Source organism: Cygnus atratus, chromosome 2, assembly GCF_013377495.2.
Source record: "Cygnus atratus isolate AKBS03 ecotype Queensland, Australia chromosome 2, CAtr_DNAZoo_HiC_assembly, whole genome shotgun sequence".
Lineage (NCBI taxonomy): Eukaryota > Metazoa > Chordata > Aves > Anseriformes > Anatidae > Cygnus > Cygnus atratus.
In genome coordinates, this window is record NC_066363.1 from 96,971,800 (window position 1) to 97,085,521 (window position 113,722).

The following is a 113,722-nucleotide window of genomic DNA, read 5'->3' on the forward strand; positions in this document are numbered from 1 at the left end:
TTCAACTGCTGGGTGTGGAGATGTCACTTTATTTATTTTTTTTTAATTCAGAAGTGCTGCATCTCTCCAAGTAATAAGTCAGTTATGTGCTTCCTACTTCCTTCTTTTCTTCTTTACAGAAAAACGTCTGAGGTCAATAGTTCCTTTTTTCTTTTTTTTTTTTTTTTCTCTTTACAATACCTTTCGAAAATTGGAGGTTTTACCTCAAAAAAAAAAAAAGGAATAAAATGATTGTTTTTATTTTATTTTCAAATAAAATAAATAGCAGAAGCAGATGAGGAAGACATCGTCCCTTCACCAACATATCCCTCTTAAGATTGCTTCACTGGTGATGCTGCAGCACATGCCGAGCGTGTGTCATTATCTACAAGCTGACCTGATCGCTAGGAAGAGATATGGGGGTGAATGATCACCAGCTGGAGGAGAAAACTGCAGGCTGCAAGGTCAAAGCCATCTTCACAACTGCCTGACACCTCCTGAAGCTGGTGGCAAGCTCGAGCAGAGTGAAGACGTCAGAGAAGGTGAACAAGGAAATCTCTTCTGCTCCTCCTGCCATGAGAACGGCAGTCACTGGCTGAGGCGGGGGCACTGCAGGAGGCACTAGCAGAGCCCTCTACACGGAGATGTAAAGGGATTTGTTGGATTTGTTTGCAGAAGTCAGCAAACTGTGGGCCAGTCTGTGAACCCCAGCCTCTAAAAATGCTCTGCTAAACCTGAAATGCTGCATTGTTCTACCCCTAGGATGGACATCAACACTCGGTAATATTCTGTGCCATCCCACAGCCTTGACAAATAGAAGGGAACTCAAATTTGCATAGCTGTGACTCTCTGGTATTTAAAATTTTCATTTATATCCTCATAATTGGCTGTTATATTTTATGCTGTCCATGTTTTAAGTCTTCATAATATCCAGCTGCATTACAAAGCAATGTGCACTCATGACCCAGATGGCATAAAGATCTCCAAAAGTTAGCACAGTCACCTGCATTTGTTTTTCAGAATATGCTGTGCAATCATAACTTGGGAAAGAGGGTTCCTCCAATCTGGCAAAAATCCAATGCTACCTACAGGCAAAACTGGTGCTTTTTCTGTCCAGAAAGGATAGAAATCACTGCTTGGACATGAAGTGTTTAAAGAATCAGTACAAAACAAGTAGGGTGACTCATCAGAGGCTAGAAAGCAATGTAAGCTGAGATACAAACAACAAAGAGGAAGTGGGGAGCAGGGCTTTTTAGCATTTTAACATGACCTGTTGAAATTTCCAGACTAAAAATTATTGCTGACCTTATCAGATGGCAATTTGGAGGAAGTATGTACACTAATAACTAAGAATGTAATCAAATCTTTGAAAATAATGGCAGTGATTAAATAAAAGCCACTGCCAGGGAGAATTGCCAACTGTAAATCATTAATATCCCCATGCCAGTTTCAGGTAGTATCAAACATACTGAAATCTGAGTGGAAATAAATGGGATTTCCCATTTGCTTGATGATATATCAGAACAACCCCAACTGTGTTCTTGTTTAATTACTGAATGATTCCTTTATACAAAGAAAATAGTATGTTGGCATTGGTATTATCCACTATTGGGCACTAGGAACTATTTTCCAGAACCAGAAATACCCAGACACAATCAGACACAGGTCCAGCATTCTGGCTCCTATAGCAACACCTCCTAGATGTTTCTGGAAAAGATGCGGAGAAAAAGCATAATGTGGATTGAGTCATTTTTAATCGTTCCCTCTTTTTGCTAAAAGGAAAAAGTGTGGGGGCACACTTCCCAGAGGTGTGCACACACATCTCGGGAACACAGCCGAGGACCCATCTCTACTGTGGAGTTCAGCCTGAGGATTTCGGGGTGCAAATGATGAGGAAACAGGCATCCAGCCTGTGCAGGTCCCCAGCTGCTTGTAGGCATGTTCAGACACAGCAAGAAAGGCCTGAGATGAACCTTTTTATCTGTTCATGCTCTGATGGGTCCGGCTGATGCAAATGCCAGTCATTGTTAATGCTGTGAATCATTAATTCAGTGCATGAATTGGTACGAGTTAGGTACAATTAGGTGTTTGCACAGATGGGGACAGACATATGATGATGTTGTCATGTGTAAGCCCTGCCAAGATGTGTGTGCCTCTCAGTCTTCTATTAACACAACACCAAGCAGTTTCTCAGCAAGTCAAGCCACGCATACAAAAAGCTTGTGAGCAGTACTAAATATAACAAATATGTTCTCCCCAGAGACTCTGAACAAGGGATCCTAAGGGCCAGCAGTATTCGTATCAATATGAAGACATCACCTGTGAATAACATCATATATGGTGACAAGAACCACAAGTGAACACTAGAATAATGCACCAGGCTACCAATGAAAATAGAAAAATGCATATTGAGGTAAAAGGAAAATGGGGCAAAAATGATGGTAGAGGATTGGAAAACATCCTTCCTGTCCCAGTTTTGCCAGACTTTACTTATGAAACCCAAACTGGTGCTGCCATTTCAACTGAACTGAACACAGTGATCCAGGCTGTGTGGCAGGTCACAAAAAATCAACTTCAGCACAGCTGGAGGCGTTATTTTTCTTGCAAGGAGAGATGTTCACCTCTGTTTTCTAGTTTGGCTACGGTTCTGAAGAGAATGGAAAGAAATGAGCAGAAAAGAGCAACAGCACAAAAGCAAAGCCATTACTCTTTTCTCAGCACTGTGCTGTTATTGGGTGGCTGCATCCATAAAACCCTCACAGAAAACTGGAGACTCACTGCAGAGTAGTCAGTCACTTTAATATCTTCCTACACATAGCAAGACAAAAGCAGTGCATGATTAATCACCAACAACAGTCTTAAGGGCTGGATTCAAAGCAAAGGTTTTGGAGACAAAATGTGGGAATACCATTGTCCATTGGGGAGTGTGGCACAGGCACTGCCTTCCTCTAGGATGTTAGCACCAGCCATGGCTGATATTCTTCAGGCTCAATCCTTGACCATCTAGATGTCTGTGAGCATGACTGCACACAAATCTCACCAGAGCCAGGCAGTGAAATGCCCACTTCAGCCCCAGAATATTACAGAATCACAGAATGGTTGAGTTACCAACTTGAGGAAAACACTCACCATTGTAGTTTTCAACTAGCTCCAGGCAGGAGGAGAAAGAGGATATAGCACAACCTCTGTAAGAAATGTCACTTCCCACCTCTGCAGATGCTTGGTGTCCTTCCCCTGCACAGTGCCACGGAGGACATGGAGGCCTGCTGCTCTGTGAGGGGAGAGCAGGGGAGAGCTCATCCTCAGGGAGCGGGATACAGAGGGGTTATGGTGCAGAGACAGAGGAGATGATGCCCTGAAAGAGCTCTGGCACCAGAACTGGTCTGGGGACATTCAGAAGGAAGAGGGTTTCTGTCAGTACTGCAAAGTGTTACCTCTCCCCTCCAAGGCTCATGTGGCCTGCACAGTGCCTGGAAGGAGCTTTATGGGCTTTCTGCTTCATCACTGTACCTCAGGGTAGGTTAAACTGAACTCGTTTTTAGGACTGCTGCTCTGTGACTGGGACAAAAGCCAAGTGTCAGCCCCGGTGAGCACAAACGCACATAGGGATCAGTCGACTAGGCTGGCTGCTGGCCTCCTGTAACAGTCCATCCGTATGTATATACACAGAGCCACAACAAACGCACAGTCAGCACTCACAGCCAGCCCACTGACTTCACAGCATCTGTGCTTTTGCCTCCTTGTCTTGGTTTTGCCACCTACTCCCTTTCATATCAGATCCACTTACACAGTAACCTTTGTTTTGGCAAAACCGTCATTCTACCAACTGGAATCACCTGCTTAACGTCCATATATTTAGCTGTTACATTAAAAGACCCTTGTATTCGAACCACTTTATGAGTCAGAAAGCCAATTTGAGCAGTTACTCATGAATGAGGTCATGCAATTATGACGGGTCCTGAAAACATCGGTTTAAATGTTCAGAAGCAGATAAGAAGGCACATCCAATACTGGGCAGAGGAAGAGGAGAAACAAACAACAGAGCAGAGAATGTTATTGTGGTACTGTTTAAACCTTTGATTTGCTTGTGCCTCGAATTACATGGACAGTGCTGGTTTACTTATCTCAAAAGGATAGAGCAGAAGTGGAAAAAAGATCAGGGACAGGCAACAAAGGGCGTGGAAGCTCCATACACAAACCCACCAAACTAGGCTTCTTCGGCTGGGGAAGGGATCATGCAAAGTTAGACATTTGTGAGATGATCAACACAGATGGGTACTAATTGTTCATTGTGTCCTCCAATACAAAGATTAGAGGATATTAAAGGAAGCATTCCAAAAATTAATATGGGATTTCCCCTATTATTATTAATTGTAATATTTAATAATGTATGTTTAATGGATAAATAATAATTTATAACTATTAGGTGTTATTAATTACATTATTAGGTGTATTATGAGTTTTTATCACTCTCAGTGAAAAAAGTGTGTTCTTATGTTCAGACACGATTTCATTTGTTTTTATTTTGTTCCCTTTGCATCTTGCCCTACCAGTGGACACTGCTGCAGTGTCTCTCTTCTTCACTCCCTCACATCTGGTATTTATATACAGTGATAAGGTCCCCCCGATCTTTCTGTTCCCCAGACTGAACAGTCCCAGCTCCCTCAGCCTCTCCTCATAAAATGCTCCAAAATCTTTCTGGTCCTGCACTGGACTCACTCCAATATATCCGCATCATTTTTGTACTGGGGAGCCCAGCAAAAACTTACCATGAGGCAAAGAAGGCACTGAGTACCTTGTCCTGTCCTGTGTCCCGTGTCACCAGGTCTCCGCTGCATTCAGCAGTAGACCCACGCTCTCCCCGGTCTTCCTTGTGCTGTTGATGCACCCGTAGAGTCCCTTCTTGTTACCCTTCACATCCCTTGCAGATTCACGTTCAGGCCAGTGCTGGCAGTGACGGTTCCATGGTACCAGTGCCAGAGCGGTACGGAGCCAGGCCCTGACTGGATCACCATTTAGCCCTGCTTTCCCTCACCTCCATCTGTTGCTGACACTCCTTCCTTCTCATAATTTCGTCCAACTCACCGAGCAGGGCGCTCACCATCACCTCACTGCTTCGTGCAAAGAGCTTGCAGTTGCACTGCGCACCCACTGCGCGCTAACCACATCCCAGATGATTTTCCTGTGGCAACGCTTCCCTGGCATGCCTGCCTTGTGCTCCCCGTCCCTTGGCTGCAGAAACACAGCTAAATACAGGAAAAGTCAGGCTAATAAATCCCGGAGGAAAACACGACATGAGATAGTTGTTTCATGACACAATTTAGACCATTTTTTAATCGTTTTTCCTGCTGCTACCTCCCCTCCTCCCCTCCCCAAAGAGCTCATGCTGCTGTGGGACTGGCAGCTGCAGGCCCTGAGGAAAAAAAAAAAAGAAAAAAAAAAGGTAATAAAGCTCCTAAACTGCAAACAAGTAGCAAAACCACGTGTGTATTTCAGGTCTGCTCTGGATTTTCATTTGCACTGCCCCAGCTCAGGGACCTTGCCCTCGGCTGTTTATGCTTTCGGACGCTCTGGCCCACAGCTTTACCTCTTGGCATTTGCCTGGGCTGCTCTACTCAGTACGCTGTTTTCCGCTTTGTCCACTTCTACAGAATGGTCTTACCATTCTATTTTTTTTTCTTGTTTTCATGTGAATCAGGCTGAACTAGCTTTTCTGCCAGTTTGCAGCTCTCTGCAAACCTTTCACGTGGACTCATGTTCAGAGAAACATTTCAGGTGCACATCGGTTGTTGTGCGCTCTGATTTACAGTCACAGTATTGTGGGGATTTTGGCTACTACATTTTTTCTTCTTTTTCTTATACTTTTCTTATCCCTTCCTTTCCCCTTCCTTCCCCTTTTCTTTTTTCTTCATTTATATATCCTATTTTCCATATATCCTTTTCATATAGTATTCAAGCTCCTGTATAGATAACGTTTCACTGAAGACACGATTATTTGTCATTTTAATGTCTTTTTATTCTATTAAATAATCCATTAAATAATGTACAGCCAGTATTAAAAGTTGACCAAAATTAAAAGATGTTTTTAGTCTTTAATGTGAATTTTAGACAGGATACTATGGTTTTCCTATGTATCCATTCATCTTCTATAAAGACATTATTTCAGTTTTTCAAACTGTAGCACTGCGTTTTTTTGTTATGTTTTTTCCATTTCTTCTTCTGTGCTTGTCAGTTGGCAATTTTAATGCATTGATCATAATGCATAATTTGAATACTACTTATACTCTTTGTATTGCAAAACCATAAAAATGACTAACATTAAAAGTTTGTGAGGAGATACCCTCAAGCAAGAAGGTAAAGAAAACGCCGTACCTCGCCGAGATGGGCTGGAGGCTGCAGCACCGCCTGGAGGCCGGACTAACACCCATCAGCTCAGAGCCGAACCAGCAGCAGCACGGCACCGCGCACTCAGATGTCACAGCAGAGCCTGCCACATTCAATGAACTCCTCGATCCCCTCTGCGCTTCTACAAGCCTGTGGGTCCCTGCAGCCGAAGACTTCTCATTCCTGATGACTTAGCTGCAGTGGCTAGAGAGATTACCGACCACCAGCCTCTTTGACCACAGCCAAACCCAACAGGGATCTTGGTTTTTCAAGGCAAGGCACATGGGAAATTCTTGGTAGCAGTTCCAAGACTAGATTTTTTTTTTCTTCCACAAAAAATGAGAAAGTATAAAAGTGTCATAATTTATTTATTTTTCTTGTAAGGTAACCTGGAGACATTTACAAATTTCAGACGCAAAGTTCTCTTCATAGACGTAGTTGCAAGGTTTCTTCTTTCTAATTCTGGAAGGTGTTTTCACACAGGATCACTTTCTGCATCTCAGGATCTGAGCATTTGGATACAGTTCCTGTGCATGACAGAATCCAAATTAAACTTCCTACTAATTTCTTACCATTGTAGGTAAAACTACTTAAGCTTGAAGGTTATTGTCAGCAGAAGCCATGAACTGCTATCACTTTTGATAACATCGGTGTAATCCAATGTATCTTTAAATTCAATTTATTAATTGTTCAGATAAATCATCAAATCTGTTTCTTTTCATGGCAGTAACGTGCATCCTTCTATAACTTCCCGAGACTTTATAGCACCTGCAGTGGCGTTGCTCAAGTGTGGAACAAAATGTGCATGTCCAAAGATAATGAATTACCAGTGTCAGTCTTTATCTGCCTTCTTCGGGCACAGTTTATCATGTAAGTAAATATTTAGTTAAGGCAGATTGTGTTGATTGTTGTCCAAAAGCTATGAGAAATGTGGAGCTCTGACATTCAACCCATCCTGTGTACCTTGTGAATGCAGCTTTTATTATATCTGAACTGCCTCTTACAGCATGCAGATATATTTTAACAAGCACCGTACTACTTTCAAATAGAAACCCAAAACATACCTAACTATAAAGATATAAAAACTTTTAGCATTCTCTCTTCTGGGATAGCTTAATGTTTTGTGTTAGGGAGGAAAAGTAAGATTTGTGTGTAGACTATTCTGTTGCTATTTAACATCAGCTTGTTTCATACACTTGATAACCAACTTTTAGCAACTCAGCTCATTAAACGTGTTGCTTTTCATCAGTGCTATATGAAGAACTCTTCATGTTAAAAATAGGTAACATATTGCTATTGCTATGGGCTTCAGATCTTGAAACCCAAGCAACAGGAGAAAGATAAACAGTGTACAGAAAATTATAAATATCAAGCTTAATTCATAACATAGCTAATACTGGTTTCACACTAATACAAGGTAACAATGGCAGACAGAATAAAGGATTTGCAACTATAAACTTTCTTTACTGAGTGTGAGCTCTTGGTATTTTTTTTACATTATTCCTGCATGATGAGAGTTACCATGAGCAGAGGCAGGCAAGGTAGTACGCATCAGCCCACTCAATACCAGAGTGAACATGTGGATCTTGTTAGTATTATAAGAATGCATCAATTTAATAAACTTGCTAATACTGTGTTCTCAGATCAGCTGTGACCTTTTTATTCTGTACAATATATATAAAAAAGCCAGTTTATGTATCATCAATACTTTTATAGAATCACAGAATGGTTTGTGTTGGAAGGGACCTTAAAGACCACACAGTTCTAACCCCCCTGCCATAGGCAGGGATACCTCCCACCAGACCAGGTTGCTCAGGGCCTCATCCAACCTGGGAGCATTGTATGTTATAGCATTTCTTTAATGAATCTTCGATGCTCTGTCCATTATTGTCACGATTAAAAATATTCTGGAGCATTTACAACATACAACTATATGAATCATAGGAATTCCATTTGTTTATGGCACTCTTTGAAAATAAGTTATGTTTTCCATTGAACTGTTTTAACATAAAAGCCCACTTCAGAATACATGAGTTTTTCCTCCTTACAATTGTCAATGAATTCATTCAGCTCCATTCAGTAATGGGAAAAGTTATTTGAGCAGTTGATCCATTAGTTAGAAAGCTGTTCTAAAATTAAGGGCTTTTGTACTGTCAGTATCAGTGTGCTTAAGAGTATTTGGTGTGCTTGACTGTAGCCTTATGTTGTTACAGTAAGTTATAGGCATGTTACAGTAAGTTACAGGCATGACATTTCATTAGATTTCACTGAGAAGGGCTAAAAAGCCTTTATTATTCTGACATAAATAGAAAGGTACCCTGCCTTTTGGGAATACAACTGTTGCCGCAGCAGAACACCTAGAGTGAAACGCTTAGGTACTGATGAAAGTAAGGAGTGTGTGAGTGTGTGGTGGTCCTCTTCATAAAAATACGTCTGCTCTTTCCTGTGTGTTTCCATGTAAGTGTATGTTCTAGACTCTGTGTTGAAATTCAGGTATTGGTTTTATATTAAAACTGTTTTTAGATCCTAATGATTTTGACTTCGTTCACTATCTTTAACACTTTCACTAAATGGCACCTCAGATATTCTGTTTAGAACCTGGTCCCCTGCTGTTGCTGGGACCCAAGACCACATGGTTTTGAAAACAGTACCTATTATCACATCTAGGTATCTTTTTCTTTGCTTGCAACATAAAACCGATAGGCATTACGTTGTTTCCCTGATGCATTCCTTATTCTTCTGAAAGGTGAATTTTGGGTACTTGCAGTAAGTTACACTGGCAATAGAACAGTGATGGTTTTTAAGAATATAACAAGTAATGATTAACAACTGCTAGATATTACAGGGGGCTGTCAGCAAAATTGTTCTCAGAAATAACTGTGCAGTTCAATACCCTCATGTGTGATGCAAGAATACAGCAGGTGTTACATAGCCATCAGTTTATTGACATTTTACTCCCACTCCAGTCAGCACAAGCAGCCCCAGTCACTGCACAGAGGTTTGAAAGGGAGAAGTGTAAGGTCAGGTCACGTGTCCTACAGAGGCTCAGCCCAGGGATGGCTCTGCCTCAGTTTACATACTTTTCTTTTTGACAGCAGATTATATATATCATGCCCACCTGGTTCCACATCAAACAACACAATGCTGCGGTAATTAGAAGGTATGGCCACAGTGACCTGTTGGACATCAGCAGGGGCAGGATGTTGTGTTGTGAACCGGGACAGGATCACACGCACCAAGCCACGTCCTTGACTCCTCGCCAATCTTCTGAGTCCTCCCCTTGCCACCTGCACATCCTGATGCGGTGCACTTGTCTACACACAGTGCAGGGACCAAGTTCCAAAACTTACAGTGATTTTATGCATAGAGCTTTTCTTTCACCTCAGTCAGTATATTAAAAAAAAAAAAAAAGACATCCTTGAGGTACAGCTATTTACATTTGCAGCAGCACAGATATTGAAGTGTTAAAAGATATATTATATAAAAGTATGTTTCCTATTATTTCCCTAAAAAAAAACACAAACCTGCTGCAGAAGTTCATTCCCCAGTATAATCTGAAAATGTATACTGTGTTTTAGGAAGACTTTTCAAATAATATTCACAAACAAAGATTACCTGAAAACACTGCCTGAAGGAAGACAATGAGAATCAGAATGGCAATATGCCATTAATAACGCTCAGAAATGCAGCTGTTTTGAGGTTAGCATTTCTTTTGTTCACTTGGCTTTCTCTATTCTGGCTGATCGATTCCAATCCCAAAACAAAAATTGTCAATAAGGTGCTTCATTAAGACATGGGAAATAGTCTTCGGTCTTGAAGAGGACTGGAGGTTCATAGAGGGTCTGTTGTCGCGAGGAAGACGATTTCTGCAAATTAGATAGAAGTTTATTTTTTGCCTCCTTAAAAATCCAAATTTCAAAACAAAACCTACAAAGCTAAAATGCAAAGCAAAAGGAGTTTTAATGGCATATCCCCTTCCTCAGGTGAACTTTAAACCTCAGCTCAGATGGGTCTAGCATATTCTTTATGTTACCGAAGAAAACTGGCTTTGGCTTTTGCCATTCTATCACCTGAACAGACTCAGTCTTGGAAAAGTGTAAATACGCCAGCTTTGCAGGAGACAAACACATCAGGGTCAAGTCATTGTAATCTTTGTCCGCCCAAACCCACAAACCTTTACCTTTCCTCCTCCAGCCTTTTGAGTTCTCCTCAGCCACTCCCTTTGTGTTAACCCTAGCCTGCGTTCTCATTTACTTAGTTAAAAAAGTCTTTACTTGGAAACAAACCCAGCAGATGTTTCTTTCAAGAAGGTCGCTGCTCCTTCCGAGCTTCTTCATCAAGTATATATGTTAGAATGTATGTGCTATGACATACCGCTAAAATAATACAGTAGTAAATCGGGAGTTTTTTCAGAAGTGTATACATTCCTTCTAAATATTATTTGTATATTGTTTTGCTACACCAAATGTCTCCCGTAAGTAGAAAACAGCAGGGACCACTACTGACTAATACGTCAGCATTCCTGCACTTAAATAATATTGCACTGCAACACAGAGCCATTGTATGATTTCAATATGTGCTCTTAAACAGAAGGCTTGAAGTCAAGATTTCATTCATTAAAAATTCCTATGGACTCATGAAGAGATTTTGATAAGTCGTTTTGCAGAGCTCTCAGTCGGTTTGTCTGCAGAGTTCTGAAGGCACTTTTTTGCCTGTCTGAAGTGGGGAAATTAGAAAATCTTCACCAATAATAAAGTGAAAAGCAAACCAGTAGTATACCTGGACTTTGGGATGCACCAAATGAGGATGTAACTAAGCGTACCCATGAAACAGTTAACTGGATTTTATCCACTATTCAGTTAAAGTGTATACTTGTACTCAATATGAAAACATTACCTATTATCCTGTTTATATGCAAATCAATTAACAAGAAGTTTGAATTTTACAAATCGTTGATTTAGGGTATTTAAATTATATTTGTCTATAACTTTATGATGTCACTAATTTCTCTGTAACAAGCTTTGTTTTGCCATTCATACAGCAATAGCATATACGGAAAAAAATATATATATAAACCAAGGTTAAAGCTATAAATAGGAGATATTATCAAAGTTTTCTATATCAGAAACTTTGCCAAATGTAAAAACAATCTTTGAAATCAAACTTCCCTTTTAAAATAACATTTCCTATCCTGTACTGGTCTACAAGAAAACACCTTGTAAGCAAGAAAAACTAGCGTCACAGGTGTTCTGCAGCTCACGACTCTGATTTAAGATGCACTGTATTTGCATGTGTGCAGGGAGGGGCTAATTTAAATCTGGTGAAGAAATTCATAGGCAGGCACAGTACCCACAGTCGCCTAAGAACACATATACAAATTTTTGCAGCTGCTTAGCAGACATTTTTACCTTTTGAGAGAGTCTACATCCTTACTGATATTAGAAGCCTTAGAGTACTGTACTTTACATTGCCTGGTATTCACAAGGGAAGAACTTGGGGCAAAATCTGAAAGTGAGATTACAAATACACGGCTTAAGAAATACAAAATATACCCTTTCCGTAAAGAAACAGACATTCAAATGGGAAGAGTGTGAGGGGACGTGATCTAATGAAAAATTTTGCAGGAAACTGTGAACTAACAGCTACGGTGAAAATCATGACATCGGTACAGCCTTCTTTTCCAAAGGGCGTGTGTATTGTGTAAGCTAGTTAAACACCAGGCATGAGGAGAAATCTCTATATGCATTTTCGTTCATGCGGAAATGTGTTTATTAATGAAAATAAATATTCTACTATGTGATACTCAGCTCACTGTGCAACAGTCACCTAGCTTTTATTTACTTGATCAATTAATACCAGTCAGTTCTGAGTGTTGATTATATTCCTATCCATTCCCAAACCACAAAGCCATTGGATATGACAGGTTCTGCTTGCTGACTCTTTCAAAGACTCTACCCTATTAATTGTGGAAAAAATTAAGCTGACGAAGCCTTCCTACGCAACAGCAACAAAACACTATTAGAACTCTCAGACTTCTCAATTGCAGATTTTAAATTTATGGAAAATACTGTTGAATATTTTTCAAGGCTGAAGTGTAAGGCCACTAGGCTCCTAGCTACAACTGCCATAGTTTTTGTTTCTGTAATTGGCCTATAAATAACAGCTTTGAGTGTTGTTTTTTGTTTTTTTTTTTTAAGGGGGTGGGGGGGCTGTTTTTCTAAAAGAAGGAAAAAAGCAACATCACCCTGAACTTACACACACACAAAAAAAAATGGAAGAAATTGAAGTTAACTAACTTGAAGATTACATAGAAAATAGCAGTGAAAAATAGTCTTCCTGAACCAAGTCTTAACCAGACAATACGTATTCTTTTTAGATCTATTTTTCTCTGCTACCACACAGTTACAATATGCAGGAACACAAATACTTCAACAGTCACAAACACCTTCCTCTCCCCCTCCGCAAACCCACTTTATTTCAGCATTCTCCCCAGCGTTATGAGATGGAGACCTGAGCTAGTACAGCAATACTGGGTGCTGACAAAATACAAGGAGGAGCACTTGTGTGTGGTGTATTAGCAGGTGATGCAAAGAAGCATCAGGTATTCATACGAGGGCCAGATTATTTTTTTTAATCCAAAAGTTGTTTTAAAACTAGTGCACAGTGTCAGTTTTTAAGACTGAATATGGCATCTCCTTGAAACATACTAGAGAAAGCACTTCAAGTCATCTGAAGTGGAAAAACAGTCCACACATAGTCATGAGAAAAGGTAGAGAAAATCACACCCCTTTTACCAAGTTTTAAGAAGGTGGTAACACAATTACTGAACTGTGTAGATTATATATAAATAGAACCTTTATTTTAAAAAATATTGTGTAGCACATTTTTTGCTTCCTTTTTTTTTTAATATAATATTTTGTCAATGATTATATTAATGCAGTATACTCCTTTAACAGTCTGTACAGGCTCTTCCTAGTCGCCTTCCATACTATCAGATATGCTTTAATAAAGGCTTGTTCATTCTTTACTTGTTTTGTGCCCCTCGTGTTCCCTTCTACACATATACAAACTAACTTTGGAATGCAACTCAAATCCTTGTAAGAATTTGTGATTTTTGAGTGTGTTTTTTTTTTTTAATTAAGTCTGAGAACTTCACAATAGTGTTAATAAAGTACGTAAGGTTTACATTTAAATACAGTTATATGTGTAACAAATTTACTGTTATTTTAATAATCCTCTCTGGTAAACAGAACTAAGCTGGACACATGGTAACAAAAGCTTACTTACGTTAAGGAAGGATGGCATGCTGATTGTGTGCAAGATTTTCTTGAATGTGCTTGGAAATGCTCCAAGGTCCGTTTCTGCCTTTATGACCCGTTCTTCCATTCCAGCCACACAGTTTCCAATCATCTTCACAAAAGCCTATTTGAAAATAAATAGATAAATAAGCACAACTTTTTCACTAATAGATAGAAACAGGATTTTGTATTACACAACAGCGGTAACAGTACTATTACTAAAATGAAAAGTAAAAACAAAACAAAACAACTCCATACTTTATTTCCTTCCACCTACAAGTCCAATTTATTGGTAAAAAATATTTATGAGACACTCAGCAGCCTGCAAAAACAGGTTAAAGCTAACAAAACAGTTATTGTTCCTCTTCCTATTTGTTTTTCACATACATAATTTAGACTTATTAGGATTTAGATTTTTATTTGCCTTTCTAACCAGAAGTGGGATCAAGAATCTAGATTGCTTAGAATTTTGAAGCTTTACCAGAAATCAATAGCTCCCTCCTTCTTTTAGTCTAAAAATAGCTTTCAAGAGAGTAACCGTGAAAGACACTATCAAAAAACAAAAAGAAGAAAAAGCGGTACTATTGCTTTCTGAAAAGAGGACAGTTGCCGTGCTTCAAGCAGTAACTTTAGGAACAAAAAGGCATTTTGTTTTAGATTGTCAGCAGTCTCTGGAAATTCCTCATAAATTGCGTTCTCTTCGTCAATGCTGAGGTAAGAGATCTGGATTGGACACGGAAAGGCAAAAGGGATCTGAGTCCACTCCATGTTCATGCACACACACACACGATTATAGCGTAACATTGATTCTTCCCCCCTGCTGAGAAAGAGAATGCACGTAGAAGATGGCAAGCACCTACCTCTAGGTTGTCAATCTTCTTGTATACCTGTCTCATTTCTGTAGCTTTTGCGTAAATTTCAGGTATGCTTTCATTGATGACTTGGGAGGAATCGCTTCTAATCTAAAGATGATTCCAACAGATAATACAGAAAGAGATTAATAGAACAATATATTAAGTACTAGATTTCATTTCTGAAACTAGAATTGTGTTCCAATTACACAAATTAACACTAATAAATTAAAAATACTCAATCAAAACTAATTAACTAGCTTCTTTGTATAGTTTAGCAAGTACCTTTGAACAAAATTTATTTTGCAGAGGCTAATATTTAATTTTATAGTTATATTAAACACAGGCTGCTATAACAGTATCAGAACTAAGACATAAGACATACTGGAGAATCAAACGTACTAAACTGAAGGTGTGACTTCAATTTTACTACTTGCGCATTTCCTCATCTTTACCACAAAAAAAAAAGGAAGATTTTGTGGCCTGACTTTTATTGATCTAATAAAAAACATACGTAGGTTGCCCTTAGATTACTGCTGCAGGACCATGTGTATTGTGCTTTCAAAGGTGGCCTGTAAATCAATGACAGCTTACACGGGCGTTTCATGGAGTTCCCCCTTCTCCTTTCATGAGGACGTGAAAACAAAGCTGTCTTTCTGACAAAATGGTAAGAACGGGTCTGCCCTAAACCTGTATCTAGTTCTGGGAGTCTGGCAATTCCAGCGAGATGCTTTAATCATTAAAGCCACGTAGGATGTTTGTACATGTACTAAAGGGCGATGAGTATCGTATCATCCTTTTAAATGTCTGTTGCTGTGCTATCCAAAAATGAGATTCCATCTATGTGCATGTACAAACGTACACAAATGCAATTATGCAGCTCTATACCTATATGTGACTATCACTTTGCTTCTACATGGAGGCTCAGTAGTTTTCAGCCATGAATTGTCGACCAAAATGAGTTCTCTCTCCAGTGTATTATCATGGAAGCTCAGTAGTTCTCATCCATGAATTATCGATCAAAACGAGTTTCCTTTTCAGCGTATTATCGTACGGGAACCCGCAGGCCAGGACCAAAGGCCTCTGCCCCCCTCCGCCCCATTTCAAAACACAACCCCCTACCAAAACACACACCGACTTCAAAACCGGACCGACGCGCCCCTTACACGCACCATGTCCAGCATCCCCACGAACTCATCCACCCTGGTCAGCAGGTCGTCCAGGCTCTTCTCCAGGCTCTCCACCTGCGAAAACACATTTTAAGCGCCGCGGCGGTACGAGAAAAGCGGGTGGCCGGGCACACGGCTACGTCCCGCCTGGCCCAGAAAGAAATAAAAAAGAGGCGTCGGGACGATGCAACGGGTCGAGCCTCCCCACAAAAATAAATAGATAAATAAAATAAAGACGCTGCGGGTCGCGGCCGCTCACCTGCTCGCTGAAGGCGCTGCGGTCGACGAGCAGGTAGGCGGCGTACGCGGCGGCGGTGGCGCTGAGCGACGCCTCCAGGGCGTCCCCCTCCTCGTCCTCCTGCTCGCCGAGCCCGGAGGCGTTGCTGTGGCTCTGGGAGACGTGCCCGCTGTCCCCGCTGTCCCCTCTGGGGCAGGGCCCAGCCCCAGCCCCGTCGCCGTCCCCCGATGCGGCCGCCATGCCGCCGCTGCCCGGCCCCTCAGCCGGCGCCGCCATTACGTGAGGGAGGAGGCGCCGCCATCACGTGAGGGCGGGCGCAGGCGCTCTCCCGGGCGGCCGTGCCCGCGCCTGGCGCCGCCCGCCCTCCCTCACCACAGCGGCGGGCGGTGGGTGCCCACGGTGGGGGAGCGGGCTTCTCGCGCTTGGCTCTATGCCCTCAGCCACCCGCTTGCTTAATCTTAGAACCACAGAATGGTTTGGGCAGGAAGGGACCTTAAAGACCATCTAATTCCACCCCCCTTCCATGGGCAGGGACGCCTCGCACTGTGCCCAAAGGTTCCCCGATTTCTGTCTGAACTTCTCCCACCTGATTTCTCCAGGTACAGCAGTGCCAGGCGGTGGGCAGGGCGACGAGGTGACAGACCAAAAGGGGAAGGAGTTAATCCTAAAGAGAGAACTAATGTGTGTGTGTATATATATATACGGGACTTTTCAGAATTGTGCATGCAAAAATAAAAGATTTTTTTTTTTTTAACCTGATGCAAACAAGGGCAGTAAGTTTGCAAGCCTTAAGAGTTATGGTGCAAAGTATTAGCTCCAAAGTTGGTTCTGTCAATCACAGAATCGTCTAGGTTGGAAGAGACCTCCAAGATCATCTAGTCCAACCTCTGTCCTAACACTAACAAGACCTCCACTAAGCCATATCACTAAGCTCAACATCTAAACGTCTTTTAAAGACCTCCAGGGATGGTGACTCAACCACTTCCCTGGGCAGCCCATTCCAATGCCTAACAACCCTTTTGGTAAAGAAGTTCTTCCTAATATCCAACCTAAACCTCCCCTGGCGCAACTTTAGCCCATTCCCCCTCGTCCTGTCACCAGGCACATGGGAGAACAGACCAACCCCCACCTCTCTACAGTCTCCTTTAAGGTACCCATAATAGAGAGCGATGAGGTCTCCCCTGAGCCTCCTCTTCTCCAGGCTAAACAACCCCAGTTCCCTCAGACGCTCCTCGTAAGACTTGTTCTCCAGACCCCTCACCAGCTTCGTTGCTCTTCTCTGGACTCTCTCGAGCACCTCCATGTCCTTCTTGTAGCGAGGGGCCCAAAACTGAACACAGTACTCGAGGTGCGGCCTCACCAGAGCCGAGTACAGGGGCACAATCACTTCCCTAGACCTGCTGGCCACACTGCTTCTTATACAGGCCAGGATGCTGTTGGCCTTCTTGGCCACCTGAGCACACTGCTGGCTCACATTCAGCTGCCTATCAACCAATACTCCCAGGTCCTTCTCGGCCAGGCAGCTTTCCAACCACTCATCTCCCAGCCTGTAGCTCTGCTTGGGGTTGTTGCGCCCCAGGTGCAGGACCCGGCACTTGGCCTTGTTGAACTTCATACAGTTGACCTCAGCCCATCGCTCCAGCCTATCCAGATCCTCCTGCAGAGCCTTCCTTCCCTCTGGCAGATCGACACACGCACCTAACTTGGTGTCATCTGCAAACTTACTGAGGGTGCACTCGATCCCCTCATCCAGGTCATCGATAAAGATATTAAAGAGGACCAGCCCCAGCACTGAGCCCTGGGGGACTCCACTAGTAACCGGCCTCCAACTGGATTTGGCTCCATTCACCACAACTCTTTGGGCCCGGCCATCCAGCCAGTTTCTAACCCAATGAAGCCAGTCCAAGCCACGAGCAGCCAGTTTCTTGAGGAGAATGTTGTGGGGAACGGTGTCAAAAGCCTTACTGAAGTCAAGGTAGACCACATCCACAGCCTTCCCCTCATCCACCAAGCGCGTCACTTGGTCATAGAAGGAGATCAGGTTCGTCAAGCAGGACCTGCCTTTCATAAACCCATGCTGACTGGGCCTGATCGCCTGCTTGCCCTTCAAGTGCCGCGTGACAACATTCAAGATAATCTGCTCCATGAGCTTCCCTGGCACTGAGGTCAAACTGACAGGCCTATAGTTCCCCGGGTCTACCCTCCGGCCCTTTTGTAGATGGGTGTCACATTTGCTAGCCGCCAGTCGACTGGGACCTCCCCCGATAGCCAGGACTGCCAATAAATGATGGAAAGCGGCTTGGCCAGCTCCTCCGCCAGTTTGCTCAGTACCCTCGGGTGGATCCCATCCGGCCCCATCGACTTGCGTACTTGCGTACAATGATCTCCCCTTCTCAACTTGTGACTGAAAGCTGGGGTAAAATGCTTTTATTCGTCCCCCTTAGAGCTCTGAGGTGTGAAATGCAAGTCGTGTTTCCCCTTTCCTAGGATGAAGGACCTTGTCTGCTTCATTTGGACAGCCACAGAGCCTTCTTCCAAGCAAGACGCTGCAGCATATCAAGACAGTGTTATCTTCAGCTTATTCTGAAGTTTCTGAAGCTCTGGAAGTACCTGAGGTACTCAAAGAAGACAAGAGACCTGAAGAAATCATGCTATGAAGAGCAGAGCAAGTTACTTGGTTCCCATACAAATCCATGTAGCAGTACCCTTTAATAAAGGCAGTATGGGGAGGAAATTTTCACTCTTCTGCCTGTTACCTGTGCTAAGTCTTTACTGGTACAGAAAAAGGCATCACCGAAATGTTTAGGTAGTTGGAGAGTTGCCAAAAAAACATGTCTCGTTTCAACAAGGAGGCGAGATACTTCTGCAGAAAGATGTGCTTCAGGATAGGGGAAAGGATATAGCATAGATGTAAGATTAGTGCACGTTTTATTGCAGACAGGTCACAATTTCATCAGTTAAATAAGGCAAAATGAGTAACTTCAGCCAGACAAATCCACTTATTTAAAGAAGTTGTCTTAAATAAGATGTAACACACTCCTCTTGATAAGATGGTCTGATTGACTGAAGCATATCCAGCTCTTTTTTTTTTTTTTTTTTACTGCACCAATATAGTCAGATTTTTTTAAAAAATGAAAACCTTTGGTAAAGTACAAACATTTTTAAGACGAACAGGATCAATATTCTTATTGTGCTGGGAAAAATAAGTATAGCTGCTGTGACACCTAGAAGAGAATTAGAGTAAGTGAAAGTATTTTAAAATAAACTTTTAAAGCAAATCTAAAAGAAACACACTAAGTTCAGCATCCAAAACATTTAACAATGAGCAGAAGACTGGCTGTTCCACAGGTATTCTAAATCAGCGATAATGAATTAGTCCAACCATCCCTTGTCCAGCCATTACAAATTCCAAAATGGAATGTAATTTTTTTCAAACCAAGACTTCTGAATTTTCATATCCATACAATATTTAAGAAATGTCTAGTTCACCATATAAAAAAGCTTTAATGTACTACAAAGTTAAAAACAGAAAGTGACACAAGCTAAAAGTAGAAAAATACATTGTAAAACATTTATATTTTGTTCCTTACACTGATCAAGATATAACAAAATATTTTAGATTTGACCACTTTAATAAATCCATGGCATTTTCAGAAGTGAACGGTTATCGACTCAGCAGTCGCTGGTTACCCCTTAACCAGCATCCAGTAGAGATGTCCAGCCATCACAAACACCCAGTATACTCTAAGTTTCTAGAAATCATGTGTAGACATTAAGCTTTATGATTACTAGAAGAGTCCAAAAATAATAGAACTACTCTAAGGTTAGGTTTGAAAGGCAGTCAACATCCCTCGTTTGTATAGCAATTGGCCAATCTTTTGTAAGGAAAGACCTTGTGGGATTTTGGTTGCCCCAAACATGTAGCAAGAACCTGTTTCTGTGGTGAAGGGGACAGTCCTAGCATACTCTTCCACTTTTGCCTTCTCGCATGTATCCCTAAAATTCATATGAGCCATAATATTGAAAAAAACAGAGCATGAAAAAAAAAAACAACTGAAAAAGAGGTATTATCTAATAAATATCGAAAAAGAAAAGGAATACATTTTACACATAATGGTGCTGAACCTGGTTTGAAGCCCTCAGTATCACGGTTTTCTGTTCCAGGACAGGACAAAATCGTGTTGCAGGCAGGCCTGCCTCTGACCAGCAGGTGGTGCTGATCTCAAAGCAATAACGTCAACGTCCTCCAACCTCCCCACCCTAGACTTTTTAAAAATACATATATACTTTCATTTGGAAAATGGATTTGCAGCATCTCCCTACTGCTGTTACCACCAGAGCAGGAAACCGCTCCTTTTATAGAACGTGTCTGGATTAGACATAACATTGCAAATATGGTATAAACAAATTAGTGGAAGGTCTGTCTGTAATGCTAAAAGAACGGATAGCTATTAAGAAGCGCTCTTTTTAAACTCCTATTAGAGGAAAAACAGATTCCACTTCAAATAGACATGTCTGTTATTACTATTAAAACCTAATTCATATACATGCATGTATAAATACATCCACCCATGCATTCAAACCCAAGTACGTAGCACTGCCAGTGGTGGCCTATAAGACTGCTTAGATTTATAAGAACTAAAACTAATTTGCCTTCTCACTTTAGGGCTGGGATGTAGACCAGGTTTTACACCCTGGTATTCTCCTGACAAATTCTGCAGTGCATGACAGTCTTATGTCTTAACTCCAGATGCCATGTTTCCTAGACAGCAACAATTTTCTGCACCTCTGAGGTCTATGAGAATATCAGCTCTCTGTTTTGTGCATAACATATTGCAAGAGTTAATTGTCCTCATTGGCACTTAAGACTGAAAAGAGAGTTGCAGGAATTGCTACTAAAGTGTAATGACTGTCCCGTCCTCCTCGATGCCTCCTCTGGGGATAACCAGACTGTGCCGGGGATCAGTTTTTAAGGAACTGAGTAATTTGTGGATGTTGCCATTGCTTTCTCGGCCAGAGTTGTTGTTGAGCACCAGGTCCCTTTGAAGTCTGTGGCTAAGGCTGCTGCCGTTGATTCGAGAGAGGCTACTGGAAGTAAGGCTGTGCAGTTTAGGAATGTGCTGTGGCTCCAGACCGCCCTCGATGACAATGTCAGCCTCTTCGTCACTCTCCATTTCATCGGGGTGGAAGTTCTGCAGCACGTGGGATGTAGGCAAGCTATGGTGACTAGCAGTGCTGTCTGTAGACTGGCCAGAGCTACCAGACATCCTACTGCTTCGAATAATATTGTTCCTCTGGTTTGCTGGCTTGACTGTGATAATAAGATTATGGCTGTTGGCAATCATCATGTCTGTGACTTGGTCGAGAGTCTTTCCTGCTACTTCAATGCCGTTAACTTCCAGGACTTCGTCGTTGACAGCCAGCAAGCCCGTGCTCTCCGCTAATCCTCCAGGAACCATACGAGAGATGAAGATGCCGGGTACTTTTTCCAGTCCGTGAGGAGTAACCCTTACGCTGGTGCCATCGCGAATGTAAAATCCTAAGGGTTTCTCACACCCGTGTCGATACAGCCTCACTCTCCTGTGTGTTTCGGGAAGAATGTCCACATCGATTATGGAAGACACCGGTCTAAAATCATGAGGCATGCTAATGTTAATGTGAGGGCGCCGGCGGAGATTGTCGTTGCGGAGAGTCACCAGAGCCTTCTTCTTCCTTGATAGCGTGTTGGTCCCAAAATTACTGTAGTCCACTTCATCTGAAAGAGAAATAGCAACACCATATCAATCAAACACAGAATAATTCAATCTACAGGGTGTTTTCCACTTAAGCCTGGTTCAGTGAAGCCACATTCCTAATAACACGGAAGAAAGCAAATGAATTCTTCTGCTTACCCTAACCTTTGTTTCATTCTATGTCCATCAGCACACCATTCAGAATGAATTAGCACATTTCTTCCACATTTTGAGGGAAGAGACTTTTGATTCCATACTCCCGTACAGAATGCAATTACTTGCAGCTGCGGGCTTGATACGCCATCTTATATGACACCAGATTTTCAGAGTTAGATTGTAATTTTATACATGTCAAATGTGCAAAAAAAAGAAAAAAAAGTGTTATACACATTCCTAACCCAGAAGTCTGAATCAAAGAATATTTCAATAACCAACACAGGCTTAACTGATAGCAGACCTTAGGTACAAACAAGAAAGCAGGGTATGAGAGAGTAGTTGGATGTGTGTTTTTAGCCTACCCTGTTTCACTAAGGGATTTAGGTTAGTATGTGTCTCTCAGTACTGCACTCTTCTCCTTGGAATATTTTAATTTATTTCACAGAAATAAAACGTGCTAAAGTGCCAAGTTCCAAAACGTTTTGTGGAACTGGTGTGGTAGAAATAAAAGCAGGGAGAAGGAGACTGCTCTGTTGCCTCGCCCATACGCTAAGGATTGAAAGAAGAAACTCAAGTTGCACTTTGCATGAAAAACACTTAAAACAGTTATGAAGTAGCTAGTGTACAAAATGTGTCACTGCAGTTCACATTAAAAATACTGTGCATATTTTAAACATGAAGCATGCACTAGCTGGAAAAACATTTCACCAGGAGTTTAAACATGCTAACACTTTTCAGATAAAAATGAAGACTTTCAGTTTATTCTGCTGTTGAAGAAAGCAGTAAAATACAGAAGTACAATCAGCTTACAAAAGTGCCGCTAAGAAATTTCTCTCCTTCAAGTTAACCCTGCATAACGATGTTTGAGAAAGTCAAATAATCTCTCTATCTGATAAAGGTTGAAAAAAACGTGTTAGCAAAAAACAAGCCTATAATTAATTACATTCTTCTTGCAAGGTCTCATCTTCAAGTCAGCTTTCAAGGCGTATCACTGACAGTTCTCAATTAAGCAGCATCACGTTGCACCCTCTTACAGAACGCCGAAAAAAAGGGCTAAACCACAGCCTGATCTAACCGAGCCTGCTTTCAGCAGGGTGTTGGATTGACTGGCCTCTAGAGGTCCCTTCCAGACTAAATCATTCTGCGATCCTACAGTAGTAGTCCTTTGGGATGGAAAAATTGTTTAAAGACTGCACAAGGACCATCTCTGCATTCTCCCGGAACTTCTTTGCATTGGCTACACCAATGTTGAAGATACCAGAAGGCCTCTAGAAGGTCATCCTGAAGGAAAAGCTTCTTGGATGAGTTTGTAGTGTTCAGGGACACACCTACCTCTCCCCTCTGCTATAAAGATTGTTCAGAGCTCTACCAAGTGTGCGGGCCCTGCTGTGCTCCCTGTGTCCTTGCAGCTAACCCTCATCAGCGTAGCACCAATTCTTTAACGTCCAACCCACCTACAGCAGCCAGAGCTAGGCATTATTCCTACCCCCTCGCCAACAGGGCCACCATCCACATTCATCTGGAGGTGAAACTTCAATTAAGTTTTGACGGACGATTTTGAAGGCTGGCAACAAACATTTTTTCTTACAAAGTATGGGTCCGCCTGAGATGTCTTTCATCACCGTTGCCTCCAACACTGCACCCTACGTTCTCACAGCTCACTGACAGGTTTCTGTGACAAGGCTATGAAAACAACTTAGGGGCTCACATTTAGAACTGAAATTCTTCTTCACCTGAAATATATATTGCACTGTTGAACAGTAGCTCTGTACCTTGAAAACTGAGGCAGCCTTTGCCCTAAGACTTTTAGCTTAAGATGGTAAAATTAAAATTACATGTGAATTTGCGTTTCAGACTGTCTCTTGCAGTAATAGAAAACTAAACTCAAAACAAAAGCTGCAAGTGTTTAAGGCTCAGCAAATTAGATCAGCGAGTGCAGTTCATTGCACCGCAAGTAAAAAGCCCTAGTAATCCGTCTCTCCCCTGAAAGTACCTAGGTAGCTCTTCTCTCCCACTCGGTTTATGTTAGACTATTAATACTGGATGACTCTTAAGACTGACTTGCAAACGTTTTATCAAACAGTTCACCTGGAAAGGTTTTGTTGTCAGGTTTGTTCCCCTTAAACTAACAAGAACTATCCAGCGTGTTGATTCTCACAGCACGCAAGTTTGTTGTGACAAAGAATGAATGTCACAGGTAAGCCGGAGAGGCATGATGGTCCTCCTGACACACACAGGTGGGTCATCTCTGAAGCAGCTTCCTTTGGCTGAACAATCACGAGGGCAATGGCACAAAACAGGTCCTTGTTTTGCTTCTGTGACCTCCTCACCTGCGCTCAGCCCACTAATCTGTCTCCCCAGATGACTGCCAGCATTCCTAACCTCTGAGCAGCTTCAAAACAGCCAACTCCTTTAATAAGAAAGAGCCCAGCTTACCACAAAAATGTTATCTTTTTCCTCCAAACACGAACCAGGCAGAAGCAGAGATTGCAAGTCATATGGACTAATTTCAGCGTTGGACCACTGACCATTTTTTGGATTCAGTTTTTCAGGTCTGGAGCAGATTAAAAAAACATGTTTATGTCCTGTTGATGATTGGATTTTTTTTGTTTTGTTTTTAAAACATCGTCAGTCATTAGTTTCCAGCTCTGATCCTAAACAGGATTACATATAAAAAGATGAAGTCCCAGTTTTAACAGGTAGAACTGTTAAAACCTACTATCGATTGGAGAAATGGTAGCTAACGTGGAGAGCTTTTAAGAAACATACCAATTGTTTTCTAGAAGTTTAAGTACAGAATGCATGCTCCCTGACAGTACAGGTATTATTGCATTACTTGCATTCAAGATGACCTGCTGGAACAAAACTGCCCCTCTCCATGCTGTAAAGCCAAGCATCTCTACGGAAGTTTAACATCAGCTGTTGCTGTGGCAGCAGAAAGTCGTCAACCCCAAGCACAACGAAAGCAAAATGTCCTTGCTCACCAGGGAACTGGGAGAAGTCAGCCAGCATCACTGCCTTCTAACAGCTACGGGGTGGTCACACAGTGGTCTATCACCTTTTTCTAGTCATGAACCATTCAGGTGGTATGTGTAAGACCGGAATGGAACCGTATCATAGCATAATTTACAGTGACACACTTCTAATGAAGGTCAGTTACTAGGTTTTGAGTTTCCTTGCCACGTAGGATTCCAGGCAGGAGTGCCATTTTCCCTAATAAAATGGTCTGTTTGATCTCAGTGAAGACAAGTATAAACTATATGAACCAGACAGAGCTCATTTTTCATGTTTCACTTGTTGCAATATCAAATTCTCCTGCTGCTGCAGAGCAAAAAGCCTACATAAATCTGTACGCATACTGGCAGGAGATGTGCCATCAAATGGCGCATCTAAACAGAAAGAACTTAAAGCCTTCCATTTTACAGGGTGTCATGTATTCTTGTGTCTTGAACGAGGTCAGAGTAAAAACAGAAAAAAAAAAACCAGAAGAGTTAGCCTTTTAGTTGCTGAATATGGTCTTCGTTTCTTAGAACGGGGCAGACTGCATGGAGCACTTCCCCATATAAAATGCAGTGCTTTCACACCAAGATGTGCTATGAACTGGATGGATAATCATGGATAACTACCGAACTCTGGAAGACTTGGACCTGAATTTTACTTATGTTCGTAATTTGCTTCCTACTGAAAATACTGTTCCTGTAGGAAGAAGCAAACAAGAACATTTACCACAGTTGGAGGAATCCTCAGCCCTCCGGTTCTGTCATACATGAAACCACAATCCAAGGCTGCACAAAAAAATACCTCCACTTCTTCTGGAGGATGATTCCACCTCTTCTCCCTAAAAGCTTCATTTTTCAGTACATTTTATTTTCTGACAGTAAGTTATATAAAACCTTAAGTATTCCAGCTGCATCCTTCCTGTTTAATATTTGTGCTTTTTTATTTCCCCCCTTTTCTTTCAAATAGTTGTCACTACCTACTTACCCATCAGAACCTTTCTGTTAGAGAAGATACATGCTACAGCTGTCTTCATTTCTTGATACCACTGTTTTTTTGTTTGTTTTGTTTTAATTGGTGGAACTACCTCCACTTGTCCAGCAGCAGTAAAACCCATTAAAGGAGGTTTTCACTTCCAGGCACGGATGTTTTACTATCAGAATTTCTTTTAAAAACATATCTACAGAGTTATAGATGCTAACATCTTTGAGGAAAATACCCTTCAACAATTCAGTAGTCAGTCTGTGACCTTCCAAAATACATGATACCCTCCTGGTGGGCATCGGGAATCCTGTCGTTAAGTCACAGAGCACACCACAGCACAGCATACCTAAAGGACTATTCATAAGGGAAAGCAAACTGCTCAGAGCATCTGGTTGCAGCCAAAAGAGTATTGTGTTTCTTTAATTTACATGAAACAAGAAATTATAGACCTTCTGAAAAAGCCACCAGGAGCACCACTCCCATTGCTTGGACAGCTGCTTTTCATAGGAATTGCCTGCCAGATGAAATACCAAAGCTTAGCCAGATAAGATTGTATAAACAAGCTAAATTCCACAGAGAAGCAGACTGCCAGGCTCCTATAGGAACGGTTCATTTCAGCCTCTACTTTTTCAGTGTACATGCACTCATGGCTTATTATTTCCTCTGGGAACTGTGGAACATTAGTTGACAGCTCTGGAAAGTACTTCAAAGACAAAATTACTTCCACTAGGGAGAGCAGCACTTCAGGCAGCTTGGGAAGGAGGCCAATGAGTCATTAATAGTGAAGGGTAACCCCTCAATCCAGCAGATCTCTATTACTGAGCATTCAAATTAGCAGCATAAAACCTTTTCGAGGGAACGTGTCATGTTTAACGCTTCTACCTTTCTATGTCTCTGCTACAAACACCCTCTGTACTTTACACGAGTTGCTTTCGGTGTCTCCTTCCTCAGAAAGATCAAAACCAGAAGCGTTTGCGAAAGCCATCGGATAACAAATCAGCTGGCAGTCTCTCGTTTGCGACCTGCAAGGCTGACCGTGTGCAGAGGGAGTTAGGAGGAAACAGATACGAAGTGAACTATGGCTTGGGGCGGGGGGACGGAGGGGGTCCTCGTGCCAACATCACTCAGCGAGGAGCGTTTAATGGGGGGGGAAAAATAAGGGTATCTGAATGCTAACGTTGCGTTTTGTGTGTTACAGGAGTATTGAAAAAAATCTAGCTGCCGCCAGCAACCTCTGGGTGGCGAGCCAATCCAAAACACACACTGCAGGTAAAACAGTTGTAGCTGGCATGCCCTTAGAAGTCGAGGAACAGAAGCATGCCGTGTATGCACACACACACACACACACACACTCATTCCTCTCTCTACCACTGTATCACAAGGAACCAGACATAATCTCATCACCCTTCAGAAGACAAACTATAAACTGTAACGTTTAGGTAATCTATGACAATCAGCAGTGCTTCGGAAGCACAAACAAGATCAAAAGGGACAAGTTCACATTAACATGAGAGCATGTTACCTTAATGCATGAGTTTCTAAAACAAAGCTTTCCAAGGACTTCGCAGACTGTAAACTCAATGACACTTCTGAAAACAAATTTCACCAAATAACTTTGCTAGAAAGAAAATTAGAGAACATCCTAGCCTAGTACAGGTCCTACTAAATGAAGTAAGGTGCAGTTTTTCAAAAGGCAATCTTCTACTGTGATTCAGTACTAAAAAGATAAATTTGCTTTCCTACGGAGGAAGCATTCGTTATCTGATCAGGATTAAAATCTGAGGAACACAAATGTGTCTCTCTTCCCAATTTGTTTATAAGCTCCGAATATTCTACTCTCTTTCAAGAAGGTGAACGTTATTTGTTCCTGGATCTTACCTGTTACAGCAATCAAAAAAAAACCATTGCATTAGGTTTGGGCTCTCTTTACAGCGTCAGACGTGTGAGAAACATTTTTAGGCCGCTTGCCTGAAGGATGAGGACAGCCCCTTGGGAATTTGATCTGCACTGCTGGTGTGGCCTCCTGCACTTCCCTCTGCTTGTCATCAGAGGCCACTGTTCCCTTGCTGAACCTCCTTCCTCCTCAGGAGGAGGCTCCCTATTTTTGACTAGCTGCACAGCTCCAAAGGAGCAGGAGCTGTTCCTTGACCTACGAGCTTGCCCCATGACACAAGAGAGACCTCAGGAGGATGAGGATGCTACCAAATGTAAGCAAGTGTCCAGGCCTGTACCTCCCAGAGCGATCCTCACCCTCAGAACATTCAAACCCAGCAGACAGCTCCCCTAGGCAGCCAAAAACCAGCTCTCAGACTCCGAATTTTACGTGTGTAGTTAGTTGTGAAGTGTTCTGGGTACACACACACACACACACGCTGATAATCAATACTGGTCAGCCACTTGTTTGTGAGGATTTGTTGTGAGGATTTTAAGTTGTTTCGTCAAGTCTGCTGTCTTCATGTCCGAGATGCATTCTCCTCAGGTAAGACATTTATCTTTACCAGAGTGACTTATTTGGGTCACCTTTTCCTTCTTGGGGCAATGTCCCCAGTACAAATCTTCATTTAAAGGGGAAAAAGCATCAGGGTCTTCTTTCTATTTAAGCTTCACTTGCAACTTCCACTCTAAAATGCGACAGAAAGGGCCCCTCTCGCCTTGTTTCCTTCCACAAACCACATTATGCCAAGGATACATTATCGCAGCGATAGAAATTTGCAGGTTTTGAGCTGCGACCTTGTCGTCCTTTTATTTTTTCAAGTATTAGTTAACATTTCCCTTTCCCTGCAGGGGGGCTGGGTGGGAAATGGCGTTTCCCTTGTGCATCTCAGCCACCATCGCGTTCGTCCCAAGGCAGCGGGGAGGACACACGGTGCTGCTGTGGAGGTGTTATCCGTGGGGCTTCCCTCACTGGGCACCTGTAAGCACTTTTCCTACTCGCCAGAGCCTGACAGATTTAGCCTTGTATCCCTGTGCACCCAGTAACACCCAGCGGCCACAAAAAAACTGTTTTCACTCAGCTGGTGCTATCAGAGTGAGAGAGCTATTGATCCTTTTCTAAGATGCTCAGGGAAAAATATCACCCCAAAAAAACAACCACCACCACTCTCCAGCCTGATACATACAGTATCTTTGGCCAGTCAGCATTAAGAACCGTACCATTTAAAGTTATTAAAACGCCACCCTTTAATTATTTTATTTCACTCAATTTCTGACCTGTAACAAACACACAATTTCTCCCCTATTCACTCAGAAGATTGGGCAACTCACAGCTCTACCACTTGCTCCCTACACAGGCAACAAAGGGAATCTGTTCTTTCCAAAAGAAAATGTCAACATGTCATACAAAGTGAAACGCAATGAAGGAAAATGACAGACCAAACTACAACAACTCTTACCAAGCTCAGCAGATACAGTAAAAATCCTATTAATGACAAAAAAACACAGTGGATATTTTTTGCTGTGAGTACTGAATATAACTGTTTTGGAATGAGAAAAAATAGTTACTTTTTGTACAAGTCTAAAGTTTGGAAGATAAGAAAGGTAAACAGATCAAACCAAAGAGCAAATCTGGGTGAATACCATTCTGTTTTTCACAGGGTGATATTTGCAAAAGCACTGCAAGTAATGAAAATAAATTCACCTAAGGATCATATTCATTCAGAATATGAACTTTATACCTCTGACAAGAAAAAAAACAACATGTTGTTTCACAGTAGTCTCAGAAGAAGCTGCAAACGGAGCTTGGAAAGGCACCACACTAAGGGGCACAAAATAAAAAATATTTGTACTATTTACACAGCCATGGGTCCAAGGGAAAGCTTTGGGGGAGCTGCAGTACTGAACCTGCTGAGAACCGCCACCTTGTCGACACAGACCCTAAAACGGAGCCTGTTCCTCCTTTTGGGAGTACCCTGGCTGGCAGTGAAGGCCACTTCAGGGCTGTGTTGCACAGGCAGCAGAGGGAGGTCACACAGGGAAGGCAGGACCTGTGGCACCCAGCTGATACAGCCTGCAGCTTGCCCAAGGGAAACCGAATTTAGCATCGCATTTGGCTCTCCCTCCTGCTGCTTTCTGCCACATACCCTAGTGCTCTCCTCCTCTTCAGTCCAGAGTGACCCTCCCTCCACAGCTAAAAGCAAAACTGACAGCAAGCAAGGTTGTCTGCTGTCCTGCATGCAGGTAGCTGCCGATCACATTTCTGCAGCATACGAGTGCTTTTTCTGTTCAGAAGGAAAAATCACCCATTATCTTTAGAGGCACTATACCTGCAGACCTCCCTGGTGACCGTGGCTCAGCTACTAAATTCACCGGGCTTTACCTCCTTCCCTGCCCCCCCGTGATTCTTTCCTACCTATGACTCTTGCTACTTGCAATCAAAAATGCAGCGTTGCCAGGACGAGCCCCTTAAAAAAACCGAGGTATCTCACAGCCATGGCAATGGGGTCATTCAACTGTCGCAAGCATTAGATCTGTGAGATCCAAGGGTACTACCGAAGAGAATGACTGCAGCACAGAAAACAGCCTCTTTCTCATGCATTCTTTTGCTGAGTAACACCTTATTCATCCCAAGCTAGTTCAGACAGGCAAGCTAGGAAGCCGGCCTAACCTTTTCGGTTACACTTCTGAATTCCCATCAAAAATAACTGAAAAAAAAAACCAAACTGTGGAGACGTTCATATGCAATGAAGATTTAAGACTCGGAGGAATAAATGGCAGTCCTTTGCAGTCATTATCCTGATGGTTTTCAGAAGTTGTCAGCACATCTTGATGGAGAAGAGCACGTTTTTACACAGCTCAAGTTCTTCTAGGATGCGTTTCTCTTTTTTAAAAAAAAACAAAATGGACACATCATGTTTTTATAGCTTAACTGTGGTGGTGTGATAATACCACGTACATCCTGCACTGGAGGGGAGGCAGAGAAAAACACACACCGTGCTTTACAAAGCGCTTTTATGGTTCCTGCCTCCGAGTCAGCAGGCTGTCGACAAAGTCCAGATTCTGCCGCTTATCGCGGAATTGAGAAGGTTTCAAAACACGCGTGGCACACGAAATTTATTACAACACTTGCCCATCAAGTCGTGACCTCTGGGAGCCCAGCCTCGCCTGCCCTGCTCTGGCCTCCACCTGCAGCCTCCTGACCAGCGGCACTTACCTGGGCGAGGGTGGCATGCTACTGCCTTGTTTCCTTAGAGGCCTTAGGACCCCGGGGCAACAGGGTCAAGGCAGTTTCCTCACCCTTCTTCCTCAAAATAGAAATGAAGCCTTCCTCGTACTCAACTTGCATGTCCTCTCCAAAATAAATTTGTTACTTTTAATGTTAGATTAGCCGCGTCCCATCCTGACCATCACCAGAACGCAAGCAGCACTGAACTCTCATCCTTTGGTGTCAGTAAAAAATGACCATTTTATTTAAAAGCAGCTTAAAGAATCAGTGTGATTCCAGCAGGAGGATCAGCTGTGTGGAGCTATTGGCTAAATGACTGCTCCAACTTTATTTTTATAATGCTGTATCCCTTTCTCCATGACAGGCCAGGGCTCCAAGCCCAACCATGTACACGCACCAATTAAAGGCTGCAGCTTGGGCAAACTTCACAGCTGAGGGGACTCTTAAAAGCAAAGCAGACCAGGGAACTGTTGAATCATCCCAATGCCAGCGGGCATCAGCAGAACCTGCCTGCTTGAGGGGTCCAGCCCTCAGGCCACCACTAACCTGACTGTGAAGCTTCTCTTTTTCCAGAATATCAAGCACTGGTCTGTAAAATTGGAGAGCAAGCAATAAAATAAAACAAATACAGAGAGGTTTATACCACTTTAAAACTTTGCTTCTTTCTCCAAACAATTTTTGAGATGCCGCATCATTATTTAAGCGTGGTGAACTAGTGGATGCAGTACTTTTTCCTTGAAAAAGGAGTTTCTTCCTACGAGCACATGACACAAACAAGGGAGTGGCAGGCAGGAAGCGATTGTTCAAAAATTCAAGAATTAGATCAGCTTCCACAGTATCAGAACACAACACGAAGCACGGCAAGTGAAGCTGACATTTACTGGTTCAAAGGCACGGAAACGTTTTCTGTAGTTACCAAACCCAACTCGGGGCTCATGTTTTGCCCGCTTAATGAAGATCGGTGTTGGCAGCTGCTAGCATCGACACGCCTGCAGAGGAGCACAGGTTACTCCTTGCATTTCACAGCAGAGCCCTACCACCCGCTGCAGTACAGACCTCCTGCTTCTAGCCAGGCACGTTTGTTGAAGAGAAGCGCAGCTCTGCCAGCAGCAGCAGCAGCAAGCTGCTCCGGGTCTGGCTGGCACGGATGCTCCAGAAGCGCCGAGCAAGCGCAGGCAGTGACCCGCTCTCCGCTAGAAATGCCATCTCCTGTTGCTACAAACAGAGAGCAGGTTGCCAGCGCCACGCTCGGGTACGCTGCCCGGTACTCCTGCCACTGGGAATTCCCTTCACCAGCTCAGTTTTCCTGTTACACAGGAGATAACACTGAGTCACTGCCACGTTTGCTGGCTGAATATCGCTGGGGTGCGGGAGCAGGCATATATCTAAAAGAAGATACGCTATTCTCAGCCTGATCCCTCTGGGTGAAGTGCACGGGCAGTGCTGGGCTTTTTTCCTGTGCCTGAAAAAAATTAAGTTGTGGCCAGACCAGACGTGCAGCTCCTTTGTTAGTGTGCACCGAATGATTTACCACCACTGTAAATTCCAGAAAAGTCACCTCAAGGAAAGGCATCCCACACAAGAAGCCTAATTACAAAAAGCACTTCTAATCGGTGGATCCTGAAGAGCTAAAAATAAAAACACACTGTTCACGAGAGACCTTGCTCCCGTTGCGCTGGTTAAGCTAAAAACCTGGAGAATACATCAGAGGTTACGCAAAGCCCAGCGGCTTTAAAGGAAGGAGGAGGGATTTGTACTGTTCAAAGGCAGGAAAGAACAGATGCAGTACGTTAGGGCTTATTTTCATTACACTACATAACTCGTTTCCAAGAATGCTTTCAGCAGAAGTATCCCCCAGTACAATAAGCCGACTCGGGCAAGCTTCAGTACAAGCTGTGTCCTTGCCCAGAGACACTGAGCTGCTACCAGTAACTTCAGCTCACCACTTACTTCTCGCCTCTAATCGTGACACCTTCCTCTGTCCTCAGCCCCCTCTGGGTTACTAACTGCGAGCAGACAGATCTCATCTTCACCCTCCATATAAAAGAAGAATGAATAAAACCCCTCTGTTTCCTCCTGACAAGAGCCCAGTGTTCCTTTTCAAGTCTTTCCTCACCTCACTCTCTTAAATTGCTAGACAGCATCAGGAATTGGCAAGCCCTTTAATAATAAGATCAGGCAGTATTACTAAATCCATACTAAATTCCCACAGCAGGAGCCAAGCGGTGACCAAGACCATTTTTATTTGATGATGCATCTCATCTTCAGGAAAAAAAAACAGTTCCAGGGACATGGAGAGTGAAGACAAATAGTTACATAAAAGAAAAACACTGGCTCACAGGTTGATCAACGCACGTTTTTGCTAAGGTGCTCCTGGGCGGATGGCAGGGAGGGTAGAGGGAGGCATACAAATGCTCAGCACTAAGTTGTGCTGTATTTCAGTACGCATTCATTAACACACTGGCTAATGAAACACCTTATTCGAAGTCTATCAACTCTACAAAGTTTTGTGGCTGCACTGTAGAGACTGACATTAAGAACCAACGTTTGCTTTGGGCTCGTGTTCAGCCCACTGAACACGCTTAAAAAGACAGCCAAAAACGCGCAATGCAGAACCTTTGTGTTTTGTACAGTACTCACGGACACAGCAGCAATGCAGCACACCTCCTGCACAAAAATCAGAGCACTTCTCCCATTCGGAAGAGCGGATGGAGCACCCAGGAGACAGGCTGAACAGGTTTCGGAGCTAATGGCACCTGCCCTTGGCTTAGCAGCTAACACCACATTAATTCAGGGAGCTACAGTGGGGGAAAAAATTTATATGACACAGAGGTATGAAAAAAAAAAAGATACCTGGGCTTCTTTTCCCTTCACCCATCCTGATCGTATTTATCAGCTGCTCAGCTCCAGTTTTTCCTTCTGGGTGGATGCAGTGTAACATCCAGACCCCCAGGCTGGAACTAAACAAGACAACTCACCTTGGTTTTGTCTGTATCAGTTCATTTTACACGAGCCAAGGCCTTGGCCACAGCAAGTCAAATGATAGGTTAGTTGAAAGGAATAATGTCAGTGCTTTAGCCTCCACCTTTTAATGCACATTGCCGAAAGTTTAAGAAAGGAAATGGGGAAAAAGAAAAAAAGGCAGTAGCTATGAATCACCTGCTTGTCTGGGCAAGGAAGAAACCTGGAAAATCCTGATCCTAACAGTAACTGAAATATACTGAAGGGGTGGCAAGGCACTCAGGAGCAGCTGGGCATTGTGGATATCAAAAAGCCAGTCCATGGAAGTGAGCGTTTTGCTTGTAACGTGTCTCTCCTGGGAAAGCACCACCGTCCTGTTTGCTTTTATGCCTCTCATGTCAGATCAGTCAAAGGCCAACGTAAAGTTCCCGTGCCAGATTTCACATCAGCTGCTTGCCCAAACAACCGGAGAAGCCGTTTTAGCTGAGCTCTGCTCTTTAGCTAGCTTCAGACGGTTGCGTTAATTAAAAAGCCTTGCTCTGGTGTTACGCAGCCCACAGGAAGCGAGGAGGAGATTCCCAGCTCTGTAATAATGGCAGGCAATAGCTCCCAGCGCTCTCACCGCGGCGACATACGGAGCGAGCGCGGCTCTCTCGGCTTGGCAGGCTGTGGGAGGATGCTGCCTGTGTAGGAGACTCGTCACGTTGTGCAGCGTCAGCCCGAGCTCCTGCACAATGGGAGCTTTCTGCAGGACAGCAACGTAAAAACCTCCCCAGAACTAGAGCCCTCTGAGCGAGTTTCCCAAATGAGATCCACTCCATCAACAAGAGGCAGCTGCTGGCTGGTGAGTTACCGGGTACAGGATGTGTCACCTTTGGGCTCGCCCCAACAAAGACAAACGCCTAACCTAGCAAGTAGGCAAAAACATCCCTATTGTCATCCCCGAGCTCAGATTTAAGAAATTCAACCCTGGAATCACTACAAGAAGTGAGTCACTCTATATACCTTGGCAGTGGCTCGCAAGGCAACAGGGAATATCCAGAAGGAAATAATGTCACCAGCTGGTGAGGCAGCAGCTATGTTTACCAGCTCAAACAAGTTTGTGTCTCAGTACTTATAGTTAAGCATGGCCAACAGCAAATCTCCGGCTCAGAGGCCGTAAAACCTTCAATTCAGAAGTCATTTACAAGTAAATATGCCTGAAAACTAGGCATTTTCAAAAGCTGTCCCAGCTGCTGGAGAAAAACACTACCTCAGGATCAGCACTGAGCTTCTTTCGAACTCTCTTATTGCCCTTTACTCATCTCCTCAAGGTCTCTGGCAGAGAGGGAGGCTCAGACTCCGGGGACGTGTTGGGCCGAGGCCAGGCCTGCTGCCTCCTCGGATCCTCTCTGTGCACAGGGAAGAGCTGGCCGAAGGAAGCCTTCACAAACAGGAGCCGGAGGGTGGCACTGGGCACCCACAGGGACCAGAAGCAGAGCAGCTGAGCAGGCAGGAGCAGGGTGGGGAGCGGCCAACCTGAGCAGCTTCGACAGCCTCGGGAGGACTTTGCTTTCTGGAGCTAAAGCTGGCTGTTGGCAAGAATTTCCAAGGTGCGAGCGAGCTAGCTGGAAAGAAGGGGGGGGAAACAAACAACCACACACCCAGACCCCTTCTCTACACTGGTGAAACCACAAACCAGGTTTTGAAGGAGGTATCAATAAATGAGGCAGTGAATAATTAAAAGGACTGCTTATGTGTCAGGCAAGATGCTTGATACTGTACCAGATGACAACTACTCACCACGTAAAGCTAAGAACAAACTGAGGAATTAAGGGCTTTCAGCACATCCGTGTAACGCATAACCTCTAGCAACTTGTCTATTTGCTACCTGTCTGGTGAGAAGTGCTAAAGGAGCACGGTGCGCTTAGGGAAGTCTTCCTTACTTCACTTCAAAGAAAAACTCTAATATGCCTTACATTTTGAGCTCAAAGTTTGCGTTCCAGAATGGCTAATGGACACGCATTAACTTCACCTTTGAAGCAGACATGAAGGGGACGGCCCAGAACCAGACTTTTGGCACGCACGGTGGAGTTAGGACAAGTGTCAGACAGAAGGCTGGCTACGAAGCTGTGAGAATACCACCGAGCAGCCACTTGAGAGAACGTTTATTAATGGAGCAGGGTCCTCAAGCTGGTTTTCCTCTGCCTACTTCTAACAGATCTATTATCCCCAGAGGATTTATTCTTTCCAGAGTATGCAAACTGCCTTCGTTACCAAAAATGCTTTATAAATGGTAAAAGCTGGACATTTGCATGAGGATCACACGCAACGACTGCATGTCTTTAAACAACCGACTTGCAAAAAAAACGAGGACACAAACCCTATCTACTATATTGATTCAGAAAGCAGGAGACGTATCCTGTCACTTTCTTTTGCCCCATCCTAAGTTGTCTGTCCTCAGTTCATTTTAAAACTCTGTAAGCATCCTTCCTAGGCTTTTTAATTCTATTCTTGCAAGTCTCTAGGTTGTTTTCCTTAAGGCCTCAATAGAAGAAGATAACCATCAGCCCACAGTCCTCCCTTTCTCTTCTGGAATTTATAGATGCCTTAAGAGGGCATTAAAATAAGGTAGAACAGCTTGACTAAGACACTTCAATCCTCGTGTCCTCTCCTTCACAGTGTACAGTCCGTGCTGTATCTGCTGATAATGGTTAACAGGCAGAAACAAAGGTGGCTTATGTTTTTAACACCCCAACCCCAAAAAACACAAAATAAAAGACTTGCAAGAGTCTCTCTTTCTTTTAATAAAACACTAGGTCTCTGCTGCATACATCATAGATCATTTACAAATGACCTTATTTTCTCAGTAGACAGAAAATGTGTCTTCACAAACACAAGTCATCATTACGAAACCTGTTTTGTTCCCACGAGGAAACAGCTTTCTTAAATTAGCTTTAAAATTCCCACTTCCAGCATTTCAGTGCACAGGACAGCACTTAGATAGTGTCCCGAGCTGGCATTTGCAGTTATTGCAGATTGTGCTAATTGCTCGTGCAGATATTACAGCTGTCAGCACACACATATCACCAACCACAATTATTTGCAGACTCTTCAAATAAAGCCTGCCCTTGTACAATAGTGCTCTCCCTATCCCCATTTGAAGAAATCATTCCTATTACAATGGAAACAAATGGATTTAAGGGACTATCTCCCTAAAAAACATTTACAATAGACGTAAAATAAAATAAAATGACTGTTTCGGGCTTCCTCCCTCCTCCATCAATATTTGCACTCTTTGCATTTCTAATGGGCCATAAAAACTGTTTCTCTATCCCATGTGCTCTGTACCAGCAACACGGTCAACAGATTCCAGCTCTAAAATTTACAGACTATGTTATAACCTGTCAACACCTCTGATGTATAAAAAAACAATCCGGATTGCACCCCTTAGATGATTTCCATCAGAGGAAGTCATGCTGTCAGCAGGGTGGAGAAAATGGAGGAATTCCTGTTTACTCTTAGACTTGAAAACTTGCTTGGGAGGGGACTTCCAATTATAAGCTAACACCTGAAATACCCCACCACTTTTTGAGTCATTAACTCGTGTTTATCTAGCAGGCTAACCTGAAGTTTGTTGATTAAGAACCATTGCAGAAGCTGAGCAGCAACTAATGTGAGAGGAATGGAACGAGCAGGAAGACGTTGCTCAATGTTTGCTTAGGGTAGGAAGTGATATCAGAGGAAAGATGTGGTCCTGTCCTCTCAGAAGACACCCCTGCAAAAAGGTGTATGCTGTTACTGCACTCCCAAACGTCACGTCAGGCCTCTGATTGCTGTACAGATCCTGATACTGAGCTGCCAGGAATGCGGAGACTGCAGCTTACAAAAGCCACAAGCTGTCTTGATTTTGTGATGTACCATGTTTTAGACAGGGTTTACTATTCCTAAGGGCCCCCTGTCCTTCCAGCCAAGTCACTGAGCTGTTTGTTAGCTGGCTGTTTGTTTACCAACAGGTACCTTGGGCTTGCAACTCAAACCTGACCGCATGCAAATGTAGGTAACGAGTCCCTACCATTTCCAAGAGTCAAACACTGCTGGCAAAGCTGAAGCCTCCGCTGCAAGGAGGCCATACCTGACATCCTACAGCACGCACACGTGGCTTCCAGATGCTGTTACCAGCCCTGCCCTATTGCCAGCCAATTTACCACTGCAGAACGAGGCGAGGGCAAGCATGAGCTAGGCACACTGTGGGCACGCTCCCACCCCCAAATACAAGCCGGGCACCCACCCAGCGCTGGGAGAGATCAACACACCCACTCGGATTGCCACGGCACCTTTCATGGGCAAGGGCCGCAAAGCCCTCAGAGCAGTAATTGGCTCATTAAAGAGCTGTACTGCACTCACAGACCAGGTCTGAGTCCTGGTTGTGCCCGGACAGCCATTTCACGCAGATAACAGAGCTGTGCCAAACCCACCCAACAGGCTGGGTTTGCACCTTCTAACACTGCCGGCTTCCCATGGACATACCTGATCTTTGCTAACCAAGCTCCACCCTCTGCTCTTTCATCCTGACAAGCGACTACCTTGTCCAAAAGGAGCTCCCTTATCAGCCTGGAGCATCCCAGCGCTGCTGATCATACTGATGCAAGCAGCCCTTCAGCGGCTGGCTCCACACACCACAGAAAAGTTGAAGGAAAAAGTAATAAACACCAATAAAAACCAGGGCCACGGGTAGGTGAACCACCTGGGGTACCAAATATTTTGCCAGCTACTGACCTGATTCACCCTGCTAATACAGCTGCCCTTTCTGTTCTAGTCTCTTTCCACAGACATCCTCTTGTGTCCACTTTTTTTGGTCCACTCCATCTTCAAATTCTAAATACAGAGATTCAAGCTTGGGGAATACCCGCAAAGGACTAGTATATATGTATATGTATGTGTATACAAAAAGATGGAGCTCACAGCTTTCAAAGTTTAGGATCCACATCAGATTCGGGATAAAACACCTTTTTAAATGCCTTCCTCCCCACAGAAAACAGGCAGAACAGAGTCCCTGGTTCCCTTTTCAAAAAAAAAAAAAAAAAAACACACTGAAGTACTTAAATTTCAGTCTCTGATATACAAGATTTTCTAGCCTAAACTGAAATAATTTGTGTTACACCCCCAAGAGAGGAATGGATCACGCCTTTTCATTTATTTCAGCCCGTTGTGGTCTAGGAGACAGCCACACAGTATCAAACATTTCACACGTTCCAAATCTAGGCAAAAAAGGCCTAGGGAATTAAAAACAAAAACCAACAAAAAAAATTAATCTGGATTTAATTCAAAAAGCAACTTTGCCTTGACTGAACTTTATCGTCGGTCTTGCTTGCGAAGAGGCAGCTGAAGGAAGGCCCACCTCAGCTTTATATTTCACTTTGACCACAAAGAAACTTTTGGTATGAAATCTTTGCTGCTTCTAACACCAAGGACAGAAAAAGCAGTATGGAAAACACACCTGAGACACAGCAGGAAAGAACTATCGATGCACTTAAGTTCTGAAGAAGAGCTACAAAGCAGATGTGTGAATTACAAGGACCACATCCAGCCTGCCGGCAGTTTTGCTGGAGGGCAGATCCTATCCACGAGCGATTCAGGCATGCATCTCCATGCCCTGTGCTGCAAGTTTGGCTTCCAGACTGAAAACCTTCACACATCCAGTTACCTGCTCTACCCAAGCGTGAATTTGGGTAGACTTCCGGTCAATTCTTTGTGGCCGAATCAGCCAGTCCCTGACACTATGTGCTCAGGGCTGCGGTGAGCCATGCCACTGCATGACCCTAGCTTGATCTCAGCATTGCTGCAGCAATGCGAACCCACTGCTATATCTTTCTCCAGTGAGGCTGGTGGTTTCTGTGGCCAAGTAAAATCCTCCTCGGGAGCCTCTGAGCAATTGGAAGTCACTGCTAGTTCCTGTAGGTCACTGACTATGGCTTTTTGCCTCTCCCTGTGGTAGCTTAGAGGTTTGGGATTCATCCGGTTAATGAAACAACAGTAAGGCTACCAGCAGTGCCACAGACCAATATTAACAACATTATTTTCATCCTAACCTGCCTTTAACTACAGGATACCAAACACATTAACAAGCACTTTTCAGTTCTCCAAGCTAAATACGGACAAGTTTCCAGGCCAAGCCAACTGAGCCAGACCTCTCTCAAAATTACTAATGAAATTATAAAGCCCCCAGTTCACTGTCCTCCTGCTCCCTTCCTAAGAAGTTTCTGGGAGTACAAAATAAAAAAATAAAAGCACAGAAATAGCCTGGGAATAAACGATTATTTCATGCAGGTTATGTGCCTGGATAGTCAGAGGGCCAAGTTTATAGCAGAAAGCTACGAATTCAGGACCAACAAGTTATAGCACAGGCTGAAAATATTGGTCCTCAGAGGTAAACGTGGTCTTAGCTCAACAGCCTGGGCCTCGCCTGCTCCAAGAGCCCAATTCTGCAGACTTTGCTTTGGAAAGGGTTCTGTTAAATAAGGACAAATGCATGAGATCGCTCTGTATCAACTATTAATATTCGGTATGCCTTTAGAGTAATCAACCATCTCACGGATGCTATCACCTGACAATACGGGCACCACATCTAAAGGACCGACTGACGAAAGCAGGCAGGAAATCGAGTCACAACTTTTGCTTTGGAGATAAGGGACTCAAGGAGAAACACTTGAAGGATCATTAACAAAAATCCCAATGACAGTGAGGTAGCAATTGGCTGTCCATCTACCCTGGCTTCAGAATAAACCTTTTAAGCTTCTCTTTCAATCCCAAAGGAGCCCAAGATCAAAAGGACGGCGAAGAAGCTCTGCCCTCATCAAGCTCCTCCTGGGAAAAGAAACATACACGTACACACACACACGTCAGGGCACAGATAATGAAAAGCTCTGCGGAGTAAGTCTTGAAGCCAGGCCATGTGGCTAACATCAGAGGGACGGTAAACTCCACGTGAGTGCATCTGCATAGAAAAAAAGCTTTAAAGGTAAAACCGCTGACTGCGTGACGTGCACAGCTTCTAATGTTACTGAACGGCAACTTGCTTCAAAAGGTCGGCTGCTGTCTCTACGGCTGCTCACAGCCTTCTAGTCTCGGGCTAAAGGGAAGCAAGCCTGTGGATTTAGCCCTTGCAGATACAACCTGAAGGATCCACACACAGGCAATAGCACAGATTCTGCTGTAAGTGTGGGAGACCTTCCCCTTGCCCCATCTGCAGAGAACTGAAAGCCAGTTACTCAGACAGGAGCAGAGGGACCTGGGGAGGGGACAGTACCACAGCTCACTTGGGCAATCTGGTCAAATTTTGAAGTGGCATCTTCTAAAGAAAGGAAAGGCTCACATCTGACATCAAGTGAGATTTGGAGTTAAAAAAAAAAAAAAGGAAAAAAAAACAGGGTTATTTGTCCTAGGGGGATCTGACAGAAGCTTAAAGCAATGTCCCAGCCAGCATCACTGACGGAAGCCAGCAGAGCCACGGTGTTGTGCCAGAAGATGAGAGCAGCACTAAGTGCTCCTGTGGAGGGAGCAGAAAACATCTGTTGATCCCACTAAAACTATAGCTACTTAAGTAAAAGAAAACAAGTCTTCTCCAGAAAAATCAGGTGCAAGAAACTGCTTGTTCTAGTCTGTAGAGTACTAGAAAAGTTGGCCACAGGGGAAGGAAGGTAAGAAAACAAGAATGACAGATCATGGTGTAGAAAAAGCGCTCTCCTACCTGCACTGAAGGAAGCTGAAATTCATTCTTTGAGAGAGGAAGGAGTGGAAACCGTAGCTAAAAGCTGAGAGCCTCTATAAATAGGCCTGAGTAAAATTTCTCAATCATGCCATGTCAGTCTGAGATGTGCTTTTCTTGATGCAGATTGCAGGAAGCAGATGAAGTTCGCAATTCACAACACATGGACACACCTTGCTAATTTATTTCTATCCTCCTCTTTTTCTGCCGAAGATTGGATTCAGGCAGAAAATCCCATCCCAACCTGTCTGATGACAAAACCTCTTCTTTTTTCCTCCCCTAGAAAAAGGAAACCTTAGTCTTCATCTCCAAATGATACATCAACAGCTAGTGTGCAAGGCATCTGTCTGCTGTGACTTGAGCTGCAGGGCCACATCGTCAGCTGTCACGTATCACAGCCAGTGCACTGAAGCCAGTGGGGCTGCACCCTGATCTGCTTCATAAGCTTCGCAGTTTAAGCATCAGCTGATGTGCTGTCAAGCTGCAGAAAAAAAAATATTACCTATTTTTCAGAGATTTATCTGTTTTCTATTGAGACAGTGGATCCTGGCTTTTGTTTGTGGTCAAGTCTTCAATGTCAAGGTCTAGTCTTGCGATCTTCTTCCTAATTTGTCCCTCAGCATGCATTAAGGGAGTGGTGGGACTTTCATTAAGCCAGGTCTGAACTACAGCACTCGGATTCACAGTGGAATTCCACTAGGCTGCAGTTTGATGATGGCATTTCACAATGCAATTAATCTCACTGGATTTCGCAATTCTTTCTCCCTTCTCCCTCCATCAGCTTCTTAAACATTAGAGACATTCACTTCCAAGCAACACTTATTCAAGCTCACCCACTCCATGAAAATGGGTTACTTGAGGAAACCGGGATGGCCCAGAACTCTGCAAGCCACCTTCCTTTTTACCTTTAGGGAAAGTATCTCAGGGCTCTGCAGTGCTGTTGTTTTAATCAGATCTGGAGGCTTGCAAAGACAGAGCCCACCTGAGCTGTCCAGAATTTGCTGCTAGCCACCCCTTGCAACTTTACAGTGTTTTACTCTTTGCAGAAGAAGTGCCAGGATCCCCAGCACTGCCTAGCAGCAGTCCCCGTAATGAAGATTTACTCTTGGCAACACGCAGACAGGTAGATATCACAAGGCCTGAAGTCTGTGCACGTTCAAGGAATGGCACTTTGTAAGCTCTTTAGCCTATAGGTACAAATCTATCACATCGCATCTGGGCGGCTTCTGTACGAAGACTAAGAATAGCTTAAAAGTGAAGGAAATACATCACCCCTCTTAGGTACTGCTGCAACACAGGGGAATAGCCTGAAACCAGGAAAAGACGTGGCATCTCCAACCCAGCAACGTGCTATGCAAAATAATCTCTGATCCTACCCTACAGCCATTCCTCGTCTGTTCCCCACGCTTCTCTCAGCCACTTAAATCACCTGACTTGTACCGCTCCACTTCTACAGGAAAGCACAGAAGCACTACTAAAGGCAGCAGGGACAGGAGACTGGGCCAGCAGCTGTGCCGCACCCAGCAGAGGTCTGTGCAGGGATCAAGAGCTGGGACCACGGAGAAAAAAGTCTCTAAAAGTCTGCACAGCAACGTCAGGTGTTGGGAGGAGGGCTAAGGGGGTGGTGTTGGTAAAGGATGATCTCATGCAGCTATCAAGAAAAACAGGAGGGAGGGAGAGGAAAGACAGCACACCTGACAGACATGTCGAGAGGTGTCTGAACACGAACAGGGCTGGCCCAAAACCACACTGCAGCCTCCTGGGAGCAGTGGAAGTAAAAGCAGTTCTGCAACTGGAGGCACTTGGCTTATCGATTGCTCGTGTATGTTACTGAACCCCTGAAGAAAAAAATGCAGAAGACAAGAATCAAAGGATGACTCAGACAGGCTCCCAGTCTCAGAAGAGGAAAGCTGATATGCGCAGAAAGGACAACACGGAAGAGGTGCCAACACCAGGTTTGGGAAAAGCCGAGGCATACAAAATGCCCGTAAGCCATGCTGCTGCCTGGAACGATTCCTATCTCCCTTCGCATAACCAGTGCCTTTATATTCCCACTTGCATCAGACTCTCCCAAAGCATCCTTTCTTCTTCAGCAGTGGTGACTGCGAGGCTACAGCATACAAAACGAGCAGCTGCTGGAGGAAGGAAGCACCGAGCCTTCAGCTGACTTACAAATCATGCAACTCAGTCAAAAGACAAGAATTCACATTCTCCGTGAAAGGGGAGAAGAAGAATTAGATGCATACAGGCACGCTGAACTATCACATTAGTTTACCGTGCACCTTCGAATCCGCTTTTTCCCGAGTGGATAACAATCCACGCAGGGGGTAACAATCCAGAGTGGGTGGTCAACTTGCTTCCCAGGGAAGGAAGCAAGCCTACTAAGTTACAGACTTAATCCCGCGAAAAATCAACACCGCCTTGCGAAAACATATTCCAGCCTAAGCTTGTTTAGGTAATTAAGACAAAAGATCTTCCACCCTACCTTTGCTATAAGGTATTCCAGTACAACTGTACCCAACACTTAGCCTCAAAACGTGCCCGTTCAAGTCTGGGATTCAACCCACTTAAAAATTCTTCTGTATAATTTGAAAAATTGAACATGCACTTCATTAACAGCTGGCTGATTAGCATTAATCAGCCATTTTGCTCCTCTCCCACCATCCTTGTAGCCGGGGGCTGACAGCACTTACTCTAAAAGTCTCTAATTTTATAAAACTTTGTCCCATGATAAATACGGACGTGACTTAGGACTCCCAACGGGCCTTTCCTAACTCAGCACCACCAGACTGACCTACCTCCAGCAGCGTGCCTGTGCAATCCCAGCCACGTTACTCCACAAGCACACACTCCAGCTCTTTTTTCTGGCCCAGACTGCTCTGTCCTCACCAAAGCACGATTTCTCACGCATTACAAGTCCAACACTTGCACAGAAGAACATCTGTAAAGATGGAGCTGCAGCTTTGTCAGTACTCAGTGGTGCAGGAAGCTTAAAAAAAGCATACAAGCAGCTAAACTGGTGTGGTGCTTGTTGTAGTTCAGTCCTGTTTGCACCTGTAATTCTCAGCCAACTCTCCAGACAAGCCCAGAACACCTAGTAGCAGCAAAAGCCTCTCTCACACAGCTCCCCTTCAGCAGCAGCAGCGCTGGAAGCACAGAGTAAGGTATCTGCAAGCCTTCGGGTTTGGAAGGAAATCCACTGAGCGCATGTGTCCAGTCCCCCACTGCCACAACGCTGGAGCGGTCCCCCAAAGCCCATCAGATCCTTTCATCTACTTTACATCCTCGGAGGCTCACTCAGACAGTTTTTCTTATGCCAAAACAAGCCTTCAGCTCCTTCACCTCTTTCCACAGTCTCACCTCACCCATCAGCGCTCCATATATCGGTACCTGTACGACTCCTCATTACACGGCTCTCTCAACAGGAGCTGTATCTTTGGACCGGTACAGCCAGGTCTCTGCCATCTAACGAGCTCCCTTTTTCCGTTTTTCAGTCTCTGGATGAGAAAACCCTGAAGACCAAGGCATCTCGAGGCATCTGCCTGCAAGAGGCTGCATTTGAGCGCCGACATCCCATTATTTCACCTATGGCAGAGTCAGGAGTTTACAGCAAGAATACGAATGGGCATGTGTGCTCTGACAAGTTGGGGCTTGAAAACGTGAGTGGAGGGCAATGGCAAGCAGGAAGAAAAAGAACGGTAAAGTACAGAAAATATGAATGTTGTCTCAATTAGATTTAAAACTTCATCTTGCGCTTTCACAGGAACTAACAGAAGATAATTAAGTCCTTTACTGTGTTTCTTAGGACCTTTTCTGGAGGTAGGGCATGAGGAGAAGAAGGGGAGTAAAGAAACAAACACCTCCAAAAAAGCCCCCAGGCCTTAGCATCCATTTCTCCCCCTTGGCTCTCCTGATATCTCTTGGCACGCCAGACCTGATCATGAAAGGCTCCAAGACTCTGCTCGAGCAGTTTCAAGCGTGCCAAATGAGCGCTGCCACCCCTCACCCGGTCTGCCCTCCCACACCCCAGGTGGAAATATTCCTTGTACAAGCCACACCTGGGGAAGGAGCAGAGCTCACGCAACTATCACATTTTCGGAAGGTAGTAATGCCTTCCATCCACTCACTCACTTCTCAGTGGATCCCCAGCAAGGAGGGTCTGCTGCCACTCCAGGCACAGGAGGAACGCGAGTCACAGCTTCCCACCTTTCTTCTACTGCAGGCAGTGGGGAGAAGACATTTCACCACACCTGCCACTGGCAGCAGAAGCTTCCCTGAAGTCTCTCTCAGGAAGCCCCTTACTCCGTGGGGAAGTGGGGAAGAAATCTGCTGTCCTGTACAGGCAGGCTCCCATGAGACCTCTGCCACAGCCAGCTTGCATCATGCCAGCAAAGACACGTGAAGAACTTAGAGCTGCTTGAGGAGCCCACCGTGTGGCCACACACACCTGTGGAAGTCACAGCTTGACCAAATGTGCTGAGGAGACTTTCATAATGTCAGCAAACCCAGTGGCACTAACGTCAGATGGAGAGCAGTGGGAACACCCGCTGCTCGAGGTCAGACCCGCGAGCAAGCGAGGTTCCAGCAAACAGCTTTTCAAAGGCGCAGCCAGGATATAATCAAGTCCTACAGCAAGGACAGGAGCCCATTCATTTGGGATGTCTCAAGTACCCAAACCTGTTCAATTCCTACTCCACCATCACGTTGCAAAAGCATTTTCAGCGAAGCCAGAAGTAAGATAAAAGCTAATAAAGAATTCTCCCTTCTTCATACTTGGTAGGATAGGGGAAAGTTGCTCTCCTCGTTCAGCAGAGGGCTGTCCGGGGCAAAAGGAGCATCATTGCCAAAATCAGCAACGCAAACATCAGCACAGCTAAACTGGCCTCATCTCCTGCCTTGTCTCATCCCCTTGTGCCAAGGCACAAGCACAGAGAAAGGCGAGCTATCTTACAACTAACTGAACCAGAGATGAGCACCAGGGATAGATTTCCTTGAGGAGTCTCATTAGCAGAGCAACTAGAGCCCGACCTCCTCCCCCTTTACTACAAAAACTCATTATTACAAAACTCCACTTGCAAGCGATTTCAGGGAGACTGGGAGAAGGGCACACTTAATAACAGAGCGTGACTGGAAGGGCTTTCCTGGACTTGAAAAAAGAAAGTCAGTAAAGCGTATGTTTTCATTTAAGAAACAAAACTTAGTCATGGTTTTAATAAAAATCCAACCCTTATTTGTTCTGGAGGAGGAGGAAGGAGATTAATGGGCTGCTCCCCTCGCCTCCCCAATTCTGACTCCATCTCATTGCTCCTGGCAACAACAAACAAAGTTCAGCTCACCCCTAGGAAAAGGGTTTGCTCCTAAAGCGGGTGGGAAACCCAGGCACGTGTTGGGTGGAGGGAGGAAAACCACTTGGAGATTCTTGCTTTGCTTCAAAGATTAATCTCATGTTTTAAGTTTGGACCAGAAGCAGCTCAGCAAGATAGGGATTTTGTTTTTAAAGGGCAATTAGAGCCTTCCTCCTCCATTTGTTCTTTCTTTAGAAGAATTTTTTCTATTGTCTTGGTATTTTGGAAAGGAAAAGCCCCACTGCGATTGTTTTATGGCAATTTTGAAATGCAGCAGCCCCAGAACATTCAGCCCTAGGTTTGTGTTTTTGGTTTTCTTTTAGGTGCTCGGCCTGGGCCGCGCACACATGAACTCATTTGCCCGACAGCTCAGCTACTGGTCACTTATCTAAGAAGAAAATCACTGATAACTGCAAACCAAGATAAACACCACGGTGTGCACAATGCGAGAACTTTTAAAAACAATATGCTCTTTTAAAGAGAGCCCACACAGTAATGACCCTTTCCTTTTCCACCTTAGTCACTGCCTCTGCCATAGTCATAGCCTGGCATCAGCCTGTTCTAGCTCGTTTTACTCCTGTGCAGCATATAAAAATATTTTTCTTGTAGAGCATGCACAACTTAACAAGTTACCCTGGAAAGCACGCTGCCAGATTTGTCGAGAAGCACCCGGACAAACGACCATTACCTGCTCTATTGAAACGGCATCTGAAAAGCGATCTTCAAAGTCCTTTAATGTCTTATCTTGAGAAAACTTGCCAGTGCAGAATGAATCGCAGTCGTGTTGCCTGCTAGCTAAGGTCAAGAGTTCTGCAACACGCTGCCATGCTGATTTTTATCAGACGTGAGAAAGGCAGAACTCCTCACGTGTGCCAGAAGCCACCCCACAACACCTGGGGTAAAAGCTGGCATATACCAGGTGAGTGAGCAAGGAAGATAAGTTTTCTAACCGTAAGCAGTTCCCTGGGGACATCTCGGGCTCCTGAAAAATCTTCCTGTCCGTGAGGTGCTTGATTTCTCTGCAGCAAGTTTGCAATTTAATTTCAGGGTCTGAATGAGCAAACTTTGGTTAGCCCTGGTCAAGACACACCAGGACAGAGCCCACTGCATTGTTTAAGGCAACATTCTTACTTATCCTATTTGGCAGTCATCAAAAACAAAACCAAAACTCCCTGGGATTTTAGCCTCAGTTTAGGGAAGAAAAAGAAAAAAAAGAAAAAAAACGTATTTGATTCTAGATTTCCCACAGTGATTAGCAGAGTTTTTAAAAGTCCCCTGGTAAGACATGAGAGCTGTACTTATCCAATCGATTTCACGCCACGACACTGACAGTAAGAAGCCTTCCTGCCAACAGCTGGGTCTCACTAATCCTTCCATCCAACCTGCTGAAACATGATTTTGCACCCAAGGCCACATGCAAAAACATCTGGCTCAGGAGCAGAAACAGAGATGCTGTTAAGCAGGATGAGCTCCACACCTTTCCCTTTCCATCCCCACAAATGAACACAAACAATGTCTGATGCCAGATCTCACGGAAGATGGAGGTAGGAAATACTTCCTTCAAAGGAGGGGTAGAAGCATCTGCTATAAAACCCAATGCAGATGGCCACAAGGTTGTAATGCAAAGTAACCTTAATTTAGGATTAATTTAAGCCTTAACCCAGAGATTCACATGTTGTTGAGGTCTCTTCTGCTTCCTAAAGTAAATTGAGAGTCTGCTGTGAATTGCTTAAACTGTACGATAGCTGATTTAAATACAAAGATCAAGGAGGGGAACGGGAGCTTCCAACATGACTGAACTCCAGCAGAAAACATTTTAAGAACTTAATGCAAACTGGGTGGGACAACTAAAAGTCTAAAACCAAGCAGGTTCAAGGCACTCCAGCCCTTTCCTGATAAAATGTGCCATGTTTAAATGAAGTAAGTATTCATGCTTCGATCCAGGGAGGATTTCCTTTTCTAGGACAGAGTAGCATATGATTTCCTTCCCTGAAATAAAGGCAGCAAAACTAGGTCTTCTGAACTTAACTTGGTCCAGCAACGCTGGCATAGAGTGCAGGTCAAACAACAAAAGAAAAATCAATTTAAAAAAAAAAAAAAAACAAGTGTAACATGATAGTTCACTCGGAGACTACCTTTGTGCTAGGACTCAGGAAATGGATGGCAGAAGTTTTATTATAACTAGAGGGGGAGCATTTTTCTTTAATAATCTCTACAACCAAAGTTACTCAGGTGTGTCTCCAGCAGACCTAGTCTCAGACACATTGCATAGTCAAAAGATGAAGTCATCGCCAGCGCAAAAACCAGTCTAGCCACCAAAGACAGAGGCTTTTCTCCCACTCAGCTGCTTCACAGCGCCTGAACGGAGCAGAGGACGGCCAACAACCACTGCAAGCAGCAAGACCCCTAGGGAGAGGTGAGATAAAGAACACAAGTTAGGAATTCAGTAATGGGAGAGCCCTGTGAAAAAACATGTCACCGAGCTGTGCGACTGCACCACGTCACCAATGTGCCCAAGGGCTGAAGGAGCGCGGACACATATCCGCCTTGGAGCTGCAGAACAAGACGGCCGGCGAGCCTGTAATGCATTGCTCTCTCCTACATCAGGAATGCCTGCGCATCCCAGCCACACGGACACAGATAATTAATGGCTGGTTAATAGTCAGAATTGCTTCCCGAGCTTGCCAAGAAAGCCAAGCACGCAGTCTTATGAGTGTATGAGAGATGAGAACCATTTACGACGCTGCACCCTTAATTTGGATAAGGTTTTCGTACTGACTATTCACATAAGTCAAAAACGCTCCCTCCTCTCCCATCTTCGGAAATTTCAAACAAGGGTGGGTGGGGAGGAGAGGAAGTAATACACTCTCCTTTCTTCCCATCTCCTAAAAAAAGGGGGGAAAAAAGGGATTTACAGCTTTGCGGTTGCAGCTTTAACAGCAAGCAAATACTTACACAGTTGGTGTTGGGAACTGTTTCTGGGAGTTCATAATCTAAGGGCAACAGCATTGCACAAGTTTACTTGCATTTTCCAACTTGCCATTCATTTGTTACATGAGGCAAACAGTACATTTGGACTTCAGAGGGCCAGAATAACACACATACTTAGATCAAGCATGTTTGAAAACAAAGTCACCCAGACACATGGAGGGCAAAGGGTCAGGAGATCCGTCTCCAAGAACACAGCAGACTTCACCATGGGAGCTCTGCTGTTTATCTAAACTGGGCTGTTTTGGAACAAAAATTGCCAGTGGGACTGAATAGAGGAAAAAGAAGCTGACTTGTTATTTTGCTTCACCTGCTCGCATACAGGTAAGAAATTTGCTCAGACTGAAACTGTCAAACTTCAGCATAAAATGGATGTACCACATTAACTCCTCCTGCACCTCACTGACATAAAGGAAGCACTGCCCATGAGGAAAGCTAGCATTTTGCTCCTGGTGGCTCCAATCTTTCTCACACTACCCTCTCTTACCCGTGTCTGGAAAAAAGCAAGCCTCTTTCCCACCCCCCTCCCCCACTTCACATTTAATTTTCTCTTACACACCTTTCAAACCACTTAAATCTGGGCAAAACGCTCTAAGGTTGCAGCAAAAGCATACACTTATTGTGAAAGGTGTGCACGCGTTTCTAAGTAACTCTGTGGGAGCACATAGCAGCTGAGGAAACCTGCCACATACCACTTGTATAGGAGTTGGATATGCATGGACCTCGAGAGACCATTTAGTGCAATTCTCCACAGTGAGACACAAACCAATTATCTCCCAGAAGGGAGAGCAGCGAGATGATGAGAAAAGGGCCCCTGGCAGCTTTCCATGACAGCGTGAAAGGCAGCTATTTAAAAATATATATACATAACATACATCACCAAACCCGCTGTCAGAGAGCGTAAAGGCCTGTCACACATCTCCAGTGGAAAGCATGCTGTGCCTGCAGCCATGGAGGGCTGAGGTTTGCCATCACAGCCTCTGGCCGGGGCAGTCTGTGCTGCTGCACCACCACGCTGGAGCTGGCCCCAGGTGGGCCAACCCATCAGGGCTCTCCGTAAGGCAACGGTAGTGAGGGTGCCGACACCAGAGTTAAAGCTGGCAAGGTTTTTGCTTCAGACGAGGCCTGGTCTCCTGCCACGGCACATTGGGTGGGCTTTGGGTAAGCAGCTTCTGGTTTTATGAAGAAGGAATCACGCTTGCGTGCTCTGACACTTCGCAAGTGCCCTCCTGACCCCAACCAAGGCACAAGCACAGATGTATCTAACAACTCCCAGCAGTTATACCCTGCAACAGCGTCAGACCTTTCTTCCTGCCTCAATTTGTCCATTTAATATGGGGAAAAGCCAAAGGAAAAGTTTCATAAGCCTCTTCCTCTCACTGTTCACCTCTGGACTTTTCCAAGCCTCTCTTTCCTGAGACAAAGTGTCAGCAGCCACGAAAGGACACAACACATTGAATAGAGGCTCCCCCTCCGCCAGATTGCTTTTCAGACACCCACGTGCTGATCTTATTGATGAACGCACCCCACCACGTCAGTCTTTGCAGCACTTTTTTCCAAGATGTTCTCTAGGTCTGTCAGTGACAATGCGGGACCAAACTACTGACCCGAGCAGCAGCTTTCACAGCAGTGGCCTGCCCCTCAATACAGGGGCTCAGAGGTAAAGGAGGAAGAGGACACCACAGGGAGATGTCCACCACCAAGGGGACAGCCTGGAGAGCAGGAGCCATGGCGAGGACACTGGCACGAGGGGTCCAGCCGAGGCCTCTTCCTGGTGGAGCGTGAGGGGACATGGCTGCCCAGCCGCCCCGCAAAAGCAGGCCTTATTGCCTTACATTGCTGTGCAGGGCCACAGCAGAAGAAAAGCTGTGTGCTTTGCTAGGTCTCAGGGTCTAAAAGCACAGTTTGGCCCTTCATTGCAAACTCCCTTTCAAAAAGGGATGCAACTTGTGGGAAGCTCTGGCAGAGAATGCAGATTCCTCCCCCTTCCCCCCCCTCCGGCTTTTATATGCCTCTAAGAGCTGCAAGCATTAGTCAAAACACTCCCGAGACTTTTATTTGCAGTCTCAGCTTAACAGACCCATACACCTTCTCCTTCCCACATGCACATCCTCCCCAGTTTTCCATAAGTCCACCTTTGGCAGCGTGAAGGCAGGCAGGGACCATGCTTCTGGCACAAACTACAACATGGCAGATCTGCAGCAACCCCCCACACAGCACAGGAGGGTGGCTGGGAAAGGGGAGAGCAAGGCACAAGGGGAACTGTGTGCTTTCCTTCTGACTGCTAATACTGAGTGGGAGTGTTTTTGTTCATTTCAAGGGCACAAAAACAATAAATTCTTATTAGCATGCATACTGTAATTCAAAGGCTTATGAGCTTTAGTGCAACAGCGAAGCGCAAGACATTTCCAAGCAAAGAACTGCTGTAGAAAACTGGGGTCTAAGTAGAAAAGCTTCAGCAAATAAGTTTTCTTCCTTTTCAGAGGGAGTTCTACCTCAACACACTGGCATTTCACCTCCTCCCTCCTTCACCCCAGTCGCTGATGCTCTTCTGGCATGTCTCAAGGCTGATGGCAACTACCTGTACCATTGTCCCCAGGTGGTCAGAAAAGTGACCCTGGAGGGCATGCATTTGCTAGCTGTCACCTGAAGACCCCACGTGGTGCACAGATATCTGTATTAACACCGCTAAAGAACCATTCATAGTACATATGCCAAAGAAATTTAGGTGTAGTATGCAGTGAGTACCTGCTTATAGTATCTGTGAGTATCTGATGCTAGCCCTGTGTAATTCCCCTCTTCTGCCTCCTCCCCCAAAAAAGGGCATAGAATAGGAAAAAAAAATATATATATATACATATATAAAATATTTATACACACACACAGAGCTCTGTTAGCTTACCCCTGGAGCACCAAGGCCCAGGGCTATCCCATCCACTGCAGACGCGCCCACCCTGCTCCAGACACCAGGCACAGGAATCTGAGCTTGGCACCATGCTAACACAACTATGTGGCTTCTGGAGCAAAAGTGGTTCATGTCCTGCCAAGAGAGCACAGAGGGAGCCAAAATGCAATTGCCTGTACCAGTATCTGTGCAGCCAGGCCCGCAGATACTCCGCTTGGGTTTTCAGGTCTAAGATTTTCCTTGGTAACTGGGAGAACTAGAAGGCTTGCAGGCCCACATCAGCAGTCAACCACAGGCTCTAGAAACAAGACCTTTGTGAATAAAAGCGTACGGCATTGCCAGAGCTAAATAAAGCAAATGAAGCTTTACCTAACTGGGAGCATGTTACTACATTATAGTTTCTCGGGAATCACTGTTTTGTTTCTTCTTTGAAGCTATGAGCAACAACACGTGCCACAATGCTGTCTCCCAGAGCCTGGCTGAAGGATATATCCTCTGCTACTTTAATTTTCTACTCCTTGAATTTTTCCTTGAAAGTCTCCACCCCCAAGGCTGCATTCCCATCTATCCGCCCCCAAGCACTCGGACTAAATTAAGCCAAAAAAATCAAAGCCAGCTGATTATTTATTAAACAAACAGGATACATTTTGTCTTCGGTGGAATCGAACACTCCTGGTCACTGAAGACTTTAAGCTTTACTTTGGTGGGGTGGGGGGGAAGGAAGGAAGCAGTGTTTCACTTCAGCAGAGCACACTGAGAAGTCATTATTTTACCTAAAAGCCATCTGCCTACAAAATGAAACTGTACAAGCACCTAAGACTTCACGAGCTACAACCAAGCATCAATAACAACACCTGTATTTCAGTGATAACAGCAGGCTTTGATCAAGTTTCATGAGACTAGCCCCCCCTTGAAACCATATTCAACTCAACTCCTGTCAAACCCATCTCCTACATCTGCCGATTGAAGGAAGAGGCAGAAATTAGAGTTGCTGGGGGGTGAAGGGAGGGAGCTAGGGCACTTTGTTTCTGTGCCAAATGCTCTACCAGCATGCACAGAGGTCCCCACCAAACAGGGGCCAGCAACACGTGCAAATGAAAGAACACCACAGTTATGTAGATGGAAAGGCATCCCTAATTTTTTCCAGAGAAGTTCTGAACACTTTGTTTCCTGTGAAAAAAAAAAAAAAAAAAAAAGAAAAAAAAAAAAACACAAGCATTTGTCTAGAGACCTCCTAATCAGGAAACAGACAAGTCAGGTATTTCTAGAATGCTAATGAACGTACCAAGCGGAACAGCGTTTATCTGCTGTCTGCCACAGCTGGCATCATGGACTTGAGAATCTGAACTCCCTCCTGCTTTTATTCAAGTCAGAATTTGGAGAAAGATCTTTTGCATGAAAACTAAACAATACGCAAAGTCAGTTCCCAAATGGATACAGAAAGCCACATGTGGAGCTACAGGAAGACAGAGCTTAGAAACCACTTGCATCAGGAATTGTTTTCTTCTTTTGGTTGAGGGAAAGAGAAAACATATCCAAGACAAGAATGTGCAATAAAATCAGATTAAGGAATGTTAGTCACTCCTGGCTTCCCCTCAAAACAGAAGTCAAAGACTTTCCGCCATTCATTCACAAGACGTCTAAACACTGAGTTTGCTGAAAGGGGAGGGGAAAAAAAAGGATAAGAGTGAAAGGATGCAAAAAAAAAAGTCACGGTTGCTCTTCTCAGCCTACTAATAAGCTCCCCAAAGTGCTTTTTCTTCGTCCAGATGCTAAATGCCAAAGCAATCCCTGCAGCATCAGCAGGCGCTGTGGTCAGGGCTGGGTCCCTGCCAGTCAAGAGTGCAAATACAGTATTAAATGCATTCATACTTTCCCACTGAGACGAAGACTCAAAAGCCTAACCACTGCTCCATCCTCTGTGCTGCCTCTTCCCAGCTTAACCTCCTGATGTTGCTCCTAAACAAAAATATCCTGACTGCTTACATCCATGTTTATACAAGGAAGAGGTTCAGGGTCACGGGCTGGAATAGCAGAGAAGAACAGGCACATTGCTGCAAACGTGTCCACTGTTTTTCGGATTTGGCTTAGGTACTCTGTGGCTCCACTGTCGCAATTCAGCATCCACTTACACAAACACCAGTGCGGTCGTTGGAGAAAGGAGGACTGTAATTGAAACCACCAAAAATAACCATTGGCATACAACACCTGTTATTTAGCACAGACCCCCTTCAGCGGTTTTCATGGTCATGATTCAGCAGACACAGTGGCAGCACTCCAATATAAGGTCTCTCTCTCCTTTCTGAGGAAGGACCACAGAGCTGCACAGAGCACTTTAGGAGAGGACCTCAAGCCCCAGATTTAACCAATTCACCAGCACATTACATCCCAGCCACTGGAGAAAATGCAGACTAGTGAAAATCCAGAGAATTTTGTTAAGCCTTTGTGAAGTCTCTCCCAGGGAGCCCTTTCCCTGCAAGTAAAGTGGATCTAGGCTGCTATTCCCACTAGTTGATGAGTCAAGTGACTTCCTTATGAAATGCTTGCTTAAGACCACGGTTGTTATTTGAGGTGCTGGTATCTCACCTGCCACACAAATAAAGGTACATAAGACAACACACCCAGAACTTAGCTCCTCTCTTTACCTAAATCATGACGTGGCTGGCAGAAAATCAGCTTTTCTTTGACTTTTTTTTTTTTTTTAAGTATGTCACGCTAGTACTGGAGCTGTCTACACATCTTCTGCTGAGATAATACAGCTGGACACAACACCTCCCAGCAGAAGCTAGTGAATGTGCAAAAAAGCTTGCGTGTTTTTTTTTTTTGTTGTGTTTTTAAATGAATGAAGATCGTTTAAAATGAAAGTTCTTCACCTCAAAGAGGGACTGGCTGAAAAACTTACTGAGTGGCTATGGACAGTGACCTTTCTCTCCAATTTTACCCCACAGAGCAACAGGGGGTAATGCATTTACCCTAGACTTCTTGTGCATATTTCTCTATTAAAGAAGGCAGAAATCTAGTTTCCAGAGTCAAAATATTACTCCTTTCCTTCCTATAAATCTGTATTTAAATTTCCTGCACAAGGTAGCATATTCAGCATTTCTAGAGAGATGCACACAGAGATGACCATGAGAAAGACAGCTGTGGTTGTAGACTTCCCTTTAAACACAATCTTTTGCCTTGAAAACAGACAACCACATTATGTCTGAAGAAAAGAAGCTGTTTACCAGCTCCCAGTTTACACATCCATTGGGCAAGTGCTCTTTAGAGAAGCTTGCACAGACATTATCTTGCAATGGTCCGGTCAAATCCTCTGAGCTGTCACACAACTGCCTTCATAAATGAGGATTCAGAATCCTCTAAATAAAGCTGGCAGAACTATTTTGCTCCTTTGGGTTTTTATAGGGTTTGAATTGAACCAGGCACCACAATTTTAAAAGATAAGGAGACTCATTGGATCTGAAGTGTCTTTAAGACCCCAAAAATATCTCAAAAAAAAAAAAAAGTTTATCAGGCCAGTGCAAAAGTTGTTCACCTGCCTTTCAGTGGGATGATAAGAAGTTAAACATGTAACTTGCCCATCATAAAAGAGAAAATAGGGGAAAAAAAAAGAAAGAAAAAGAAAGTCTACCTGCCTCAGGCTGTTGGGAAGGCAGAATTCTGCATGTTGCAAAAGCTGGCATGCATTATCGCAGAGGTGACCACGTTACGAAGGAGCGGCTAGTGGCAGTGACTGTGCCACCAGTGGCAGGCACACACACCACTCGTATGAGCTGGTAACTTGGTAATCATCAGAGTCACACCTTTGTTTTAAAATTATTCGTGTTTTAACCATATAAAAACGTATTGTGGCAAACGATCTAGGAAGCTAGATTACAAAGAGCATGTGAATTTGGAACTCGAATTTGGAACTCGAGTCCTTACTGAGCTCCTTTTTAAAAGTGTGAGAGATTTTGCTATTTTGTCAGTTCTCTCCCCATCTTGCCCATAGATATTTGTCATTTCCTGTGCATTCTCTCTTCCTCTTCTTTTTCATTTTTTTTTTAAACTGTCTGCTTGTGGGTAGGTAAGGTCTGGAAGAAGCCTCAGTATTATGAAAAGTACAGTCTCATAACCATTAGATTTCCACCTGTAAACTAAGGAAGCAGCCAAGCGCAGAGAGGTTGAATACAAACACTTGCATGGTGACAAGACCTCCTGAACTCTTCATCCCTGCTGCTCTGAACCAAGTGTGCCACTTCTGGCACCTGTACATTGGACTAGCTCACAGGGCTATCTGCATGCACTGTAGACCGGCACCATGTTCAAGAGGAGAGGGATTCCTTCACTGCACAGAACAATATCCATGACGTTCTGGGCAGCGTCAAAGCCAGTATCATAAGCAAATCCTATGTTTTTCCCTGAAACAGTACAACCGCTTTGAGTCAGGTACCATGTCTCAGCAAGAACACAGGAAGCAAAATCTGAGTAACAGACTTCACCACCACACGGCACAGAGCATGAACATGCTCAGCTCCGCAAGGCACGCGGGGCTGCATAAGCTGACACAGCCTGGCCATGTAAAAGGGATCTGAGGTCGTGCCAGAGCCGCCGGGCACCCTACAGATGAATCTGTGGATCTAGGAATCTCCACACGTCTAGAAATACCTCTAACAGCATTCCCTGCCGCAGTGAGTCCTCCTCAGCAGGGATATAACTCCCCCCTTGCTATTTCTATGCACAAGCAGCTCTCCAGCAACACCCATTGCCAACGCAGGCAGCATTTGTCATGCCAGGAGGTCTCTGAGGCAGGGACACCTGGTTTGCCAGAACTGCTTAGCCCATACCAGTTGCAAGAGAGCCACCATGGCAGCGTACCATTTGGCAAGCGCTAGCGAGCAAGGTAGCTAACCGGGTTTAAGTGAGCAAGGAAAATTTTCCCTCGGTTGCTGCCAATGCACACATAGAAGCACCTTCCTCACACCTCTTTCAGCTCTCTTGGGATGTCCACATGGAACTGATGGAAAGGCTGAGGCAGACACAATAACATTTCTGAAGACAGATGGAGCTAGTAACTCTGATCCTCCCAGATAAGCACACACACCCATAAACCAGACCAACAGGACTCCGGAGCGTGCTACCCACACACCGTGTGACACTCATCAGGGCAGAAAGGCACCCGCACTGCACTGCAGCTCCGGTACTTCCTCATGATGCAACACGGCTCTGGGAACTCAGGATGCAACTCGTGAGAAGAAGGGTGTGGGACACAGCCGCCACTTACCGACTGAGGTACAGCGCTGGGAAAAAACAAGCAAACAAAAGACAACACAAACAAAAATCCCAACCCACACACTCAGGAAGATATTGCTGCACAGCTTTACTCCAGGCATCCAGAGGTAGGACTTGCAAATTAGTTGCAGGGATGCTCAAATGCCATCTCTGCGCTGTCTGGGGTTCGACGCTGGTGGAAGCCCACGGTTAGACAGGTTTTTGTGCACACCAGCAACATCCCTCCTGTTGCTTGCCAACACTACACGCTTCCCAGCGATGATGCAGGTGACACATACCCTTGCTGAGGGTCATCTGAGCAAAGGAAGACACGTCTGTTGCAGCAAGCTGTTTCCTGTGACCTGCAGCCCATGAGCTGGCTCCTGTGGCCAGCTGCTTCTGGGAACGTTTCAGGGAGGGGACGTGGGTTTTGGGGCACGGCCAAACCTCTTTGCCCGCAGCAGCATATGCTAAGCCACAATGGATAGCCAGCCAAGGCTTCTTTCTCTCAGTGCTCCCCCTCTGCTCTCCATCCCCCTCTGGATGACATGGCAAGCCTGAGATGAGCTTAAATACCACCCCCATCTCACTCCCCCACCTCAGAGTGCTCTGCAGCACAGAGATCAGCGCCCAGCAATGTATGGCGACAGCCTCCAGCACAGAACCTGGGTAATGCCCCAGTTACTGCATTTCTTTATTACACTGCATGTCTGTCTCCTGTCAAGTGATTCAAATGTGTGTGTGGCAGGAGGACGTATGCGATGACACGGTAGGAAACAACAAGAGGGTAGGTTTTGGGTGCTTTTATTTTTGTTTGTTTTTCCTAAGGTCATACGTTGTCGATAAGTTTCTTGCTCTTCCCCCCATGCTCTGAACTAGCTGCCTAACACATCTTCTTCCAAAAACGTCCATGCTTAAGGGGGGGCTAGAAGACACTGCTCTTCCCTCCTCTCCTTACTCCATTGCTATGTCACGTGGGGAGACACCAATTCAGGACATTCTGCCCCAAGAAATGGCATAGATCTTGTGAGTGCAAAGCAATGTCTGAGAGCTACCAAAACAGCAGCTTACACGTACACATCAGATACCTCTGAGGTACAGTGAAGACAGCATGCAAGGCCTTCAACATACAAGTTGCTTGAACTTCCATTCCATGGAGCATGCCAGTAATAGATCCCTGTAACCAGTAGAAGGCAGCCAAATAGATCGGGGAAGGACGAAGTAAATCCTGAGTAAAGCAAAATATAGCACAGGGCAGTGCTCTTCTAGGGGACAGGCTGGGAGCCCTCAGAACAACCTGAAGACAGGTATAATGCAAGAAAAGTGAAGGTCCCAAACTCTACGGTTTGACAAGAGCTGCCAGGTAATGCTGTCACATAACCTTTGAAGCCCTCTCTGTTTTTTGAAATCAGCCAAAAAACGGGGAAGGGGAAATTTTGCAATACTCTCACCAGCACCTTTGCTTTCAACAGCAAAAGACACGAGACCTGAACAGAAGAGTGAAGTTAAACACAAAGTTTCCTGTTTTTCATCATGATGGCCCAGTGCAAGGACAGATACCTTGAAGAGGTCACAAAGGCACCAGCCACACCACTACTGAAGTCAACTAAAACAAAGAAGAATCTGATGTGCCTCTAGGCTTGTCCTATTTACACAAGAAGAGGTGTTAGGCAGACCTAATGGAAATCATGACCAGAATTAGCTCAGTTACCCTTGCAAATGTAAAGCTCACTAGCAGGTCATCAGCACTCTTTGCGCCTCCGTTATTATCTAGGGGCAACCCTTAGGACACAACCTTTGAGGTACAACAGCCCGATAAAAGAAGACATGATGTGGTTACCCACATGGAAAAGTAACTCCCTCGTGAAGCAACCTAAGGGATGAAGAAGCAGCCTTTCAACCACAGCATTGTAGGATCCAAGCTAGTGTAACACTGGAAACGAGAATCTCACATTTTGTGAGAGGCATAGGTCAAATCCACCATAAAGAGGTCTTCTGTAGCTGTAAAGATGATTCAAGCTTGAGGAGAGAGCATGTCCCAAGAGCTTGACGCATGTTAAGTTGGTTCCTTGTAAGCTACCCTCTCATCTCTAACACTCAGCCAGAAGTGAGTACAGAAAATCAATGATTACATTGCACAAGTTCCCAGTGCACTTTGAAGTGAGCAAAAAGTAATGCAGGCACAACAAGACTGTCACATCTCCTGTCGATACTCTGTCTCAGCTAATATATATAATATGTATATATAACATATATAATACTTTTTATATATATATATATATATATATATATATATATATATATTTAGCTCCACATTGTACTTCAAGTGTGTTACAGATATCCTTTAGAGAGGTAAAAAAAGATATGTTAGAATTTTTGCAGTTTCATAAAATGCAAGCTTTGGGAACTCCTTCGTTTTTCTTTGTTGCAAGCAAAGACGCCCAACCCCCTGGACTTGTAGGATCTATTATAGAGCATTCATTCAGATTCTTACAGTTTGGAGGGAATTCTTTCTGAAACTCCATGACTTTCTGGTCAAGAGTGTGGTTTTTTCTCCCCTTCACTCATGCCAACTGCATTTAAAATGAGACTGTAGTGAGTACACAAAGACTTGAAGATGACATTATTCTGTAAATAAAACCACTGCATCTGCTGGATACACACTAAAAGTACCAGATTGCCTGGCAGAATGAAAACAAAGCAGTAAGGCATTATCCAGGCTAACAAAGCAAACAGACCGGTTGTCATCAGTGTTCAACCAGATGTCAGAAGTGACAGACCTCCTCTTATCACACCTCCCTGGTACCTGTAGAGGACTAGAACAGGTTTAAGCCTTCTCAAATCCTCAGCTGGTACCTCCACTTCACCAGAAACAGCTGTGGTCACCTGCAGTGGAGGAGGCGGCAGAAACTCAGTCTCAGAGCCCACTGCTGCTGGAGACTAGGAGAGACTTTTCATGACTTCTTTGTGCTCGGACACTGCCTTCCACCGACTCTGCTGGATCCCAACTCTCCAACTTCCACAGTGACCAGGCACTACAATATTTCTTATTCGTTAGTGAAATAAACATAGAGAAGTGTTCTCCTTCAAAGTTTCAGGCTGCTTATTTTCAAATCCCCAACTTCTCTATTATTTCTAATCCAAACAGAGAATAAATTCATTTAAGATCCTGACTGCAGGCAGTTTTTCCTCACTAATTCTTATTTCCTTACCTGCTCTGTCACTGCCACTCCACTGCTATTAACACTCTCCCAGCTTTCTTCTAATGCTCAGAATACCAGGCACCAGCACCTGTGTGTTTTTGCCCAACAAACACACTGGCCTTGCAGAACAATTCAAAACTAAGACAAAGAGCAGAAAGCAGAGAGCTGAAAGAAAGAAAAAAAACAGTAAGGGGGAGAAACCAGAGAGACAGTAGAAATACTGGAAAATGAAGGAGGGAGAAAGGAGGAGGAGACGAGTGGTGTGGAAGTTGTTCATATGAAGTTTTTAGAGGTTACTTAGTGTCAGTATATAGCAGGGGACTGAAGAGCAAGAACAACAGTGAAGTTTTCTAGGTTAATAGTTTCCTCAATATTCCCACAGGATTCTTTGCTACTCTAAACATAGCACAGAGGAAAAAATAAGATTCAAACAGATCTTCATTAGGGACAGGCTCAAGAAAGAGGTCTTTCAACTGTCCCCACACCGCCTTCCCTCTTGGAACTGAGTATCCTGAGTTCTTGTGCAGTATTATCAAAGCCGACAGTCACGTTTGGGAAGTGCAACCCTAACAACACAGGCAGTGAGAAGACAAAAGAGGAGCTTTCACTTTTAAAAAGCATATATTTTTAAGGTTTTTATAGTTACATTTTCAGTTAGTAGGCATTGAAAAAACTAACTTAACTACGAACAGCTAGCAGAAGCATCCAACATTGCACACTTGCTTTCAGTGCAAGAGTACACCCATTAAGTTGTCAGAAGCCCTTTAGAGTACTTAAGAAATTCAACAGAAAGCCTATTCCCAAAGGCCTGAATCTTGAGTTAACTTATGCATTTGTATCGTGCTATCTATCCTCCCTCGCCACATGAAAGTGGCGCGCGAGGTCTCTTCAGGTGAAATCCACAACATGTGTCAAGAGGAGATTGTCAAGTGCCTTTCATTATTATCTGCACGCTGTACTTGTTTCCATCATTTAAGAACGGAAATGACAGCTAGGCAGCACAGGAAAAAACCTGAGCCATGTGCAGGAAACAGAATCTTGTATTTTGACTGCTAAGGTAGGGAAATATAAATAGTGGAAAATTCCCTCGCAGAGACCTTAACGGGAGAGGATCGGTTGTCAAGCCTTCCTCTCCGCTGTTTTTGTATGGACAAGCCACCTGTTAGAGCAGCTTCACTATCTTAAATTAAAAGGGCCAGACCAAAGAAGAAAATAAGATTATAACAGTACAAACAAGATAATAATTTTACTGGAGACTGTCTTTATGTAGACATAATTGGGAATAACTGGGGGAGTCCTTCTGTCTTGTTTTTCTAAGTACCATCACAGCAGCAATCTACAACTGTAAGACAACACATGGGAGTGAGGAATGAAAGAAAAGAATGGTTATTTACTTGTTCTCACGTGGCTCACCAGTGAAAGCCAAGCATGGAGTTAAGTAGAGTCTCTTATTAAAAGCTGCACGAGCTTCCCCTGTAAATGAGTTCCTTTAGTCGAAATTCAGCTGAGCTTGTGGTGCCAGTGCCAGCTAAATGCAATTTAAATGCAATCAGCTGTAGCAGTTATAGTATAATTTTTATTTATTAATGTTTTCATTATTAAGTTACTAAACTTTGCAACTAAATGCAAGCCCCATGTAGCTTTAATACAGAAGTACCACAAGTTTTTTCTGCCAATTACAGCGCAGCAGCATTTTCACAAGGCTTTTGCTCCATCCCTAGCGTATGGTGCAGCTACTAACATTTATACAGTGCCCAGTGAAGACTTTACTGTAAAACAACAGTTTCAGATTTACTCTAGAAACCCAATTTGCAGGCAACACTATTTCCACGTGCTCTCCTCGCCTATCACCTATAATTCTTGCTTACCAACTCTTCTGGCTGCAATTAAAATAACTGCAGATGAAAACCAAATATCCGCATGCTCTAAAAAGGGAGTTTTCAAGAAGGAGAGAAGCAGCCTTGTGCTGGCTCTGCTCAGCGACCAGGTATTACTACCCATGCCAAAAACAAAATCCAAGGCTGTTTTGTGTTTATGTCTGACAAGCCAGATAAAACGTAATGTTTTCAAAGATGCTTAATAAAGTAGTTGAAAGATTACCCAGTCTCATCATTTGCACATGAAAGGTGGGGCAATGGAGCTACAGTAATTTGTTGCCAGACTTCAGTGAAACAAACAGCTGCATTTTACTTATCTTCAGATATCAAAGGACTCGAGTGGGACAAAGATTACTTGGCTTAACAAGTATTCAAAGACCCCTCCAGCTCAAACACAGAGATGTTTCTGAGAAAAACCATGAAAGGATTTAAGCCTAGCAGCAATTCCTATTATATTAGCATGAAATCTACCACCATTCCCTAATCTCGTCAAAGCTAAGGCAAGATGCCTTTTCCTCCTTCTTCAATGCAGCAGCCTTGCCTGTTTCCAAAGTCTGCAAGCAAAGTGCTTCCTCCCAGGAAGCTGAGGCTTCATGGCAACATCAATCAGTTGTCCTGCCCATCCCATGCTGATGCCTCACAAGAACAACTGGTTTTCTGCCAAAGAGCTCTCTCAGAGAGCTCAGACACTGGATCACACCCATGCCAGGGCAGAGGAGACATGGTGGCAGCCCTAGGACAGTCTGGAGAGCAGCTGAGCTGCATCTTCTACTGCATCAATGAACTACACCAAGTGCCAGAGCAGTGGCTTCTCCTCCCTCCTCCTCTACAAGAGCATATAAGTCTCAAGTCACCTTCTCTGCACCCTTAGCTTTAATTTTATTCCCTCGGATTTGTAAAAGAACATTTTGAAAATCTGCACAGCCCAACCAAGAGCAAGAACAGAAGCAGTTCAGGATTCCCCTCAACATGTGCTGCTACCTGCTTTATTATTTAATATATCAGGTGCCTCTGAGAGCAGTAAAATCACCCTGCTCTTGTTCAGGACAGCCTTTTGCGGTGATAAAGTTAACGCCTGTGCTGTAAAATAAACAGGAAGGTTACTAAAGAACCAAAAAGATGTGAAAGACTTCAACTTTTCCTCTGGAAGTCTAAGCTGAGAGTTAAGGGTTTTAGATAGCTGAAAATAGGTTTAATTTTAGTTGCTGCCTCAAAGCCAGTTCTCATGTTTAACACATGTGGTTAGACAGCCAACCACCATTCCTGAGGATTATCTGCTTAGAGTATGAAAGACAATAAAACAACCCACCATCAGTTTTTCAGTCAGACCTGGGCACGATTCCCATTAGCACATTTTTGTTTTAAAACTCACTGTTATTGCTATGATTTTATAAAACGAGAAAGCTAAGCACAGATGTTGGTACCTCAAGCAGAACAGAACTTTGCCAGGTAAAAAAAACTGCAGAGCTATTTATCTGCTTCTGCACATAAAGGTGAAACTTTCTGATGCATGGTACAGCAGTTTAAACACATTATAGTCACTGCACGCTGCAGAGGAAAATTAGCTTCTTCCAAACTCATTAAAACAAGCCGAATTCAAGGCCAGATCCAAAAGCCAGCCTGGTAAACGCACATTTCTCCCTGTTGATTTTGGACTGAGCTTTAAGTGAGAACTGATGGCAGACAGCAGCGCTAACCACTCAAGGAGAAAAGCAAGGTCTGGTGTTCAATGTGCTGGTTTACTGTTACAGTAATAGGCTATTAAAATATAACTACAGAAGAACAGACACCAAATAGCGAGTCTCTAAAGATGGTACTTAATGGCTTTTTACACACTATCAGTTTTCCAGACTGCAAAATACAAGACAATAAAGGTACTACAAGACATCAGCCTTCTCTAGCTTCAGGCCACCTCAATTAACAGCTGCAGTTCATTTGTGGCATTAACTAAATTATTATGTTAGGCCTTGTTCTGGTTAGCTTTATAGAGTGTTTTAGGTTTAGTTGCTCTGTCAGAATGCTCTTCAGCTTCTTAAGGCTTTTTTTTTTTCTTTTATGTTCCTGTAGGAAGCCTGATATTCGAAAACATGCAGAAATACAGATCCAGCATCTGACACTCCAGCACCTCACCCCTCCCCTACCTGTAGGATACTTATGTAACCATTCAAACCTTTAGGAAGCTTTAAAATTAATTTTATTAATGGAAAGAGTGTGAATTTGATCTAGATTCTGTTTTAGGCTTAATAAAGCTCCCCAACATCCATAGTTTACTGTTGTGTTTATGGAAGTTGCTTAAGAACTATAGTAATACACCTGCTGATTCAGACTATCAGCAGCTGTACACATGCAACAACCACAAGCACAATCTCAGTCCCCACACACAATACCTCCCGGAGTTCCTAACCTTCCTAGGTTAAACACACCATAGCAGATAATTTGAGCAAAAGAGGGGAAATCTTGGAATCTGTTGTCTCGTAGACCTTCACTTAAATCCTGATGCCCTGCTTGCAAAGTCTGAGGAGTCGCTTCAGGCAGGTTTATGGCGAGGGAGTCATTACACTTCTGCTGTTGGTCACTCCATTCTGTTTCAGAGCCTCCAAAACAGCCTGGTTTGAACACACTCTGCCTCTAGGAGACAGGCATTAAAACAAGATTCGATAGTAATGTCATTCCATTTAATCATACAAGGAAAAATGCAATGCAGTCACAGTATGTAATACTGACCCATTTGGGTTTTTTAGTTCTTTGTTTCTACTTGAATTCACAGCTTACACTTTTTTTTTTTTTAATTTTTGCTGTATTCACAATAGCGCGTCTCTCAAGAGCTACAGTTTAAAACAGACAAAGAACAAATGAAGTCTTGAAAAACTGATGAAGAACTGCATCAACAGATAAGCCTTTCCTTCATGCAGGTCTTGGCTAGAGTACAAGAGTTCAGTTATTGTGGAGTAAGTCAAACACATCCATAATTCCTTGCATTGTTCTAAGGTCGTTGGAACATCCGTCCTTTCCCCACAAGCAGGCATCTTCCATGCCGGGTTCTGGATATGTTTGACATCAGTCACAGCCAAGTGAGTAAATTCTTGGGCTGGAAGCATCAGCTGATATAAATCGCTATTGTGCTAATGAAGTCACGAGCCACATCAGTTTAAAACAGCTGAGGACACAGCCCATACTGTAGCCTGGGAAAGCAAGTCAAATGAAAACTGGCTTGTTTTTCTTTTTATAGCCTGGTTGTCTAATTAGGATTTTTATCTGCATTGTAATTTGGTGTTGGAGGGGAGGGGGAAGGAAGAGCAACACGTATTTTCAGCAGATGGATCACTACGAGCTATAAAAACTTGACACAGCTGAGTGTACTCAAATGTAACTGTCAGATGTCCTAGAGACCTCAAGACCCTAAAAAGCATCTGCAGTAATTGTCACAGGCACACTGGGAACAGCAATCCAGTTCTTAATAAAAAGGCTGGCTTTATAAGCACTGACATTTCCCTGCCTTAAGAGAGAACAGCTACTGTGATCCTGAAAGTGTTGGGGCTCAGGTGTGGGGAAAAAAAAAATGAGGACATAGACTAAAACAGCTATCCCATACCTGGACACCAGCCCGGCACGCACATAGCTAGCCTCAGGACAAATGAGGGAAGTGCTTTTGAATTTAAGTGCAAGACTAAGCTCAGATTTAAAAGAAAAAAAAAAGGCAAACAAAAATCAAACTAGCAAATTGTTGCTTGATTATTGTCACCAGTTTTGTCCCTCTGGTAACAAACAGTTAAGCTGGTTTATCATCGTTATATAACCCACTTCACAAGAGAAAGGATAACCCAGCTATAAACTGTGAAAACAGACAAAATGACTAATCACGCAGTTGATAAACAGTCCGCTCAGCTAGAAAAAGACCTGAACTTCAACTACTCAGTTGTTCCACGTCTACGTACTTCTGCCCAGTTTCCTCCCTACTCAACAGCACTGCGGGAACAACCTCTGGCAGTCACCTCCTAGGACTTCTCCTGCCGAAGAACAGCAATCCACGACCCAACAAGCTGTACAGCCCATGCTCTGCAGTCTCCATTAAAGTCAGGGGACCGGTCTCATATTTTACTGGCATCCCTGTCAACTTAATTTCCCGCCTCCGCAGCCTGAGTTTAGGGTGTGAGCCGAAGCACAGCGGACACACCGCATTCCCCAGGTTGGCACAATGGTTTCCTGCTTGCTGGGAAAGGGGCTGGTCACCTTGATCTCCAGCAGAAGGGCCAGCGTTGCTCCAGCACCTCAGTCTTAAGAAAGGGAAAACTGTGTGCGCGCACATGGGAGGGTTATGATGGAGCAAAGGAGGAAGAGACAAACGATTTCAGGAACTCCTGCTGTTTTGGAAGGGAACGATTTCTCAAAGTCTCTTCTCATAAAAGGAAATGTATGAGGTGGTTTGGAAGCATCCACAAGCATGAGTCTCAAGCATTAGCCACAAGAGTCCCATGTTAAAGGTGCCATTTGTCAAAGGGACAGGCCAAAATTTACTGTTCCCTTCAGCTTTAGAGGCAGCACAAGAGAACACGTGTTGGGAAAGCTTTCAGGCATTGCCACGTGTGGGGAGGCACAGACTGGTCTTCCCTTTTATGCGAGCTTCCTTTTGTGTGGCCATGATTCCTTCCACTGAAGAGCAAGTAAAAGAAAAGATTTTTAAGGAATGAAACACTGCACTTTTCCATTAAGGTTACAAGTTAGAAACCTCCCTGACTAGCATACAATTTCCTGCTGAAGAAGAGCAGGGAGCATCTTTCCCACGTTTAACCAACAGTATTCTCTTACTCGCCTACTTGTGTGACCAGCAGTTCGGTGGCAAATCCTCTCCCAGTGCCACTAGGGATATTCAAGGCTTCTAGTGGTCTGCTCGGAGCACGGACTGCTGCGTTTGGAACAGGACTGATCCAGAGACACATGAATAAACTTGAACTGATGCAGGCACGACAGTCATGCAAGCAATTTCTCATGACCTGACCCACCACGAACACTCACAAGCCCTAACAGGCGTTGCAGAAAGGAGATGTAAGAGGACTTGTCATCCAACTCAGCGTTTCCTGCACCAGAAAGGAGAGCTAACAACCCAAGTCCTCTTTCACAGACGTTCCCACTCCTCTGACAGACACACAAACAAAAGAAACTGGTCTGGATCCACTTCTCCACTGCCCCCTCAAGCATTTATTTTCATCCAAAAGAAGGAGGCAGACAACATGTTCTGGATGGGGAGGGCCACACAGCTCTGTCTGTATCTGATGACACAGAATCAAACCACATGCTATACAAGCTCATATCAGGGAGCAGGCTGGAGCCTCTTGCTAAATCCTCATCAATACAAAAACCCACAGAGCAAAGAGCCCAGCCCCAAAAAGCTACATGACTGTTCAAAGCCATAGGTCAAGTCCCATTTCTGACTCTGCTACTGGCCAGATTTTAATTCCAAACCCTGTGCTATAAATCACTACATGACTGAAAACACTGTGGAGGCAGTGTTAACACAGTGCTGGGTTCCTCTGGGATTTAAGGAGCTTTGCAGGAAGACAACTCATTATAAAAAGCAACCCTCGTCTGAAGCAACTGTCAGACAGAGCCTTTAGGGGGAAGGTAGGGTATACTTCCAGATATCTGCAATAAAAGCTTGACGAGAACAACACAGCCACTTAAATCTGAAGTCACCTTCACATTCAGGCAATTCTGCCCAACACTCGGTTGATGATTTCAGAAAGGGAAGAATCAGCACTTCTTTATTTAAGGACAGAGGAGAAATCATTATCTGTTTGCCTGCCAGGTCAGAGTCAAACAAGAACCCATTTGTGACATTATTATTATTATTTTTAAATAACTACATATCTGTGTGCATTGATATACTATACAGCCATGAATCATTTAGATATGACACTGATTGTAATGGATAGATAGATAGATAGTATTTCTAAATATGAACTAGTAGTACAACACTAGGATCCCCTCCCTCCTCACAGCTCCCTCGAACAGGCAGAGCAGTGAGGTTGGCATGCTCGGGTGATGACAGAGCACGGGCAGCACAAGGCACATTCCCCTAGGAAAAGAAGGGTCTCACGGTGACAAGCAGCATGCTATCCCTCAAATGCCTCACAGGCAGCAATGCTGTACCTCTGCTGGCCCTGAAGTCACGTCATTTCTGCATGTTGTAATGAGGTGTGTGAAAGAACAGCCTGTGACCCTGAGAAGAAGAGTGGAAGGGGTCCCACATTCCTCTTGCGTCATCTCAGCCTTTATACTAGGGCCACAGATCCGCTCTTCACTTTGTCCCACCAATGGTCAAGGCGCTGAAATGAAAACTGCGTCTTACCTTGCCTTTGTATAAAAACCCTGAGCAGCGGATGAGCACTTGAAACGGCCTTGAAGAAGTTGTCATCGTTGTTAATAGGGAGGAGGTCTCCATGCACATCAGCATATCCAATCATCACTTCCAGGTTGGCTATGTGATGAATGTGAAGAATTAGTTTATAGAAGTCTTCAAACTTTCCCGGCTTGTAGCGGTCCAGGGAGAACCTTCTGAACTCTGCCCCAAACTGTAAGAGAAAACAACAAAGTGTCTGCTTTCACACATCTTCACAGCCCAACGCTCTAGTTTGACATTTGGTCGTGGTATACATCTCTTTCTACGAGAAATACAGGCATATATCAGTGCCTTCAAGTCTACAAAAACCCTTTTAAGTCCTCCCATTAGAATAAAACCGTGGCTACCAAGACACCACCCTGCTTCACAATAGGTATGCTCACATGTGCCACCTTAATATTTAAAGAATATGCTTCCTTTTAAGTTTCCATCCCAGAGGATTTGCAGGATTTAGCTTTGAAGCTCCATCATTCACTACCATCATCTTGGGCATCCACAGAACTATTCTTTGAAGCAGAAGTGTTCACCCTACTGCTTTCAAAAGAAATTACTCAGCTATTCAAACAACCTTAATAAAAATTCTTTACACGTTTTCTATCAATACCACTGGTATCCCAACCACAAGACCTTTAAAGAAGTGTGGTATGCGAGTGCACAGACTGCTATTAGCAAATTACACTCCCTCTACATGCCCCCAGAATTTCCTGGTATCCATGTAGGATGAGGGAAGTTCTTATTTTAAATGAGTTTTTACAGGTTTAAATCTTCTGTCACTGCACCAGTTTTTATTCCTGAAGCTTCTTCCTAAGTGACTGTTAAAAAAAAGGAGGGGGGTGGCATAAGACAATTGAAAATGTTTTATTTAAAATAACTTAATGTATTTAAGTAAGGACATGATTGCAGAAAAGACTTCAGTTAGCCTTATTTCTGATATCAGAAACCAAGTATGCTATTAAGAGCAGGAGGAAACAATTAGATTCTCCAATCATGAGAATGAAGTGAAACTTCATTCAACTTTTTTTAGGCATCTAAAAGAAATCAGACAGTTAAACTATGTAGTTTAAATCATCCTTCTGGTACATTTCTTTCCATAGCTTATATTGTTTAGTGCTAGTAATCTACTGTTCACCAGCTGAAGCTCTACATATGCTAACTCATTCCCGAAAGCAAGGAACCATATCCGTAAATCCACAAACAAGGCAGGCTGCGACTAGGACCTCATGGAAGTTCTCATCTGCAAAGTCAGTCAATACCAGGGCAAGAAACCACAGAGAAAACAAACAAAAACAATTAAAGAAAACTGAGGCTTCTCTGTAGATAAGTTTTTCCTCAAAATGGAGAGTAATTCACTTAGAGGTTCACAGTTGTTAAATCAACTTACATATGCAAGCCACTCTTCTGCTGAGACCAACAAAAGTCTGAATCATCGCCATAATCATCTTCAAGCAAAAGAAAAAAAAAAAAAAAAAAGCAAAGCCTTACTGGCTTTGGGTGCAAGCATGTTCTCAGATTACTTCCGCAGTTATGAAAATCCCACTCTTCAGCATCAAAGCCTAGTTGTGATCGTCTGAAAGCTTGTTTAGCCAAATTATGCCGCTTGTTTGTAATATTAACTGCTGGTTCCAGTTTGGATTTCAATTCAGAATGCCCATCCAAACGCACAAAAGCCGAACAACCCACAGCTGGTTCCAATGGAGGAAAAACAGTCCCTCTTTGTCCTCCACCCCCTGCTCCTCTCCAAAAAAAATCTGAGCGACAACTTTTTAAACCAAAAGAAAGCTGACGTATTTCTGTTTGAAAAGTATCTTAAAGCTTGCTTTCTCGTGGATTCAAAAGAGAAGAAGCCATCTTCCCATGACGAGTGTAGCACCTACATGGCAAACCCAAGAGGCAGGAACATGATCTCTGGAGGCTTTGCTGAGGCTGCACCTCCTGTTCGGCACACCTCAGCGGGAACGTGGGGTTCCTTTAGCCACCACAGCATCGTGCCAGGCTATGTGCTTGGCCGCTAGCCCCGGTAAATGCTCGTTTGTAGAGGCTCACTCAGAACCATTAGCGGGCACGGTGCTCACAAGGAAGCAGATGCTGTGGAGACTCACCCCAGCCGGTACAACAGCGAGCCTATGATGCCACCCAGGCCCATAGGGCCTGCTGACACCGGTGTAGAGGCCAGGCCTGCCAGCATAAGCCCTGCAGGCACGGCCTCAGGCACGCTTGAGACGATGGTATCAGGGGAAGGTGACGACGTGTGGGTAACAGTCCACCGGTGGGATCCATCTGCAGGCTTGGGGCACTGAGGTCTGATGTGAACGCTGTGTAGTCAGACCCCCTCGTTCAGCCTCGGGAAAGCCCACGGACAGCCTTCCATCATGTAGGAAAAGGACAGCGATAAACAAGCGCATTTCTTTCATGTGTGCCTTCGCAGGATGCAAGGGAGCAGGGCAGCGATCCCGCAGGGGAAGGGAAGGAAAACAGAGCCCCTTCAAAAGGGATTTAAGCAGATAGCTCAGATGATGCTGCGTTGTTTAAAGGCTAGTACTGCTGTAGCCGTGGTTTAGCTGATGAGTCTACCCTGGGCATATACACAGGCAGCAACCATTGTCAGTGGGGCTTTTCAGAACAGGAAAAAAACGCCTCAGCGGTGACCGTTCATTCATCATCCCTAATGAGGCTGATAGAGAGTATCGCAGTAATAATAGGTTTTGCAGTGCCACACGGCTCGGGGACCGGGTGCTCTGCATTGTATTCAGCCGGGATTTCAAGATAACACCCACCACGTATCTTCCAGAAACTACAAATTCTGAGGGCTTTGCAAAGACAGCCAAGATGACTGTCTGCTTTCCTAAGCTACAAACAAAGTTCATCCTTAGCGTATCACTCCAAAGAAAGAGACACAAGGACTGGCGTCTGCCAGCAGTCTCTGCCAGAACAATACTGTATGACACTGTTTGACCAACTAACAGCTTTAACAAGCAGATTAGTTCTCCATCATGAAGTAAATCATTTTGACCTATTTATCTAACGCAAATACGGCACCCACTTATTGCAGGAGTCAGAGGACAGGAGGGTCTGAGGAAACTTAAGTGAATTTAGTCTGACAGAGCTAATTATGACTGAAAGGAAAGGAAATTCAGAAAGAAATGTAAATTTTGCTTCGCAAAGAATACACTCTGTTCCAAGTTCCTCCGAAGTATCTGCCAGCCACTACACTCGCTGTCTGCAACTAAATGACCAAAAGCATCCAAACAAAATGCCATAACAGCAAGCAGGAGCCCCGAGCAAAAACAGAGGCCAAGAAAATAATTACGAGAGAAGGCAACGTGTTCTGATAAGTTGCTCTAAAGAAGAAGAAAGTCACTGCTAGCTGGGCAAAGCTTACACAGGCTGACCAACAGCATCCAACTTTTCTTTTTTTTTTTTTTAAATTGGGGTGCAGCAGCGAGGGCAGAAGAGAGGATGGGGTAGAGGAGGGAGCAGGATTTTGAGGTTTATTTGGAGGGTTGCTATTCTGTAGGAATGAAATGGAAGAGTTCTCTGCAAGCAAAACAGACCTTTTATTCTTTTTTAAAAAAGGTAAGTTTCAAAAATGTTACAGGGTGAAAAATAGAAGTGCTATGTTTATGAGGTGCCATCCCTCTAGCTCATTGCTAGCTTCAAGTTTAGGCTATTGTAATAAGAAAACATCAAAGAGCAACATTTAGCAATAAACATGAATTACATTAGCCACCTACTTCTCCCATGGAGTATCGGGGACAGAAAGAAAAACAAACACTCTCAGCCTTGCAGACTGTAATTTCTGCTTACCTGCGAGCTTTTCAGAATGAGGAAGACCTGATCAGGGCTGCTTTATTGCTGAGAAGGAGCAGAGGCAAAGAAATAGGAGCAAAGACAAAAGGTAAATGGTTTTGTACGGGGTGTTTTCAGCTGGGACTTGAGCTCTGCTGCAACATCTCTGTCTGAACCTTTCTGTTCCCCTTCTCCCCTCTCCATGTCTTCCCCAGCTCACCCAGCTCTCCTTCGTGCTGCTCCGTCCCACAGCGGCTGTCCCTAGTGGCAAGTCCTCACAGCAACCCCATCACAGACACTTTCCGCCACCATCTCCCTCATTATTTTTGCCCCAATTGGCATCAATCCAGCCACAGTACCTCAGTTGTCACAGTACCCCAACACGATTCAGGCCTCTCTGCCTTTCATTTGCACGACTGTCTTTGCAACCCCTTCAACCTTCCCCAGGGGTCTGCAAGGCCTGGGCAAAAATTTCTGTCCACGCTGCTCTTGGATCAACTTCTCCTCACGAGATGTGCCTCCCCTCCCTTGTCGTCCCTTACGGATCTCTTCACCGAAACTCAACTATTCAAGGGCAACTTGAACAGAACTAAGCTTACCCTTTTCCCTGCCTCACCTGCGTTCTTGACCACTGGGCACGAGGACATTACACAGCTTCCCCTGGCACCTGTGACTTCAGCATCACCCTTCCGTACACCCATGGCACATCCCATTAGCATGAGGGGGAAAGGAACATTTGTCCCCTTGCCACCCAGTGGGACAAAGGAGCACGGATTCAGGAGGCCTGGTATTACACACTGCCAACAGCACACAAACCCACGAGCCTAAAGGGCAGCCCTGCACTAGCACAGGTCTCTAGCCAGAGCAAGCCCTTTGCTGACCATTTTCTGAGATGCATCCACACGGTTACAAGACACGTGTAACACTTTGCTGTCTGCAAACTCAACTTTACAACCCTTTTAGTTTCTGCCAGAGCTTTCACACGAGCCCGGGGCCAACCGGAGCCGCAGAGAAGGGATCTGATGCGCAGGCACACCTGGCCAGACCTGCCGGGGGACCGGGAGCCGCCTGCACGGGAGGAAGGGAGAGGGATGGCCCCAGGCTGGGTGGCCCTGGGGCTGGTGCACCGCGCCCTGCCCCTGACATTCCTGCCTCAATTAGCTTCAGGAATTTCCAATGGGAGCGGGACTAACTGCGCTGGGAGATTTTGCCTGCCCTCAGAGGGAGGGAATGGCTCAGAAGGTACGTTTCATCGTTAACTTCTGGCCTGCATTGTAAATGTAGTTAGGGACAAGCAATCCATCCATGGAAGTGCTTCTTTGCTACTAAAAGCCCAGATTAAGCACCCACAAAGCCTCTTACAGAGGCGTGATAAGGGACTACTGAGGACAGCACTATTAACTGCCCCCTGAAGAACTCCTTAGAGGTGGCTGGTCCTGCAGGCTTCCGGACTGCAAAGTCTCCACAGGTATTTTAACCTCCGAGAGGAGACATTCCTTTCTGACTCCAGCTGTAAACAGCTTTTCAGCTTCACAGGGCACCTCAGCAAATTAAAGGCCCCTTGTTCTGTGCCCTTTAGGGCTGTTTCAGTGTGCCCGGGCTAAAATTCAGAAGCCGACTCCAAAAGACAGACTTGTTGGATGAAATTTTGAGCAGATTAGAAACTCACAAGCCACTAGGATAAGTGTGGCTACGAAAGCAAGGGCGAGAAGCTGGAGGTGGGATCCAGCAGAGGACAGTGTGACAAGGGCTAGCCTTCTGGCCAGTGCCAGCCACCTGCATAACACAGCTGGCACCACCTGAGCCTGATGTATAGTAACCTACCACGCTGTGGTCACTTTCTCTCAAATGAATTCAATGACAGACCTCCGGTTACCAGTGTGACCACTTCAGAAAGTCACCCTGCCATGAAAAGCAAAGAGCTGTAATAACAGAGGAACCAGCAGCTCAGCAGATGCTAGTTAGTACGTCGGGATAATCACGGTACCTGCCATCAGCAGCTCAGCAAACAGGGAGGGAACGGAGCAAGCACAAGACTTCTCAAGAGGTTAATGTTTACAGCCCAAGATCTTCCTCTTGACAAGTTTTGCAAAAATCCAGACTGACTCAAGTTGATATTGCTGTGGCATACTGTCTTCATTTGAGAGGGGAAGCATTGCGGTTTTCTCAGTCCGTGCCACATTTGGTTTGCATATAATCAACTGTTCTGAAGCTCAAAACCAGCGGTTAAAATCAGCTGGTCACAGGGCTTTTCACTGCAATTATTTTCATTGTGTTCTAGGTATGACAAGTATGATCCTAACTTGGAAGAAACTAAAGTACTGCTTAAAAACTTAAAGTAGACTACATCTTTTTAAACCTAGAGGATGTCAAAACAGAGCGATGCCTCTTCAGCAGTTTTGAAGAGTGCAACACATGGAAAACATTTCTTGAACTCCAGAAGGCCTGCATGACTTTCAGGGTTAGAGTGAAATCACACAAAGTACAAGAGGCTGGAAAAGACGATTTGTAGACTTCCCTCACTTGGTTAACACCAGACAGAGGAGAAGTAGACCTTTACAATCTCTTTATAGGGGACTGGTACAGGCAAGTTTGCTCTTACCACTACTGATAAAACACCGCTTGGTGTTATAAATTTCAAATATGCAAGGTAAGAGCTGAAGTGTCATGTGTATGTGCAATATCGCTAAGATTATCTGAACTGCATCAGCGACTTCTGGAGGGGAAAAAAAAGGCATTGCAGGTTAAAACAGCTATTTTTACTGTAACAGCCAGAGGTACACTTCTGATACGAAGCAAGATGACATGCACACCAGACAAGGCACCCACAAGGTGTTTGGCTGTTACTCCAACCCAGCACGTGGGAAAAGACTTGCTGAAGCATCACCTTACTCATGCACGTGTCCAAGACCCAAAGACACCATTTTATCTGAAGGCACTTCTAAAAGCACAGAGCACAGCTGACCCCAAGCACGCCCTCTGTCTTCGAGGACCATATCACTATCATATCTATACTCTGGACCCATTCAGCTGAACACCACCATTTACTGGAACAGAGAAGAAACAGGATGGGAGGAGAGAGCAAAAAGAAATATGGTTATAGTTAACTGGATATATTTATCTTAATGGGTTTGTTTATAGTAAAAAGATGTTAGTCACATTGTTAACTTGTAAATCAGTTGTTAATACAAGAAAATATGACACTATTAATATGGCAGAAACGTCACAATCTACCACCGAGTATCCAAAACAGAACTTGAGTCGGGTAGCTGTGCTTTTATAATCCTCAGCTATTACTGAAAGTTTTCATTCTTTAAACGGGTTTAGCAACTAAACAAGAGGGTTTATTTAAAGGACTGTTTTTGGAGGGAACCAAGAGTCCCTTTGAAAATCTGAAAACAAATTCATACTGGTATATATACACCTTACAGGGAATAATGTAGTAGGAGAAGGAAAAAATAATAATTCTACACTGCTTTTAAGCCAGAAACATAACACTATCAGCTTTAAAATGCAAAAACACTCTCCCACAACCAAGTCAGAGAGCTACCATTTAAAGGCCTGAGGGAATCTTATACCTCTACCATTCCAGAACATCCAAGTGACTGGAAAAGAAATGTACACTTCAGCTGATAGACACCCTCCTATTTGAAAAGCTATACGTGCAATTTAGAAAATCATCTCTCTATTTTTCACTTGATCGGAGGAGGGTGAGATAAAATTGACTGCATGGAACTAATTAAAGAGGAAGTCTCAGCATTAACGTATAGTAATTCCCATTTTATAAGTTTTTGTTCTTCTGGTAGGTTACTCATGGAAAGAGAGGCCTTCAACCTCTCTGCAAAGCTAGAGAGAGAAAAATGAAAATAGGGTTGCAATCCCATGCCAACTTGCAAGATTCTTAGTAAAACAAACAAAAATCCCCACACACTGCTTGCTCTGGAGATCTTGGTAAAGAGGAGAGAAAGAGTCATCTGGAAACTTTTTTCAGAGATCAGAGGTAATTTCTTCAAAGGGAACAGACACTCACTCCTCTTGTCACCAGGCTGAGGAAGGGAGCCACGGAGCACTAGACACATGAGAATACACAGTTGTTTTAAGCCAGCAAGATAATGTGTCTTCAGATCCTGCCTAAAAGGGCTGAAACACGTATTCTGAGCTATGCAGACAACACCTAGATAACAACCGAGCTTCTAATTTACTCTGTTGAGAAAGACTCAAGAAGAGAAAAGGGATAAGATATAATTACAATTCAATTATTATTTTCCTATGACATGTGCCAATTTCTAAGCAGGTTTCTCTTTCTCCTTCCGCTCTCCCATCCAGCAATAAGCTCTTAAGTGTTTTGATTATAAGGCCAGCTTTCAGGGGAGGAGACAGGCAGGGAGAAAGCACAGGGCCTGAAGGAAGATGACTTCTTAAAGCAGAAGACTATTGCAATTACAATTACTGCCATGTATGAGAACAAATGCGCACGGAGGGCTCATGCTCCAACTTCACCTTCAGTACCTACTGCAGCACAGCGACCAGGAGACTTGTGAAGCACCTTCCGTTTGCCCAGAGAAAAAAATGTTGACCTGACATACACCAAGAAGCACTACACAGAGGCACAAAACTAGTCGTTTGGCAAAGATCTGTAGCCAGGGAACACATCACTCTGAACATTCCTGCTGGAAGAATCACAAGGCATCAAAATATCTATGGACACAGGCATCGGGAACAGCCATATCCTTTGGGGCCCCATTTCCAGCTGGGGTGATGGGTCAGGCTTGGTCCAGGAGAGGTACAAGTCAGTTCGGACCAGCTGTAATCCCATCACCCACGAAGCTCACACGTTCACACCGTGCAAGAAATGATAAATCTGATAAATCAGAGTTGGCTGCCAGGATGCTCCTTCCCTTTTTATTCATTTACGTTTTACAGTAATCCCCTGACACGCATCAGAAATCATGAGATTTAAGGATACTGGGGACTGCCAAAGAAGTGTCTCATCCGGGCTGGTACTGAGAACCTCACAATCTCTTTCCTTCCAGTAACTAAGGGCACTTTCAAGAACTTTCCTTTGGAGGAGAGAAATAAAATTCAGGTACAGCTAATCCTCAACTAGCCTGGAAAAAGTTCAGCCAGTTTTCACAGGCGCCACATCTGACTGGTGACCAACGCACTACACTAGCTGGCTGGCTGCTTACCCTTACAGATGGAACCACCCGGCTACCGTAAGATGGGCAAGCCCGTCAAAAACATATAAATAATTTTAAAAGTCACGTTTTCAGGCCATCACCCACCAGACTGCCCACTGATACCTTCTCACAGGGTTCCCTTATGTCTGACACAAGCCTGTGCAGAAGGGAAGGGGCTGCTCCAAAGCTGCACCCTCTCACCTTGAGGGGGTCCTCGGCCCTTCAGGGGCTCCCCAAGCCCCCAGACGCCAATCCTCCAGCCCCAGGGGCTGCCCAGCGTGGCTCTGGGGCCGGGCTTGGCCGCGGGTGGGTGCCCAGCCAGCCGCGAGCTCTGGGACTCAACTTTCTCGTTCTGGGGCAGGCCGGGACAGGCCTGGCGCTTACAAAACAGTGGCAGCCCAGGGCTGGGGAGGCTGGCTACCGAAAGCGGCACGACGGTTTGTAGGGTTTATTTCTGATTTTATTTTTGATTTTTTTTTTGATTTTTTTTTCTCCTGTTTGTTTGTTTCCCCGGGTCCATCCGATCTGTAAAAGCGGTCGCCGTTGCCAGGGGCTTGCACCAAGACCATCGGTGCGGGGCGAGGTGGCTGTAGGGTCACCAGCCCCACCAGGGCACGACGCTCCTACAGGTACGGTGCCTTTGCGTGGCCCCTTGCCATCAGCTTTCCCCTGGACCCCCTTAAACCCCCTAAAACCAGCCCCCGCCGACCTCCCCGCACCTGGAGCCCACCCTCCATTTCGAAGCTCGCTCCCAGCTTGGGGCTGGAGACCCCAGCGGGGGCACCCCAAAAGCTGGGGACGCCCCCTTCCCACCCGGCCGGCCACGTTTGGGGTTTTTTTCCCCCTCCGTGAGAACGGCGGCTGTAAAACAGGGCTGCCCACCACGGCGGTGCCGAGGTAGCACAGGGCGGGCGCTTTCCCGACCGCCCGGGCACGCCGAGCGCCGGGGGTGCGGGCGGTGAAACAAAAGATCGAGCGGCGGCGGTTGTGGCGCCCGCCCGCCCCGCTCCCGTCCCCGCTGCCGCCGCGGCGGCGGCGGCGCTCACCTTGCTCTTCACTTCCACCGCGCTGCACTCCAGGTAGCGCAGAGTCTGGGACTTGTTGAAGCTCCGGTTCATCTTCCCGACGCCGCGGCCGCACCGCGATCGCCTCCCGGGGCCGCCGCCGCCGCCGCCGCCAGCCCCGAGCCCTCCCGCCCCGCGCGCGCGGCCGGCGGACAACGGCGGGGCGGGCGGCGAGGGCGGCTAGGCCACGCCCCCGGCTGTTAGGCCACGCCCCTGGGCCGATAGGCCACGCCCCCTGGTTTCGTAGCCCCGCCCCTGATGACTTGGCCCCGCCCCCATGTGCCTCCCCCCCCCCCCCCCAGTGGCTGTGCCCCCGTCAGGGGCTGCGGCTCCCTCAAAATGGCAGCCGCGAGGAGGGACGGAGTCTGTTGCTGTGGGGTTGGACTTTGTAGTTTCAATAAATAAAATAAAGTTTCGACAATTTTTCAATAAATTTTAACGTCAATTGAAGCAAATTTTGGTGCTTATTAAGTTTATTTGGATATTTTATGCTCCTTCATGAGAGCGCAAAAGCTTCTTTACCATCCCTTCCAGATTAATAAACACCTTTCAAACTAATAATGCCTACCAAGCTGTCTGTGACCACAGGGGGAATCCCAAAAAGTGAACCAAAAAACACAAATATTCGTGATGACATACATAAAAGCCGTGCTGGGTTCATAAAGAATAAAGACCCATTTTCCAAAGCACGACACAGAGAACTGAGGGGACTTCCACTCGCCCTGCCCCGTCGATTTCCACCACATGAATACGCAGCCCTCTCCTCATCTGCCCTGTCTTTGAAGCTACTTCAACAAAATTCCCTCTCTGTTGCTTTTTCTCAGCTGATCGCTTTTTCCTCCTGAAAGAAAATGCGTCAACGAGCCTGAGTAACATTTTAATTTCAATTATTTTTTGTTCAGATCTCCGTGACTTCAAACATAAAATGAACAGACTTTTGAAATACAAGTGTCTTAGTCAAATGAAATCCAATTTGAGTTAAATACCCATTAGTATGTAAAATTAAGATGAGCAGTTTTTCCCCAGTCTGGTCCAGAGAATGACTGGTCTCTGGATAGCTCACTGGTGAGGCTAAAGTAGGTGGGTAGAAGGCCAGAGTATGAAAACCTGACTGTATGCTTTAATTAGTAGAAAAACACAATAATGTTATAAGTTAACAGAATATATTAGGTTTGATCCAAGCTTCAGTTCCGTCTATTTCTTAAAATTTGCTGAGACACACAGTTTTTTTTACTTTTCCAAATTACTTTCAGGCTTAAACCCTTACCTCCCGAGCAGAGCTCAGGCCTGATGAGGACAGCTTCAGAAACAAGCGGTGACTTCGTCTCCACAGATGAGCAGGAACCCAAAAACGTGTGTGCTCTGGGGCTGCCCGGCCCCGCATCACGGTGGGAGCTGCTGCTCCTACCAGCTGTTTTCCTCCTTGAACTCCTGCCACGTTTCAGCCACCGAGATGGTTTTAATTTAACTGCTGTTACTCAGGCACCCTTTTTTTTTTTTTTTTTTTTTTGTCGTCACCAGCCAAAGGCATCACGTTCCCTTAACTATTTCTTTAAATCTTCATCTGTTTTGGTAACCAGTAATTTGTTTGCCCTGTTTCTGACCTAAAGGGATTAAATTGTGTTTTTCGGTGTGCAAGGGGCTTCACTGACTCGCTGCATGCCTCATCAATGCTAACAACACTCATCTATGTGCTCTGAGAGGTAAAAAATACCCCAGGCTCACATCTGAGGATTCACCTCCCCCCTCTCCCTGCACTGTATTTGCAGGAGTTATGAACAGCAAGTCCTGAGGGCTTGGGGGAACTGCTGCAGTGCCAGACTGGTTCTGGTTTCTCTAAATGCGAAGCAAACCCCAGCACAGCACAAAGTGGAGAAGAGTGGGGATGAAAACTGTTGCTTTTTGTGCATGGAGCGGCATTCCTGCCACAGCAGGGATGGCTTTTACTTTATCGGCTGCAGAGGACGATGGCGGGGGACATCACGGCACAGGAGGCTGCCCATGGGGCAGCGATGGCCACACCAGGATGGGAGACCACTGCTGTTCCACTGTCCCTGCCCTCTTGGTGGAACGTCTTCTTTTTCTTCCCTTTTAAGAACTTTTGCCTTCAGGCCTTCCAGAGCCATGTGTTCATTTAATAGGAAAAAGGGCAAAGAGAGGTGGCTGTTTGCTCTCAGGGGTGGGGAAACCCCACACTTCTTCTCTACCAGAACGGTGAAGCATCAAGGAAACCTCTTGCATGACTTTGCTATAAAATAAGCCGAGGAAACCTTTTGCATGAGGTTTGAGTGCTATTACATACTCCAAGATGAGAAGTCAGAGCTGTAGCTGAGGAGACTTCACCTGCTGAGCTGCACTGCAGCACCCACCAGTGAGGGTGGAGATGGATGTTTGCCTTTACAGCTCCCAGCATTTCTCCGGGACGCTGCTCTGCGCTACCAACATGTTTTCCTTTCTTTGCATATCCTGAACGCTAATCCCCAATTGTTTGTAATCTCACAAATTAATAATTGATTTAAAGACACTACTTATCACAGGCCTGGTGTGCAGGAGTGTCTGCCTGATTCTCTTCCCCCAAGATAACGCTATGCTTTACTTTGTCCCTTCTTATAGTTGGTCCTACTTCTCCAGTAAATTAAAGCATAATTATAACTTGGCAAGCACAGGATACATCTTCTAATTAGTCCTGTACTATCAAATAATTTATGTAGATGACATCATCTTTATCTTCCCAAGCACCTTGCCTCTGTGAAGCTGTGATTTAAGTTAGAATAGGCTGTAAAAACACAATGATACTGGAGTAACTTTTCTGCTGTATTTTGCTAAAGGACATAAGCTGACCAGATCTTCATAAATTAAATAAATTGAAGGAAAAGCAGCACTGTTAATTTTAAAATTTAATGCCAGTACGAGAAAACTGCTAAGGATGCAATTCCTTCTGCTTATGGTCCAAGTGCTTATCTAACTTGCTTGGTGGACAGAGAAACCAGCCCTGTGGCATCCTTCTGTAATTCTTCTCAGTCACAAACTGTGTTTATTCTATTTTGGGTAACTGTTTAACTCATAGGAATGCTGTCTGGCATATTTTTTAGTCCTGGAAGCTGAAGCTGGGTTTTGGTAACAAGGTAGGAGAGTACAACCTTAGCTCAGTCTCAGTTCCTCATAAAAACACAGAGGTTTTCAGCCTGGCATGGGATGCAGTTAGCTGGAAGGAACAACCAAAATCTTAATGAGAGTATAATTTCTGAAAACTTCCATTTGGAAAGTGACTTAAAGGTAATGAAACAAATAAATAAACTAACCCTATATTCCTGAATTTCATCTTTAAGAAATGTATAAGGTATCATGTCTGGCTATTAGGTCAAGCCTTCTCAGAAGTAGTTAGAGGTATCACCCGACAGTAAGGAAAAATAACAAGGAACTGTTGTAGCTATGGGAGTCCTACAGCATACAAATTTTGACTTTCGCTTACTGATTTGAATCCCTAAAATATGTAACTGCAGCTGAAAACTTCTTACCAAAAAAATATTACCAGATGACTTTTTAAGTCTGTTCTTTGCAAGATTTCTTTGGCAGAGCTGCCTGAGCAGTTACCATGTTAAGATAAAGACAGACATTGAAAGATTAGGTTCCTGATTATTAAGAATGATTAAAAAAAAACAATTAGAGGGAGAGGTCACACATATTCACACATCAAAATCCATCCAATGTTTGCCAGACCAATGCACATAGCTGTACCAGGCAGGAACCACCTGATCTTGTCAGAACTAGTGAAGCATATCCTGCATGGAAAGGCATCATGAAGCTCTTAATCATCTGGGACTGGACATAATCTCTTCCTCACCCACCTGATTTGCAGAGAGATTAGCCAAGAAGCGGCTTACTACATTAGAGATTTCTTCCAGCCTGCATTCATGCCCTGTAAACGCTGAAGTTTTGAAATGTTTGTGCACAATCGATCCTTTCCAGAGCTTTCAGCAACAGCACACAGTCCCATGTGAGGAGTCCTTCAAAGCAGCTGCTTAGAAATGCATGAAGCATGAGGCACATTTTATCCTTCTTCCCACAGGCTGAGGGCCAGATGTTCAGTGGGTGCAAAGCAGCAGAGCCTCGCTGCGACTTTTTGGGGCCGGGACGAATTATGCCAGCCAAGAATCCATCCATAAGCCTTTCGTCCAAGTGACTTTCCCTGACCTCTGTGGATAAAGAGCCCGATTTTGTAATCTCTTGTCCTAACCTTCATCCTGCACTACCATCCGCTGCGAGGCGAAAAGGGATGTGAAATATTAAGGACTGCTGGGTCACGATGCTGAAGAGGGAAATCTCACAGAACATCCCTGAAACTGTTTCTCCAGCCCAGTTTGCTGAACTCGTCACAGGCTGTCAGCTGTGAGGCATTTGCCTACTTTCCTTGCTGTGTTTCTGCTGTTAGCCATGCATTTAGGCTCTTTGTATCTGTTTTCCTCCAAAGCAGGCTCCCCTTTGCACCTTCTTAATAAAAAAAATAATAAGAAGAATAAGAATATGTCTCTGCAGAAGTGATGTTCCTATGCTTTTTCTTTTTTCCTTCATAATTCATGTTTTCCTGAAGCATGAATGAGGATTACTTGCGGGGGTATGGCTTTCAGAATCAGGCCTTTTGGCCATTTTGGTGGTATAATGGGAGGAAAAACTCTTTCTCAGAACCAAACAATTTTATTGCATTCCAGAATCATGTGCAAAACAGTGATCCCATCTGTTCAACAGCATTCCCCCTAAGTACGGGTCTGCCTCTAGCTCACCAGGGTGAGCAGTTCAACAAAGAAGCCTCAGTTTTCCATGGCAAGTTTTTCTTCAAAATACAAGACATCAGTAAAAAAGGCTTCATAATAATTCACACGTTTGTCAAGGTGTATTTTCTTAGATATTATTTTGACTGGTACAGCAGCTACAGAGCAGTATGGTGCTACAGCACTTGCTCCTAAACTTAGGTGTCTTTGAGATCAATTTTGCCAATTCCTCTAAATCCACCATAAATTAATATACTATAAAAATATTAATCTCAAAATCAAAATTTGACTGAAACAGACTTCCTAGTTTTTTCCCCTGATAGCTTGAAGACTTCTAAACAAAAGGTGCTTGCATTCAGCACTGTAGGTATAGGCCAGTTTACCAGAGAGACTTTACAATAAGAAGACTGTGAAATAGAGAGAATTTAATTTATGAGCTTCCTCCAAACGCAGGGCTGGTGCCTCGGATTTTATCATCACTATCATCACCAGCAAGTTATGCTTAACAAAGACTTCTGGGAACTCGAGGCAAAGGTTTTTCGTTGCTTAATTCTGCTTATCTGAATTTCAGTGTGTCTGTTTTGGGTCACCCTAAAGCCCTTTTCATGACGTCTCCATCTTATTTCTCAAGATCCCCTCAACAGCTCTGGAAAGTCTAAAGTTTTGCTCTTGCATTTTTACTTCCAGAAACTGATCTGAAAAATGAAACACAATTTCAGAGGATGCTTGCCAGTGGAAAGAGATCACTATTTGGCTGGGAAGCTATAGCACCTTTCCCTGCCCTTGCTGGTGTGCATACTTTGCCTAGAGGCAAGGAGCAAACGCCCACCAAGCCTGTTTTGCCCCAGAACTCGCTGTTGGCAGCCCTTTCCCCACAGTTAGAGGAGCCAGGGAATACTTGTGTGGCTCTTGAAGGACCCAGCTCACAGGTGGGTAGCAAGAGGGCTGGAAGGGTGATGTCTTCCAAGACAGGGGATGAAGTTTTCTCCTTTCCTGTGAAGGTTTGGAGGGAGAGTAAGATATCTAGTAAGATTTGATAAACTGACTAATGACTTATATAGGTACAGGAGCACGAGGGAGTGCATCCATTGCAAGGCAATGGCTGGCTCTTGAGCTCTTGAACAGGGGCAGCCTGGTCTGGAGACATTTCTTGGTCACCACGGTAGGGAGAAATGTGGGCAATGTTGAAACTCCTCATGTTTTTCATCTTCATAAGAAAATCCTCTTAAGATTCAGCAGGGGCATAGGACATGGTTTTCCTAATTTTGTCAACAAGAGGTAAAAATCTTCTGCCAGGTGAGCAGGCACCTAGTGGTTAAGGCAGAAGGACCTGGACAGGGTTTGGGTTTCAGGACAGGGTAGTGGGTGTGAGCTGGTCCTTCAGCTTCTTCATTTGTAAGTCAGAATGAAAAAAAATACTTCTATCTCTGCATCACAGGGCTAGCACGGGGCTTAATTAACTTGTGCTTATGACACCCTGCCGGAAAGGTGTTAAGATAATTAGAAACATAACTCTTACATCTGTTCGGGCCTACTCCAGTGGGGCCGCAACCCATAATTAAGATTTCTAGCAGATGTCATAATGCAAATGGTGACTCCTAACAAGTGGAAGTACAGTAACGAGGCGCACAACTGATTCTCCTCCCTCCTAGAAGATGCACACTCTGCTCCAGCCTTCACTGCTGTCCCTAGGCCCTCACATCTCATGCCAGCTTCAAAGGACGGTGCTGCTCGGATCAGTATTGAAGGGGGAAGGGATTTTTTTTACTGAAATGTGGTGTTTTGTGATAAACATCTAGCCTCTGTGAAGCATACTAATCTAGTCCTTACCTTGTACGCTCACCACAGGCAACTGCAGAAAGAAGCACTCGCCATTGGAAAGGATATTTTATTGATGCTGTTAAGGGGGAGAGTGACATCATTTAATTTTTTTTTTGGAACAATGGCCTTTTTCCCATAACTGCCTTGGCTTTTGTTCACTCTACACTGGCGCCACATGACTGGCTAGGATCTGACGTTATTCTTGATGTTGGGTGCCAAAAGAAAACAGTCTCCGGAGACCGGTTGATTGTGAGGAGTCAGCAAAATGCTGACTGGTTTTGGTTGCTGTTTACTTGTGTGTGTGTCAGAGGAGGAATGACGGTATTTGGTCTTGACCTGCTCCATATTTCAGACTGGTAATTGGTTAGGAAAACTCCTACCTGCAGAGCAGGGATCCAGCTTGCTGCGATCTGAAGCGCTGGAGGTGGTAATGCTGGCAGGCAGGAGGGAGCCCAGCCTGGGTGCTCTCGGTAAGGGCTGGAGACTCACTTGGCTGGAGCCAGGCACTGATGTGCTCAGGTCCTGCTGAAGGACTGAACAACACAGGACCCTATAAACAACAGCTCCCCTCATCAAAGCACAGATCAGTCCTTTGCATCAAGGTGAACCTTGGTTTTCCTGCCGTTTCCCTGGTGTTGCCCCATTTCCTCTGCTTTTCTTCATTCCTCCTCCTCACCCTGATGGTTGTTTCCTTCAGTGCAACCCCTGGAGATTTTTTCTGTCAAGGCTGGGTCTAGCTGGGGTTCACATCTGTGATAAGTCTCCTACCCCATTCAGGTGTCTGTGCCCAGCATGACCTGCGAGGAGCTAAGCATGCCTAACTCAGGGAGGGTTTTCTACAAATTTAACCATTCAAAACTGAGAAGCTTGTGCAAACTAGGACTGCTCAGAGGCTAAGGGTTTGGAAAAAAAAAAAAAGAGATGCATGCCAGTGGGGATGCCAGAAGTCTCCTCCTCAACAAAACACTGCACAATTATCTGCAAAAATAGTCTTTTTCGCAAATCCCACTGTCATAAGTAATTTACAAAAGAAAGGGCACATAATTTATTTTCTTCAAATATGGATAAGAGGTACATTCCCTAGCCTCCTCCTTGGCAATGGATAAGCTGTTTTGCTTTGAGTCAAAAAATGAAAAAGAAAAAAATACCAAACAACCCCCTCCAAACCACAAAAATCCCCAAATGAAATCAACTCCTAGCAAGACTAAACTAGCCTGAGGTAGGCACCCGGGAAAGATTTCAGCTCGAACACTTACTTTTGGCAGTGCTGTAAGAAAGTGAAGACAAGATCTTATGCCAGCAAAGGCCAGGAGCAGGAGGCAGGCTGTTAACTGCAGCTGCCCTGGACACTCAGTGTCCCATTTCAGGTGTATTGGCAGGGTTTTGCAGGTGGTCTCTGTTAGTTTCTGCTGGCAAGCTTGCACTTAATAAATAAATAAATAAATACATATTTTTAATGCAAAGCAGTATGAAATATGTAATGCTGCAAGGATGACATAAGGCAGTTTGGGTAATTACCCTGCAGAGACATAGTGCCTGTTTTCTAAAGCAGCCATCTCCTGGGGGACATTGGTTCAGCATCCAGCAGCAGTTGAAAAGACAAATTGACTCTTGGGTTTATTAGGAGGGGAAGAGCGAAGCTCCACTAACATCATTGTATAAACCCCCAGGGAACATCTATCTGGAATATCAGGTGCGTGGTTCCAGTCCCATCTCTCAAAGATGGCACAGCAGAACAAGAAAAGGTGTAGAAAAGGGCACCAAAAGTGGTCGGAGGTATGATCCAGGTTCTGTACCACACCATGGAAAATATAGAGGAGAAGCTGGAGAGGTTATATAGTTGTTAAGTCAGTCAAGAAGGTGAACAAGGGGTAATAATTAACGCTTTATCATGATACGAGAACTGGGAAGCATAAGATGGAGTTTTCAATACAAGTACAAAGTATCCTTCATTTGGATTCTGCTGTTCTCTTTTCATAAAAAAGGTGTGAGATCTGGTGTAATGTGCAGCATGCTTTAAGTAACATTGTAAAGTTGCCTCAAAACCACTTCATAGGCAAACGATAATTCTTAGAAAATTGTGCCAGCTAAGAATTAATGGTGATAAAACCTACATTTTTCTTCCTTGGGAGTCTCATGGGAAAAGTCTGGTTTTGCTATTCCAAATTATTTTCAGAAAATGCGCTACCAAGTGTAGGTGTTCTGGAAATAGAAGAAATGAAGGAGTATGTGACAGGCATAAATATAAAACAAGAACAGTGAACTCTGCGTCACTGAGCTCGTCATGTGTGACTTGAATGCTCCTGAGAAGATAAGCACTACCCTACAACCTGTTAGCTTTTAAGGCAGCTGCCAGGTTGCAGGAGCAAACCTCCCCATTCAAATCAGCTTCAAGGTGAATGACTGAAGAAAGTTCCTGGAAAAAAAATTAAAAAAACAAAAACTCTAAAGGTATCTTTTCCCTTTAATACACTGCCAAATGTTTTCTTACAACAGGAAGAGTTAGTTCACACGGACTAGTGAGCCAGGATTTAGGCCTCAGACATAGGAATAGGAAAGTTAAAATGTATGAAATTACACTGCTAACAAGTCTAAGACAATTGGCAAGTCATTATCTCCTGTCAAAGAAACTGGAAAAGCAGTGTGAAGCAGGAGAGCCTCCACTGCCTGCAGGACAATTTCGTCTGCTAATGAACCTGTGTGTAGAAAGAACATCAAATTCAGACGAAGAGTCCTTCTTTCTCTCTCTCTCTCTCTTTTTTTTTTTTTTTTCCTTACAGGAATTTGTGCTTCAGACACTTCTCCCTGACTGCTTCAGATTTCACCCAGTTTCACCCTTTTGAACAGAGGACCTCAGACCTGTGTCCCAGTGGGGATGGGTACCAGCGTGGCCCCTTGCATTTTCCTTGGCATTCCCCACAGTTGCTCTTCTCCACATTCAGTGTGGGCAATTTCAACTCACCTCATTCTTTCCCCAGCTGGGAATAACTCAGCTTTGTGATATGAGTATGCTTCCCAGAAAAGGAAGCCATAGGCATTTCCCCCTCGCCCGTTTCATTCACAGTATGTGTTAACAACTTTCGGATCAAAAGCATTGGGCTTCCAGTTTTGGACTGAGCTCTTCTGTTATGAGTAGCGCACCTGTGTTGGCATTTTGTTCATGACTGACTGCAACCTGTCATTCAGCTCTTTCATGTCATCCTCAGCATCAGTGGTAGGACGTCAGACCGGACCCTATTCACCTCCTCAGGTTTCACTCTGAGCTCTCAAAGCCAGGCCCCACTCCATGAGAAGACTTCCTCTTGCATTTAAGATCATATCACCTCAGACTTCACCTTCTCTTCTCCATCTGCATTTGCACACCATTTTGTCACTGCCTGAATCCAAGATTTTCGTTCCTTCAGGTCACAGGCCACTTTCCAAATGCTTTCTGTTTGTTCTGCCAAGTCCTAGTAATTCCTGACCATTTTTCCCATGTCCCTACCTGTTGGGGCAGTGTGGTATAGAACATTCCCAATTCTGTTTTTAAGGGGAAGGGAAAGCTCTCCTGTGGTTAACATGTTGCCATATTTTAGCATATTTATATTAGCCTATATTAGGTCTACCAAGGAGTGATTAACTCTCAGTGCAACTTCCATTACTGTCAGAAGAGCTGCTAAGAAGATGGGCAGCCTGCATTTCCCGGCAGAGAACCAGAAAGATAACCTGGGCTCCCAGTGAGGATGAGGGAGCTCTTGACAGGCAGTAGAGCCTGCTCTGGAAGTACACCCAGTTTTATATACAACAGGATTAAAAATTTCACTGACCTTTGTCAAGTATCTGCCTACTGATTCTACCTTTGACAGAACAGAGAAAGCTCATGTGGAATAGTTGTTCATTCATTTCCAGTGATAAAGAGGGAAGAACTCTTCATTTCCCAGAGCTGACCAAAAAAAAAAAAAAAAAAAAAAAGCAGCTGACAAGTGAGGGAAGAAAATATGAAGATGAAATAGAAAAAATAATCTTCCATCCAAACAAAATACACAGGCATAGTATATTTTTTCCTATAAGAAACTTGATGCGAAACATGCTATCGTTGCTAGGATATGGGGAAGGAAGCCTTCTAAGCTTTCTGCCCTCTCATCTCAGCTTGGTTCCAGCAGGTAGGCAGAGCTGAAGCAGCCTTGCATGGCTCACAGAGGATGAATTAGCCTGTCTTATATCTGATGTTTCCCAACTGGGGCCTGAATCGTGATCACGGGATGGCACCCCTGTATTCAGGGAGGCAAAGCAGCCACACAGCTGTGATCCCAGCTGTGTACCCCTGAAGTCAATTGAACTTTGGGTCCTGAGTTCAGGAAAAGGTTTTATGGATCGCCTGGGAATGGTGTATGCTCAGCTCTTCATAAAAAGGGCTCTTTTATCAAGAACGCTCAAAGTGAGCGGAGGCCCACGATGAGCAGATTGTAGTCAATGCTTTAATCAGATTATCTGAAAGACAGAGCATGGGGATGAGGTTTATGCAGTCCATGTATTTTGCAGATGACACCAAGTTTGTGGTGCCTGGCCATGAACACCCAGCGCTAGGACCAAGGAGGATGAGGCTGGGACTCAGGGTAGGAGACACAGACTGAGCTTCAACACAGGCTGCAGGAAGGAGGGGCACAGGCAGACGCTAATTTGCCAGTATGGGCACCCAGCCACGAACAATGCCAGCAACCATTCCCAGGAGACAGCTCTCGATTATTCTGTTGTTAAACAATTTTGTTCCGATTGCCGAACAATTGCAAAGCATTGCTAAACTGTTCACATAGCTCCTGGCACGGGTTTTGTTGAGGCCACAGAGCATCTGCCAAAGAAGTCCTGGGCCAGGGACCTTCCCTGGGAGGCAGTTTGGGTAAGGGCACACTCTGTGGTGGGTGGGAGAGGTTCAGTACAGGGATGTGGGGTGCTGAGTGCCAGGATTTGTTTTCTTTTTCTTTTGCTATTGAATTAAAACATTCACGTAGACAATTCCTTTGGGTCGTGGACATTTGTTTCTGGTAGATTAACGTGGATGTTGCTGTATTTGTCCTGCTGGTACTTGAGAAACTGAAAGCGGAAATGGGCAGAAAACAAAGGGAAACAGCTGAGCTCGTTTTTGCTGTCCAAAGCGAGTAAAACAAAAGCAAATAAATAACACAGATAATGCAACTGATGACTATAAGACTGAAAGGATCATTCGAAAACTTTGAATAGAACTAGCTACCCTCTCAGTCTATCTGCTGTTCTTGTTTAACTGTCGTTGAAACAACAGCGTGCCAAGAAATATAAACTGCAAACACAGCATTTTAATAAACATCAAGTGAAATAAAACAAGCCAGAACAGATCTGTTGGCTCTCGCAGTTTTTTGTTTGCAAGATGGGGAAGCTGGAGGTGGGGGCATGGAGGGAGGATATTATTTCTTGCACATGTTTGCCTGCTGCCGATTAACAGGGGCGATGCTAAAAACTCTCTGTGACTTGTTACAGGCTATAATCTTCAAATTTAGGGCCTTGTACTGCTCTCAATCTATTCACACAAGCCCTGTTAAGGAGTGCAGAGAGCCCTGAGGAGAGTTTGTGTAGTAGGCTTTAATGGAGTCTTAGAAGCAAAAACCTCCTTAATTGTGCCCAAACCATCTTTTCTCACATTTTGCAGGACGACCTTGGGTACTTATGTATTCTCCAATCGGGTAATCTGCTTAAAACGGATCTAATTGATCGAGTTGGCTAGTCAGATGTAACAACCATGGTGTAGAAACGCCAAGAGCCTCCCCAGTGTGAAGCAAGTGGTCTGACACCCTTCCCTCCCTCAAATGACAGCCGCACGCCCGTCACTGTCCCTGACATTTGCTCCATGCCTCGCTAGCCCCTTGCTAACAGCAGTGATGCTGGGGTACCAGGACCCTGGGGCTGAGCTCCACTCCCCACCCCACGCCACCCCAGCCCCATCCGCTGCCTCCCTCCTGAGCAAGCTCCCACCTGACGTTGGAGAAAATTAATGCTAAAGAGAAAATGATGAAAGCATATTACCTGTAAATTGCCTGACTAATCATGTTCTCTCTCTTGGGACCTATTACACTTCCGAGCCTGCAACTTAGTCATCCTTGCGGGCGAGCTCTCCCCATTTCCCTGTTTTGCTTGTCAGGTTCATCCAGAATATTTGCTTATTTCTTTGCTTTCCTCCAAGCTAGCAGTTCAGTCCCGTCAGGCACTCAGCTCTCCGTGCTCTCTCCGGGAAAGTAATTAAGCACATGCTTGATTTTAAGCATGTGAAACTGATGGTAATTAGGGAAAAGGTAGGCTCTACGGCACTCTCTCTCTTTTTTTTTTTTTTTTTTGGCTGGCAGTTCCTTAGGTGTGATGAACAGTCCTCTAGAGATACTGGTCTATATCCATTGACTTCTGAGGAAATCCTGACAGCACGTGCCCCATTAAGAGCAGTCTGGATGTACCAGCCAAGATATAGCATATGCATCCCTTGCTTAGGGTATTTTGACTCACACGGAAGATAAGTCAAACACTATTTTTAGCAGCCTTTATTGATTCCTGTATAATTTCCCTTGCTCTTCCTGTGGAAGTTCCTTCCTTTCCAGTAACACCAGCATTTGAAGTAGCACATCAATCCTTATTATGTGTCAAACCTTACTTTTTTTTCCCAAGCCTCAGCATGATGCGGAAACTCTTAAACACAAAGTCTTCCTGTAATTTAAACACCCGGCCTTACGTGTAATTCAAATAAGACGTCGTGAGTGCTGATGAAATTACCCCCGGGCTCAGCAGAGAGTGCAGCTTTCTGGATTATTCGTGGGAGGGTCGATACAGTGCTGCAAAGCACTTTACTTTGTCAGAGAAAGGAGGAACAGCTCAGTGATGGCTAAGTGTTAAATGAGTCTGGCTCTGCACTCGTGTGCACTGGCTCTGTAACACCCCTTTGGTGGTTCTGCTTTATTCTGCCCTTCTGAAAAGTGAAGAGGAAAAGCAGATTTTCACAATGCTGTTACGCTTGCTCTCAGGAAAGCTGGCTCTCCAACCACGGGAAATTTCCTGGGGGAGCTGCTGCTTTTAAAACACATCCACCACCAAGAAGAATCGATGTTTAAATCCAACCAGGTCAGATGAAGCATGTGCTCCCAGCCCCATCAGCAGTCTGTGCTACGTTAGAGCTTTTTAGACTAAGACCTGGCTATGTATCTTTATCCATAAAGCACAGAGTGAAGCAAGTACTCTACAGCTTGGTCATCAACTGTTTTTAACTCGTGTGTTTGGTATTAGTATACCAGCTTTTGCCTCAGGATGTAGTAAATGCTGTTGGCTTTGTCTGGGACTACAGCAGACAGAAAGGACCTTGATCATTTCCACGTCTTAAGCACATAGAGCAGGAGTCTCTATTGCTTCCACCAAAGGTCTTAGGGCCAGATTTTCAAGAAGCATTCGGGCCTGTAAAAATGCCAGGAAACACCCAATAGGACTTAAAAAAGAATGAGCTGGTTTCTTTGCTTTTAAGTATAAAATATTCAGCTTTAATCTGTTAATGCAAGCTGCACTCTAAGATTCCAGAGCAGAAATTGTTTTCCGTCCAGTCCAGGTGAGCCCTGTGGGGACATGTGAAATGAGAAGGCTTTGAAGTATTTAAAGGAGGCTTCAAATACTTGTCTAAGTGCATGTGGGGACAAACTGATACGCTCAACATCACAAAACAGTTTTCTGTCCTCGTTCCTAGGCGTCCAGTTTGGGTCTCAAGTGCCAAAGCCAGATGCTTAATGAATAATTCACAGGCTGCTCATCTGCAGTGATTTATCATTTTCTTCTAAGCACTGAACAGTTTAAAGTGTTTCATGAAACTTAAGGGAAAGCTGAAGTCAACAACTGCTCTGCAGCTTGCTAAAAAATGTGGCTATCCACCTCACTCACAGCTCTGAAATGCTTTAGATTCATGTTCTTGTGCAACACGAGCCCCGGCCTCCACGGTGTGCATCAGGACTGTTAGAAATAAATTGCGAGTTACACGGGCCTGACACGGTATTTAACAAAAGACCGTATTTGCTCCCTTGAAACAGCCACCTCTCAGAAAGCCTGCCTCCTGCACAAAGGCACGTAGCCCGTGCATCCCTCCAAAGGTCAGGGAAAGCAAACCTAGAAGGTGGGTAATTGCAAAAGCGGTTCTGTGAAGGCGCTCTTATCTCCTGGACAGGAGGCGGGTGCCAAGACGCCAGGGCAGTGAGCTAAAGCAGGCTCAGGGAGGATGCGAATTCCCGGAGCCTCGCGACGCAGACGTGCCAGAGGAATTCCTGCCTCCCTGCACCGGCGGCCCGAGGGAGGAGAGCACCAGGCACGATTTGCACAAAGGTTCCCACCCGCCAAATTTTTTATTTTTTATTTTTCCAAGACTGGGAGCATAGGGAAAAAGAAGCTCTACGTTTTAAAAGGGCTTTTGGGTTACCCTGCTTTGGTATGGGCCACCCTTTTAAATCCAAAAGCAACCTTCCCGTTCTGAAATGAAATCTGATCTGGCAGACATTTCAGTGCCAGAGCCTCTTTTCTGTTGACTCCAGAGGATTTAAGGAGATTTTTTTTTTGACCAACATTGCTGTTAATTTCAAATAGGCACTTGGCCTAATATTTTTTTTTCCTGAGATTGAAGTTACCCAATTTCGCCTACTCCAGTACTTTCTGTGCATGCTCTCACTGAAGCTGTGTTCATGAAATACTTTAATGCCCTTTGTTACATGTTGGCAAAGGCTGGTGTTTTGCTCCGTAGACGTATGCAAGCACGTAACTAACTCTCAGCCCATCTCTCCTTGACTTTGTTGGGACATCCAGCCTCTGCTGAGCGGAGCTTTATTGCATGCCTGAGGCAAAAGGCTTCATCCTTTGCCCGGTGATGGACTTGCACCAATGTGTCGAAGAGGCTTGGAGTCACCCATCACCAAGCACACTGCAAGCTTGTGAACTGGGCTCTGTGGGGCAGCTCCAGCTCAGGCAGCGCAGCGTGGGAAGAAAGGGTGGGCAGAAACCTAGGGAAGTGGGAAGTTTCCTACTCAGAAGAAGGTGCACTTGTTGCAGGTGATGCCTGTCCTTGTGCGTAAGGATAAAAGACAATTTTGGAGTTTCTGACACCTGGTAAAACTTACTGAGCGAATGGAGAACCCAGCACAGAGGAGCTGGGAGACCCTGAGTATCACCTGGATCCACTGAACCCTGAGCAGAAGATATCCAAGAGCTTCCAAAGCAGCAAAACTTCTCCATAAAGACCAGACGAAGACATAGCTCTTCTGAAATCACAGGTTGTGTGTAATCCCTCCACATACACTGGTATTTCCACTGTTTTATTCATCTAGAAATAACAAAAGGAGTCAGAGCTTGCCCGGAGTTAGGTGGCAAGCACTGTCTGACCAAAGTCCACATTTCTGAATTGTAAAAGGCTGTAATTGTAAAATTTCTGAATTGAGGCAGGCTGCATGTCAAAATAGATGAAATTAAATCCTCATTTGTGGTAGTGTCCTAACCTCCCGCCCCCCCCCCAGTTTTGTGTCTCCATTTCCACGTCCCGGATCCAGCTGATTTGGGATTGCAGGAGGGGAGAGCCGCGAGCAGCATTGCCCTGCCCAGCCATCACCCTGGGGGCTCGCCATGTCTCAGCTGCTGTTACTCCTTCTTTTGCCCTCCTGAATGCATTAATTGCTTTGCACGCCCAAGGACTGCTCTTTTAATCAACTGCAGTTTCGTCAGCTGTGTGATATTTCTCAGCCAGCTGGAAATGCTGGGTTTCTCTCGCGTTTGCCACAATGGGATGGGAGAAGGGAGCGAGCCACAAATCAAGCAGCAAAACACACGAGAGCCGAACGCGCCGTGATACACAGCCATCTCCTGCCAAGTGGATGAAACACGAGCGCTCTGCTCCCAATTTGACGTCCCTGATTGTTAGAGTCAGGATAAAATACGGACTTAAAGCATTTGCACAACAGCCATCAGGCTGTAATGAGATTTCTATCCTGTGGTCTCTTGGATATTTTAGACTGCCAGGCCCAACAGTTTGCAGCATATGGTTTAGATTTATGCTTTACATGCATCAGACTCAGGGCATACATCTGGAAGGATGCATGTAGAGTGGATACAGGTGGGCTGTTGGGGAAAAATCTTCAGTGTCTCAAACATTAGTGTTTTCTTTTATTTATTTATTTGTTTGTTTGTTTTTTCTTTCCTGTACCCCACCTAAAAGCACACATGTAGGGTCATACCTAATTTCTGTCCCTGGAAAGGTTACAGTAACTATTAAACTATGACTTTGCCCTCCTCAGTGTTCTTAAAACAACCCACAGGAAAAATACTAGAATTAAACATAAGAAAACCTAAATGCTGGGATGTTTACTTCAAACATATGTGCCAGAATTATGTTTATCCGTGAATGAAATCCAAATATTACTATGCACCTGGAATAATAGAAAAAAACAGGAGTACTCTAGCCATGACCTCTAGCAACTGCAGATTTAAAAAGTAGAGTTTTGCAGTTTACTACCGAATTTGACAAATTTGGGATAAAGAAGGATAAACTGTTGCTGACACATGGGGAATCCCTTTTAGCCAGTTACCTTCTGGCTTCTGCAGGAGCAGAGTCTGGTGCTAAACTGGTGCATAAACCATATAACACAGCGACAGCATGATGTTCATCCCTTGCAGCTCCACCACTGGGGGTGTTTCAATGTTGTTTCAAGCCAAATGCATGGCTCTCGAGTCCCAGGTCTGAGCAAACAGTTGTTAGTGACTGCTGTGAATAGATCCTGAAATCTTCCTTGGACCCTCTTTCTTCCCTTTGTGAGTTACCATTGGGGAAAGCCAAGAAGGGGGAACACATGCAGCTCAGAATCTCCCTGTGGTTATTCCTGGAGCTCCTTGAGCTGCAGCTTGCTCTTACACATGATGCTAACAGTCTTTGCAGGGATGAACAAAATACCATGAGGAGGAAGCTGGTGGGTCAGCACTGGCACTGATTTTAGTACAGCTAGTAACTAGCATTTTAGTCTTTTCAGTTTTAATTTGCAAGCAGTAGACACACATAGTCCCCTCGGTGGCTCTGCAAAAGGCTTCAGAGTCCAGCACTGAGGATCTTCAAGAGTCCTAAAGTTAGCCAGAGAGGGAGACTAATCCCTCTATAATTATATATATATAATTATATACATAATTATATATATAATTAAAATAACTAAATTATTTATTTACGAAAGGGCTTTGGAAAAGTATGTATTTGATGCTGTTGAGAAGTGGGAACCATGACAGGGATGCAAAGAAAGTAATATGAGCCCAGAGGGGAGCTGCTAGGAGTTTAGACAAAGCTGAATATTTGGATATGCATATGAGCTGAGTAAAAGGCTGTGCAGAAAGTCAGTGTGAATTAGATACTGCCAGCATCTGAGGACACAAAAGGAGGGAGCAGCACGCCAAAGGTGGTGGATAAGCTGTAAGCTTATGGGATGAGCTGAATGGCACTGGTGTCTGTGGTAAGCAAGTGGGCAGGTACCGGGGCGACTCCGGGAGAATCAGTATCACACCTTGCTGCGGAACATGTTTATTCAGAAACCATTAAATGAGAGTGCAGAGTGGCTGACCCCTGCAGATTAGCTCACTGTTTATAGAAACCTCTCACATCCTTTAAAACCTTCACCTTTCTGTCTCGTTTCTCTCTTTAATCACTATAACTGACTGAGTCAGTATTTCTCCAGGTCACTGACCCAAAGACAGCATCACTACAAAGGATAATGTAGAACCTTGTGGAGGACATCGGGGCTTTACACCACCTCTGCTCTGAGAGATCATCTGATAGCCACATCAGTATGTCAGAGAAAGTGAGCCTTAGTCAAGAAAGTGGCTGCAGATTTAATTCAGAGGATGCTCATGCCTGTGACATGGTCAGGTTGAGTGTCTATGGCCTGGGGCCCCTTCCTTTGCTTATTCTTGGTGTCTTGTATCCATGGTAAAACACCTGCTATTGGCTATCTCATGACTTACTTGCATTTTCTACTATGTGGCTCTGTAATATTTTTTAGGGTGTGCATTTTCAGAATTTTGGCTCCACATGAGGATCTGGGGACTTCTATGTGTGTTTTTGTTCTGGGAATGACTTTTCTGGCCTCGGTGAACACACTGCACAGGCTTAAGGCAAGCTATAAAGCAAAGCAACAACCCCTTTCCTGGAAATGCTTTGCTTGACATGCTGTTGATAGACAACCTCCGAGGAGGCAGTAACAGCTGTCGTCTTTGAATTGAATGCCTAGGATGTTTAAAAACCTAAGTAAGTTGCTTCTATTGAGAGGTGCTGGACAGACAATGTCCCTTCTCTTGTCAGAAGGTGCTAAATATAAATTTCAGAGCCTGCCCTGAAGGCTCCAAATTTGGCCAATGTAGTTGCTGTCTCGCAGGGTCCGATCCCGCAGGCTGCTACACAAAATGGGACGAAAAGCACTCTCACAGTCCATGCTGTGTCCCTTTTGAGGGGCATGTATGGCTGAGAGCAGAGCTGGGCCACCAGGCGGTGAGGGAAATGGCTTGCCTGGAGGCGATACCAGCTCACCACAGCCTCTGCCCCTACAGGGCGAGCCTCCCTCTGCCTGCTCGAAGCCCAAGACAAATTTCACGTAATTTCAGTTGATGAGCTAACCGTTCCTCATCGAGGGCCAACTGGAGTTACTCATTTTAACTCCAATTACCTCGGGCTAAAAGCACACACATGGCTGATGAGCCACATGGAGCGCTGACCAGTTTGCGTGCCTGGAGCCCGGCCTGCTGCTCCAGCACATGCCTTGGGACAAGGCTGGAACCTGCTCTCCTGGGAAGCTCCAGCATGAAACATCGTGAATATTGGATATTAGGAAGAACTTCTTTACCAAAAGGGTTGTTAGGCATTGGAATGGGCTGCCCAGGGAAGTGATTGAGTCACCATCCCTGGAGGTCTTTAAAAGACATTTAGATGTTGAGCTTAGTGATATGGTTTAGTGGAGGACTTGTTAGTGTTAGGTCAGAGGCTGGACTAGGTGATCTTGGAGGTCTCTTCCAACCTAGACGATTCTGTGTTATTCTGTGTCTGCGTGATATGAATCCGGCCACGTCCCCTCCTAAACACCTCACTGCTACCTAGATTTGGATAAATACCCTTACCGAGATTTCTCACTGCTCATCCTGCAGGGCACTTTCAGGAAAAGCTTGGCTCACACAGAACACCTGCTAGCTGTACCCAAGGCCTTCCTCTGGCTCCCTAATACCAAACACAATGCTATTCAGCTTAAAGAGGTGCTACCAGCTGAATGAGCCCCATTTATCCCTGAACATGACTTTAAGAAGAGTGACAGAGAGGACAGCTGTGGTCTGAGACAAGCTTAGGGTGGCTCAGCAGTCAGGTTGTTGGTGGCAGCTGGGTGAAATCAACTGCTAATCCATATAGATGACATACTGATGCTTTACAAAACAAACAAACAAACAAAAAAATCTCATCAGGTGAGCTTTGTTTCCCTCTGTCTTTTCCTGCTGTAAAGTGCTGTTGAACAGGACACAATCAGTGTCTGCTTTTTAGCAGGAAGCATTTGTGTAGTTTTATGTTTAGAATGGGAGTGTTTTGAGATGAGGCCTGGGAGTTGCCTCCAAATAATTACCATTGCTTTTTTAATGAAATATATCATTTGACTCCCTCTTTAAATAACAGAACTGCCTTACATAACCAATTATTAAAGCTTGCAAGCCTTCCTCAGGCCCATAGATGGCATATTCTAACTATTTGTGCTCTGCAAAGCCAGCAGTGGGATGGAGAGCAGAACAACCTAAAAAGCAAATTAAAACTGAAATGTTTTTTTCATAGGGCAAAGGAGAACAGGAGGGTTTATTTTCCCCAAGCCCAGAGACAGAGCAGTGAGGACTGCAGAGAAGATTCAGGAAACGCCCATGGTAGAATCCCACCGGCTACTGCTGCTCTAATGATAGACAGGAAAAGCAACGCAATGGCACAAAGCATTTATGTTTTCTCAAAAACAAAAGCAGACTGAAAAATGTGGTACAAAATGTAATGCAGGTGGGAATCACAAAAAAGCTCACCACAGATGAATCCTGAAGGAAAAAAAAAATCTGCTCCATGGCAGCTGTACAGCACTGCAATGGTACATGCCACGCTGGGTCAGCTTTTAAAGGCTTTTCAAATGTCACACTGGTGGGTGGCATTCCCAGGCAAGAAGACAACAGTAGGGAAAGAGAATGGACCAGGGTTCAAGTCCATTTGCTGAGCTAGCAATCAGAAAGTCTGAATAAGATACAAGGTGGGCAAGACAAAGTATTGTCCAGCTTTGACCCTTCTGGGCATTTTGTCTTGGGCTTCCTGTACCAAAATCTAATCCAGGACATTGCATAAAACTAAAGTTGTGTCTTCCTCTCTCACCTCTTCAAGATATTTACTGACGTCGTCACCTTACACAGCAAATTTCTTCCAAAGGCATCCTCTGAGCACAGCAAAATAGCAATGCCTGCAAGATCTGGCTGTTGACCAAGAGAAATTCAGGTATTGAGAATTTGTGTGAACCAGCAGGGGTAGCCAGAATCCATATAAAGGGTAAGGGAGTTTTGGATAAATAGTGAAGTCCTTTGGGACTTTGTTAAGGATGAGCATGCTGGTTTGCATGAAGAGAAGAAGAAAGAGACATTGTGCTTTTTAGAGCATTTTACAAGCAGACCAAAATATGGGCCTGCTGTGACCATCAGTGTTGAGTTCTGTTACTGAAAGGCTCGTATGAAAACATAAAGAACAACACAAGCCAGCACACCGCATCTTTCAGCAGGGACAACCCGTTAGGGAGGATGCTCAGAGCTTTTCTAATTACCTGTGTGCCAATCACAGAAGCCAAATCATTCCTAGCTCAGCAAAAACGACGCTCAAAGCTGTTACACATTTTGCTGTACCATAGGAAGGAACAATGCTTGCTGGCATCCCTGGTGGGACAGATATCAATGCCCCCAGACACACAAGCGCAGCCCCAGCAGCACCTACAGCAAGGTGTGATCCCCCAGCAGATGGCTGGGTGGCCACAACCCAGGAGCAGACCCAGTGACAAATGTATCTGACGTTTTAAATGCACTCCATGCCACTTGCTGCTGCATAGGCTGGTTAGGCTAGAGTGTGAATAGCCCTTTGTCTCCATCCCTGAAAAAATACAGCAAAAATCAACCGACATGCTTCTTCAGAGAAGATGCTGTGTGATGTGTGAGGGGAGGGCTCAGCGGCATGTCATTTTAGTAACCCTGTGGTATGCTGATGAGTCAACTTTTGTTGAGGATTGTTGCACGTTTTTGTGGATTTTGGCACCTTCTGAACTGTAAACAGAAGAAAAAAATACTTCTCACAGGCCAAAGTTTGCTGTTGCAGGGTTAGAGGTACCTTCATAATCTAAACTGTGATCCATCTGGAAATCTGCAGCAAAGCTCACCAAAAGCTGATAAAATAAACAGTGGATGAAGAGAATTTATATTGGAAATTATCTCAATAACAGTAATAGTAAAGCAGGCCACGTGCAAGGGTGCCGAGCAGTCATCAGAAATTGTTCCAATGATCCTCAAATAACAAAGACTTATTCTTCTTTGTTTTTGCAACACATGCAATGGTGAGTTTCACAGTGTCCTTGAAACTTGCCAAGAATGGGGAAAAAAAGAAAGGAAAACTACGGAAATAGAGGGGAGTGTATTGAAAATACAGGATGACAGAGGGTAGAGAAATGCCTAATCAGCTTTGATGTGGAGCAGATGTACCCTGCATTCCACAGGCAAACACAACACCGAGGCCTCTCAGAAAACAGCGAGGAGGGAAACTCCTGGTTCTGCATAAAAGCTAATGGGAGACATCTCAGGAATTAGGATGTGCAGCAAAAATATTTCTAACAACACCCCCACACATCCCAAAATGTTCCTATCTAAGGAGGGAAGGTAAAAACGGGCAGAACTAGATTTACACTCTTGGGTACATGGCAGCATTTTTCCAAACTACTCCTGGATTCAGGCACTTTGCAAAGTGCCCTATGCTACCCTCAATCTGGGGATGTTTGCTCTGCCTCCTAGAGATAAAGCTAGTGTGTCATATTTAATACATTACATGAAAGTGTCCAATTAACATGATATGCAAATAAGGAAATTATCTAATTTTGATATATTGCACTAGCAGAAAATGCAAGACAAAGGCACAAGCAGTGACAATTTACATTATTAGTTCAATTTTTTTTTTTTCTAATAACAGATGATCCTTTCAAGATGTTAAGTCATAGGAGTACTCAGAAAGGGTTGGTGGAGAGGAAGATTCACAGATTGCTTGCTATCATCAGCCCACACTGGAAAGCCAGTGGAGCCTTTTCCATTATTCCAGTCTGCAGAGCACAGATCTGGCCTTGCAAGAAATTAATGGCAGAAGCAGCATTGACTCCAACAGAACTGGCGTTTAACCTTTTGGACCATTTGGCTTTATTAGAAGCATGTCAAAGGCTTAAATTGCTGGTGAGGAAATGAGAGGCTTTTCCTTGTGGTTGTGCCTCTAGAAGCATGCTGAAGTGTATATATGTGTGTTATAAAGTGCACTTACTGAGCAATTGAGTATATGTGCATATACAAATATACGTAAAGATAATATATTTTGAGAAAGTGTACAATACAATTTGAGAAATGCACTTTGAGGTGCATTTTCTTCCATCAGTCAGAATATTAATAATTTTTTAAAAGAGGAAAAATGCCCCACTGAATTAGATGAATAGAAAAACTCAAATCCCAAAACTTTGCATTACTTTTTTTTTTTTTCCAGACAGTAGTGACCTTTTCAGAGAATGAGCTTTGTACCATGCATTATTTTTTTTCTAACACTTATATGGTTGAAAGTTAGAAGAACTCATCATCTTTCCAGTGAAAATACTCTTCCCTTACTTTGGTCTAGTCTGTTCAATATGAAGAAATAAAATTACTGAGATTAATGATGAAGCATGTTATGTTTTTTTGTTGTTGTTGTTGTGTTTTTTTTCTTCCTGCACTATTCAATCATTTTATTGGATGTGATAAATAACAGTTAAAATAGAAATCAAAACATAAGAGAATGATAAGAATAAGAATAGCTTCTGAGGATACATACAGGCAACCAAAATGCTCCCTACAGCATTTGGGGCTCCAGCATAATGTGCTGTTGCCTTTCCAGCCCTGTATTTCAAGGAGTTCCACAGGACCTGAGGTTTTGCAAGCTGGATTTTTTGGCCAGTCAGGGCTCACAAGAGAGAAGGCTTGAAGAATCAAGCGATCAAGGACAGGGAGTCATGTGAGAAGGGCTACAAGAGCACAGTTAAGGTTTAAGCTGAAATAAAGCCTGCCTTATGGCAGCAAGCAAAGCCCTCTGTTTTATTTCATCTATGCTGGGGTATACACAGCAAGAAGTCCTTCAAAGTCCCCAGTGCCTGAATGAAATTGATTGAAGTGGAAAAAAAAAAAAAGTCAGGTATTAAAAGGCCTGAAAGCAAGGTAATTGCTTCCAGATGTTTTAAAATTGCTTTCAGAAATGAATAATCAAATCCTTCATAAGCAAGACACAATAGCAGAGGCACAAACAGTCACGAATATTTATGAAGAACTCTGTGGAGGGCACCTTTTCTTTCAACAGGGGCATAAAAGCCTGAACAGCCAACAGCATCCAAAATCTGTGTTTTGGACGGTGGCTTGCTGTAGGCTTTCAGATTGGCAGCCAGTTAAGTAGAAAGGATTGACATGCTAATTACAAATGAACACAGCCATGACAAGTGTTGTAGGCCACAAGTATTTCAGACCTTAATTAAACATGATAAGAGATACAAAGACTTGGTTTATTGAACCAACAGCATGGGGCCACCGCCTGCCACTCATCTTTGTATGTGGTCTTATAATAAACAGAAAGGTGAACTTAGAGCCTTATTTCCCTTTTGACTGATTTAGCACAGTGAATATTTTGTGTTATTTAACTTTATTTCAAAATTTGGAATTTGTTAGTTCAGCCTGTTTTTTTTTTTTCATTTTATTTATTTATTTTATTTTTTAAGACTGAAAAAGACAGCATCTGCGTTGCACTTCATACTGTTCAAGACAGGCCATGGCACAGACCTGGATCTGATGCCTGCACCACCTCGTGCACCTCCCGCCCTTTGAGAAGCTGAGCACATACCCCAGCCTCAGGTCTAAGGAGGTACCAGGGTGCTCCACTGCGAGTAAGTGTGTGACCCAAACCAGTACCTTCATCCCTGTCCTATTAGTTGCCAAAAACCTCACGGTGAGGCTGTGGTGATTATAGGCTGCCTGACTCAGTAATACTTTTGGTATCCCCATTCATTTTCAACTGTTTTTAAATAGCTGGAAGGGGTCATGTTTCAGACCTACTAGCTGTGAGGAAACCTGGATCCTGGTTTACTGCAAATGTTGCCCCTATGTTGCCACAGTCAGTGTAAAGATCTGAATTGGCCAAGAGGGTGTATTTAAAGAAAAAAAGGCCCTGGAATGCTTTCAAGTTCCTATATATGATTTTGAGGCACTTACTTGAACCTCAACTGAGCAGAGAGTACTCTTAACATCTACTGTTCAAGCAGTTTAACAGAACTGTTTTTCAAGCAAGCTGCACCAACTATGAACAAGGAGTTTGAAACATCAGCCATTTCCATAAGAGTGAGTACTCTACTGGTGCATAGGTTTCCACAGAAATAATGCCATGGTGTAGTAAAGGAAAGGAGAGAAAAGATATGGCCTCAGGAAAAAAACATCTAATACAGATTTTCAATGACATTAGCATAAATAGTTTTTTGTTTTTGTTTTTGTTTAATTACAGAATGGTTTGGGTTGGAAGGGACCCTAAAAATCATCCTGTTCCACCCCCCCTGCCATGGGCAGGGACACCTCCCACCAGACCAGGCTGTCCAAAGCCCCATCCAGCCTGGCCTTGAACACCTCCAAGGATGGGGCATCCACAGCTTCTCTGGGCAGCCTTCTCCAGTGCCTCACCACTCTCTGAGTGAAGAATTTCTTCCTTGTATCCAAGCTGTCTTTTAGTTTAAAGCCATTATGCTTTGACCTATCCCTACACCCCCTGACAAAGAGTCCAACTTTCCTGTAGGCTCCCTTTAGGTACTGGAAGACTGCTATAGGATCTCCATGGAGCCTTCTCTATGATTAATTCTCAGCCTTGAAGTGAACATCTGTATCTATGTGCTCTTCAGCATAGAAAGAAATCAGAAGACAACACATCCAAATTTGGTTCCTATGCTGGAAGCAACGTGGTTGGAGGACAGCTGGTGCTTCCCTGCCAAAGTGGGGCTACGAGGTGACCTGACTTCCTCTGGGGCAGATATTTGTAATTAAGACACTCTCAACAGGCAGCTGAATAGAGGATTAAAGAGATTAAACTGAGCTGAAATACAGGAGTAACAGAGAGGACAGGCCCTGCACTCATCTTGGAGCTGGTTGCTCTCCCTGCGCAGCAAGGTCAGCTAGGAGCTCCCCAGGCACACGGTGCCTGTGCACTGCACACCAACACCAGCACTGCTCACCCAGTTCTTGCTGCAGTGCCCTGGGACTTTACCCCATCCAAGCCTGTCTTTTTCATCTCCCCTTTGAAGCTGGCGTGAAGTCTGCTGCTTTACCCCATGTAGCAGAACAGCTGCCGTAAAAAAAGAGCATGAAGTCCCCAAAGATGGACACCGGCCTCCCTTGAGGAATTAAAGCTGATTCCAGGTTTATCTCCCCAGTCTCACCTTCCAGCAGTCTGTTGATACCAAAACCAAGTCAGGTCTTTCGTAACTGACTTCAGACATGCCCAATGACACCCCAATGATCAACAACCTTCATGTGTTTTGATTCACCCCCACTTATATTAATACAGCCTGTCACCATCTCATGGGTTTTCCAGCTCAGTTTGTTATATTAAACAAACCATGCCAGAAAAACATTTTGGTGGCCTTTGCTTCCTCGTTCCGCTGCAGGCAGCAAGCCTGGAAACCTCCAAGCCACAGCCAAGGGCTCTGACCTTCTCCCACCAGCAGCTGGGACTGAAGCTTCTGTCTGTCCCCACACTGCTGCAGGCTCCAAAGACAAAGCCATCAGAAGCACATAGCTTGCACCAGGGGGAAGAGACGGATGAAAGAACCCTGTAACTGAGCTTGCTCCTGCCTCTGCTGAGTTACCCCAGCTTTCTGACCCAAAGCCTCCCTCTCACAAAGAAAACTTGTGCTTTTTTTTTTGAACAGCTCTAGCTACACTACTAAAATTAACATTTTAAATCAGAGGCCAAGGATGAACACTTGAACTTTCCCTGATTTGTTCAGAGCTTGTTTCATGGATCACCTATGCTTGGACAGTCTCCTGCCTTCACAGGCACTCTGGAGAGCCAGAAATGACAGCAAAAACAAAGGCAGAACTTGGTATTGCTACAGTGTGCAATAAAAACTTCATTTTCCCTTTCTAAACAGCTCTCCTGGTGTCAACAGGACAGGGAACAGGAGCATGGTTAAATACCAACTGAAATGTGTGCAAGACTTGGGCCTTAAGCAAGAAATGTCTTGTTTCACACAGAAGGCATTATTTGTGTTAGTCTTTCAGGGGAGGCAGGCAGAATTGAGCAATCGTTCAATGCAAGATGAAGTTTTCTTGCAGTGAGACACAAGCCATTATCAGCACTGAATTAGCTGAAAAAGTGATAAAGATCAGTGATTTTCTAAGCTTGAGACAGATTGACTGCATTTCCACTCACCTTGTACAGCAAGCCTGTTGACAGGTTATAGTACAGATGTCTGTGCAATCAAGAGAATATTGATAAAATGAAGACATTTTCCTTCCGAAAAGTGGAACTTATTATTTCCCTTTTGGATCATTTTCCTGCGTGTCAGGTGAAAAAGTCCAAATGTTTTGGTCCTGTTAGTTATTTTGATGTAATTTGTGTTTCCACCTCCTCTGCTCCACTACCTACCTCTTCCCCAGTCTCTGCAGAGGGTATTGCATATGAGGGTAGAAAGAATTACCAGCAGCACTGTTTAATCAAAATGCTTTCCCAATATAAACAACCTAAAAGACAGGGCAGAAGGACAATGGGAAGACCCAAAGGCGAAAAAAAAATCAACTTGATTAACTTTCCATAGGGATATTTCCTCTGTTTGGAGTTTGTCAGATTGGCACATGCTCTGCTGCAGTTTCTACAACTAGTGCTATAAGCTACCACAACCTTTTTCCTTTGAGCAGACAGCTTTTCTAGGAACTTCCTTGCTATAGAACTGTGGCTTAATGCTTCCTAAAATACCCTCTTACATGGTGCAGAGGAAGTACAAAAGATTATAGAAGCATAGCATGTGTGATATGTACCTCCTTTCTTAAAAATATCCACTATTTAACCAATTAGATGGTCTTAGCTAGTTTTCTGGAAGAGAGATGAGTGAGTGAAGATATACATCCAAGGAAAGGGAAACAGTCTGCAACAAAATTCCTTTTCTCAGCCCTGCAGTGAACACATGTAATGCTAAGGAGATAATATCGTAAAGTAAGGAGTAACTCTTCAATGACAAATGAAATCAATGACAGAGATGGACACACAACTTCCAGCTGTGTTCTTCAGTGCATTCACCAAACCTTGAGAGAATTCTGCTAAAGATGAAAAAGTACGTTCACAAGACAGGTGAGCATGGTCACTTTCACTATAATCTAGTAGATTTGTTGCTCTCCGGATGACAGCAAGTCAAGAACAGAAAAGAATAATCACAGAGGGCATTCACCCAAGCCATCTAATCAACACCTCAAGTAAAGACGGCCGCTAACACTACACTTTGCACGTGATATAGCTCAGAGCACTGGGTGGCCTCCTGTTATTTTGAAGTCATCAGCCTTTAATCATCAGCAGCTGCATCTAGACCTATTCTGACAGCAAATCTCCTGCCTCCTTAAGAGGTTCAAATTGTCTAGTCAACCCATTTTGAACTTCACCACCTCTAGGAGAGTAGAAGCCCTGCTTTTGTAGAATAAGATCTTATCTGTAGCCGTTCTTCCATTTATGCATCATTTTCCTTTCCCTCAAGTCCCTTATTCCCGAGAATGGCTCCTGTTATCCCTTTATGATAGTTTGGGTTTATTCTCTTCTCCAGGTGCTCCTGTGGCACTGCATTGTTCTGCTGTTTCCTGAGAGCAACTAGATTTCCTTATTTAGATCAGGTGTTCTTTGTGGCATGAAATGCCTTGTTTTAGTGCACACAACATAAGAACATGAGAATCAAATACCACAAATATGACACTGTCAGCAGTTAGACTACAGCATCCCAGGCACGATTAAGGGATACCCCAAGGCTAAGATACTAGCTGGCAAAGACCGAGTTCAGCCAACCTCAATCTTATGTACCACGCAAAACTGCAGTGTCTGCATGTCATTGAAAGCCTAATTATATGTCTCCTATGCATCTGTCACAGCAGGAACCTTCTCTCTTACCTCTCCAGCGCGTGTAAGGTGTGGTCAAGACCAGCCCAGCTGAAACACGGTGGCAGAGGCAGCCTCATCTGGACTGCTGTTTTTCCTGACTGTCCTTAAGCATGGAAGGGAAAAGTGACCTAACTGTGTGTGGGTAACCTGTAGGTTATTGCTGCCTTTAGTGCTAGTACCTGATTTAAAACCTGGGTTTCTGAAAGAGGTACTGGAAGCTCCTTCAGCCAGCTGTCACCAGTTAGTTACACTTGAGTGTTAGTTAAACATTCACATCAGCATTACATTAACAGCAACATTAGCATCTGCTTATTTATCAGTATGCCTCATTAAAAGCGAGCAAGCAATTATTTCCAAGAGCATGTTGTAGTCATTTGCATAGAAGGTGTGCTAATGCTACCGGTGAGCACTCACAGGGAGCAGGGAGAGGAGTTGTCTGGAAACCACACTGAGTCTGGACTGAGTAACTAGGTTACGCAGTGAGCCTACTCTTACGAGCAAGGATGAATTTGCTTCTGCTTTGGTGCCAGGGCAAACAGCCCAGGGAAAGCAGAGGTCTCACATGCATCTGCCTTGTATGCTGCAATAAGTTTTCCTTCTTTGCTAAGTGAATTTTGCTGTGTGAACACTGTTCTAGATAGCTGTGCAGCCAGAGGAGCATCTAAATAGCTCTGAAGGCAAGTTGTGGCATTTAAAGGTCATTCTCATTGCTCTGCCTTGAGATCGCTCAGCTAACTGAACCAGCATATTAAGTCAGTGACACTGCAGCTAAGTGATATTTGCCCTGAATAGCTGGTTGCTGAAGTGGAGAGAACGGTTAGAAAAACAGTGCTTGGCTCGGTGAGCCTTCTGGGTGAATTCATGGCTAAATAAATATATCACGAAGTAGTGCAATTCATAGCTACATAAATATACAGCGAATCGGTGCCCTGCCCTACAGAGGTCCAGGTGGAACGATGCACTTAGGAATGAAGATCTGGTACTGAGACCCTCTATTATAGGTTTTCATCTTATCAGCATGACAACTGCTTGCTGTCAACCCTGCCTTGGTGTGGCAGTGTGAGAGCAGACATTTTAAGCAGCTTATTGCTCCCTTGGCTGCGGGTGCTGGAGCTGGGGCATCGGGGGGGCACTGCTTGCAGGAGGCTGGCTAGGAAAGGCAACAGCCAAGGAATTTGAGAGCACCCAGATTTCCCCATGCACCTTCATCCCTACTTTTGTGCACCTGTAGTGGGGCATTTTTACAGCACGGATTGACTCAGAGATATGATGCTGGCTTCTCAGTTAACACCACACACTAGCAAGAGCTTCTCCAAGAATGTGAAAAAGATACGACCATGAATCCCTACGTTAATTAAAAGTAACATAATGGAAACAAGCAGTAAGTTATCTTGTAGCACTGCCACAAGCTGGGATTTAAGATAGGGTACCACTGTTATCAAATGTTACACAAGACTAGCTCACACCACCTAAACGTCTGGCTTAGGACCAGGACAAAAGCGAGCACCGTAAACTGGAAAAACTGTAAATTGCTGTTAACATCTGATACACATTCCTCCTCCAAGCTTTTTTCTTTTATTTTTTTTTAAGGGATGGAGCATATTTTGTCAATTAAACTTTGGCCCTCAGGGCCACTTACTCACCTGCCATGGAGCATCTCAACCTGGGGCACCCTTTGGGGGCCATGCTGAGGTAGAACAGCTTTGCTCGCCCAGCTCTCTCCTTCCCCTCTATGGTCCCTGCAGGAGGTGGAGCGTTGTGGCTGCTTCTGCAGGGGTTTAACCTCACAGCTGTGTGCCATCAGTGAGGAGTGCCCCCTGCCATTACCCTGGAAGGATTAATAGCACCCAAGGGATATTCAAAGCCAGCGGTCAGTCTGTGGCCTTTGGAAACCTCGTAGCACAGGGAGGGCTCTGATAAAGTGGTAGAGGTTTTATATGCTGGCTTTTGTGTGCTTTGCTGGATATGCCTTTATATCCAGTAAAGATCATCACGGTACAAGGTACAGAAGCAGCCCAGTGTGTTTCCATCAGCCCCGTCACCAGTGACAGATACCAGATCCACCTGCAGGTGCCACAGTGCCTATGTCCTCAGTGCCCATTCAGGAATAACAGGCTTTCATAATATTGTGACACGGGACTTTGGTGCCTTAATGTGTTTGCTAGTGTGAAGGAGAACAGCATAAAAAAAAAAAAAAAAAAAAAAAAGGTGTTTGCTCTCAGGAAAGCTCTCTGTAGTTAGCAAACAGGGGAGACCTCCACTGGGTAGTGTAATGTCCCCTTGATGTTGTATGCAGCACAGCTGTATCTGAATGAGGCTGAGGGTGGATGATTACGGCAGTGTACAGCAAGCCATACATGGCTGCAAGGGAGTTTCTACCTCCTCTCAATTGCATGTGATTTTTTCCTCCGTGGTCAGCCAGCTGCTGACTGTAACTACCACAGTCACCATCAGTCTTCAACAAGCATCTGAAGGTCTGGTAGAAAGAGGTTAAGAGGAAAAGAGTCTGAAATCCTCCCTGACGGGCAGCTATTTCTCTGCACGTATAGTGCCTGGCACTGCAGTGACCCCGATCTAATTTGGCATCCCCATGGCAATGCATTTTAAATGCCATTAGTTTGGGAACAATGAGGCTGATGTTTAATGGACAAACAATCCCAGGTGAAATAACACACTAGATTTCATAAATTAAAGCCAAAGATTTAAGGGAACAATCCAGACATAATTCTTTCATCAGTGCATAGGGTAAATGGATTTTCTGACCAAGCAGCACTGCAAAATGACCTCGCAGCGATGTATTTCCAGGATTCGTGCTGGGATGCCACCTATCTGGCTGGCTTCTGCTCAGGAGGGCTTTCACAACCGGCCAGCAAGCACACACCTGAAGAGGCTTCTCCTTTTCGCGATCTACATTTGAGATACAGGATTCAGAGCAGAAGGAGATGCTGATCCCCAAGGTAATGGGCATCACATGTCATATTTTGCAGTTTTTTACTGCTTTACATGCTTTGTTACAAAACACTGGCTGTGCCCATTCCTCCCCAGGGACAGCAGTGCAATCGGCCGGCTGCAGGGAGCAAGCAGCAGCCCAGAGCTGAGACAAAATTGCTCCAGAGAGGTAGCTAGGGGAAGCCTCAAAACACATTGTTTGGAGTCCCTGGGTTTGTCGGCGAGGCTTTTTGCCAGTTTTCCCTCTGCCAGCTCACCTGTGTGAGTCAGAGCAGCTGCTGGCTGCGGGGCAGGTGGGGTTTGTGAGGGCTGCTGGCAGCTCTCAAATCGCTCCCCACCCCAGGAGCAGCCATCCAGCTCGGGGCTGGGACATCTTTCCTCATCTGTATTTGCTCAGGAGCTGGCACAACGAGGTTTGCAAGCCTAATTTAATAGTGACTTGTTACTAATAATTATCATCCACACACTAATAATTACGTATGATGGCTTCAACAGCCATCCAGCCCAAGAGGCGCTGCGAATGCCAGGCCCTGTTTGCTCGGAGACTCTTCCCCTCTTCCGAAAACCGTCCGAAATCTCCTCGTCCACGTGGCTGGTGGCCGTGTGCTGCCACTCGTGCAGCTGCAGAGGAGGGATGTCGGGGCCAGACTCAGTGGCAGCCAGCTTTTCCCAGCCCCGCGGCGGCTCCCCGGTTCCAAACCATCAGTGCTAGATGTCGGTCTGGCTGAGTTGTTACACCAGGAATGCTAAATTACAGCGCACAGCAAACCTCCAGGAGACTTGAATTGCTTAGAGAGTAATTTCACTGTGTCTCTGGCATCCTGTGCATGCATCTGTAATGGTTGTCCCCATCCCTCTTGTTTTCACTTTAATTGAAGGGTACACGCAACCTCAAAATTAAAAAAAAATAAATAAAAAAAAACACAAAAAACCACATATGCTTAAATACTATGCACACACAGAGGAATGTTGGCATTTAATCCGTGCACATGTGTTAATATCCACATATTGTGGATATATAGTGGCACATCCACAGCCACTAGAAGTGCATATGTGCAACAACCTGCGAGTAATGTAAAATTGCACCACGAAACCTGGGGTTGTCTAGTTCATGTTACATCTGGACTTTTGATTTCTGCTCATGAAGCCGTGCTGCACAACACAGAGCCACCAGCACTCACACCTTGTTGGTATGTGGGGCTTCAAAAGCAAGAGGCAGCCTCTCTTAGCCCAGACTGCACCCACTGGAAAGTGGTACTGAGCCAAGAAAGTCTGGCAAGCCTACAGAGTGTGGCTCCCTCCTCGTAAAGACATAAGCAGAAGGATGAATCTGTGTTAGCAAAACAGGGTAAATAAGGTAGATGAGAGAACAGGGGAAAAAAAATCAGGAGCACGTGATTTATTTTGAGGGCAGGGTGGAAGTAAAGTGTATTTGTCATTCCTCCTAACCATCAGCCTTTAAGGATCTCTGTCCTGACTTTTCCACATACACTTCTAGACTAGGAGCTCACTTGCAGTCATCCTCAAATGCCTTCTGCAAAATATTTGCTCCAAGTTTGATCAGTTCTGATTAACTGGAAGTTATTAGCGTGGCATTTGTAGCATTAAATGAATGTAGCCCCAGCCCAAAGAACAGCTTAAAGCCAGCGCCACTGAGCTGTGCTCTCTGACAAAAGAGAGAAAATGTTTTTTCTTCTGTTCTGCCTAATGGTGACCAAGCAGCACAAATGCTGCCATAGTGCCTGGCTGCATCCCCATCACCTGCACCACCCCAAGCCCCCTGTGTTTCCCTTCCCTGCCATGCCAGAGCCATTTGGGAGCACCCTGGAGAAGGGCTGGATGTCCAGACTGCCCTGATAAGCCTTGCTAGCTCTGCACAAGCTCTCCTGACAGCATTCCTGCAAGGTGAGAGGCAAGCGATGGAAGTCTTGTTGGCTGAGAACCACATGTCTTCCTCATCCCTTGTAATTACCCAAACTGGTCTCCTGGCTTTCACTGCTCCTTCATCTCTCGTTGTGCTGAACAGCAGCATATGGTTCATTAAAGCTGCACATCATAGCTACCAC

At 44.5% G+C, this 113,722-nt stretch overlaps 2 protein-coding genes across 2 annotated transcripts; both read right to left on the minus strand.

The window, feature by feature from the left end:
- Positions 1 to 9,287: 9,287 nt before the first annotated feature.
- On the minus strand, positions 9,288 to 16,234 carry BLOC1S4 (biogenesis of lysosomal organelles complex 1 subunit 4). The gene is made up of 5 exons (XM_035550457.2): positions 15,941 to 16,234; positions 15,685 to 15,756; positions 14,522 to 14,623; positions 13,651 to 13,785; positions 9,288 to 10,229 (listed from the first exon to the last, which is right to left on the minus strand). Exons 1-5 carry the CDS (start codon positions 16,193 to 16,195, stop codon positions 10,134 to 10,136), a joined length of 660 nt encoding a protein of 219 aa, XP_035406350.1. The 5' UTR covers positions 16,196 to 16,234; the 3' UTR covers positions 9,288 to 10,133.
- Positions 16,235 to 18,989: 2,755 nt separating this feature from the next.
- On the minus strand, positions 18,990 to 79,800 carry PARD6G (par-6 family cell polarity regulator gamma). Its single transcript, XM_035550630.2, has 3 exons — positions 79,635 to 79,800; positions 69,572 to 69,794; positions 18,990 to 21,674 (listed from the first exon to the last, which is right to left on the minus strand). Exons 1-3 carry the CDS (start codon positions 79,704 to 79,706, stop codon positions 20,815 to 20,817), a joined length of 1,155 nt encoding a protein of 384 aa, XP_035406523.1. The 5' UTR covers positions 79,707 to 79,800; the 3' UTR covers positions 18,990 to 20,814.
- Positions 79,801 to 113,722: the final 33,922 nt, after the last annotated feature.

Excerpts from the sequence above, each read along its gene's own strand:
- PARD6G (XM_035550630.2), bottom strand. The coding sequence starts at position 79,706 with ATGAACCGGAGCTTCAACAAGTCCCAGACTCTGCGCTACCTGGAGTGC. Across the intron at positions 69,795-79,634 it reads CGGTGGAAGTGAAGAGCAAG|TTTGGGGCAGAGTTCAGAAG; the intron begins GTGAGCGCCGCC and ends TTTCTCTTACAG. Across the intron at positions 21,675-69,571 it reads GGTTTTTATACAAAGGCAAG|ATGAAGTGGACTACAGTAAT; the intron begins GTAAGACGCAGT and ends TTTCTCTTTCAG.
- BLOC1S4 (XM_035550457.2), bottom strand. The coding sequence starts at position 16,195 with ATGGCGGCGCCGGCTGAGGGGCCGGGCAGCGGCGGCATGGCGGCCGCA. Across the intron at positions 14,624-15,684 it reads TCGTGGGGATGCTGGACATG|ATTAGAAGCGATTCCTCCCA; the intron begins GTGCGTGTAAGG and ends AATCATCTTTAG. Across the intron at positions 10,230-13,650 it reads GCATGCCATCCTTCCTTAAC|AAATCGTCTTCCTCGCGACA; the intron begins GTAAGTAAGCTT and ends TCTAATTTGCAG.